Source organism: Chanodichthys erythropterus, chromosome 14 (assembly GCF_024489055.1).
Source record: "Chanodichthys erythropterus isolate Z2021 chromosome 14, ASM2448905v1, whole genome shotgun sequence".
Taxonomy (NCBI): Eukaryota; Metazoa; Chordata; class Actinopteri; order Cypriniformes; family Xenocyprididae; genus Chanodichthys; species Chanodichthys erythropterus.
The window spans coordinates 21390925-21497132 of NC_090234.1; the positions used below are offsets into that span (position 1 = coordinate 21390925).

Sequence of the window (106208 nt, forward strand, 5' to 3'; positions counted from 1 at the left end):
AAACCGTTTTTTCTCACGTCCGACAGGGAATATATATCGTAAGTAGTTAGGCGTGAGAGATTTTCAAATGAATGCGTGTGTATTTTATGCTTTTTAACAAGCAAGACAACTTTCTTGCGAACTTTTTTGGCAGGAGCTGCGAGCGCGGGGGGCTTGAAACCGTCTTTAGAATGGAGGATAGGGAGAGTCCTCAAAGTTCGCGCACTCTGTCATGTTGATTACAAAGTTTACATCATTGGTATTCATGACACACTACACTTAACAGGCTGCAGTCATTCACTGAAAGCATTAGAAAGACCCTCCAGATTATGAGTTTGAAGATTTTTTTTTTTTTTGTACATCACAAGTTCTTTCCAAAAATATAACATAAAATATAACATAATAAAACATTTTTAGCACCATTGTATAGGCTAGACATATATAAAATGCATGCCGATATCAGATATCACTCTATATCTCCCAATAATATGTCTTAGTAAGATGATATTTAAAAGTGTAGTTTTATGATCAAAGCTCTATAGATTTTATTTGTGAGGGGCAAAAACAGAAAATGCACTGTATTACAATGATGATTGACAGATGTATCATATTTGATGCTAATATTTAATATATTTTTTTCTAAAAATGATATATGGATTATCAAAACCTAAGTTGCTTTAGTCCAGTCGTGCGTAATGTTTAATCTTAAAAAATTACTAACAATATAAAAGTTATTTTTAAGTTTATTTTATAAAAATCAGTAAAGATTTCACAGCAAAAAGGAAGTGTATCATGACCTCAAGGGGGATGCTTTTATTTTTATCCTAAAATGACTTTTACTTTATAAACAAGTATAAATTATCAATCAAATGATTGAAAGCATATAGATTGTGTGCAACAGGTTTTCAGTGTGCAACAGGCTAGAAATTTGCATATAAAATACACCAATCAGGCATAACATTATGACCACTTTCCTAATATTGTGTTGGGCCCTCTTTTGCTGCCAAAACAGCCCTGACCCATCAAGGCATGGACTCCCCTGAAGGTGTGCTGTGGTATCTGCACCAAGATGTTAGCAGCAGATCCTTTAAGTCCTGTAAGTTGTGAGGTGGAGCCTCCATGGATCAGACTTGTTGTTTGGATTGAGATCTGGGGATTTCGGAGGCCAAGTCAACACCTCAAACTAGTTGTTGTGCTCCTCAAACCATTCCTGAACCATTTTTGCTTTGTGGCAGGGCGCATTATCCTGCTGAAAGAGGCCACAGCCACCAGGGAATACAGTTTCCATGAAAGCGTGTACATGGTCTGCAACAATGCTTAGGTAGGTGGTACATGTCAAAGTAACATCCACATGGATGGGAGGACACAAGGTTTCCCAGCAGAACATTGCCCAAAGCATCACACTGCATCCGCTGGCTTGCCTTCTTCCCATAGTGCATCCTGGTGCCACGTGTTCTCCAGGTAAGCGACTCACATACACCCAGCCATCCACATGATGTAAAAGAAAATGTGATTCATCAGACCAGGCCACCTTCTTCCATTGCTCCGTGGTCCAGTTCTGATGCTCACTGTTGACGCTTTTTGGCAGTGGACAGGGGTGAGCATGGGCACCCTGACTGGTCAGCCCCATACACAACAAACTGAGATGCACTGTGTATTCTGACACCTTTCTATCAGAACCAGCATTAACTTCTTGAGCAATTTGAGCAACAGTAGCTCGTCTGTTGGATCGTATTAAACGGGCCAGCCTTCGCTCCCCACTTGCATCAATGAGCCTTGGCCGCCCATGACCCTGTCGCCGGTTCAACACTGTTCCTTCCTTGAACCACTTTTGATAGATACTGACCACTGCAGACCGGGAACACCCTACAAGTGCTACAGTTTTGGAGATGCTCTGATCCAGTCATCTAGCCATCACAATTTGGTCCTTGTCAAACTCACTCAAATCCTTACGCTTGCCCAGTTTTCCTGCTTCTAACACATCAAATTTGAGGACAAAATGTTCACTTGCTGCCTAATATATCCCACCCACTAACAGGTGCCGTGATGAAGAGATAATCAGAGTTATTCACTTCACCTGTCAGTGCTCATAATGTCATGTCTGATCGGTGTATGATACAGTAGGTTTTATAGGGTTGACATAGAGGCATCAATGCTTGCTGCCCATTGAAGACAAAGGACATGATTTGAAGTATATAAACAACACAGAAGAAACAAAAGGACCTGTGTCTCGTAATGCTCAGAGTGCTTCCCTGAATCTGCTGGCTAAGTGTATTTGATGGTCAGGAAAGTAGCCTATTAGTGTCATTGTCATAGAGGTTCATCTGGGAAACAGCCACATCAGAGAGGTTATTGGGCAAAAACAACCAATTAAAGGATCTTCACAAACATCAACTGACATTTCTAATACTTCCTTTGTAACTTATGAGGTCACTAAAATACATTTTCAAGTCAGCATGAAATTCAAGTTGCGTCTTTTTTTCCCAATTGTGATGTATATCCAAGTGAAATGTCTTCACAAAGAATAATGATATGCATGGATGAATCATTTATAATAAATACAGCAATATTCCATTAAAAAACAAGAATTTTCCATTTTGATTTCATGGTGACTTTAACTTGACTTTGCATATTGATGACCATATATCTGCATATGGCTTTAGACATGGCCAGGGCCACAACATCAGGATCCTCAAAAACATATTGGTAGGCCTACTTAGTCCATCTTTCAGCTGTTTCCTATCCTTTGACAAGAGGATGAAGGAGTCTGGTAAGACACTGCACTGCCAGAACCACATCTTTCAGTTCCTGCAGACACATTGGAGGGCCTTTTTTGTTGCAGCTCTTTCCTTGATTTAGACAGACAATGGTCCACATTCATGCAGACGACAAATCAAAGGTCAGCTGTTACTTGCAGCTGAGGCACACAGCATTAAATAGAGCTTCATCTATATCCGATTGTGACTCATCAGTGCTCTCGCTATGAAGCTTGAATGTGGATTGCTGCCTCTTAGACTTAAGGGTCATTCATGTACAAAGGGCATCCTGGAAGTGCTGGTGCAGCATTTGGACACACAGATTCGACTGGAGAAATCTTGAAAAACTGTCAGAATGTCCTACTGGAGAAGGATCTGATCATGGGTTTTTGATATTTGTGAGATAGCTAGCAGTCAGTTAGCTTGTATATGATTACAAAAGAAGTTGATTGTTTCTAAATTATATTTTTATGTTGAAAAGTTTTTTGGAAAGAAATTAAAGGATTAGTTCACTTTCAAATGAAAATAGCCCATGATTTACTCACCCTCAAGCCATCCTAGGTGTATACGACTTTCTTCTTTTTGATGAACACAATTGGAGAAATATTAATAAATATCCTGATGCATCCGAGCTTTATAATGGCAGTGAACGGGACCAATTAAGCTCAAGAAAGTGCATCCATCCATTATAAACGTACTTCACATGGCTCCGGGGGGTTAATAAAAGCCTTCTGAAGTAAAGCGATGCATTTGTGTAAGAAAAATATCCATATTTGACAAGTTATGAAGTAAAATATCTAGCTCCAGCCAGACCGCCTTCAGTATTCGACTTATGAAAAAATCGTAACTCATTTCACGTTCGTAATTTGAATACGGAAGGCGAGAGTTTCACACTTCCTTTGTTTTTAACATTGATAAGAATAATAATAAATGTTTCTTGTGCAGCAAATCAGTATATTAAGCCGTGTTTCCACCGCAGGAACTTTCCCCAGGAACTAGGAACTTTGTGGTGGTACTCGGTGTGTTTCGACCGCAGGAACCAGGGTCTAAATGAAGTTCCCGGTAAAAATTTTCCCCCTCAGAAAGTCCCTGCTCATGAGGTAGTACTTTTTCAAAGTTTCGGAACTTTCGGGGGTGGGACTTGGGCAACATTTCATGCAACATTTTGATTGGTTGACTCCACGCAGCATTTTATATCAACCATTGTTTTTTAAAGTCTGTTGCAGTAAGAGTTGTTTGCTATTCGAATCAACAATGGAGTTTAAAAAATACAACCGATGGACTGACAATGAGGTTCAGGCTTTATTAAGCTTATATGCGGAGGACGACATCCAGCGGGAACTGGAAAGTCATGTGCAGTCCTACGTCACCGGACTATCTTCACGGTACTTTAGACGGGGACAAATTGTTTAAGGTAATTTCAGTGGAAATGCGGCTTTAGAATGATTTCTGAAGGATCATGTGACACCGCAGACTGGAGTAATGATGCTGAAAATTCATAAATATAATACTAATTCACAATATAATATAAAATACAAAATGTAAAAGAAATGTAATAATATATCACAATGTTACTGTTTTTACTGTATTTTTTATCAAATAAATTCAGTATTGGTGAGCAGAAGAGACTTCAAAAAAACAAAAAAATCTTAACGACCTCATGTTTTAATGGTGTATTAAAATACCCACTACATTAATATACAATACATACACTGTGGATGGGTGGATGGATATAACAGTTATAATCCTAAATAGTACTGAACAAAATCAACTGTTACCCAACCTGAAGAAGTTCCTTGACCTTTACTTCTACTCAGGATCCAACAAATGGCCAGTTGTCCTCATATTGTGCCTGAGTTTTATAAATAAAGGTCCATAGAGAGTACTCAAGTTTGAGACTGGAGGCCTTTAAATACCAAAGCATTTGCCCCTCAGTGGATCTTTTTCTTCAAGATGACATGCTGAGGTTGATAAAAGATCAACATGTGCTCTAGAGTGAGCAGTTTTGCTGTATATACTCAACCTGGAATGAAAGGACAACTAAGGTTAAGAGCAGTCCAAAATAAAATAGTGCACATGTAGAAAGCCTGAGAGTCCTAACATTTGGATTGGCCTTACTTGAACACATGAATGTAGTGTGAGTTACTGGAGTCTAATCTAAGTCTGGTTGAATTAGTATGTTATTGTTCTGAAGAGTCTCCTAATGATATTCAGACCATTTCCACTTAGGAATAGTACTTAGATGCACTTATAGAGACACTGGAATGGCTGGAATAATAATAATAAATTAATTTAGAGTCTGATGGGTATTGCTGACAGCTGATTTTATTCATGAAAAGTCATGGTTTCGACATATACACACTTCATTCTACTGTAAAACATTCATATTTTCTCCACATTGTCACTGTTTTAGTGCAACATAATTCATTCCAGAAAAGCTTGATTTAGTTTCACATTAAAGGGTTGCTCGGCATGACTGAAAGAGTAGTAAACACACACACACACACACACACGCACACAAAATGAAATAATATAAAACCTTATTCACAAAAACACATTGAGTCTGAAATCTTACTTCTTTATTGTGATTCCATTTTTTCTCACTTTTAGTTTTTGCACCGTAATTTATTTGAAACTAGAAGCTTGAACAATTTGAATAACCCAAGATAAAACAAATAATAAACAAATCGGATAGAAGAACAAACCCAAAGTTAGCTTTTATGCAAAGTGATGGAAAACAGAAGAGAGTTTGCACTGAGTCTCAGAGTAAGTACTGCTATAAAACAAGCAAACAGCTATTTATAATCCAAGCCAATATTTATGTATTTTATAGGTGACTTGCTGTGTGTGGATAGATGAGCTCACAATAGGACATTACTGCAGTGTTCCCACACTTTTTGACCAATGGATTTCCGTATCTTTGTTCATGATCACTGGATAAGGAGTTTATGGAAATTTAACTCACAAGAGCATTTTCTAACCAATGAAATATTTTTTGAGTTGAGCATAACTGGCAAAATTCATATTCACTATAGAAAATTCCAATGTAAATTCCCAAGTTTTCCCGAATATTATTTTTCTCTCACTTCGCTTAGCAAGTTTGTTTGCTGTAATTGTGAATATGATTTTTAATGTTTTTTGTGGGTGTGAATCACTCATTTGTCCATTAGATAAATTAACATCTAAACAAAACAAACAAATAAAAAAGAAATCGAGATTCTGTTTCACCAAACAGGATGCAAACTGTTCAAAAATAAATCTAAATAATATAAACTATGTAAGTAATATAACAGTGTCTCTAATAAAATAGAATCAAGATCAACACACGTTCATAAAATAATTTTTTAGACATATATTTCCATCTGTAAAATTGAAGAATACGTGTTCTGCTTTTGATCATTCATTAAGTCATTAAAAAAATCTCAGATGTTTATATCTTAATATAGTGTATATATATATATATATTGTATGATTTAGATCAAAACAAGATTATTTTTTTTAAATGACCAAAGATGATGATAATCATTCAACCATAAAGTTACTCTCATTCATGGCTATAAATGAATCTTTCAGCAAAAAATGTCAAAATAATATACTAAAGATTCTCATAAACATTCAATGCAGCAGCTAACATATGTTTTACAACATATTCTAGTCCCTTCAGGAAAAAAATGGCACTTGTCTGAGACATCTCCATTCCATCCATCCATTACAAGATCACTAGGTAGTTTCCAAGCACATCTTGAATCAGTCGATCTCTACATAAACTCAGCTTTGGCCGTTATACCATCCTCTTGCATTCACAGGGACTGAGTTTTCTCTGAAAACCAATGCTGCCGATACGCTATTAAGAGGAATTTGTACCGATGCATGCTGTATGCACTGAAATCTGCTATATATAATACATTCCTGGTGTTAAACGCAAAGACGTCAACATATCAAAAGTTGAGTGTCAGGGAAAACCAAACCATGTGTGCTTCGATGAACTGGAAATTCTTGCAAAAATGTCACTCCCTAAAGCTGCGAGGCCTTTCAATATTACAATAAAGTCAATCCTCTTTAGTTTAGATCAAAACACTTTAGTAAAAGACAAGATGCATCTTGTTTGAGGACATGATTTCAGTCAATAGTTTTCATATATACTGATAATCACCACAGTATAACAACTAGCAGTAATAAAAGTATTACTTATGCCATAAAAACTAGGTCAAAAAAAGATATACACCATTTTCCACAAATCTCAAGGCCCTGGTTCACAATTGGAAGACACCACAAAAATACACATTGACATGACATTTTTTGCGTCGAGTGATGGACTAGTCTTCTTGATTGAGTTTTGTGTATGAAATACAGTCACTCTTCTCAACCAGGATGGGTCCAAGTTCCTGACCACTTGCTAGAGATGCAATGTTGAGAATTTCTAAAATAGGTTTGTCAAAAAGTCATAGGAAAGAAGTGCAGGACGAGAGGAGCTTAAAGTAAGGATGACGTCCTGAACAATAAACACAACTGCACTGTGCATGCTGGCCACAGCTAACGGAGGTAAATGCACTGAAATCCATTACACTTTTGGACGACAGGTTTTGTGTGTGTGTGTGTTTCAGGTGGCGTAAACGCTGTGGCGAGGCCAGAAGAATCTGTGCTTGATCTGCTTACACACACCGCACATTTACCGGCCCCCTAAGGGCCCACCAAGGTCTGGGTTTTTCCTGAGGCTGTGTCTCTCTCTGTCCTTATCCTGGAGAACCCCGGAGCCGTCTTCTCATCTCTCTGGAGGACGTCCAGTGGTGGAGCTCACTGAGAGATGGGTGCTGCAGGGGTGCCGGGCGTTGAGGGGGTGGACGGGGTTTGTGGAGTGCTCTGGTAGGAACGCAGAAGGACTTTGTGCTTTGTTGCCACCTCGGCCCTGACCTGCTGCTGCTGCTCTAGGAACTCCTTGAGGCGTGTGGTGGTAAATGTGAGAGTCTGTCTCCGCAGTCTCATTAGATAAGCGTCCTGCAGCCAGGAGTTGTTGAAGCAGTCCTTAATGGTAGGACGAGCCCTGAAACACAGACACGGAGGAATCAGTTAACATCAAGACACATAGCCTGGCCCATACTGAAAGCCAGATGACTGAGAGGTGAAAGGTGCTGTTCGTGTGCCACAAACATGAGTCGTGTGCCAAACAGAATCGCAAAAAAATGTTTCCAAAAAGAATACATTATAATTTATTTTAAAAAATATGCTTAAAATAATTTAGAAATTACCATAATTCTCAATGGTGATTCTAATTAGATCCTCATTACTGTTGTAAAATTATTTATCACATTATTCAATAAAAATCAGTTAAAAAAGAAGCAAAACTACTATGATGTATATAAATACTTCAAATTGAATATATAATTAAAATATGTTTTTGTGCATTACTAATGTGATTTTTTTGTCATTTTACAAAAGCAATGAGGATCTATTTTCTAAATTATTTTAATATTTGGAAATATTTAAGAAATAATTTTACAGCAGGAATGAGGATCTAATTTGTAAATTATTTTAAATATTATAAATATATATATTTTTTCAATATTCTTAACCTTTATTCAATGAAATATAGTGATTTAGTTTTTTTATTATTTTATCAAAATCTTAATATTAAAATATATTATTTATATTAAATATATATTGTACATTAAATACATTATTCAATGTTCAAATATTAATATTATAATAATTTAAAATGTATTGGTCTCAATGATTCTCAATTATGATTCTAATTAGATCCTCACTTACTGTTAGTTGTTAGTTTTATTCAATTAAAACAAAATCACATAAAGTTATTTTTTATTAAAATCAGTATAATTACAGTAATTAGAATTGCAAAGAAAAATGTGTTTAATTGTCATGAATGTAATGTCACAATGCAAAAAAAATAATGGTCATAAAAAGGCCTCATTTCACAATGCAAAATAAAACGTTTTTCTTTCTATTTTGGGTGAAATGTGACTCAGACATATTCTTGACTGGTTTCTTGAGATTTACACATGATTTTTTTAATGCACTTTTTTACTTACCAAGGGTAGCTGCACAGGATCTTTTTGAGGAACAGAGAGGCACTTTGGGACACATTTTGGTAGAGCTTACTGAGGTCAAACTTGGCTGCCTGGATTCTGGCCTCTGTCTCAGCAGGGTCATTCTCTGTAAACGGCAGTCTCCCACTGAGCCTGAATGATGTACAGCATGACAAAAGCTTCGAGTTACACACTAGAATAGCATTTAAGTCAAACATAATCACAGACAAGCACACAAGCTTCAGAGAGCGTCTGGAATGTGAAGACAAAACTCATGAGACAAAACAATTGTAATGATTCAAATGCTCCCGCTGACATAAGATTGCTAACTAAATTGCAGGTAACACAGAAAGCACTATACGGCAAAATCAGACATTTAAAATCAAGAATCAGAATCAATTCAAAATCAGAATAGTCTCCGTTTAATTTCAAAGACAGAGTTGCAGTGGATAGCACTCACATGATATAAGTCAATACGCCAATGCTCCATATGTCAGCTGGTGGACCCACCACGTCTCCTTTCAACATCTCAGGGGCTTTCAGTAATCAGCAGAGATTAAAATACATTAGAAAGTGTCAAGAGTTGCACAATTACTTAAATGAGAAGGAATAACAAAGAACTACCATACAAAATAAGATGATTAAGAATATAATGCAAATAAATAATTAAAGTCACTTGTCTACATTTGTAACATGACTTTGACTACTGAAATGTGACTTTGTGTTCTAAGTGGTTGCTAAAGGAACAGTAGTTAGCTAGTGACTAAGATTTTTTCTGCGCCAAAGAGGCATTAAAAGTGTTGTGTTTTGGGATGTACCAATGCACATAAGAGTCTCCCTAAACTGCCGCCATCTGAGTCACTGAGGACATTGTGGTTACATTTTATGTTTAAAGGAAATTTTCCAAAGAAATTCAGTAAAGTCTTATAAGTTTGCACCTATCACAACTTATGTTGTTAAAATTGTTAAAGTATATCATTTTGCACCGGACTGCTTCACAAATGAGGGTCTTTTCAATGCTGGATTTACACAAAGGTTGATTCTGAAACATTTAAGGCTGTTTCTGGACTGTTTAAGGACGTGTTATTGCTCACACTACAAAAGTGGCAAATTTAACATGATATAAAAAAATGATCTGTGGGGTATTCTGTGCTAAAACTTCATATTTTACTTGTAAAAAGGGGCATAATAGGTCCCCCTTTATTATTAGCAAGAAAACGCTGAAAGAAATATGAAACAATATGTATAAAAATGTTGTCTTACACATATAATCTAGAGTTCCAATGGGTGGGCAGAACTGCTTCAGGAACAGTGGATTGAAGGTCTGTGCACTACCAAAATCAATAATCTTAACAACATTCATGTAAGTGACAATGATATTCTCTGGTTTGATATCCAGATGCAGGATTTTCCGGCTGTGCAGGTAGTCCAGACCCTGAAGTATCTGTACGATATATGCCACCACGTCATCCTCTGAGTATCGGAACCTAGGAAGGGAGATAAACAAAGAGCTTCACAATCAGAGATATGCTTCATAAACTTAATGCTGTCAAAGAAACTTATAAATAATATTTTTAAATAATGTTTAATTATTGATTAAATTATTTGTTTTGGTTAATGTTGTTTTTTTGATAATGAAGTACAATCAAATATGAAAAATATAAAGTATATTTTTGGCTTTTTAATTGATTAAAATTATGACACAGTTCCTATACTTTAAATCAAGTATATTTTTTCAGTACTTTTCATAGCCCTGTTCACAAACACCATACAACTACCCCGTACACCATCAAGTCAAGTGTTGTGTAGTAGCCCATGGTGCAAAACAGTGTTGGGGAAGGACTGAAAAAGCCCGCAGCAGTCTCTGACCTGTCAATCAGACTATATAGCAGCTCTTTCCCTGAGCAGCACTCAGAGATGAGCACCAGGTAGCGTGGGGTGACGTAGGCCTCATGCAGAGCCATGACCTTCTCGTGGTGGAGGGACTTCAGTATGTCATACTCCTGTAACACAGTCTCCTTGCTCTCAGGCTCATACGGCACAATCTTGGCCATGTACAGGTTACCTGTGGCGTTTTCCCGACACTCTCTGATCACACCAAAACGACCTCTGTGGTGAAAAAAATACATGATGATCAATTGTCAGTTTTAAATAATTTATTTGTCTAATAATAAACGTATTATTTTTGCTTTGAAAAAGGTTTATATTTTTGTAAAATAAATTCCACTTGGTTTGATAATCTGTTATATTGTGCAAAACATTCATACATTTTGTCCACATTTTTTGGGGGGCCATTGTACAAAAACTATAAATTAGTAAAAAAGACACAATTCTGACTTTATAACTCGCAATTCTGACTTTATAACTCGCAATTCTGACTTTATAACTCGCAATTGCGACTTTATATCACGCTTTTCTGACTTTATAACTCGCAATTGCGACTTTATATCACGCAACTCTGACTTTATAACTCGCAATTGCAACTTTTATCACGCAATTCTGACTTTATAACTCGCAATTCTGACTTTATAACTCGCAATTGCGACTTTATGTCACGCTTTTCTGACTTTATAACTCGCAATTCTGACTTTATAACACGCAATTGCGACTTTATTTCACGCAATTCTGACTTTATATCTCGCAATTCTGACTTTATAACACGCAATTGCGACTTTATTTCACGCAATTCTGACTTTATATCTCGCAATTCTGACTTTATAACTCACAATTGCGACTTTATATCACGCTTTTCTGACTTTATAACTCGCAATTCTGACTTTATAACTCGCAATGGCGACTTTATATCACGCAATTCTGACTTTATAACTCGCAATTCTGACTTTATAACTCACAATTGCGACTTTATATCACGCTTTTCTGACTTTATATCTCGCAATTCTGACTTTATAACTCGCAATGGCGACTTTATATCACGCAATTCTGACTTTATAACTCGCAATTCTGACTTTATAACTCGCAATTCTGACTTTATAACTCGCAATTGCGACTTTATATCACGCTTTTCTGACTTTATAACTCGCAATTGCGACTTTATATCACGCAATTCTGACTTTATAACTCGCAATTCTGACTTTATAACTCGCAATTCTGACTTTATAACTCGCAATTGCGACTTTATATCACGCTTTTCTGACTTTATAACTCGCAATTGCGACTTTATATCACGCAACTCTGACTTTATAACTCGCAATTGCAACTTTTATCACGCAATTCTGACTTTATAACTCGCAATTCTGACTTTATAACTCGCAATTGCGACTTTATGTCACGCTTTTCTGACTTTATAACTCGCAATTCTGACTTTATAACTCGCAATGGCGACTTTATATCACGCAATTCTGACTTTATAACTCGCAATTCTGACTTTATAACTCGCAATTGCGACTTTATTTCACGCAATTCTGACTTTATAACTCACAATTGCGACTTTATATCACGCTTTTCTGACTTTATAACTCGCAATTCTGACTTTATAACTCGCAATGGCGACTTTATATCACGCAATTCTGACTTTATAACTCGCAATTCTGACTTTATAACTCACAATTGCGACTTTATATCACGCTTTTCTGACTTTATATCTCGCAATTCTGACTTTATAACTCGCAATAGCGACTTTATATCACGCAATTCTGACTTTATAACTCGCAATTCTGACTTTATAACTCGCAATTGCGACTTTATATCACGCTTTTCTGACTTTATAACTCGCAATTGCGACTTTATATCACGCAATTCTGACTTTATAACTCGCAATTCTGACTTTATAACTCGCAATTGCGACTTTATATCACGCTTTTCTGACTTTATAACTCGCAATTCTGACTTTATAACTCACAATTGCGACTTTATATCACGCTTTTCTGACTTTATAACTCGCAATTCTGACTTTATAACTCGCAATGGCGCCTTTATATCACGCAATTCTGACTTTATAACTCGCAATTCTGACTTTATAACTCACAATTGCGACTTTATATCACGCTTTTCTGACTTTATATCTCGCAATTCTGACTTTATAACTCGCAATTCTGACTTTATAACTCGCAATTCTGACTTTATAACTCGCAATTCTGACTTTATAACTCACAATTGCGACTTTATATCACGCTTTTCTGACTTTATATCTCGCAATTCTGACTTTATATCACGCAATTCTGACTTTATAACTCGCAATTCTGACTTTATAACTCGCAATTCTGACTTTATAACTCGCAATTGCGACTTTATATCACGCAATTCTGACTTTATAACTCGCAATTCTGACTTTATAACTCACAATTGCGACTTTATATCACGCTTTTCTGACTTTATATCTCGCAATTCTGACTTTATAACTCGCAATGGCGACTTTATATCACGCAATTCTGACTTTATAACTCGCAATTCTGACTTTATAACTCGCAATTCTGACTTTATAACTCGCAATTGCGACTTTATATCACGCTTTTCTGACTTTATAACTCGCAATTGCGACTTTATATCACGCAACTCTGACTTTATAACTCGCAATTGCAACTTTTATCACGCAATTCTGACTTTATAACTCGCAATTCTGACTTTATAACTCGCAATTGCGACTTTATGTCACGCTTTTCTGACTTTATAACTCGCAATTCTGACTTTATAACTCGCAATGGCGACTTTATATCACGCAATTCTGACTTTATAACTCGCAATTCTGACTTTATAACTCGCAATTGCGACTTTATATCACGCTTTTCTGACTTTATAACTCACAATTGCGACTTTATATCACGCTTTTCTGACTTTATAACTCGCAATTCTGACTTTATAACTCGCAATGGCGACTTTATATCACGCAATTCTGACTTTATAACTCGCAATTCTGACTTTATAACTCACAATTGCGACTTTATATCACGCTTTTCTGACTTTATATCTCGCAATTCTGACTTTATAACTCGCAATGGCGACTTTATATCACGCAATTCTGACTTTATAACTCGCAATTCTGACTTTATAACTCGCAATTGCGACTTTATATCACGCTTTTCTGACTTTATAACTCGCAATTGCGACTTTATATCACGCAATTCTGACTTTATAACTCGCAATTCTGACTTTATAACTCGCAATTGCGACTTTATATCACGCTTTTCTGACTTTATAACTCGCAATTCTGACTTTATAACTCACAATTGCGACTTTATATCACGCTTTTCTGACTTTATAACTCGCAATTCTGACTTTATAACTCGCAATGGCGACTTTATATCACGCAATTCTGACTTTATAACTCGCAATTCTGACTTTATAACTCACAATTGCGACTTTATATCACGCTTTTCTGACTTTATATCTCGCAATTCTGACTTTATAACTCGCAATGGCGACTTTATATCACGCAATTCTGACTTTATAACTCGCAATTCTGACTTTATAACTCGCAATTGCGACTTTATATCACGCTTTTCTGACTTTATAACTCGCAATTGCGACTTTATATCACGCAATTCTGACTTTATAACTCGCAATTCTGACTTTATAACTCGCAATTGCGACTTTATATCACGCTTTTCTGACTTTATAACTCGCAATTCTGACTTTATAACTCACAATTGCGACTTTATATCACGCTTTTCTGACTTTATAACTCGCAATTCTGACTTTATAACTCGCAATGGCGACTTTATATCACGCAATTCTGACTTTATAACTCGCAATTCTGACTTTATAACTCACAATTGCGACTTTATATCACGCTTTTCTGACTTTATATCTCGCAATTCTGACTTTATAACTCGCAATGGCGACTTTATATCACGCAATTCTGACTTTATAACTCGCAATTCTGACTTTATAACTCGCAATTCTGACTTTATAACTCGCAATTGCGACTTTATATCACGCTTTTCTGACTTTATAACTCGCAATTGCGACTTTATATCACGCAATTCTGACTTTATAACTCGCAATTCTGACTTTATAACTCGCAATTCTGACTTTATAACTCGCAATTGCGACTTTATATCACGCTTTTCTGACTTTATAACTCGCAATTGCGACTTTATATCACGCAACTCTGACTTTATAACTCGCAATTGCAACTTTTATCACGCAATTCTGACTTTATAACTCGCAATTCTGACTTTATAACTCGCAATTGCGACTTTATGTCACGCTTTTCTGACTTTATAACTCGCAATTCTGACTTTATAACTCGCAATGGCGACTTTATATCACGCAATTCTGACTTTATAACTCGCAATTCTGACTTTATAACTCGCAATTGCGACTTTATTTCACGCAATTCTGACTTTATAACTCACAATTGCGACTTTATATCACGCTTTTCTGACTTTATAACTCGCAATTCTGACTTTATAACTCGCAATGGCGACTTTATATCACGCAATTCTGACTTTATAACTCGCAATTCTGACTTTAGAACTCACAATTGCGACTTTATATCACGCTTTTCTGACTTTATATCTCGCAATTCTGACTTTATAACTCGCAATGGCGACTTTATATCACGCAATTCTGACTTTATAACTCGCAATTCTGACTTTATAACTCGCAATTGCGACTTTATATCACGCTTTTCTGACTTTATAACTCGCAATTGCGACTTTATATCACGCAATTCTGACTTTATAACTCGCAATTCTGACTTTATAACTCGCAATTGCGACTTTATATCACGCTTTTCTGACTTTATAACTCGCAATTGCGACTTTATATCACGCTTTTCTGACTTTATAACTCGCAATTGCGACTTTATATCACGCTTTTCTGACTTTATAACTCGCAATTGCTACTTTATATCAGGCAATTCTGACTTTATAACTCGCAATTGTGACTATATATCACACATTTCTGACTATATAACTTACAATTGCGACTTTATATCATGCTATTCCGACTTTATAACATCCAATTGTGACTTTATATCAGGCAATTCTGAGTAAAAAGTAGGGATGTCCAGATCCGATCATGTGATCGGAAATCGGGCCCGATCACGTGGTTTCTGACTCGATCGGAATCGGACGTTACCTCCCGATCAGGACTCGGATATATATAGATTAGGGGTGCAACGGTTCTCGGTAAAAAATCGAACTGTACGGTTCTCCACTTACAGTTCAGTACGCACTTGCACCGCGGCCCATCTCGAATGACGGCGCATCTATTGGTTAATATGGTTTATTTAAAATAGCAACGTGGAAAACAGACAGACAGAGTTCAGATAATGTATGTTTCAGTCGATGGATGCGCAAAACGATACAACAACGATAATCAGAAAGCGTGGACAGAACAGTCACTCTTTGTAAACTGTTAACTGCGAGTGCCGTCTGCTGTAATGTCCAGTCATTTACGCCATCATGATAGTGCGTGAGCGCAGGTGAGACCTGAACAGCACACGTTGCTATCTGTGTTTAAACCAAAGTCCCTTTAAGACAAGTCATTTCACTCGGCGGCCATCTTTGAAACGCCTCTCGGGCATCCTGGGCATCATGCAGTCTCTTTGAATGGGGAAACATCAAATTCTCCAAAACTGTTCGCCAACCTTACGATTAAATTTCATATTTGAAATCACCAATGAAATCTAACAACAACCGGCTCATAAATTTTGTTTCTAAACGCCAGAATCATGACAAAAAAATGTATTTTTCAGGCTGGATCAAGCTAATGCGCATACGCAGACCTAAATGCGCGTCTCTTTGGAGGCGCGCGTCTGACTGTTTCTATAGAAACCGGTGATTCTAACGGCCGCTGAAGTGACGCGATGACTTTACCAGTAGGCGATTGGCTCTTATTTAGGAGGCGGGACTTATTCCGCCATATTGTGCGTTACACTTTCTCCCATTCAAAACAATACGAGTGACATGTCTTGCGTTATTCAATAGTCTTTGGTTTAAACTAAACTCATTTAAGCCTCGCTGATTTAAACCTTCAAGAACAAGACGCGAAAGAGAACTCGCACGCGCTGTGAGAAGATTTGTGTGCGCTCTTCTGGAGCGCGCACACGCTTATTTCAGTCAGCGCGCAAATACTGACTTCTCTTTCAAGTCTTGCGCTTCAGCGGCTAAATTCATACAAAAATTATGTCAACATGCCCGTCTTGGCGAATATCCTAGCAAACATAGTCGGTTATGTCTTAAGTGAACGTATATTAGTCGAGAAAGACAGCGCATGTGTAACAGTATATGTACTGGATTGTGCATGTCTTAAAGGGAAAAAAAAACTATTTCTGCTGCCTGTTTTTAATGTTAAATCAAACAACAAATAACAAAGAAATCACTCACTGCTCTTGACTGAATAGTTTTTCTAACTTCAATAATGATTAATCTTTATTTAATTTATACAGTAAAGATAATATGCAGTGATATTTTATATTTGATTACTGTTAGACACCTGAAAAACCTGAAAAGCACTGTTTCTGGATCCTGGATCTGTGGGAATGTGGGAACAGCAGGTACATCAAAAGCTGATTTACTTGATGATAGACAGCAGCCAATTATTTAAAATATATTCTAACACAGTTTATCATGCTATATTATTATATGGATTACTTACAGCTACCTTTGTATTTGATGTTGTTTTGATTTTATTATTTGATGTTGATTTGATAAATGGCTATTTTGTGACACTAACATAAGGTAATATAAAACTGATCAGTCATCGCACTTTACCTTGCTTTCTCATCCATGAATGTGTACGGTTTCTGGGGGACGCCCTGCCTTAGGGTCAAGTCTCCAGGTTTTCCTATAGGGGTCCTGCGCCCTGTAGGAGTGATGCGTCCAGATGGAGTGGCTCTTCCACTTGGGGTCATACGATTGGGTGTGCCAGTACCCTCCCCTACGGGACTCAGACTTGTAACTAACACCACTGGTGGTGACAGGGCTGGAGTAGGCGTGTTTGGGGTGACTGGGGTCACATGTGCTGTGGTGGTGGTAGGGACATACATAGGCACCGAGGAGATGGGCTTGCCGATAGCGGGCGGAGGGGACACTAGTGGAGGTGGGGACACTGGAGGAGTTTGAGATAGGGGGGACACCACATTGATGGGGGTTTGAGGTTTGGGCAGAACGACGGGTGGTGAAGGTTTGGCAGGAGGAGGTTGAGCTGCAGGGGATGCTGGGGAGGGTTTGGCCACAGTGATGTTAAGAGTGGTCTTAGCTTTGGCAGGAGTAGGAATTCCGGGAGATGGAGTTTGAATATCAGGTACAGTACGATGACTCGGGGGAAGGGCAGCAGGGGAAGGTGTAGTAGTTGACGCAGGAGGAGATACAGGTTTTACTGGCTGGGATGTAGAGGGCGCTGAAGTAGTCGGTGGTGCAGCAGCCGGTTTCACTGCAGCAGGCTTCATTGCAGGTAAAGTCATGGTAGTTTTTACTACTGCTGGTGCAGGAGGCGGAGCTGACGAAAGTGTTTTGACAACAACTGTTCCACTGGACTTTTGAGGTGCTGTGGAAAAGACTTTGAATTTGAATAATGAAGATGCATAGATGCATAAGCTCCATTAAAAATTACTTTATATTACACTACTGTACTGTTAAAAAGTTTGAAGGTAAGATTTTTAATGTTTTTGAAAGAAGTCTATTATGCTCATCAAGGTAACACTTATTTGATCAAAAAAACTAATATAGTGAAAATATTTTTACAATTTAAAATAACTGTTTTCTATTTTAATATATTTTACAGTACAGCTGATTTGGTGCTCAAAATAACATTTCCTTCTACTGTCAATGTTGAAAACAGTCGCTGCTTAATGTTTTTGTGGAAATCATGGTACTTGTTTCAGGATTCCTTGATGAATATAAACTTCATTTGAAATAGAAATTTTTATAACCATTTTTAAATTCTTTACTGTCAATTTCGATCAATTTAATTTGTCCTTGCTGAATAAAAAGTTTGAATGGTAGTGTATACAGTATAATGTTAGCTTAAAATTTATAAAGGTGGAAAAAACATTTTGTGGTTGACATCAAAGCCATATATCCAATCAAACTACAATATTTTGGTTCAAATTCATTGTCATGTGGTAAAAGCTAGACAATCTTGGTAGTTTTTGTGACATGTCTTTGTCTTTTTTTTGTCTTAAAAAGGTAAAAGAAAATATGACCCAAAATACATTAAATATGGATTCATTTGCAACGAATATGAAGATTTTGTTTAGTGAATTATTAGCTGCTGACAGCATGAAACAGTTGAAAATAACTTTTGTGCACCTGTTGAGTCCAGGATCACTTTTTCAGACAAGTTGCTGTAAGGTCCCTGGCCAGCCTTGTTCACACAGGCCACTCTGAACCTGTATGTGGCACCAGCTGGAAGGTCCATGACATTGTAGTAACAGTCAGCCACACCTGTGGCTACTATCAGCCAGTTAGTCTCACCTATAGGAAAATAAACATTGTAAAGAATAAGGATTAGCTGCAATACCAATCCTTTCCAAAAGAGGGCAGTAGAAGGGAATGATAACTGTCTTTCCTCTGCAGTGCATTCTCCACCATTTATTTTAAAATTTACATATGAATTAAACAAATAAAAAGTAAAATTGACTGATTTGGGAAAATCAAGATGGAGGGTGGATTTTAAGGGTGGAGCAAAACAGTATTAGCATTACGAAAATGCAATTTTTTGCATTTAAAATAATATAAGAAAATGCAGCTGACAATCTTTTCAACATTATACTGTACCTTACACATCCCACTCTAAATCATCAGTCAAAGCAAGATAAATAATGAAAGATGTCTACTAACCCTCTTTCTTCCTCTCCAGAGAGTAAGTGCATGGTGCCGTGGTGTCTGAGGGTCTCCACACAACCAGGGCGGTGTTTTTATATTTCTGAGGAACCTCAGGGGTCCCAGGACTATTAGGCAGACCTACAAAATAATATTCAGTTTTTACAACTACAAATTCTTGTTTGGTTGATCTGTCTTGACAAATATACACTACCATTCAAAAGTTTGGGGTCAGTAAGTACTTTTTGTTATACTTTTATTCAGCAAGCAAACATTTAATTGATTAAAGGTGACCGTAAAGATATTTACAATGTTACAAATCATTTAAAATTAAAAAATGCTGTTCTTTTGAACTTGAATAAAAAAATATTAAGCAGCATAATAAGAAGAAATGTTTCTTGTTTCTTTCTTTCAATTTAGCATATTAGAATGATTTCTTCAGAATAATGTGACAATGAGGATTGGAGTAATGGCTGCTTAAAATATAGTTTTGCATCACAGGAATAAAAAAAAAAATGAAATAGGAAAGTTATTTTCTATTAATATTATTTGACAATATTACTGCTTTGACTGTATTTTGACCAAATAAATGCAGCCTTCATGGACGTCTTTCAAAAACATTTTTTAAAAAATCTTGCAGACCCCAAACTTTTGTAAGTGTGTATTATTGGCTTTAGCAAGTTTTATATACTGGACTAAACAATCATATAACTTTTAAACTTTATATTTGCTATAGTAATTTCCCACATTTTTACAATTTCCACGGTTTTCCTTGATCATGGGAACCCTGTTAAAAATGGGATACTATTATAATAGCCACATTTCAGGCACTATACACACAAAAAAATAATAATAAATAAAAACACTGTCAGGTGAGGCAACTACAAGATATTTGCCCCTCTGCTAGCAAGTCACCTTTCCATATTAATCAGCTCTGAAGCACAAAAAGGAGTGAATAATTTATGGCCTGCTGTTAGGAGAAAATGGCTTTGCACAATGATAAGCAGTGCATTAGACTGCACACGATGTTAGAAAGCCAATGGCATTTCTGTTCTCAAGGCTAAAAGAGCTCCTTCCTGAGTCTAGCTGTGAGCTATGCACTAACTCTTAAAAAATAAATTAAACTGTTCTTTCACTGTGTCCCACTTTCATCTCTGTTCTAGCCATTACTTTTCTGAGAAATTCTGGAACGTCGTGTTGTGGCACTTCTCTTTTTATTCCCTCCTTAAGGGTTTTTCACACTGACAGAGCTTTCCTCCAGCAAAGTGACTAGATCTCATTTACTTTCAATGAGATCTGATGCAACATCACTATGGCAATGTGATGTGAGCATGTCCAGTGACATGTCAAAGTTGAGAAAAGTAATGTGTAAAAACGAATGCATGTATAACGATGTCAGAAAATGTCAGTATTCTGAGTTCAATTAAGTTTGCCTGATGTACTGATAATCATTCTTGTTATGAAGTATTATGCACTGCTGCAATTTATACACTAACAATTTCCCAGAGCAGAATATTAAAGGGTTAGTTCACCCAAAAATTAAGATATTTTTGATCAAATCCGATGGCTCAGTGAGGCCTGTATTGCCAGCAGTTTCAATGCCCAGAAAGCTACTAAAGACTTTCAGACAAACAGTTCATGTGACTACAGTGGTTCAACCTTAATGTTATGAAGCGACGAGAATGCTTTTTGTGTGCCAAAAAAACAAAATAACGACTTTATTCAACAATATCTAGTGATGGACAATTTTAAAACACCGCTTCATGAAGCTTCTAAGCTTTTGTTGAATAAAGTCATTATTATTTTTTTTGGTTTGTTTTTTTGCGCACAAAAAGTATTCTCGCTGGCAATGCAGGTTTTATCAGATTTTATTAAAAATATCTTAATTTGTGTTCCGAAGATGAACAAAGGACTTACGGGTGTGGAACAACATGAATGTGAGTAATTAATGACAGAATTTTCATTTTTGGGTGAACTAACCCTTTAAGTTTTCTTGTCTTTTAACTTACGAGCAAGGGACACAACGCATGAGCTGGTGACAGAGGCCAGTGTGTTTGAAGCCACACATTCATAAAGGCCTGCATCTTTCTTGGTGGTCTTCATAATCATCAGCAGCTGTCTCCCATCAGGGCAGGATATCAAGTTCATCCTTGGGTCAATCTCAAGTGGCTTCTTATCTGAGAATACACAAAGTTGAAAAGAAAAATGTTAGTTTGGAGCTTAAACTTTCTCCAAAATCATAATCTGAAAGCCACAACCTAATGTTCTTTAATGTTAATGTTGACATTTTAGACTTTGACTTCGGTGGTGTTACTTTGAGGTGACATTTACTTTGAGGTGAAAACAGATCCTTCTATATATAGCCAAAAAATAAACAGGTTTGGTTATGTGAGCACATGGGACTATTAATGCATCTAGAATCCATGCTGCAAAGAAATATACAGCACGCATTTAATCATCTTTTAGTATAAAATGAAAGACTGAAAGAACTAACTTCTACAGATACAATAACATGAAGCCAATATAGTGAACAAAATCTTTACAGAAGTGAGATAATACACTCACAATATTGTAGTTATTTTATATTCAGCTTTTAAGCATGTTGTACTCAATTTAGGTCAGATTCTTTTATCTTTAGTCCCGTCGAAGCTAATATTATAATTTGAATCAGACCTTTCATCCATGAGATGTGTGGGTGAGGACTGCCAGCAGGGAGGCAGCTGAGAGTGACGGGATCTCCTTCCAAGAGAACGTGGTCCCTCAGTTTGATATGGAACACAGGAGGGAAGTCTAATTGTTGAGAGAATCAGTGAGACTATAATTTATCTCCCACAGCTGTGCCAAAGCAAGTCCATATGCATAATTGATTCATTGATGACATATGTAAATGTTTGTGACAAAGCAGGAAGTCATCAAACAGATGTCTCTTTTTGTGCAGACGTTACAGTGAAATACACAAATAAAACATGCAATACCAGATGTTAGACGTGTGTACTGCCGAGAGCGGAGAGAGCCATTTTCCCTAGCAATGGAAGCTGGGATGTCTGGTTGTGAAGCGGTCTTGTCCCTTTTTCCCCTTGTCAACCCCCAACGGTCCCACCGTGATCTACGCTCAATATCTGCACCTGGGAAAGAAAAATTATGGTCTTTAAAGTCAGAAGAGTTGACAACAAACATGAAAGAGTTAATGTAATTAGAACATTAACCAGAATAAAATGGCATACCTTTAACCGCTGATTCTGATTGGATGCTTGACATGGAATCGAGAGATTCTGATGAGGTCCCTTTCCCTGACTGGGCAGCCAGTTGGTTCTGAGGGACACCCATCCTCTTCAGACTGCCCCCCTCAGAGGTGGAACGCCGCATTTTGGTGAATATAGGTGTCCTCTTGTGCTCCGTCTTGCCTTCATTTTCATCTTTCCTGTCCTCAGAGTGGCTCCTTATCCTTGTGGATAAGCTTGCCATGGTACTGCCAATCTTCTTGCGCATGGCAAGGATAGGTGACTCCGAAGGTGCTTTGGACTCAGGCTCTGGGGGAGGCTCAGGACCTCCATCCAACCTCACCATTTCAATCTCCTTCTTTTCTTGGGATCCCCTCCGTCCCAGTGCCCAGGACAGACGTCTCCTGGGTGCTGAAGCATCCTCCTCTTTGAGCTTCTCCTCCTGCCTCTCCACGGATGGGGTCCTTTTCAAGCGCATAGAGAGTCTCCTCATGAATCCAGGGTCCTTCTGTGCCTCACGAAGATCCTGAACTGATTTAGATTTCTCCTCTAACCTCCTGGGCACAAACTCTAAAGGAGCACCAATTGGCCCTGGACGATACATTTCTTCTGCAGTTTCAGGAGCAGCAGTGGTGGGCTTTTCTTCAGTCTTCTGAAATGAGAAACGTTTGAGACTACGAGTTAGAGAGGACTCGCGCTTCTTGAAGCGAGCTTCGAAGACCTCCTCAGATGCAAGGTCCTGGAGGTTGCTTCCAGGAGACGGCTCTCGCTTAGGTGAGTCACGAGTGGGAGTCTTAGGAGGACTTGGTTCTTTGGGAGGGTGTTCTGTTGAGGCAACCCGAGAAAAGACTGCGGGATGTTCAGTGGTTTGGTGAAGATCTGATTTGGATGAAGAAGCTGATAGAAGGGTTGGTTCAGAGATGTGTCTGGAAACAGGTGCATAGACTGGAACTGATGGTGGGGTGGACATTGGTGAAGGTGTGGGGACAGGAACAGGGTCAGGTTGGCTAGATGCCTGGACCGATGGTACCATGATGGTCTGCATGATACTGGCATATGCAGACATCCTACCATCCGGGAGCACTGTACGTGCAGGGAGAGATGGGGTCACATAGGTTGAAACGACACTCTGGGGGCTGGGAGCTGGGGCAGCTGTTGGGGTCACCATGATGCTGGTGGAAACAATGATCTCTGGAGACTTTGGTGATGCCTTTACATCATCCTCAACTTCTTTAACCTCAATCTCTGGAGCAGGAGGCTCCGTTTCTTCCTCTGACTCTTTATCCTCTCTTTCTTCCTCTTCTTCGATAGTTTCCTCTGATATGGGGGTCTTCTGCTTAATTTCAGCAACTTTTTCAGACTCTTCACTGGGTTCCTCTAACTTGCTCTGGCCCTTCTCTTGTGCATCTGTCTCCCAAGGTTTCTGATCAATGCTTCTGACTTCATCTGCATTAGTCTTTGACACAACATTGACGTCTTCAGATTTACTGTCATCGTAGACTTCTGACTCTTTTTCCTCAATTTTCTCCTTTTCATGTCTCTCTGGTTCTGGCGTATGAATTTTTGGGGTGACGGGGCGAGAATCCTTGACTGGCTCTGTGAGAGCAGACATAGATATAGCTTGTTGCAGCCGTCTCTCCTCTATTTGTGCCAGTGGGATCTCTAGAGGTGCTCCAATCCGTCTGTGCAAGGGCATGGGTTCTGAATCACCCTGGCTGAAGGAAGCACTTTTGCGGAGTATTTTGGTCTTTGGGATGTCATCTCTAGGTGACTCGCTGGATGCTGCTCTAACAAGTGGAGGGTTACCAAGGCGAGATCCCCTCACATAGCGCTTCTCATCCCCCATACCTAATGTCTCCAGCAATGGTCCTCTTAATCCGCTCATCTTGTTGTCAACAGAGCCACCCCTGAGAAGTCTCTGCCTCATCAGTTCTAATTTCAGGGCGTAGTCTTCCTGGCTCAGTTTTGCAGCCCCTGGGCTTGGGCTCCTCCTGGGAAGCTCCATAGATACTGACTTTTGTAGAATTCTACTTCCATCGGCTGGACTTTCTTCTGTGCCCTCCTCTGGTTTGATGTGGAGCTGTAGGGCACTGTCAGCTGAGCTCCCTCTGCGCAACTCTCCTCTGCGACGTGCTCCCTCTGGCTCATCTGATTCCATACTTGAACCTCTGCGCATTGGTCTCTTGGCCTGTTCTGCCCTTTTGGCCAGTTCTGCTGGTTCTTCATCAGATGATCCTTTTTCATGTTCTTGTGTTGACCTCTTCCTTCCTCTACCCCTAGAATCTCCACCCTCTCTCTCTGACGTCTCCACTTCCATCAGCTCTGACTTCTGATGAATTGAAGCAGGCCTCTCAGCATTTCCATTTGGTCTACCTGTCATTTCATCATCCCCAACAATTTCAGTCAGTGACATTCTAGATCCTGAGAATTCCATGTTGAGGGGCATTGGGATATAAGGCAACTCATCAATGTCTTCATCCGAATCTGAAGATGATGAAGGTGGTGGTGAGCCTTGTTTCAGATGTCGTGGAACAGCAATGGAAATATGGCTGGAGGAGTCGTCCAGTAACTCAGGTATAGATCTCATCACCATCTTAGACTTGTAGCTGATAAGAGATCGCTAAAAGAGATGTGAACATTGTTACAACGACGTACGGAAAGAATTTATAATGTTCTAAGCACTGAAAAAAAGTCACTAATATTATCTTACCTGCCATTTTCTTCTGGACAGAAACTTTTTGAGGTACTCTGTGCTGATGCTCTTACCCTTATTCAGGGTCTAAAAGGAAGAAATATATATTTAAAAATGGCAAAGTAAATAACTGTTTCCATAGGAGTTATAGAGAGGAAATACTTGATTCTGAAATGTTCACAACTTAAATTAAGCACATATGTTGTATTAATTTAAATATGAGTCTCTGTTGTTACCTTGAACCAGGGGTGCCGAAGACATTCATTAGCATCCGGTCTCCTGCAGATAAAACAACATTAAACAAATTGGCAGTTAACACAAAGTGCTCTTAGCAGTGGAAACAATTTTCTTGACAATAAATTATCAACAGGAGCATGGTGCAACAGATAAGCCCCACAGATTCCACTTACAATCTATCAGCCACCAGCAGTTTGATGACGAATCCCTTGGCTTCATGGCAGAGGTCGGTAAACATGCTTTCTTCAAAAGCCACATTATAGTTTCTGATGTTGAGAACAGAGCTGCGGTCATTTTCTCCAGCAAAAGGAGAAACTCCAGTGAGACTGCAAAACAGAGTTCTTTAATGAAGTCTTAACTGAAGATACTTGTTTTAGCGATGAACATTCCAAGTAAATATATAACATAATATAATAATTTAAAATTCTATAAATAATTTTATTATAGAGATAATTGACATAACCCTACCACAAGTATGTTAGAACTCCAATAGGCCTGTAAGAAAAAAAAAAGCTGAATTGTGAGAAAGACACTAATGTATTCATGACACTTTAGAGGCTGCATACAGATCTGTTCAAGAGCCGTTTTGTGATAGAGGGACCAGGTGCGTTACCAGATGTCCGTTGCCTTGGAGACGGGTGTCTGGTTAACAATCTCTGGGGCGACAAATTCTGGAGTGCCATATTTGCAGTACTGTGCCTCATCAGGCGTGAACTTTACAGCATTTCCAAAATCACATAAGCGGATCTGATCACTAGTAGGGTCTGCCATAAGGATGTTATCAGGCTGAGTGGAAAAATAGAGGATTCCAGTCAACACATTGGTTCCTTACTGTGATTATTGCTTACTTATAAAAGGAAATGGTGATGACAGCAAATTACATAATGCTTACCTTGATGTCTAGATGAAGTATGTCAAGCTGATGAAGATAGCTAAGACCCTCCAACAGCTGCCTCACGCTGGATCGGATCTGCAGTAAACAATTCAGTTGATTTAGGCACACATGTCACATTGGCCTATCCCTACAGAAAGTCTCTGAGTAAATCTAAAGCTTCTTTCATCTGTGAAATAAAATAATATATTCCTTATCCACAAGATGACTAGAGGATGCAAGGATAAATGGCCCAGGACAAACCAAATGTGACAAACTGTTCACAGAATAGTCCATAATTTTATGGACACAAATTGGTTCACTCACCTCTGACTCCATTACTGTTGATTTCTTTGTAAGCCTTTCGAGAAGCTCCTCATGGCATCTTTACACATTGTCAAAGACAACAGAGCGATGGGGCAAAACTTGTGGACAACTCATCACTACAACATGGGTGTGATTGATGGGTGTACAACAATTGTGATTGTGCAAGACTGGATGTGAGATAGTACTTTTGCAACACATACTCCCATATTAACACTTGGTCAGGACCCCTCGGTGTCACTTTTTAACGCACAGTACCCCTTTAACGTCCTTTTTCGATAAGTAGGGTACTCCATTGCTTTCAATAAGAAACCTTTGGTGTCATACACAGACGCGATGAGCATGGGAATTTTATCCCTGTGCATTAAAAACTGACGAAAAGGGGTCCTGAGTAAGCGCCAATATGTGACAAGTTGGGAGTGTTGTCTTTTCTGTTTTTTTTTTGGTTTTTTTTTAATTTTTTAAAAAACCTAAAACTTTCTGTTCAAATTTGATTTTAATTTCAGAATTTTAATGCAGACTTAAGTCTTTCAGACTTTCTATGTAAATGCATGTGTTAAGTAAGATGCCCTTTGTTTGTGTGCCTTTTACTGGAGACTCTGACCTGACACGACTGTTTGTGACAGTCAAAGCACAGGTGGTCCGAAGTAAAACACACACCGGAACAATTACAGGCATATGACTAAGGCAGTTGTGAATATGAAGAATATATGAGGTACAGATTACACAAACAGCTCTAGCAAATCTCAGTGCAGAAGGGCACTATTCATCGGAGGGTCTGACTAACAATGAACTATAAAAAAAAGTTCACCAAGACAAACTTAAAGGTTAAACTTAAACTTGCTTTTATGGCCAGTGATCCCTAAAGCTCTCAGAGATGATAAAAGGATACAGCTCTGTAATGATGATAACAGCATTCTTCTTCTCGAAGGCGTCGTGAAAGTAGAGGATCCGCTCATGGTCTAGATGAGACAGGATGTTCAGCTCTCTCAGAGCGGAGGCCTTCCGTTTAGCACGAGCCGAAATAAACTTGGCTGCATATTCAATCTTTCCTGCCTTCTGTATCACCCGCTTCACATATGAGAAGGCCCCTCTAAAGAAAAGAACAATTCACAAAATACAGAAAATAGTTATTTTAAATTGTAGCCTAATAATATTTCACAATATTACAGTTTTTACCGTATTTTTGATCTAATGAATGCAGTCTTGGCTGAAAAACATTAAACAATCTTAAATAACCCCAAACTTTTGAAAGGTAGTGTATGTACACACAAATATTGCATTAAATACTCAAGTTTTGTTAGACCGAATATTTTTCTCAATACTTTTATGTGAATGCATAAAATCTATATTTATCATCAACATTTTTTGTTCACCATCTGTGGTCAAAATGTTGCCAAAAGGTGTACAAGGGTACAAAGGGCACTCCTATTATGCCTTAACATCCTTTTAGAACAGACAACTCACTAGGTTTGGAAAAGAGTGTGTAGCATGTGTCTGTTTTCAGCGGGTTTAGGTCTTAATAGAACGGTGGCAGTCGGCCATGAAGATTATAATTAAAGCACAGAGAGAGCAACAGCATGCAGAGCAGAGATACAGAGCCACGAAGACTGCACTCCTCTCCGCCCAGTCGAGCGCTCAGTGTACCATTGTGTCAAACAAATAACCCTCCCTTTAAAATGTGGCTTTGACCATATTATACTGAACAGTTTCAAAGTCGCATTGAAGCAAATCTTACCTGGATCAAAACTGACATGGTTTGAGGAGTATGATGACTAGATCTGTCAATTTAATTGCATAATATATTGATTAATAATTGATTAATATAATAAACCTTTTGAAAACCCCAAATGGAGGTTATTCAAATACGTTGTGGAAGATGAGTAAATCACTGAATAGACCTTTAAAAAAAGTGGCTTTAGAAGCTACTGTAATATATTTTTTGTGTTCATTTTATTGAACGCATCGCTTTAAACTGACATCCCTAATATTTATATTAAGGGATTCTGGGTAGTTCCTCAATACAGAACCTGTACAAACTTTATTAAGAAGTGCAGGTATCCCATATTTTTACAACCTTCAAATTTCAAGGGTCTTATGGCCTCTTCTGAGGTGGCTGAATCATCCTTTGATTGTGGAGCATGAAATTGCATACTTCCAGACCAAAAGTGTATTTTTAATAATGTGCCAACGCTTTTTTGGGCTGATGCTTTATTAAACCTTAGACGTGTGTGATGAGTCAGAAGACCTGAGATCTGTCATCAGCAAAAGCTGATGGAGTCGGCTCTTTGAGTTTCTAGGCCGACAGAGGAAATCATTAGAGATAAATGGTGCGTGTCCAAGTGAGGCTCCGGGCGGATGACTCACCTCCCAATTTCCTTGTGCACGTCATAGTAATCAGTGAGCCTCCGCATCTTTCTTAGGATGGACGCCTCATCCTCCATCGGGTCGTCTTTGTCCTCTTTGACTACACACAGAAAGTCCAGGCAAAAACAAATCACAAATCACAAAGATAATTTCTGAAAGCCAGTCAAATTAATTTCCAAGCTCAGGTTGCACATGCACCACATGTTGAATTGTTATTCTCATTTTTTTCCTTTCTGAAATATGTCAACATTTCAATACATTCACAAAGTGTGTGTGTGTGTGTGTATATGTGTATATTATATATATACATATATATATATGTATGAATAAATAATAATGAATAAATAAATAGATACAAAGCACAACATAAGAAACAAAGAAAAAAATCTGTATATGTGAATAAAATACGTGTGTATATATGTGTATGAATTATTATTTATTTTTGTATTTTTCTTGTAGATTTGCACACAGTATGTTCATAAATTGTCTGAAAACTGAAAAGTTGTATCTATTGTATCTGTTGTATTTAATTTGAAAAAAATGCTAAACAATTATATTTAATATTAACTGAAATGGTTCTTTAATAATGGTTAAGAACAAAACTTATTTGAAATTATTTAATTAATTAATAATAAAAATATATATAATTCAAGATATATTTGAACATTTCCAGATAATATTTTTCAGTAATATGATAAATGCAAGTCAATTATTTAATTTTGGAAACAACATGTACACATTTAATTACTTCATAACATCACATTTAATATTTCTCATTCAGTATAAAATTCTAATTAAATTTAAGGACTTTATATTTTAGGATGGGGATCACTTGCAAAGAGAACGTCATATTTTGGGGTCCTCTGCATGAACAAAATGTTCTCCTGCTAAATAAGATCCTGAATGGATATCAATGTAAATATCCTCATCATTTCAGCAGCTCAATGAGACTGGAGGAGGGAAGGGAACCCACCTATAAACATTTGATATCTGTCCCTGTGACAGTGCTGGATTTATCAATTTGTTGCATCTCAGCTAGTTAGAACATGAGGTTACAGTAAGGTGGTGAATCAACGTGCTTAGAAATACAACCTCCTGCATTAATGGCAAAGTGCTCACCTGTGTGTACAGTCAGCTCAGCCTTGCAGGATACAGATCCAGCCAGATTCTTAGCAGTGCAGGTGTACACTCCTGAGTCATCTGCTTGAGTGTTAAGCACCACTAGAGAACATTCATTGTCATCATACACAAATGTGAAATGGCTGCTTTCGGACAGCAGGGTGTCTCCCTGAAAATCAGAGGAAAACAAGTGGAAAAGATTGACTAAGCAGCCATCCCACTGTTGTGATTTGAATTTGAAATGAATTTGTGTGGGTTTGAGGTGAACAGGGTAGTGAGGAATTAAACAGAAGGCAAAGCCCTGAGGCAGGAGATGGAATATCCAACAGTATCATTCAAAGCATAAATTAGCATGATTTACAGGACGCAATGAATGTCCCAGGCAGGTCATATGGCTAAAGGAAATATCAGACAGGCAGCATTAGTGAGAGATCAGCAGGTGGGAGAGAGGCCGACGTGGTTTGACTTCAAGATCTGGATAAAAGTCAGAACCCTCAGCTAAACTGACTGCAACTGATACGAGAGCAACAAACATCTACCACAGCATTAGCATCATGAAATGGCAACTTTTGGTTTCAGAACATTTTAAAAGTAAAAAATTGATGGGTTTTTAATAGAAATTTCCCTCAGTAAAATGTATATGTATAACATTAAAAGAATAATATAGTAAAATCTTTTATATGTATAATGTTTATTATTTATAATGTAAAAAGTGTCCTTGGAGCAAAATCAGTTATAATTTAGTTTTTCAGTGAACTTTATACAGTCTGCCATGTTTATCTCCTCACTACATTAAACACATGATAAACAATATAAATGTTCTGTTGTTGGCTGTATCAATGAACACAGAATGCAGTTTTCCATTTCCGTGTCTCGAAACCTTGCACTTTCCACAAGCCCAAAATGGGAGACAGAAAACACAAGGTCCGTCTAGACCATGTTTACATAGAAAATAATGGAAAAGCAGCGCAGTGGAATGCAAAAACATGTTGTGTGTAAACGGCCCCATACTGTTTCTCATGTTTTGTTGTTGCCAGAGTATCTGAGGCACGAGCTGTAAAGGCACAGTCCTTATCTGGAAAGGGGGGCGGGGAGCAGCAGCTCATGTGCATTTAAAGATACACACACAAAAACATCGTGTTTTTGTTTCCACCTAAAAAGGGGCATTTTGGGCATGGTATAATAAATGATCTGTGGGGTATTTTGAGCTGAAACTTCACAGACACATTACATCTTGTAAAAAGAGACATAATAGGTTTTGTGCTGCAATTTACATGCCTAGTTCACAAACCGAGAGTTTAAGTATTATAGATTTTCACTGTCCCAAATCTTTATTTATCAAAAGAAAATAATTGTTAATAGACTATAAATCCTCAAAAACTATGTTCTAATTAAACAGTGCATGCACTACAACAAAAACACACACCTTGTACCAAAGGATGTCTGGGACAGGCTTTCCTTCAACCACCACTGCAAAACGAGGAGTCTCGCCTATATTCACATCCAGGTCTTCCATGATGGACTCAAAAGATGGTGCCACTAGAGACAGATAAATCAATGAGACTGAATATGTGCAATAACACAGATACTCATACAGTTTGTATTCTGAAGGCAACATACCTGCCATTTCCAGGGTTAGGATGCAGGAGTCGCTGCCATACTTGTTGCTGGCGACGCAAGTCAGCTGACCAACATCACTGCTCTTTACCTTGCACAGCTTCAGTGTATGCTGGTCATCATCAGGCATGCTCAACTCAAACAGACCCGGTCTGTTAGACAGTGTCACTCCCCCTCTGAAAATATAATGGCACAATAACTATTTGTTTTATTCAGGTCAAACTATATTCACTTGTCCTTGCAAATGCAAAAGATTAGTGTTAATATTTTAGGTTTTATGGCTATTAAATAAATGCAAAACATACAAGAATCAGAATTCAGTATGCAAATAGGTGTAAGACTAAAGACTAATCAGAATTGAATGCAAATGTAAAACTCTCCATCAATGTATTTCAGAGATTTTCAAACTACACGTGTAACTCCTTCAGTTCAACTCGCACTGCTCCATGTGGAATTTGAACCAACATTTCCAGCATGGGAGGCGGGCGTGCTAACAAGGACGCTAAAGACTGCATCCTTTAGCATCAGTTGCTAATGCACCTCTTGAGGCCAGGGGATTATTGGCATAGGAAAAACTTGAACTGCATGTCTGTATACAAAAAAAAAAAAAAACTAAGAATCACGATTTGAAGGAGTGGAGGGAAAAAACAACTACTTAAATTTTTTTTTATTCAAAACAGCTTTGTGTACTGTATAGATACAGAAGATTTGCAGCAATGCAAACAAGTCATATGTATTACTCTTTTATGCCTATTTTGAGGTTTGCAAGTTTAAATTCCTACTTTTGATGTATGTTAAAGAGTAGCTCAGGCATTCTTCTAAATATTTCCTTTTGTATTAGATGGAAGAAACAACATGAGTGACTAATCCCCTTAAAATTTGTATTTATTATCAGTTTCATAAGTTATGAATAATTATTAGGAAAAACAAAAAGTATGTTACATAATTAATTCAGTGCAAGCAAAATGCATTTCCTGAAATACCAATGATTTTCTAACTTTACTCTTAAAAAAAAAAAAAAAAAGTTAAAAATGATGAAATACTTAGGGGGTTCAGAACAAAACTTAACTAAAATGTTTAATATTAAGGAATATTAATGAGGTGCTGTCTTAATCACAGCATCAAAGGATTATTAACATAAGAAAAACTTGCATTGAATGTCTATATGCAAAACGTAGCTATCCTGTGTAATTTAAAAGCATGGAAGGCAAGACTTAATCATGAACTAATATTATGTCTATTTTAAGCTTGCAAGTATATATCCCCATTAACTTTTGTTGTATGTATAAGAGCAGCTCAGACATTCTGCTAAACATCCTCTTTTATGTTTGATGGAAGAAACAACATGAAGGTGAGTAAATGATGACAGATTTTCATTTTGAGTGATTTATCCCTTTAGATTTTGTATTTATCAACAGTTTCATAAATTATGAATAATTATCAGGCATAGAAAAAACTATCAGTTACAAAATGATTCAATGCAAATCAAAATGCAAAATACCTCTTCCATGTGACTGATGCATTGACATGGTTGAGAGTGACTGTGATGCTTAAGGGCTGCTTTTCCACCATATACACAATGTCCGGCTTGTCAATGATTACAGGAGCCTCCTGGACGTACGGACCTGCAGACAGAGAGATAAAAGCCAGTCTCCTGCAGTAACTTATACATCTCATTGACCCGTCTGACTGTGGCTGTCCTTGTCTGCTGACGTATACCTCTATCTAACAGCTGCACTGGGTCGGTGGCAGGCGACGGCTTGCTAAAGGCCTTGTTGGTGATTGATAGCACCCTGAAGGCATAGCGGACACCTTTAGACAGATTGGTGATGGTATAGGTGGTCTGTTTCAGGCAAGAGGCGATGATGGTCCACTGGATCGACCCCAGGGCCTGCTGCTGAACAGCATACATCAGGGAGCTAGGATCTGGAAAATAAATCAATCTTTTTGTGTTAAGTTCGAAAGCTAGAACCAAAAAAGGAAATCTGATTATTTTAGGATCGATCTTTCCAATTCATTTTTTAATTACACTGCAAGGAGAGGAAAAACAGTATTTGACAGTATGGGACAAGGACACTAAAATTTTAGGACTTGGACAAGGAACAGTCAATACAGCATTAAATTTGTGATTGTTTCCAACAACATCACCAGGAAAGAACGTCTGTTGGAAAGCAATAAATAAAATGTCACCGTACAACAGAGCAACAAAACTATATTTAACAGGTGCCCATACTTGGAAATGTGTAAAGAAAACAAGAGCAGGTCAGGTCAACCATCCGTGCTGTTATCCAACCTGTTCTATCAATATTTACTATACATGCTACATTTAGTATAATGAGAGGAGGCCAATAGAGAGTAACTCTTGGAAATAAAGATCACAAATGAGATCTCTTTAATAGAATAGTTCACCCAAAAATGACAATTGTGTCAACTTATATTTGTCTCACAAAGCTATCATTTGAGTTTAGAAGCGGCATCATAAAATTTTTACTTTTGCACTATATTCTATGGAGCATTTGAAGTATTTTGGAAAGTTTCAGTTTCTTTCATTGTAATGGCATTGAAAACCGTTACCATTGAAGGGTTAGTTCACCCAAAAATGAAAATTCAGTCATTAATTACTCACCCTCATGCCGTTCCAAAGACTTTCGTTCATCTTCGGAACACAAACGAAGATATTTTTGATGACATATGAGAGCTTTCTGTCTCTCCATAGACAGCTACGCAACTGACACATTCAAAAAGTTAATAAAGAGATCGTAAAACTAATCCATATGAATTGAGTAGTTTATTGCAAATTTTCTTAAGAGACTTGATCACTTTATATGATGAACAGATTGAATTTAGGTTTTTATTCACATATAAACATGGATCAGCTAACATAAAAAGAAGCTCAACCGAAACTGCTTGACGCACGAGAACATGCCTCTTGCGGATGTTCAAACGTGCATAACACATGAGAATGAACTTCATTGGTTCTCACACACGTCAAGCAAACATGCTTGGGCTTCCATTTACCATAACTGATGTGTGAGTTGATGTATGTTTATATGTTTATATATAAACCTAAATTCTCTTCAAATGATCATGTTTCTTTGGAAAATTTGGAGTAAACAGCTCAATACTTATGGATTAGTTTAACGATCTCTTTATGAACTTTTTGAAGCGTCAAAGTTTCAGTTGAGTAGCTGTCTATGGAGGAACAGAAAGCTCTCAGATTTCATCAAAAAGATTCATTTGTGTTCCAAAGATGATACACAATTTTCATTTTTTTGGTGAACTATCCCTTTAAATGTTGTATATCACTTAAAACTTCTCCATTAGTTTGAAGTAGTCTTACAGGTTTGAATTGACATAACTAACAACAGAAATTTTTTAATGGACAAACTCATCCTTAAATATCTCTATTTCTCTAAGACCACAACAAGATTAAGTAGAGGGAAGTGAAGTGCAATATCTCTGCAAAATTATTGGGACAAAATAGTTGCAAAAATAATCCTTGCATCTTCCACAGGCCAAAAAACAGGTGGCCCGTCCCAGACTTACACTAATTGGTTTAACGTAATTAGGCTGGTAAAAAGACTCCAATTCTGTTGCCAGACAACTCGTGAGCATTTCTCATCAATGATTTCACAACCAAATTATTACAAATCATAGTATATCTCTGTACTCTATGCCAAAACGTCTCTATTTTCCTCCTAAAGTATTTTACGAGAAACATCTGAGACACAGTGGATATTTAGATAAAACTTAACTGAGAACTCCATTATCCTACAGCTATGAAAGAACAGCCACTGACCAATTAAAAGTGTCCAAACCTTTAAATTAGATAATTTACAGTAAAAGAGCAGTTTCTAAATTTAATAAATAAATTCATAAATAACATGCATAATTATACCAATGGATGGATCCAGTCTTCTGGGTTTCTTCCAGCTTAGCGTGATAGTCTTGCCAGTGATGGACTCAATGACTGGGGCCCCATCTGGTGGGTCAGGAAGGATGTCTAAAAAAGCAAAAGTGTCGGTCAGAATATTTATTTTGTGCCAGAGGAGTCTCTCGCCACTTCTCATACATACACACATATGCTTCAGCCTTAAAATAAAATGTAGTATTATTTCAAACAGTCTTAGATGTGGGTCGTAGTGTTATTTTGAACAGTCTGGGATGTGGAAAAGCTTATCATACGTAAATAAGCTGTGGTTATCTGATGCCAATCTGGCTGCTAGCTTTGGAGTGTCTAACTAATCCTATGAGTAACATCAGCAGTAGGCACAGCAAATCCAAAGAAAAATACTTAAAACACCCCATTTGACCAATGATTTTTTTGTGAATTGTTCATAAATTGACATGTAAAAAAAATTACTTACTGGTGAACAGTCCTTTTTAAGTAGCTTTTTCAAAATATTCAAGTTGCATAGCTAGCAGAAGCAATGGAGATACTAAACTCACCTGTCACATAAAGATGGGCATAGCATGTGGCCTTGCCCACCTTATTGGATATGACACACTTGTAAACTCCTCCGTGGGCATGACAAACACAGCGGACCACCAGGCTGTGAACGTCTCTGACTGCAGAAAAGACAACAAAAAGAACAAAAACATTATATTCCTGTTATTCCCACCACTCACACTATCATTTCCATAGGGACTGCTTTCCGGAAAGCCTCAGTAGACTGTAACAGAATTGAATTAAGGCATCAACTAACTTACACTGTGTCATTTTTCTGTCCTCTGTGCTATCAATCCTCTTGCCATTGTGAAACCAGATTATGGTGGGGTACGGCAAGCCAGCCACTTTGCACCTGAGCACAGCCTCTCTGCCCTCAACTACATCCAGATCATAGAGCGGCTTGACAAAGTCAGGCATGGTGAAACGTTCCACCTCATTCTCAGGCACCTCAGGCTCCTCTGGAATGGAGGGCATTTTTTCCAGCTTTGCTCTGGTAAAGACAAACCAAAACAACATCATAACAAGATATTACATTGTAATGCAAAAATATTTTGAGTTCTTTGATTTAAGGAACAGTTCACCCAAATATGAAAATTGTCAACTTGAACCGGTCAAAGTACCATTTTTATCCTCGCAAAATGCTATCATTTGGTTTAAGAAGACTTGGAATATGGTGCATAAGTCCTATGGATGACATTATAGTGCTTTTATGGTGTATTTTGTCCTATTTGGAGCTCCACAGCCCCTATGGACTGTCCTTATATGGAGAGTTCTATGGACAAAATAACAGCTTACAGATTTGGAACGACACAACAGTGAGTAAATAATGACAGAATTTTCATTTTTGGGTGATCTAAACATTAGTAAAAGGGCATACATCTGTGAGGATATTGCCGGTCTGGGCTCCTGCACATACAGCTCTGCTGCACATTCGGCCTCTCCATATGAGTTACGTGCTACAACCGTATAGAGGCCCTCATCTTCATTACTAACATGAGAGATGATTAACGAGTGCCGTCCTCCTTCTTTCAGGATCCGAATGTCTTCGCTGTCCTCCAGAGGATGATCTGTTGAAGACATGACACATAAATGACCCAACCATCTCGATGTTATTTTACAGGACTGACACTGGTAGGCACTCAAGGGAATTAGACTCATACCAAAGTGGCTCCAGGTGACCTGAGGCGGTGGTGTCCCGCTGACCTTGCAGTCAAATCGAGCATTACGACCCTCAATGACTTCCAGTACATCCAGCTGACGGGTAAAGAGGGGCTCTATGGATGCTACGACCTTTAGCTTGGCACTAGAGGTCAGCTCCTCTATAAATTACATGACATATGAAGTGAAACAGACAGTTTAATAAGGATGATGCCATTAGCACAGATCACGTCATAAAACCTTTTGCCAAAAGGGTCATAGCTAAAATGTAAGCAACATTTTAATTTACTGGCTGTTTTTTTTTTTTTTGGCTACTGTGAATTTAAAGGGATAGTTCACTCAAAAATGAACAATTACTATTCACCCTCATGTCGTTTCTTCTAACTAACACAAATGTTTTGAAAAAAGTCTCAGTGTTTATTTTGTCAGTGCAATGTTGTTTTTGGACAAAACATTCTTCAAAATATCTTATTTTATATTCAGCAGATAAAAGTCAGTCATACAGGTTTTAAACAACATGCGGGTGAGTAAATGATTCATTTTTGGGTGAACAATAAGTGGAAAATTGGTGCAAAATATCTGTAATAAAAATGAAAGTTAAAAGCAAAAATAACTGTTTTCTATTTGAACGCGTTTTAAAATGCATTTAATTCCTGTAATGTTGTACAACAACTTTGAACAAATGACTAATATATTAAAAATGGAATATTGGCGCAAAATATCTGTAATAACAATGAAAGTCGCAGCAACTGGGGAAGCCACTCTGGCTCTTTTTTGTTCGTATAGCATAAATGACTTCAGAGTGCAATAAACACTGTCATGTTATCTTGCATTCGGAGATGGATGCCTAGTTTTTGGGAATGCAATCGTGTGAGACAGTTCTGGGAGGTAATTATACCAAATCATTTTGATGACAGACTTTGGCTCAGGCATTTCAGAATGACCAAACCAACATTTGATATGCACATCTTTTGTTGAGGCAAAGTAATGTGGATTTTTTGTTGCGCATTGAGGGATTTATTCAGTAAGTGAGTTTCCATTATAGTTTACGCATTTGACTTCCTCAAGCATTTTTAGAATTTATGCGCATCTTGGCATTTCCATCCAGTGTTTTTTATGCAATATCCCAAAATTTTGCGTAAAAAAGTTGGATGGAAACATAGCTAATGATGTGTTGATATCAAAGTGTACACAAAACCTTTGCAGGCCATTACCAAGCTGCTCACCTTTAGCTGTGCTCAGTTTGCAGGTATACGTTCCACTGTCATCTTCATGTACAGAGTTGAGCAGCAGCCTGCACCTTTTCCCGTCAAAGTGCATCTTACAGTTCAACAGAGCTGGCTGGATGAGTTTCCCATCTGACAGCCAATCAACATCTGTGTCCTGCGGGCCGATCACATGACACTCGAACAGGGCAGTTTCTCCTGCCTTCACCATTACGTCCCTCACTGGTCGAATGATGGCCAGGCCTGGCTCTACCGGACGAGCTGGAGTGAAAAAAAAAAGAAAAAGAGGAAAGATAAGAGGAAATCCAGAGAAGCTTAAAGTGCACAGAGACTTTGAATGTGTTTAATCTGCTGCAGATATAGGAGACGTAGTCTGTTAATATCTTGTGTTGTACAGCAGAGCAGAAATATTAGATGAATACGCTAATACGTTGTCTGTCAGCATAATCCGTTCATGGCTCAGTACGGATCAGTTTAAATTATACCCGGAATTCAAAATTGCCAGATCTGAGACTTTGCAGTTTGACTTTTTTTTAGACTCATAAAACTTAAAAGGAGCTTAAAATGAATAATATACCAAGGCTATACTAATGCATATTATAACAAGGTTGCCTTTATCTGATCAAAAATACTATAAAAACAGTAATATTGTGAAATGTTAGTAAAATTAAAAAACTGTTTTCTATTTTAATATATTTTAAAATTTTATTCCTGTGATGGCAAAGCTGAATTTTCAGCATCATTACTCCAGTCATCAGTGTTACATGATCCTTCGGAAATCATTATAATATTCTAATTTTGTGCTGATGAAAGTAATAATATCTGACTCCAAATTTTTGAACAGTAGTTCACTAATAAAATTGCAAAAAGACGCATAAACAGCAAATTTATTAAATATTCAAAAGGTGATAATTGGTGTTTGGAAAGCTACTTTGCGAAGCTAAAAACTGCTCATAATTGGGGGCAGCCATGACCTAGCGGTTAGAGAGTCAGACTTGTAGTCCGAAGGTTGTTGGTTTGATTCTCAATACTGGCAGGAAAATGTAGGAGGAGGAGTGAATGAACAGCGCACTCTTCTACCCTTAGTAACCATGACTGAGGTGCCCTTGAGCAAGGCACCTAACCCCCAATGATGTACAGGCATGACTATAGCTGAAGCCCTTACCTTTCACCTCCAGTTTGCCCTCACACTGTTTAGTTCCATACTCGTTGATGATCTTGCAGGTGTAAACTCCAGTGTCCGACTTCTGTGCTGATTTAATTACCACCTCAAAGTTGCCCTCCTCTGTCTCATGGACGATATGCCGTGGACCTGTTTTAATGGTCACTCTGTCTCTCAGCCTGATATGAGGGAAAATGAAAGTTGTCATGTTACAGTTCATCAAGAAATGTATGAACTAACAGTCCATACTGTTTAAATCTACAATATGAATTGTTTAGGGAACACTTTGTTTTGATAGTCCACTTTAGACATTCTACTAACTGTAAATATATATTTTTTAACACTGTAAAATACATGTCATCTAGCAGTCATTAGAGTATAAGTAGACTGTCTGTATAATATCTGCTAACACTACTAACATGGCTTCCCAAAAGACATTCTACTGACTATAAGTAACTTTGCAACTACGTCAACTTATTCTACTGACCCTAACAGTCTACTCATACTCTAATGAGAGTTAGTTGACATGTAGTTGCAAAGTTAACTATAGGTATTAGAATGTCTAAAGTGGATGAAATAAAGTGTATTGTTTAATCTAGACTAATAAAGGGAAAGGTTTGAAGAATGGAATGTACCAGTAAAGCATGGGTTTAGGCTGTCCACTCACTCGAACAGACATGGTCACCTCCTGACCCTCTATAACTGTTTGGTCTCCAATAACAACCTGTTATGTTGGTAAATGCACAGATGCTCATTGCACAGATTATATAAATTCAAATATTAAAAGTCAATTTTACATGCACAAAACCATCCAGAATATTTATTCTGAATATGTCCACATGATAACACGTGCACATGAATATTCCAATTGCTTTTAAGCGTCTAGACGTCTTTTCCAGAATAAAGGCTTAACTACAACATGAATTTTATATGACGTGCATGTAAAAGTGGTCAATGAAATATTCTGATATTATATTTCAAAATGTCTCATTCTCTTATACCTGAAAGGCTGGAGGCTCCTTGAATCGAGTGTCCACGATTTTCCTCGGCTCAGGTCCCCTGTAGGAAGAGAAATCCATCCCTTCCTCAAGAGGACTGAGGTACTCCTCATCAGATGTGATGGGACTGCTGACGTCCATGGGTACACCAAGGTTCCCACGCTGGTCCTGACTGGGCTCTGTGAGAAACACCAATGGGATTGGAATGAATTTTACAAGCAATACTTTCAGATTTGCATTTGCGCATCTCCACACCTGGGAAGATTTTCAACGAATATAGTCGACATTCATCTCAATAACACTATATAAAAAAAACTGTGGAACGATATGATTTTTTTTGTTGTTGTTCAAAAACAACATCATAGATGTGAAATTCACAGAGAATTACTTTTTGCTTTTGGCTCTGACAGAGAGAAATGGATTAGAAAGGTGAAGGGTGAAAAACATGGGCTGAATAAAAACCAGCATTTCTCAAGAGAAAGGATACTGTAATCCCAAATCCAATTTCAGAAAAGTCCAATGACAATGGGAATGCCAGTGCTAGGGACAGATTGCTTTCAAAAAATGTCACAAAAACAAAGGATGAAGAATATTTACTCAGAAGAGTGTCTAACAACAAATTTGTTATGCTATAGGAAATTTTGAAGGATTTTCTGTGCCATTTAGATGAATTTGTAGTTGTGTGCATTATACTCCACAATTTGCAAAAGAAAGAAAGATAAAAAATAAAAATAAAAATCACACCTTTAAGACATTCTGGACAACAACAAATTTGTTTGATTGCTATGACCCTCCAATAATTTCTTAAAATGTTTAATTATTTAATTAAAAATTAATTAAAAATTAAAAATTGTTTGGTTGTAAAATTTGCATGTATGTTTAACTTTAACTAATCTAGACAGATCATATGAAAACAAAATCTCAAAACAAAACACCTTATGAACACAGATCAACTCATTCAGAATTCACATTCTTTCTCTTCCAGCAGAACTGCTAAAATACTGATGAATTGTCTTGTATTAATACTACCTGCCAAGTAGGATGTAGGATCATGGCTGTGATGTAAACTAAATCCGGTTGCAAAACTTAATTTTACAGTACGTGCACTTACATGTACTTACAGTGTACTAACATAAGAAAGTACTGGGTAATATAAGGTAACTACATGGGTTAAGGTTAGTTTTAGAGGAAGGTTCAGGGTTAGTACCTAGTTATTACCCAGTTATTGTAATTACTATAATAAGTACATATGTACATGGGGAACAGAACTGTACAATAAAGTGCTACCCTAAATGCTATGGGCTATTTTACCCCGTAAATCTTCTGGGTCCCACTTTATATTAAGTGGCCTTAACTACTATGTACTTACATTTAAATTAATAATTTGATACAATGCACTTATTGTGTACATACATGTTTTTACATTGTACTTATATTTTAAAAACACCAGCGTGTAATTACATCTGTAATTAATTTCTGTAATTACATTTATAATTACACTGTTGACCCATCCCTTACACCTTACCTCTGCCCTTACCACCAAACCTGTCCCTAACCCGTATCCCACCTCAATGGCAGCAAAAGTGTTTTGCAATTCAATATAAAACCAATAAGTACATTGTACTTATTTTATGATGCAAGTACATAGTAGTTAAGGCCACTTAATATAAAGTGGGACCATCTTCTGTATGTCCTATTTCAACTTCCCGTTTTAACAGGGAAAGAAAAAAGAGCTCGCCAAGCCATTTCATAGTGTCTTTAAGTTGCATCCATTCAATCTAAAACTAAACTGCTGATGTTGATTTACAAATGGACATACAGAAATAAGCTACAGAACAGAGAGTCATTCCTTAAGTGAGATACATGTGTAAACACTTGAAACCATTTGCCATGAGAGGCCTGAAGCAAAGCTGTGCAGTGAGACTCGGCAATGCATGTACCAGGAGAAAAAATAGACACCATGTCTCTTCTTACAACAGCTTAGAGCATATACATTACCGTGAACTTGGGTATGATTCTAATTTCAAAGCGGTAACATTTTTAAGAACACCAATAGCTTAAAGACAGTGATTCATTTCACTGTACTCTATAAAAAAAAAAAAAGGAAGAAAACTTTTAATACAAACAGGTTATCCAAAAGCAGCTTAACAAAAAACAGGAAAGGCTTATCAAACTCTGTAATATTGTACTATTCTCTGGAAATCCACCTTACAAATTCTTGAACACAAACCTACCTGGCCCTGCTCCTTCAGCCAGACCTTGGCCATGTACTAAGCCGACACCGCTGGCACCAGCGCATGTTCAATCCCGACAGTATCTGTGGTAATATGTCAGCACCTTAGTGAATGGCCCAAGATTTCAACTGGTAATCTGGTGTAGACACTATGTCTTCCGTACCCTCCCTTGCTCTTTCTCTCCGGCTCTCTCGCTTTCAATGAGACGCTACCTCTCAGATTTACATCAGCACAAACAGATGCAGATGTCCTCCCTTTTTTCCATTCAAGTCAAAGGAACTGCCATCAAATACTTCTCATAGCAACCATCCTATTTATATGCCTCTTACAAACTCTCTCACTTCTGCTGTAGCTCAGCAAACCTATGGTTTCATGAACTGTAAAGTAAATGACTTTCATGCAGGTCTTTTATCTGCCAATAAAAGGGTTCATGATTTCTCAAGAACAACTGACTAGCTGTAGTGTTACTGTGCAAAATAAAGGCCTACTTGTTAATGGCAGGTTTTAACAACATGCTGTCAATGAAGTAATACAAGGATCCACTATATATGAGATTATTAAGAGATCGTTTCATGGAGGAAGCAGTGCTAAAAATACTCCTGGTATTCACCGCCCTAATAAGGCAAAGCTTCCTTTTCTCTTTCTAACCATTAGAACAAATGAGGGTGTGCATTAGAAGAATATTAGAATAGGCTATGTATTCAGACATCTCCATCAGACTCTGCAATGTTTCCTGGAGATTTTTTGTGAAATATTAAGAATTTACATTTTGTTAAATAAAACCTAATGTTAATCATTACCAAAAAAAAAAAAAAAAGGAAAAAAAAAAAATAATAATAATAATAAAATAATTTCACCATGCAATTTAAATAACACAACAACAGTGGGACAAAAACTAAATCATTAAAACAATAAACACCTAAAAATATAAACATTAACCTTACTGTATACTTCACCACACAAAAACATAAATACATTCTCATACTGTATGTACATACAGGGCTTTACATCCTGCCAACCCACCAAATGCGGATTGAATTTTATATATAATAAATACATAAATAAATGAATTTTTGAACTGTAGCATTTTAAAAAGGCATCTGAAATAATAAACCAAGTGCAATGTAGTGTTGTCAAAAATATCTATTTTTCGATACATATCAATACTGCAATATCTGAAATGCTTCCAGTACTCATTTTCCGCAGAATAGATAGGCTGCACGATACACAAAGCAACACAAAGCCGCCTCCCCTCGCTTACTCGTTTAATTTCCTCCGGATGAGTATTGTTTGTGTTACAGGGCTTGAATTTCAGCGTGGTGTTGCGAGTATTCCGCATAATTTTACTAATTCCCGCGGATTTTGTGCTCACACCCAAAGTGTGCGGACATAAAGCCGCCTTTCAGTACTAAATTAAGTTCTTTTTAGCTGCTTATTGCACTTAAACAATCAAATACACACAAAATAATGTCAAAATGCCATTCTTAGTGTATTCATGTAAACACAGTCAGTTATGTTTTAAGTGAACTTAAACAGTTGAGAAAGAAAATGCCTGTGTAACAGTATAATGGATCTATTCGTCAGGTCTTAAAGGGTTAGTTCACCCAAAAATGAAAATAATGTCATTTATTACTCACCCTCACGTCGTTCTACACCTGTAAGGCATTCGTTCATCTTCGGAGCACATATTAAGATATTTTGATTAAATCCGACGGCTCAGTGAGGCCTGCATTCAAATTGAATCAGTGACTCAGAGCGCCAAAGTCATGTGATTTCAGCAGTTTAGAAGTTTGATAAGAGATCCGAATCACTGATTCGATTCGTAAAGCACCGAAGCAGTGTTTTGAAATCGGCCCATCACTATAGTGTTGAAAAGTCGTTATTTTGTTTTTTTGGTGCACAAAAAGTATTCTCGGCGCTTTATAATATTAAGGTAGAACCACTGAACTCGCATGAACTGTTTTAAATATGTTTTTAGTACCTTTATAGATTTTGAGAGAGGAAGTGTCATTGCTGTGAATGTAGGCCTCACTGAGCCATCGGATTTAATCAAAATATCTTAATGTGTGTTCCGAAGATGAATGAAGGCCTTACGGGAGTAGAACGACATGAGGGTGAGTAATAAATTACGTTATTTTCATTTATGGGTGAACTAACCCTGACTGTCAAGTCAATTCTGAGAATTGTTTTTAAACACATAAATGTTACACATTTATTGCTGAAACACATTACAAAGACTGTGAACTATGTAGTACTGAATTGTGGAGTTAGATCAATAAACAAATAAGCATTTCCCCGCCCCAACACTATAACTAAAATAAAATAAAAAACACACACACTCAAAAATAATAATAATAACACTAGTATAAAATAAATTAAAATAAAATAAAATAAAACACAAAACAAAATAATAATAATAATAATAATAATAACACTAGCAAATGAAAGCAACTTCTACTTGCTAAATGTTTTGTCAAACAAAGCAACTGAAGAAAGTGATTAATGGCTATGACTAACATTTTCAATTTGTCCAGCCTAATCCACATGTGTGCTTCCATCTTTTTTCCCCCAATCACTATGGGGCCAGTACGCAGTTAAACAATTCATATGTTCAATTTAACCTCTGGGTTGCTATGGTAACAATCCAGGCAGAACCACTGTGGGAGAACAAGGGAGATCTCAAGGAGAGAAGGAGAGAGCAAAGAAGCACAAAGAAAACGATAGAGGCGGCAAAACAGAGGCACTGTGAAACCAAACAGAGAGATCACGAGAGAGAGCTGTTGGCAAGGAAAAAAGTTTTATGGTTAATTTAATGACTATTTTGCTTTAGGGGGGATTTAAACACCAACACGAAGACGTTAACCCCTACCCTGCAGGGCTGCATGTTGACGGAGTGACTCACCGCCTTTGATCCTACATAGATATCTGAAGGTATTGAAATTCACTCCTCTAAAATCCCATACGTTACCCTTCAAACTCCCACATCCTCAACTCTATTTGGAAACACAATATGCTCATCCTTGCTGCTCAAAAAGTATATACTCAAAATATTTACTTGGAACCTTTCTCTGCATTGTTCAAAACCAAATATCAAGCTTAAGGCAAATATTATGTTTAAAATGATCTTATACTTCTGATTGGATACTAGACATGAAAATGAGGAAACCTAATAGCTCTCTTCTAAAAAGATGAAGAGGCGTTCACACATTCAGCAATATGCTGTAACGAAGAAACTTGAATTACTTTTTCATTGAGATTTGCAACAACAAGTGACGGCAGCCACTGGCAATTGCCACAACCCTGAGCAGAGCTCAGCTCTTTGCAAATAAAAACCAAAACAATGAACAATGGGAGTGATCTGTCACCCGATACAGCGGTTGAGTAGGGATGCCTACTAGCAACCAACAGCAGAGCAACTTGCTGCCAGTGTGAAGGAACATCTTCATCATAAAACACTCACCTGATTTGATGAAAAGAGTAGCACTGCTGGACACCTCGCCCACCTCATTGGTAGCGGTAACTGTATATGTTCCTGCATCACTTGGCTTAGTCCATTTGATGAGCAATGAGTGCCTTTCTCCCTCTACCTTTACAACATGAGTTGGGCTGTTCTTGATCTCAATGTTGTCTCTCTTCCATGTAACTGTATATAAAAAAGTCTTTGTTGTTATATCCCTCCAGTAGCAAAATCATGAATGCTAGAAAATACAATCTTACTCCTCAGACACCCTGGAATAAGCTAGAACAAGTGTTGCTGTCTGAACATATAGAACTGATAGTACTGTTGAGCTGACAACTTGCAAGCTGTAGCCTTCACAGATTGCACTTTTGAGTTAATGATTCAGAGTCAACAGGGACTACACCATGGCTGCCTCCCTGTGATGCTCATGTACTGCAGTTTCAAGTCAGCTATGCAAGATGCTAAAGGTTCTGTTTGAAGTTATTAAGGCGGCAATAAAGTACTTACCTTCGGGGAGAGGGGTGCCGCTGATGATGCATTTTAAAAGCACCTCTGTTCCAGTGGAGGCCACAGTGTCCTGAAGTGGAAACTCAAACACAGGAGCCTCTAAAGGATCCTCTCCTGCAGACACATACGAGTCGTCCGAAGATTCTGTGATAGCAAAAGAGACATGTCAGCACCAATATATGTTAAATTCATCAAATGTAATATCCAACTTGGATATTACAAACTCAAAGATTTGCATCCCACTGGATATGCCTTAACTTACCTAATTCAGGGGACATTGGTCTTTGTCTGCGTCCTCTTCCTCTGCTTCTTTGGGGTTTTTCATCTTTACCAGTGCCACTTTTCACAGCCTTTTCAGTCTTTTCTGCAGGTATATCCGTCTCCATTGGCTCATCTTCAACAATAATTTTTGGTATGGTGAGCTTTGGTGCAGATGAAAGAGGAGTCACAACCAGCTCCATCTTTTCTTCAGATGAGGAAGAGGAGGAAACTCTTGGGGGTTTGGGGGGAGCTTGGAAAGGGCATTCTTGAATGGTTACAGTTTCTCCTTGCACCAGAGGACTTTCAGGCCTTCTTTCAAGTTTTCTTAGTGTGACCTCTATTGGCGTCTTCCTATGCATGGACTCATCGTCAGGTTGAGGAACTTCCTGAACACGAACAACCCGTTTTACCATTGGACTTGCAGGTCTTGGTTCCACTTTCCGTAATGTCATCTCCAAGACATTTCTGGATGGAGATTCAGCTCTTCCTCGAGAGCGATCTTCAGCCATGGCAGATATTTCTACAGTTGGAGACCTTCGCGGACTATCCCTGCTTGGGCTTGGGCCACGAAGTCTTGGAGATCTTTGTCCGGGTAAATCAGAGAGTGACACTGCCTCTGGAGGGGATGGTTCATGTCCAAATGGGCTTACCATCTTGGTAGATGGGACAAGCCGATCACTTTCAACTTTTTCCAGTGGTTGCTGTGCCAGCTGATCTTTTCGTCTGCGAGACGGTGATTTCGGAGGTGATCGTTCTTTGGCTTGCTCTCTCTCTCTCATCTCTTGCTCTCTCTGAGCGCGCTCTCTATCCTGCAGCTTTTGAAGAACCTGAGGTGGGATAGGCTCTAACTTCCCTACAGGCTGCCTGCTCCTGGGAAAAGTAGAGAGCTGCTCTGTTGAGAAGGATTTCTTCATATGTGGTTTACCGACAAGTTTTTTGATGCGCTGGAGCTCCTCTGTGAACTTGTTCTCAATGTCCTGCACCTTCTGGGAGTAACGGGGTCTATCCTCCAGGGAAGCAGCCCGCTGTCTGAACATAGTCCTTCTCTGGGCTGCATCTGCCTTCAATGCCTCACGAAGGTCTTCTTTGGAGCTCTCCCTTGAGATCCCCAGCCGGCTCCCTCCTTCATCAGAGTCAATAGATGAGGCTCTATTAAATCCAGCCCAAGAACGTCCGGATATAGATCCCTCGGGGTTATCAATACTTCTTCTGCGCTCTTCAAAGACTCTCACCTTCTCAAAAATCTTGGAGCTAGCTCTGGTTAGTTTTGGTGAGGGCCGAGGTGTAAGTTCCTTACGGGAATACTCACTGACAGGGGTTTGGGGTCGAGAGTCTTGAGCACTACTCTGAGACATGCCTGAGGATTTGGGTTGCTTAATCTTCTCCTCAAACTCTCCTGGTACTGTGTCTTGATATTCAGTTGGTACGACAACTTTCTTGCGTGGGGCTAGGGGTGTGGCAGGGGCCGAACCAGAACGGCTGAGCAAAGGAGAGGCAGTAGAGCGGCCAATTTTGGGGGAAGGGGGTGGTAGGACTTGAGGGGGAGATTCCCTCAAAACTTCTTCAGATGGGCTCCTAAAAGAAGGTGTTTGAGGGAAATGTTCTGTTAGAGTATGGGGTTATGCAAGGGGTGAGCCCAACTGTTTGGATGAGGACTTTGGAAGAGGGGCCAGAAAGGCTAATTTCTCTGATGTGGGATCTTAAATGGGACTGTCTGCATGTGTTTGTGCGCACGTTAATTGTCTATTTCTATTATATAATAATTTGCTTCTTTTTTTTTTTTTTTTAAATAAGGAGGAAGAAGTGATGCAAACCTTCATAATTTTCAAATTTCAAGAGAGATAATAAAACAAAACCAAAAATGATCATGAGCTTCTGTTAATTGATAAATTGAAATATAAAAATAATGTGAGGTTATGTTCAGAGCATGAATAAAACATATTCCATTATTCTCGGAGTGACAGTCAAGACCAGATTTAAATGTAAAATCTATAAGAAATCTATAAGAATTTCTATAAGAAAACTGAATCGTACCTTAAAACAAATTTTAATTTATTTGTCTTATAGTTTACAACACAACTGAATGCGCAAAAAGAATGTATTAGCACATGGCAGATTAAATTGTGCCTACCAGCCTAAACCTTCCAAAATCACTGGGCTAGACCACCACACATCACTGGATATCTACAGGAATAAGTCAAGAGTCACTTGCCAGTGCTAGGAAGGAAGAGTAAAACAAGAATTAGAGCAGGCACATAACTATTAAATGTTGAATCATCAAGAATACGGCTAAAAGGGGTCTAATTCAAAATGGCTGTGCACTAGAAAATGTCTGAAGAGCAGTAAAACATAAAAATCTTTTTTGTTTACACAGCACAGACCAAACTACAATAACCTTGCAGAGCTGATACAGCTAAAAGTACTGTAAATCTAACAAGTGTAGCTTCCTTCCCATCCGGCAGTCTGACAAACTTATTCTTATATTGTATATCCAGTGCAATACAATGTGTGAACATCTCCCATGCAGCATCAAAATCATGCGAAAACAAAGCACAAATTTGGTTCAAACAGAGGGATGATCCTTAGAAATGTGTGACGTTAGTAAATTATGACAAAATCAGAAACTGGCAACAGCAGTTCTAGATGGTTCACTAAATAATTTCCAAATTTATCTACACATGAATAAACAGTCTGTTGTATTTTTTATTTTTTTTTGCTTTACTTGAGGGAATAATACTCAACACATCACAGTGTTTTAGACTGCACTTTATTTGAGATCATTACCATTGAAACACTGATATTTAATGTTGGCAAAAAATGACATTTTTTGTTATTTTGTACAGAGCATCTCAATCTGAGAGGTCTTACAAGATCTATGCCCTCCTATCTTTGCGAGTCAAGGCATCATGTGCATGCAAGCAAAAATTCATGCTATGCAGTTCACCGAAAACAGCATGCACAAAAAACCAGGGGGAAACCGAAGGGGTCGATGATACCTAACAGAAACAAAGTGATGCAAGCATGTTCTTAATGCAAACTTTGTTCAGCTTCAATTTTGCATCAACTGCTGTGCGAGTAGGAAACTAAAAGAATTTGCATATGGACAATGGGGGTCAAAGGAAAGTATGAACTAAATGAAAATAAATCTAGATGAATGAAAAGGCAATAACGGTGCGTGAGGAAGGAGCTGTATTATGATTAACTAAATTCAAACTATTTTTCTCTAAACCTGTATCCTCTCAATATTTTGAGCAACATTATTACATTATTAGTCTATTATTAGTAGACTGAAATTCAAAGTTCTTTGAAAGAGTAATGCTAGATATAACTTCATATTACAGCTTATAAACCTTAATTTTACCATTACTTTTATGATGATGCAAAGTAAAATGGTAATGTTTTAGTGACATTAAAACAGAATGAGTGTACAGGCAATGGAAGATGTATAACCTTAAGCTTACTCAGCAATTACTATTTTGGAGTTTAAATGCTTTGTCTTCAGATATAACTGTTTGGCCTACAGCAGCACTTCTACAATCTATTCTTAGACTCCTTTAGCAGCTCCCAAAAAACGTCGACCTGCACAAAAGGTCATTGTGCTCTCAGCATCTCAGTTTGTACATGATGTGTCACAGATCTGACAGATTATAAGTTGGCTGCTTTAAAGGCCAGGTCATTACCTGACAGTGCCCTGCACCTGCCCTCTCTTAGAGAGAGCCATGACTTTCTGTAAGGTTATCGAAGTGTGAGGCATGATCAGCAAATCAAAAGCAGAACCAAACAAGGGGGTGGAAAACAGAAACTAATGGACAAACAGCGAGTTTGAAAATATGCAAAGCTCAGTACTGTTCAATGCTAAACAGAGTGGGATGAAATTTGAAAATTTGGTTTATAATAGATTAAGAAAACTAAAATTTGAAGGAGAGTTTGAGTTATATTTGGTGTTAAGAGTGTTACAGTCAACCCTGGCTCAAACATGGATGAAGAAGAGTGCTACGGACGGATGAATGACACAGAAGATACAATAAGTCGCCCTCTTTTCTTTTCTAACGATATCTACACTTATACATTCTAACCAGCACCCAAAATAAAACGTCACATATCAAATGTGAGTAGATACTGGCTTTTGTCCAATAACTAACAACACAAAACACGGTTTGCAAGAATTATGTAAGTGACATACAATTCAACCAACTACATAAGAAAACACCTGTCACGGCTCACACATCTTCAACTTTTACAATCAGAAGTTTATCAAGGATGACTAGAGTTTCTTTCCAGATTGTGAAATATTCCTTGCATTAAGCCACCAAAATGAAAATATGAGGAACAAAATTATGATTTTTATGTGACAGGTTCAGAGATACTGAGACTGCCTCATTTGGAGTAACAAATCATCAGTGCTTTTTGTCACTAATATGCAGTGAAAAACAGCTAAAAAAAAAAAGAACAACAGTTTTGTAATAAAAATAATGCACAATACATATTTGCGGCAATAAATCTGTAAAATTTTAAGGAATATTTGAGGTGAATTTTCAACCCTTGTCAAGCCAGCAGAGTAAAAAATGACTTGATCATGAAATTAAATCACTGAGATTAACATAATTTAAAAGTTATATCTATGACTATCTATGTGAAATGTATATGAGCATCCACTGATGTTTAGTGTCATTTCAATAAAAAACAACAACTTTTGCTGTGCTGCCACTTGCGAATGAGTCACATATAACTGTAAGGCTTTTGGCAGCTCACACTCTGTGGGCTGAGCTGAATCTCATCCAAACACAGAGAGCCCACTCACTGTATCTTCTGTCATTCCTGTGGTGATGTAAGCTGCCTCGTGGGGCCACCACAACACATGGCTCAGATACCAAGAGAGACAGAAGAGGAATTATAGCCTGGGTCTTGTTCTCAATCCCCACCCATCTTTAGCACTTACAGGCGACACCATGTTAGAGCAAGGGTCTCTTGTGACTCTGTGATGGGGGATGTGGTTGTTTATCTATTGATGAGGGATCTTTTTATATCTGTTTTGGTCTGCTTATTGTGGGCTGTGGCTGATTGAGGTTTATTTTAGCTTGGGAAGGTTTACTTACAGGGGTACAGAAAAAGTCCTTCCTCTATAAAGACTGAATGTGCTACCATAGTAATCGCTAGCTAAAGACACACTTTCCTCAGACCCCCACACCGGTCGGGATAGATTGGCGCGTGACGCTCGAATCAGAGGCTCGACCCCTAGGTGCCTGATCTGGGTGCCCGTCGGCTCCCGGCTGTTGGCTTGCCTGGCTGATTGTGGCCCCGGAGCTCTTGATCCCAGGGCTAGAGCTTCTTTCTCCAACACTGTGGTCTCACCGGCGGCGGCCCAGCGATCGCTCGCATCTGGGGCGACATCCATCATTCTCTCACCTGCGGGAGAGCCAAAATAGGAACAAACAAATTAAATTTCAGCAACTTGGCGTCCTTGCGTTCACAAGTCATGGGCGAATTCATCCACATCACCGAAAAAAATGTAAACAGAAACTACTTTCTTTTAATAACACTTTATACCCCTTTTTGCTAACATTTTCTTTAACATTTCTTTCGCTAACATTTTATGTTCTACTTTAAACTATATAAAATGCACAAGAAAGTAAAATATTTATTAAACCGGTCATATCATGAGAAAAAAAAAAGTTCCTCGACCTTTAGAAATAATATAGTATTAGAAAAACACACTTTAAAGGTGCAGTGTGTAGATTTTAGCAGCATCTAGCGGTGAGGTTGCAAAACAACAGCAGCTCACCCTTCCCTTTCGAAGCAAAATATAGAAGCTATGATGACCGTCTGGCCAACACAAGACAAAGATGTCGTTGTCTGAGATGGCAGATAGTACGTTAGCCAGTCAAGCAATGAGGTTTCTTCTTACTTCTAACAAAGAACGGTCTCTGCTTCTAATAAGCCAGACTACTACTACTACAACTATTACTACTTCTTCGTGCGTATTCAATGTAGTGATGATGCAAGCTGTCTCTAAAAACACGATTTAGAAGAACAACATAGTGATGAAACATGCTCCGTAGAGTGTTTGTCCATTTAGGGCTGCTGTAGAAACATGCCGGTGCAAAAGGACGACTTGACATGGAGGAGGGACCCGCGGTGTATGAGATAGAAATGGCTCATTCTACGGTAATAAAAACATAACGGTTCATTAGGTAAGGTCTTTATGCACCACTGAAAACATATTTATGTATAATATTTTGTATTTCTGTCAATAGATCCTTCCAAACTTTACACATTGCACCTTTTACTTTAAAAACTAAAACCATGCTTTGCAAACAAAAAGTTTATCGAAATCAAGCTGCAAGAAATTAAAATGTATTTTTTTTTTAATTTATCATTTTAAAATTCTCCAATTTCTGATGTTGAAAAAACTCAACAAGACTTTTAGATTTTTTAAATCTATATTGGACTCGAAACAGACAAAGTCTTAGAACTCTAGATAGAACTATAGATAGATAGAACTATAGAACGACAGACAGACAGACAGACAGACAGATTAGATAGATAGATAGATAGATAGATAGATAGATAGATAGATAGATAGATAGATAGATAGATAGATAGATAGATAGATAGATAGATAGATAGATAGATAGATAGATAGATAGATAGATAGACAGACAGACAGATTAGATAGATAGATAGATAGATAGATAGATAGATAGATAGATAGATAGATAGATAGATAGATAGATAGATAGATAGATAGATAGATAGATAGATAGATAGATAGATAGATAGACAGACAGACAGATTAGATAGATAGATAGATAGATAGATAGATAGATAGATAGATAGATAGATAGACAGACAGACAGACAGACAGACAGACAGACAGACAGACAGACAGACAGACAGACAGACAGACAGACAGACAGACAGACAGACAGACAGATTAGATAGATAGATAGATAGATAGATAGATAGATAGATAGATAGATAGATAGATAGATAGATAGATAGATAGATAGATAGATAGATAGATAGATAGATAGATAGATAGGACAGTTTGTTACACCTAGTACCTAGTGGATAATGTATAAGTGGATTACATGAGCATGCATTCAGAGGTGTGAAGAATAAAGCCCAGGTGAAGCCTTTCAGCTGCAAGCTGTGTTGAAGCAAAGTCCCAGCTGATGCCTTCAGAGCCAGTGTGATTCACAGTGACTGAACGGATTAGACTGCAGTCAGGAAGCATCCATCAAAATCAATGACAATGGGCCTCCGCCCACCTCTCTACGCCTACCATAACAGATCAAATCAATCACTTATTCCACTACTGAAATCATACGCTCCACCAAATCCTGACACATTTATTCCTCCAGTATCTCTTTGTTGGTGAAATTGTTGACTTTCATTTTGTAGAAAGGCTTTGGTCTTACAACTGTATGTTATGCGCTGTGAAGACAAGAGCATCATTCATAACACCACTAATGACAAACAGGCAATTTACAGTGCAATTCAAGCTCCATTGCTTGTGGTGCACTTCTCTAAAATCTATCTTTGTTGAAAGCTGCATTGTAACAAGATAAATGAATTTCAATGTTAGATGCTGAGATCAAAATGGATATTTATATTCAGGGCATGCTGTTCTCACACTTCTCATTTCTAAGCTGAAATCACACATCAAATAAATATCACTCTATTCTTCTCTAATTTTCAGTCCCCTCTCTTGATGATGAAAGAAATGGAAATATTGTCCATCCAGTCTGTAAGTGTCTCAAATACACTCCTATCCACTTTCCCCAAGGGATAACGGGAAGGCTTTTGTCATAATACATACTGACAAGTGAGGGTTCAATTGCCTAGACTCCGCAAAGGAACTAAATAGAATCAAGAGAATGGGACTCAGAATTGTGTCTTTGTAAACACATCCATGCTTTTCCTCTGTTTAAAGACAATCTATATTCATGAATATCATGGACATTTTTTTGTTAGACACAAAAATAGAAATAAGGGTCTAATGAGGCAAAATACACATGCTCAACAAAGAATATTTGTGTGTAACACCATAAATCAGATGACATGCATGCAATGTGATCTCATTAGTATTCATAGGTTTTCATACTTAAAGTGTGGTTCAAGCACACATACGTTTTAGACACTAAATGTACAATACCAGCTTACTGACAGCATTTGCATGTCTAAAGTTAAACATAAACATTTGTTTATATTGTGCATTTCAGTTCTATCAAAACACAAAAATGAAAGACATCAGAATATCTGTGAATATGAACAAGATCGCTTTAGTGCATTACTTAATTTATGAAAATAAAATTAAAAAACATTTCAGTAAAATGGTAAAGATAAATTATGACCATTTTGATTATTAACAATCAGACCAAAGAATAAAAATAATAAATTCAATACAATGAATAAATACAATTGTAATTGTTGTTTGATTTTGTGGCTTGCTGTTGATGTGTGAGCTTCTGGTTGCTGATACCTCTTTATTTACACTCCTCTGAGCACCTGTCTTATCAGATCTGTGATAAGAAATGCCTAGAGATTTACCATAATGTGTGATTTATAACCGAGTGAACTGACAAGGCTAAAAATAATGTGCAATTTAGGTCACCTTAATGTCAACTTACTATATGTAACTAAAGCTAATATTGCAATAACATTTTCAGAATAATCAATACTATCAAATATCAGAGACAAACAAGTATTTTTTGGTAGCACTTTATTTTAGGGTCTTTAACTAGTTGCTTATTAACATGCATATTACTAGAATATTGGCTGTTTATAAGTACTTAATAAGCACATATTAATGCCATATTCTGCATGACCATATTCTCCATTCTTAATCCTACCCAATATCTAAACTTAACAACTAACTATTAATGATCAGTAAATTATGAGTTTATTAAGAGAAAAGTCATAGTTAATAGTGAATATGTGTTCCCTATACTAAAGTGTTAACTATTTTTTTTTTATTATTAACATGAAACATGAACATTCTGTCATTATTTACTTTATTCATGTCTTTCCAATCCGTATGCTGTATGCAATTCCATACATTCGCAGTTGATTGTGACCAAGCTTGATAGAACCAAAAATAAACAAAAAAGCCACAAAAGAACTATAAAAATAGTCTATTTGACTCCAAGTCTTCTGAAGAAATACAATAGCTTTGTGTGAGTATCAGACTGAAATGTAGCTCATTATTCACCGAAAAGGTCATGTTCACCAGCTCGTCATGTTCAAAGATGAGAAACAATGTTCTGTTTGGTCAACGTGCCATTTTTAAATCAAAACTATCGTATGGCTACAGAGGACCTGGAATATATTGCATAAGTTGTATCGACTGCTTACCTTTGTTATGCTTTTATGATGTGGCTGTTTTTAATGGTGTTTTTTGAAGCCTGTCAGCCGTGGTAGCTATGTACTGCCATTATATGGAAAAGATTGTCTTTTTGTATGTTACAAAAGAAAATAACAAAATAAGGGTTTGGAACAACACCCCTGTCCTCCCTCCAGGACGTCATCACCTCCAGGGTGAGGAAAAGGGCAAGAAAACTCAATCACAAAACCCACACACCCAGGACACAATGTCTTTGTACTTTGGTACAGACCACTGTGAACCTGAACATCCAGGAAGAAGAAATTCCAATCTCCATCTATAACAGTTAAAGGCCACTACTGTATGCTCTATTACTTTTTACTGTTCAATATTATATCAGGCATTATGCAATAAAAATGTACATTATGTAATATAGATATTTACACTGTTGCACACACACCTGTTAATGTTTCTGTTTACTCAGTCTGAATGCTTATCCTTGCACTGCATCTTGTATTTAATATATGTAAGTGCTCAGAGTTCCTGTAAACCCACTTCATTTTCATTTTATTGGGAAACCTATTCATTTAATGGCTAAGGGGTTTGTACAGTACAGTACATACTCTACCATTCAAAAGTTTCAGGTCAGTAAGATTTTTTTAATGTTTTAGAAAGGAGTCTCTTATACTCACCATTTATTTGATCAAAAACAGTAAAATCAGTAATATTAATAACAGTATATTGTGAAGTATTACCATTTAAAAAAAAAAAAACGTTTTATTTTAATATTAATATATTTTAAAATGGAATTTATTCCTGTGATGGCAAAGCTGAATTTTCAGCAGCTTTTACTATAATCAGTGTCACATGATCCTTCAGAAATCATTCTAATATGCTGATTTGGTATGGCAAGCTGTTTTAACATTTAATCCTTAAAGGGTTAGTTCACCCAAAAATGAAAATTCTGTCATTAATTACTCACCCTCATGTCGTTCCACACCTGTAAAACTTTCGTTCATCTTCGGAACACAAATTAAGATATTTTTGATGAAATCAAAGATATTATAGGATTCGTCCATAGATAGCAATTTAACCACCACTTTCAAGGTCCAGAAAGGTAGTTTTGTTAAAAAAGTCGACTGCAGTGGTTCAACCTTAATTTTATCAAGTGACAAGTACTTTTTGTGCACAAAAACAAAAAATAACGACTTTATTAAACAATATCTTCTCTTCTGTGGCATTCTCATACACTGTTTACGTTCAGCGCTTTCAGGTTCTACGTAAGAACACAGGCTCAGTACATACATTACTTGTTAGAAAAATTAGAACTAGAACTTAAGGCCCCGGTATACTCCAAACGAAATCAAAGAAAGAACTGATGTGACGTCATTTTGAACAGAATCAGGCCAAAACTAAGTTCGTTTTGTGTTCTTTTTGGAAGTTCGAAACGGCTTGCCAAAGCGAACTTTCAGGAAAAGTTCATTCCAGCACCAAAACACCTTCTTACTACCATTGGTCAGTGACGATAACGTAACAGGAGGTGTGCGCCGAGGCTCCGCCTTCACTCGCGTGGAATGCATCTCTGACTCATTTGATCTATAGAGTTTGTTGAGGTAAGATCGCCATGGGTGAAAACATGAACAGACTAGATAGCTGCTTTATAGTACAAAATGAAGTTGTGCTTGTAATATAATGAGGCACTAACACAGTTTTTCATGTTTGATACTGTAAAGCTGCTTGATTTTAAGCAATCTATTGAATAAAGTGCTATATGAAGACGTGACGTGACTGGAGTGCTACTTTGCAGAGCTCGTGCTAACATACCCATGCTGTTATGATCAGACGCTTTTCTTATGCTTTCTATAATAAATGCTTACTGTTTTCTCATTTTTGTTGTGTTTATTTTGTTACGGAGAAGAAAGTGCACGGCACATATTTACATATTCATCTAACCGTCGCTCTCAGCAGTGTGGGCGGCGTCAGATGTTCGTTTACAGTATATCGCTGGTCACACATTTCGAACTTCGTTTTACCCCTAAACAAAGAATGAAAAATAACTTTGTTTGAAGTATACCGGAGCCTTTACTATCATACTAGTATCTAATGAATAATTACTAGTATTAAAAAATAAATACTAGTATCTATTTAATAGGTACTAGTATCTATTTAATAGGTACTAGTATCTAATGAATGAGTACCGGTATCTAATAAATAAGAAATAGAAATAGTAATAAAGAAATACGCACTAGTACCTAATGGAATAGATACTAGCACAGAAAAAATAAGTACTAGTAGCATTAAAATAGATACTAGTACATTTTAAGGATTAAATGTTAAAATGGCTTGCCATAGATTTGGTGCTTAAGAAACATTTCTTATTATCATTAATGTTGAAAACAGTTGTGCTGCTTATTATTGTTGTGGAAAGAGCATTCTATTTGAAACAGAATACATTAAAGTACTAATTTCTTAAAAAAAAAAAAAAAAACTTAAGCTCTGCTATAATATACATCTTAAGACAGGTCTGTATTTGAAAGGTTGACTTGACATAATAGCTCATTTTGAAAGTGTCATTTACCTGCAGGTACTCGTTGGGCCTCATCCTGAAAACCTCTGGCTCCTTCTTTAGCTTCCAGGGGTATTTGTGGCTCAGCGGCTTCGTCTTCTGTAGTCTCAGAGTCTAGCACAAAGAAATGAGACATTTTAGTCAGAAAACCACCACCTGTAATGATAACGGATATCAAACTAAGAAAATAAAAACATATCATGACATTTTAAGTAAACTATTTATTGCTTCTTTGAGGAAAAGTGTATCAATTGCGTAAAAAGCAGTCGCCACATAGTGATACATGAAATGAATAAATAGAAATGTGTATGAAATAGGAGCATGGTGGGGAAAGAGGGGACGAACCACTGCATTGAGCCCAAAGATGAAAACAAACATTACCATAACTTTGCTTCCGACAGGAGCGGAAAACTTCGCTTCCATAGTGGCAGAGGAAAGAAGCAGACAAGACATCACCGTTACTATAGAGACGAATCCCATCCCGGTAAACAGATAAGACAGTAACAAACTGCTGAATGGACACATTTGCACCGATTACTGGTCCTGGTTGACTAGCATTTGCTGCACAACATGCCATCTGCTTTTGCTTTGTTTTCTGCGTATAGAAAACTTGAGCTTGAAAGGATGGTCAAACAGGCCAATCAAAATACAAATTACTTACTTAAAGGCTTAGTTAGTTAAAGAAAGTCTCTGCACATTAAATTAAATAATTTAATTTTCAATTATGTTGGATTATTTGCAGATCAAACCCTGTTGACTTAATCCTGCCAGTACAAATTTGTAAAAGGAGCAGCAAATTCCCCATATTGTTAATCAAATATTTTATTTCAGACAAGATAAAGGGTTTTGAGCCTATTTTTCAATAACATATGTATACTACAGTTAATTTTGAATTATCATCCATTTTAAATGAGATCAAAGCTAATTTAGTTGCACAGATGGTACTGTGGTAAATAATCTACTGTGTATTTCTAAACATTAAGGATTATCAGAAACAACATTTTAATTCATGAGGTTCATATATAATAAAGAAAATATAAATTCCCATGAATGAAAATGTTGTAATAGAGCCTGATCTTAAATGGAGAATGTGATAAAGAGAGTAATCCAGATTAATTCTGCCTGTCTAATTAATTTTTAAAGCATAGTTTCAATTTAAAGAGCTTTTATAGGGAGCCATGTCTAAAATCTCATCACATCAATGCAAAAGTGTCAGCAGTTCATATAAATTACTTCAATGCTAAGCACTGCTAAGCTTTTTGCATTATTGATGCTGAGATGATAGTGCCTTTGTACATAAAGTGAATTGATTCATTGTCAGGCTCCTCTTTATCAGAGCGAGCAGACAGACAATTCCAGAAAATCTGTCTAGCATGACTTCTCAAATCCAAGCACACAAACACAACACCGACTGGGATCTTCAATAATGATCAAAAACACAATGATTTATTACAAATCACAACAGGAACACAAATTTCAACAACACTGACAATTCATAAAGATGTACAGTCAGTACTTAAAACTGAGGATGCATTACGTAGGCTATCTGCTTTGCTTTTGCATTGGGGAGATGTTTTCAGAATGTGCAGACTGATATAAAGCAGACTAAATTATTTTATAATTATCAGACATTAATATGAATGATCTGTCCATTAGCAGTAATTTATAATAAACGCTTCTCTGAGAGGTAATGGGAGCAGTGCAGCAGCGGAGGTACTTTATGCTCAATTTAGGGCACACAATTTAGATCATATTTGTCTGAACTGAACACTTCCTCTGATGTAGGCCCTCTAGGTTTCTCTGATGAGGTTATTGGAGATCCCTGATCTAGAGATTGATTACAATTACATATTCAAAGGGATTCTAGATGACTTTTTGGGCTTGCCTCAGAGTATAAAGTGATAGGAATTATAAATCTTAATTATTTATCATCAATCTCCAGATGCCAGAGAGACTTATGACTTTGTTTTGGCACAGATTTGCATGTTACTTCTAAGTTGGAAACAAATTTTACAAGTAATCAATGTAGACGCCAATTCTTGGCTGATTGCAAGCATGTGGCCCTGCTGAAATCTCCTGACAAGCAGAGTTTTCTGTCTTGTGTTGATGTATTTCCTAAATTCCTACTGAAACAAGAAGTCTGGACTAGATATATCGAGCAGCTTACTATCAGGGTGCTAACTAAACACAGCAACAAACCGTTGAATAGATACATTTGCACAGTTTACTGGTCCTGGTTGACTAGTATTTGTACATCACCGGCATCTACTTTTGTTTTGTTTTCTACATTAAGAAGAATTTTTCCTGAACTTCAGTGGTCGTGCAAACAATTGATCTTGTAAGGATGGTCAAACAGGCCAATCAAAATATGAATTACTTACTTAAAACAAACCTGATTGGTTCTCGTGGAAGCTTAAACGTGCTGCGTACGTGATCTTCTGTTTACCATAGATGATGTGCGCGTTGATGAATGCTTATATGTGAATAAAAAGGCCAAATTAAATCTTTTCATCATATAGAGCGATCGTGTCTCTTCAAAACATTTGGACTAAACCACTCAATTCAAATGGATTCGTTTTATGAACTTTTTGAAGCGTCAAAGTGGTGGTTGCATGGACTGTCAATGGAGGGACAGCAATCTCTCAGATTTCATTAAAAATATCTTCATTTGTGATTTTTAAAGATTAGCAAAAATCTTACGGATTTGGAACAACATGAGGGAGAGTAAATGATGACAGAATTTTCATCTTTGGGAACACTTGGGAACACAATTTTTGAATTGTAATTCAGTCCTCTTCATGTCATTCCAATCAAAATTCCAATGTAACTTTCTGTGGGGCGCCGCCAGTTCAAATCAAATTCACGCTCATGACCGTTTTGTTCCTTCAGGTTTGAATTTATCCCATGTCTTCTGCCAGAGGGATATTGCAAGATTAGCTGCACTCTCTTTCAAATTGTAGGGTGAAAAACAAAATCAATGCATCCTCGATTTTAAACAAAGACCACACATTAGATGACTGACAGACTCTGAGGAGTTATCATAAAATCTCTCTTGTAATAACCTGTTATCTATAAAGCCAAACACACCATGAGTGAACCTCCCAAATGTTCGGTTAGAGTGTCCGGTTTTCTGGAAAGAGAAAGAGAGAAGAGCTATTTTAGTGGTTTCACAGAATGCTTCAAATGTATGATTATCACTTCAAATGAGCAAAACAAACAAGCATTTCAAACAGCACAAGCAGATATCCCCAAAGCTGACTAACAAGAGCACTTTTGAAATGAGACGCCTGTGCCACTTGTCGGTCTTCAAAAAAAACATGTCCATCTTTGCTCTGTTAACCTAGATTTTAAATCATATGTAGGGCATTTGGTGACTGAGAGGCTAAAAAAATTGAGCTGGTTTCTTTTGCCAATCCCTGCGTTGGTGTACCCGCATGTCACCTTGCATTAAACACATCTGCTAAATGACAAGTATGAAAGCATCCAGTACAGCTTAAAAGGGCTACGAAACAGTTGATCTTATTCTTTTACAAACTGTTATTCCCAGCTTTCAAGCAACATACTGTAAGGCATGTAATTTCTTTGTCCATTTCTAAACAAATACATCTTGTTTAGTGAGAAATGTGATTCTCAGATTCCCAGTATAGCTTCCTAAGCAACTATGCTCACAATGGATGAATGTAAACCGAAGCAACACCGAGGAGGCATCGGGCAACGGCTGTCTGTCACTCCCAATCCATTAGTTACAGAGAGAAATGAAATCCTAATGGCCGAGGCACCAGTAATTTCAAACCCTTCTTCTGTGAATCTGTTCCCTAACCGCATTAGCTAAGGACGGTGGCCATCCGTTTCAGAGACTGGTGCCTGGAGCTTTGCAGTGTTGGTGAAGAGGAAAGGCAAATAAAAGTGGATGAACTTTTAGAGGAATTACAAGCCGGCCATTTCATTTGCTTAAGCTCAGTGCTTTCTGCTTGTTGTAAAGAAAACATAACAGGGCATTAAAACATCTGAATAATTCATAGGTGAAGAAGGATTCATGTGCACGTGATGCTGGTTTGTTTGTCATTAGCTTCCATGTTTGGCATCTTAATGGACGAAAATGCTGCTTCCACTCGCACAAGTGCCATGCATTATGCAAAAGATCTGAATTCTTCTACTGCCTTGATTAGGCAAAAAACTAACACAATTTCCACAGAAGTGCATTGGTTGATCAGTCCACACATACAGACGGCTATTGACAAAGCCTACGCACACTTGAGTTGCTACAAGTACCGTTAGCATTTATTTACATGTATTTCTAGACTGAAACTCTTAAGGAAAGTACACATTTATCCATTGTATGTATGTAACATTGTATCTGAGCAAAAATGTATTCTGTTTATCCCATTTTAATGTCCACTAGGCAAATATTACACTTCCAGTTATTTAGAAAAGTTATAGCTCACTGTAAAAGCCACATTTTTTCAGGTGTCGTCGATGTAGCACAAACAGAAAGATTCAGGGATTTGTTGTAAATCTCTAACCCTAAGTGTGATCAATAATAATAATAGGGATGCTTGCTTTTGCAAACACCTCTAATTACAGCAAAGTCAATGAATCCACATAACAATCATTTCCCTAATCTATATTTTAAATGGTAAATGTACAGAAAGGAGACTCTGAGGTTGACATAATATTTGAGCTTTGTTCTTTGTCCCATGATATTCTAAAAGCTGCTAGTAACACAGAGGGCCATTCAAGTCTCGATTACATTTTCCAAACTGACACTTATCCAAAATGACCTGCCAAATGCACACTCGCTCCTTTGAATGTGAGCAGGCCACTGAGGGAGGATCTTCAGCCAGCCATCTGTACTGTGAAGAGCTGAGGCAGAAGTAAACATGGATTCAAGCACTCAACGGTTGACAATCAGTGACTATGTTGTATGACAACATCAAGAATGACTACAAAAGAAAACAGGGCTAATCCAGCTACTGAAATTAATTGAGTCATCTTTGTCTGTGGCTATATTGTAACAGACAAAACGAAATGAAATATCCATAACCATGGATGATAATTATATAAATATATAACAATATGAATATTGCTTATTAGCTTGATAAATCATTCTCTTCTACAGCATAATATTTTAATATTATGAGCTAAATATTAAAATAGTTTAATAATATAGAGCTAAATTTATACATTTTCTAAAGAAACTGAGATTGTAGAAGAAAACTTTTGCTTTTCAATGCATTGCTATGCAATTACTAAGGTCTTCCAAAGTCCCTTTAGGACAAGTCATTTCACTCGGCAGCCATCTTTGAAACACCTCTCTTGGCATTCAAGTGCAGCTCCTATCTCTTTGAATGGGGAAACATCAAATTCTTTCGATTAAATTTCATATTTGAAATCACCACTGAAATCTGACAACAACGGTCTCATAAATTTTGTTTCTAAACGCTCGAACCATTACCAAAAACTGTATTTTTCAGGCTGGGTCAAGCTAATGTTCATGCACATTCCTAAATGCGCATCTTTTGTGTCTCATTTCGGAGGTGCGCATCTGAGTTTCTATATGAACCGGAGCTTCTAACGGCAGCTGCAGTGACATGATGACTATACTAATTGGCGATTGGCTCTTATTTAGAAGGCGAGACTTATTCCGCCATATTGCACGTTGCACTTTCTCCCATTCAAAACAATACAAGTGACGCATCTTGTGTTATTCTATAGTTTTTGGGTCTTCTGAAATATTTTAGCGCATTAAGTGGTTGCTAGGGTCTTTTGGATGGTTGCTAGTGTGTTCTAAATACTCCATAATGATACCTTCGAAGATAACTTCTTTTGGACAAAGTCGCATATATTCCTCATAGTGATGGCAATTCCAGAATGCAAGATCAATAAAAATATTTGATTCTAAGATGGTGGACAGAAAGGTAGAAATGGCAATAATAAGACTTATTTTTCTTTCAAAACAAAACAATATTGACAAAAACAGTTAAATCTATACTAGAATTCATTTGAAAAATCCAAGATTGTGGATAATTAATTTAATACTGAACAATATTAATGGTTAAATCCATCAAAAATTAACAATTTTACTTAATAGTGCTCCGTAGAGTATTATATCATTAGCTTAGCAACATGCTAAAACTAAACCGTATTGAAACTTTGAGTAGACAGATCACTAGGTTTCAGAACAGAGCTATACAATGTCTAAAAAATGTGATATAGTCCTTAGTTGGCACCAAAACAACATAAGCTGTGTGAAACAGTGTTGCTATTGTTGTCTGTTTCTAGCCTCTCTATCTGTTCAGACAAAAACCTCTAAGCCCCGTTGGTCAGCACCTTGGAGAGCTCAAATTATTTTTCTTGTCAGCCCACACCACAGGCATTCATACTGGATGAATCAAACATCTCTGGGCAACAGCTCTGGCTGTTTCCATGCATCATTTTTACCTTCTTGGTCAACAGGTAATTTGTTGCCAGGTTAGGCACAGATTGAAGTCTGATGAATGCCGCCAGGCACTATTTAATCTGGGTTACGGTATCTGCTTTCTGCTCTAACTCCACTCTTTCAGCCCTGAGCGAGTGGGCTATTTCAATCTCACCCGGACTAACTTTTCATTACTCTTGCCAATGCAGCAACTGAATCACTTCACACCTTAAGGAACATAGCTCTCTTAGCTACCCGTTGAGTTCCCTAATGCTTGTGAGTCAGCAGGGCAGGTTTAGAAAGAATTGTGGGAATTCATGTGATTCATGGCCCCCTCTACACTGCCGACTTGGTGTATGGCCACTAAACGTTCTAGTTAAAGGTTTGTTCTAAACCTCTAACACCATGTCACTATGCAAAAATGTCAGCCATGTTAATCAGAGGTTTTACATTCATGGTCAATTTCTACAAGGTACAAGGTCAGAAAAAAAAAAAACCTTCAGCTTGACACTAGAGCAGTACCTTCAGTGGTACACTTTTTTGCCTTATTCACCCCTCAAAAGAACATATTAGTACATTAAGGGAGTATTTTAAGGTAATATTTAAGGATAATATGCACCCTTTAGGAGTAGATAAGACAAATTTTGAGGGTACTACCACTTTGACATGCTATTGTATCCCTAAAGGTAAAATTTTTGCTGTTTTTCTGACAGTATATGTTGTACGCTGTGCAGTGCGTTGTGAGAGCACTCAAACAGAATCTGCGATTGATGGACATTCGAAAAGGTTAAAGGGTTAGTTCACAAAAATTAAAATAATGTCATTTATTACTCACCCTCGTGTCATTCTACACCCATTAGACCTTCGTTCATCTTCAGAATTTAAGATATTTTTTATTAAATCCGATGGCTCAGTGAGGCCTGCATTCAAATTAATGACATTTCCTCTCTCAAGATCCATAAAGGTACTAAAAACATATTTAAAACAGTTCATGTGAGTTCTACCTTAATATTATAAAGCGACTAGAGTACTTTTTGTGCACCACAAAAACAAAGTAATGACTTTCAACATTATAGTGATGGGCCGATTTCAAAAACACTGCTTCGGAGCTTAACGAATCAAATTGAATAAAAAATATCTTAATTTGTGTTCCGAAGATGAACGAAGGTCACGAAGGTGGAACGACATGAGGGTGAGTAATAAATGACATTATTTTCTTTTTTGGGTGAACTAACCCTTTAAATGGTCCTGAAAAAAAAAATTGTGGTCAAAAATGACCACATTGGAAATGAATGGGAGATGAATTCTACTGAAATCGTTTGGTACTGCGAACAAACAAATTTTTACTAAAAGCTTATTTTTTGAGATATCAATCTCAAATTTGGAACAAAGCTTGTTTAGATTTATGGCTTTGATTTTCTCACAGTTGTAGAGTAAAAGGTGTTTTGGAAAATATATATTTTATATGAATACTGATATTATTATTATTATTATTATTATTTATTTTTATTTTTTCAGTAATAATCTGCTAAGTTTCAACTTAAGTTTACCAAACTTAAGTCTGTACTCCAAAGCATTCAAGATTTATGACAGTTTAAGTTGGAAATTTCATTTTCAGGTCCATGATCAAAATGTGAATAAATGGATTATATCTACTGCATAATTTAGTACCATAAAATCCCCTAAGAATACAAAATATTAAATAAAAAACATTTTTGAACTAAAATATAGTACAATCATTTGATTGATGTACTTACTATAGGTTAGTTACTTACTATAGGGTTAGTTGCATGTATTTATGCATAATTTATGGTTTTTACTATAGTAATTACATGTAATATATGTATCAAGGACCGTGTAAAAAAAAAAGTGTTACCAAAAATGTTAATTTTAATTTTAAGACTAATAATTCAAGATATAAAGAATGTTCAGCAAAATAACCGTCAGCAATTGGTCTTTTATCTGTCTTCGTACACCAAACAACTGGATACATTCCTTTCTTGCATACATTTAATAATTTATAGCCACCTTTACACTGCACAATGACTATGACTGTCTGAAACTAAATGCAACTGCCTTGCTGCCTCTGTATCCAGTCAGTCAATTTATGGACAGCATTTTTATATGAAGGCACCTTTTAAGAATACTGATTTCAGGCAGGCTTCCGAGGCATAACGCCATGGCTAATGGTCTAAAACAAATTCAAATGGGTTTTAGAGAAAACCAAGCCAATATTTAAGTGACTAAAATGCTTATTACTTAATAGAAATTGAATTGATAAACTGGCATTGTTCGCACAATCAGACAATTTTTTTTCTTTCCACCAAGAGCCAAACCATTTTCAGATGATTGTGAGAAACAACGTAGTGAAGGACACATCTATGATTTTAGCAAAAAAAATCTTAGTCAACAAGACGTGCCTTCATACCTCCATACACTGACTGCAAAAACAGACTTTTTCAAGTTATTTAAACAGCCTGTATTTTGAATCTTATGTGCAGCATACAGCAAACAAGATGCGTGCTGCTGAGTGTCATAATGACGGCAAAGTGTTGCAGTCTTATTACCAAAAAAACAAAACCTACCACCTAAGCTTCTTTTGATGCCTCGCAAGCACTGGTATATCCTTCAGGAAATGTGAATCTAGCTATCTTTAGTTCTTTTACTAGCAGCAATGGGATATGCCGTCTCCCTAAAACACATCAAATGAGGGGATGAAATAATTAAATATTATTCACATGACAGGATAGAAAATGAAACTACCATTTAGTCTACATTTGAAACTATGACTCAGCCACCTGTTCGGTCTCTGTCTGGTCTCTAAGCTACATCTCTGCCCCACCACCCGCTTGTCTCCGTCTGCAGACTAAGATCCAATTATCTTTTTCTTTCTCCCATCCCCCTCTCCTCTCCTTCACACCCACTTTTCCTTTCATCTTCACAAGGATTCCTATCACCCTGAGAGGAAGAGGTAAAAGCTCGTCCTGCACTCACCTCCTCTCACCTGTAAAATGTCACAATGACATATTGTCAAAAGGTCACTCTCCTGCACTTACAGCCAATGGCAAAATGATGGTGTGCAGATTGCTCATTTTCGCTTTATGTGCCAACCAGGGAGGGGGACAAGGTTCGCATTTTGACCTGACAGTCTATAAATAGAGAAATTATCAATCATTTGTGGTGTTTGCTAAGCCAAAAAAACCTAAATATTACATTTTACTATTTAAAGGGATAGTTCACCCAAACATTAAAGGGATAGTTTACCCATTTACCCACCTTAACATTGTTCAAAACTGTATGCATATATTTTTCTACAGAATACAAAAACAATGGAGAGCAAAGAACACTGGACCCCAATGATTAAAAGAAATTATGAATATCTTCTTTTGTGTTTCACAGAAGAATGCATTATTGGAAAAACACGAGAGTTAATTTTTTTAAGCAGACAGACAATAAGGGAACAGAATATCATAGAGATTTGTGATGGTGAGCTCTTTTGGCAAGTAGCCCCTAGCAACCACCTAGCAACACATTAAAAGCACCTTAGCAATCGAATAGCAATGCTTTGGGAGTAGAATTTCAACAGACATCTAGTTCTGTAGTGCAATAACAGCCAGCTGATGTGATTCTGTTTGGCAGCAGTATTGAATGTAGTAAATAAAATAGTAGAAATCTAAGTTTAGTTAATGGTTTTGATGTAAATAATCTCCCTGTTAATGCAGTGAAGAGTGAGGTAGTCAAATTTATGGTCCTATAGATCCCTAGAAATATGCATCAGGGGAAAATCAGTTGCTGCTACAAGCATTTCTGCTTTATTGCACTTGGATAAGAAAACAACCTACATGCTGACTTGCCATATGTTTTCTGTAGTGGTGCAAATTTTAACAAAATGAGTCATGACATATCCAATGCTAGATCCAATATAAAACTTTTCTATTATAAACAATATCTTGGATTTCCAACCCAATGAGAACCCCTTTAAAAAATGACAGCAAACTACCCAGGGGGCGGTCATCCTTGTCTGGTTCCTTGAGTAACCCAGAATGCATCAGAATATGATGAGCCGTGAACATTCACCTATTCAGCTGTAATCATCCTCATGCAATTAGCCAGATGGGTGCCGTTTGTTTACAAGAAAAGGGTGGGGCGCAGGAGTGCGAATGAGCGCTAACAGCCCTAAAGGAGGGAATTGGGTCAAGCCTCCCTCAGACGGAGCTCATTGAATGACAAAACCCACACATATGGGTCAAACTCAAACTCCCAGTCAGTTATGAGTCAACATGCAAGGCAGGACAAATAAAGCATGCAACAACTCACCTGAAAGCGTTTCTTGGACCAGATTTTCTTCATGGCTTGGAGTAATCCTGGTCTTTTGTTGCGTTTAACCGAGGTGGGAGTGACGTTCTCTGGGAGCTGGGGATTCACGGTCAGACCCGGTGGTGACCTGATCGTATCGGTAGCATGATCAGAATCCAGCTTGTACTGCTGAAAAAGCCACTTAAGAAAGGAAACTGACTGGCAATTCACCTGCTGTAATTTCTCTGAGAACAAAAGTTCTTTCTCAAAAACTTGATTTTTCTGAGCATACTCCCTAAAAACTCAATTTTGTATTATAAAGTTGTTCCGCTGCAGATATTGAGCTGTTGTCGTTTCAATTTAGGCAGAAGCTCGAACTAATTCTAGAATAAAAAAACATTTGAGAAAAATGAGCCTCAGCAGACAGCACCCCCTCAGTGCTTTAGGATTCCCAGAGGCAAATAATCAGAGCTGGCTCTAAAACGTCGAGTTGACCAATAAGAGCGCAGAATAATAAACCCAGCCAGCAGCAGCGAGCAAAATATTGTGTGTGTGGAGAGGTAAGCAGAGAGCGAGCGAGCAAGAGAGAGAAAGGGAGAGAAACCACTAGCCTGCACCGTTTCGGGGGAAGGGAGGAAAGAAGACAAAAAGAGAGAGAGAGGAAAGGAAAAACAGACAGAACGAGTGAGAGAGAGAATGAGTCAGTCCTATAGAGTCTTGCACTGGGGGATGCCAGTTGGCAAATCCTTTTTCATATCTCGTTTTGCTCCCGCACCCCCCCCCCCCCCCCCTTTTCCCCCCTCACTTTTCTCGTTCTGTTGTGCACCAAGGCTGAACGCGCCTCTCCTGCCCAGCAGCAGCTCCAGTCGGGAGTCTCCTCACCCACTGCCTTCGTTTCATATTCAGGATCAATGCCCATGACGTCAGAGCAGCCTCCAGTCGATGCTGCTTTTTTGCAACCCACCATTGGCACATTTTAAAAATAATTTTAACATTTTTGTCTCCTTGCCTTCTTTATCCCCAAGGTAGAGGTTGGTGGCATGAACAAAATCTTATAAAATTACTCATTCCATGACATACAGTAAATACCAAATTATAGTTCTTTTTGTTGAAGGTATACCAAAAAAATGATCCAAAAAGATAAAGAAAGTCAACTGAATCTTCGATTGGAAATGGTAAACAATGCAAACTCTGATTCTTCTCGAGACTAAAGCCACATTTACCATTGGTCTGCAAATTTTCGCAGATGATATCCAGTCATTTTAATAGGAATCCACACAATTTGGAATTTTGCATGAAAGATTTCCCCACATAGATTTAGCAATGGGTTCAAGTTGGTCACACGAATTTGCCGGGTTGACCATCAGAAACCTGCTGAAAGTGAGTTCTGTGTAGGGCTGTCACTAATGATTATTTTGGTAATCGAGTAATCGGTCGAATATTTTAATGATTAATCGAGTAAAAAGATATTTTTTGTGGTAATAAAAATAGACCTAGACAAAGACCTAAGCCTTTAAAAATTACTTATATAATAACAATGAGGCAATAATATTTGGTTCAAATAAAATATCAAAAGCAAATAATCATATGGTTTTATAGAACAACACTGTCATAAACAATCATCTTATGCACAGTATTTATTATAACAAATGCCTGGAGAGGGCGCCAACAGTCTCTTGTTGTTACACTTTACAGCAGATCAAATCCTTGATTAATATTGGCCAAACGACATTTAATTCAAGTGTTAACTTGATCTTTAATATTTGGCCACATATTGACGTATTCTCCTGTGTTGGCGTAGGTTTATAAATGATTTACCTTACAAATCCGATGAAATGGAGCACACAGTGTTCCCAGATTAACTTTATAAGCAACCCAAACTCGCAGCATATGCAGATATGGAGTTTGAGAGCGCTCCACACATGTAAATGATAACAGTTTGTGTGAAGCAGCATTTACTGTGAACGGAGCCGCTCTGAGATGCACGCAACCTACTCGGCATGTAAATAATTAAAGAGCATTTATATTAACCCGCACAGCATATATTTATTTAATTGATGCAGCGTTTGTGAATTCAAAATAGCACTATTCTATAGCATGGTTTAAATGGTTTTTACACATTGTGCAGAAAATTGTCTAATAATGCAGTCCATGGATTCTCGTCCATGGAATGCATCACTTCCGATATTTCCGGTTACTCGACAAGGGTAAATTGTAATCAAGGATTTATTAAAATCAAGTACTCGAATTTAAATCGAGGAATCGTGACATCCCTACTTCTGTGTGAGCTGTTTCATACATTGCTACTATTGACAAGACAAAAGACAATTTGCCAATGAAATTTCAGTAATGTGATCGCACCTTAACGAATAATTTCAGTCGTGCTTCTAACTTACCCTGTCACAATAATACCCTATAACAATATGGTACACACAATGTATTGAACCCAACTAGAACCCCAAAGCAATAACTCTTTAAAATTTTCTGTTTACGTCTTTTTTCTACACTTACATTTCGCAACAACTGTTCAGCATGCTAGTTTAACATATCACTGACATTGAACAACAAGCTAGCCTCTATGCAAACTTACCCTACACTATTTACTAAATAAAATAAATAAAGATAGAACAGCAGTTTACACAGCAACTCAGTCCTGATCTTGAATTGGTTGGGACATGTCATAGTCTGTATTTGACATTATTCCACATTTTGTCATTCATTTGACCTGTAAGTACCTTAAAGCAGTCCTTCCAACTAATAGCTGCAGGAATATATCTACCACGGTATAAATGATATATCAAAACACATACTGCTGTCATGCATGTATGTATATCGTCATGCAGCAGAGCCCGAGCTTAATGTCTACTCAATCCTCTCATTTCCCTCTCCAATAGTTCAAAGTAATTGATGTATTTAAGTTTATTAAAAGGTTTATTAGTATTTGAATCCCTTGGACAGAAATCAAATATCTTTAATGAGAAGACTGAGGCAATCATGTGCAGCTTTAGATTTGCATAATGAAATCATGAATTATAGAGTCTTGCACCTGCGATGTTAGCAAAGGGGGAGGCACATTGATTTTGAGCTCTTTAATTTCACGAAAGCAAGCGATCCATAACTATACCACCGATAAAGCAGCAAAGTGCATGTTGTACAACAAAAACACACTCGAAAATACATTGAGAAACAGATTGTGGTCTGTGACGTGGCCACTGAAATGGATTGCCATTTTTCATAGCCAAAGTGCTCTCATTATACAGGCCGATGCCTGCTGAGGCAGAACATCAAGGGGGTTGTGAGAGAGCCAGACACCTGAAACATTCTCTTATTCATTCTCATTAGCTGTCACTGTTTGTGTCTAAAATGACCCAGATGAATGGTTGCTTTCCTTCATTTCTGTGGTGTTGTCCACACCTGGGTCTCTTTTGTTCTAATGCATTGCATGTTAAGCCAACATGCATATAATTACAAACAAACTACTGAGAAGAGTATTTGGTGCACAAAAACACATTATCTATAAAAGGTACTGATAATGCACAAATCACTAAAAAACAACTTGATTTGTTTATAACCACCTTAATGTTTATTAGAATAGTTGATCAGTCATGAAACATAGAATTCTTCTGTTTTAAGTTAATATGAAGTCAAAATTGACCCTATTTATATTCACAAGGCACATTCCTTATCAAACTGCCTCAAACAACATTCATTTTCATCTGATATGACAAATCCCTCTTATTTTTCTTCCCATTTTAAACGCCCACTTCATGACATCAAACAAATCCTGAGTATAAATGTCCCTGTTTCATGCAAAATACACCAGTTAATAAAGGTTTAATGGGTAAGCATTGGGAATGGAATATTAGATGTTTTATTATTATTATTATGTATCTATATTAGTCAATATTGTATATCAAATTGTGCATGTAACATTTAGATTAACTACACCATCATTGGTTTTTCCAACATGTTTTTCTTTCTTCTTTTTTTTTTTTTTCAAATAAATGCAGCCTTGGTGAGCATAAGAGATGCATTTCAAAACATTACTGGCCAAAAAGAATTATACCAAAAGTTATAATTTAACATTGTAACATTTCAAGTTTTATAAATAAACATTAATACAAATTAATGGATAAGAATTAACAATGAACAATAGTGTAAATCAACATTAACCAAGATTAATAAATACTGTTAAATAATGTTGTTCACAGTTGATTCATGATACCTGATGCATTTACTTATGTTAACAAATTGAATAAAATCAAAATAGAGATTTGTTTATCAGTATCAGTCAAAATTATGCTGCGTCCCAATTCGCACACTTATACTACCTCCTAAAAGTATATACCGTTTTTGTAAAGAAAAAGTACATACTTTTGAGTGTGTAGCAGAAGAGTATGCAAGCTTTGGGACATACTACCTCGTCATAATTGCATCTTTAATGGACGTTCTGTCGCTTAGTTACGCAACCTGTAACTGTTTAAACTACCCTGTCAATCATCTTGTCACAGTTAAAATCCTTCACATTCAATTAAATTTAATTTCCTACTGTTTCGGAGAGAAATGTAGTCGCACGTTGATCTGCCAGTCATGGGTCTTTCATGCAGAGAACTCTCCTCATCTTTGCATAATGATGCATTTAAAAGTTAATGACCAAACACATCGTTATAAAAGTTCACAAAGCTGTTGCAGATGAAACAAAATGTGGATAACATTTAATAAATATCTTTATTGTCAGGTTAGATACTGATTATTAATCATTCAAGCCCCTTTATCTTAACCGCTCTGCTTAACCATCAGTCTTGCACATCCGTCATGTTTGTAGTTTTTTAACACTTTTTATTCATATTTGTTGTTCTAATCGAATCATCGTCCACAGCGCAATGTGTTATGGGCAATATTAGCCGTTAGAAGTGTGCACGGATATGCACTTCGAATACTAACCAGAAAAAGTAGACAATCCGGGTATCTTTGGAATACTCATTTCAACATACTACGATTTGGGACATACTAATTCTTTTTTTGAATACTATTTAGGACGGACAGTATGCGAATTGGGACGCAGCATTAGAATGGCATTTCATGTTGACGTTCAAACTGTTTTTCACAGATGTGTGCTTATTCTGTTTCAATGATGTGAACAGCATTGTTACAAACTAGACTGCCAATTGACCTAATCTCATTCTAAACACATTTTCTGTGTCTCTTTCTTCTGTCTCTCTCTTTATCCATCTCTTCAGCCCTCGCTCTCTTTCTGACAGACAGTGGTCAATATCTGAGGGACCACTACAGCTCTCTCTTTTCCTTGTTTCATGGATCTCATCGATCGGTCTTAAGAACAATTATAAGGCTCAGCTCTGTTCCTCCTGGTGTCACACAGCTAACGCACACATTTGTGTTGTTTTCACCTGTAAAACTCCCACATACCTCACTGACGCTAGCCGAAACATGAATCATGTTGCTGAATGCCAACTGTTCCGATTTAGGTCACACACAGCTGACTTAGTTCCAAAAATGTGTTAGATTACACACATTTACTAGACTAAAAAAAATTTTGTCAATCTAAGTCAATTATTTATAAACAAGTTTTTGTTTTGTTTTTTACAATAAGCATTACCATTCCAAAGTTTGAGAAAAGAAGCTCTGGAAAAAATTAATCATTCTTGGGGTGATTTTGTAGGTGAGTGAATATGCATAGAAAATAACGAACAAATTACAAGCCTAGATAAACAGAACAAAGATACAAATGATATAAATAGTGCTTTATATTTTTAGGTAAGTCTAACAGTATTCAGGTACAGAAATTGAATAAATCAAATGAATAATCAAAATAACACTGAATAGTCTTCACTGTATAAATTAAATATAATCTGTGTTAAAACTAAAGTGGTTTTTCTCTTTGTCTTTTGTTGTTTGATCAAGAATATTAGGCTGCTGTCACTTTAAGAGCAAATGCGTGGATCCAAAATACTGTTAAGGCCGGGACACACCAACCCGACTAGCGGCAACAAAAGCAGACTGTGTCAATGGCTGCGTCGGGGGAAAAAATCTGTGCTTGAACACAACGAGCCGACTGTCAACTAACACACGCGTAATATATTTGTCTATATTCGTCATTCAAAAATGGAAAGCGAAACTAAGACTGCATGTATACAAACAATAAACAAAGCAGCACTTGCTTATCATTTTGAATATCAATCATACCAATCACATTTTTTTTCATGTTATTATGAAAATATTTGTGCATTCGAGTGCTCAAGTAAGATGACAAAAAATCAGAACAACCTTCTGTCTATGACTTATTTGCTTGCTTTCACAACTTTTGCCTATATTCTCGTGAACTGACTGGTTTGCTAAACTAAACAGCCAATCAGAATTCTCTCTCTCGCTGACAGCCCAATGGTGATTCAACATGTCGAATCAGCCGAAAAAAAAGCAGACAAGGACCAACATCAGGCGACGGTATGGAACGCACTGAGGAAACTTAGTCGGCCGACACAAAAACTGCCCGACGCCCGACCGTCGGCTTGGTGTGTTCCGGGCTTTACACATCCAGTTTTCTTTCTCAATTGTTTAGTTCACTTAAGCCATAATCAATTGTGTTTATGAGGATACTTGATGTTTTTTGCGCATGTTGACAATATTTTTTACATGTATGTGTCTGTTCAGTGTGTGTGTATGCACACGCGAGTGCCCACAGAAAATAGCAGCAGTTTCGAATTTGCATCTTCATGTGCCCAAATGGTTTAAAATCGCTTGAATGTTTAAACTGACAGGACCTAAAACATGTCCAAATAATACAATTTCATTGTATGATGGTCAAACTTTGCAATTAAGCTGAGAATAACATGCGTTTTGAACCTATTGGGTCTGGTCCGTACAGATTAACGATCCCTATACTTGACATCACACATCCTGTGATGTGACTACCGCAGATGCACACGTCGCGATTTCAATGCTAAAACAATATATCATGCAGCCCTATTTCACAATATTACAGATTTTTCTGGTCAAATAAATGCAATCTTGGTGAGAATAAGACATTTTCAAAAACAAAACAAAAAATCTTAAGAGATTCCAAATTTTTTAACAGTATAGTGAAAGTAAATCATAAGACAAAGCCTCACAGAATTAGCTTAACATCACTGCTCTTATGAGGATCCCCTGAATAAACACTGTGACATTGAACCAAAGGGAGGCAGAACTGTAGTATGATTGCATCTCGTTCCAGTTTGTTTTCCAGGATGACTCATTTTAGCACTTTCAAAGAACAGCCACTTTGATTATCAGGCTGTCTTGCAACCTCTTCACTCATAGCTGCAATCGCCCAGCGGGCAGTGAAATAATGGCTTCCTATCTTAATGTGAATGGCACACTATACCAAGTCAGAGTTATGTAAAAGTGATTAAAGCAAGCAGTGAGTCGTCCTCCAGGAGTCAGTCCCTCCAGTAAGGGACCAAGTACCCACTGCACATCCACGGTTAGATTCCTCCTATTCTCCTCTCCCCGGGGGACCATCTAATGAAATGTGGAGCAATTCCAGAAGCCCTACACGCACAGTGTAATAAACAAAACGACTCTATTTAACAAGAACAAGTCACATAAATCACAGGGCCTGGGCACTTCTGCAGTGCATTTACATGTGTGCTTGTGATGGGAGTGACAAACAGGAAGATCAGGTTAAAATAATAACATAAAAACAATTATTTACTCATCTTAGTTTTGTGAAACAAAATGAATTGTTCAGAAGCATCTGGGTGGGCATGTGCTCCATTAGTTTGAATAGACATGAATGGATAAAACAGTAGCTCAGACACTCTGCCTTCTTTTGAGTTTCAGAGAAGAAAGAGAATAATACCTGGGCTGGAATGACTTGAGGGTGTGTAAATTAAGACAATTTTCCTTTAAACTGGTCTAATGAAGGATGGAGCCAGACATAATCATGTCTTTATTAATTCCATACACACACAATCTGCAGATAAAATGCCTTCTGCCTCTCTGAACACAAATTTATTTGCAACATGCCAGGTTGCAAGAAGAGTCAGAATGTAACGGGTGAAATAACAGTGAAAAGGCATTACTACTGTGGTAGTACCATGATATTGGATATATATTGCAATCTGATATGGTACATAACAAAGACTGCATTATTTGATCAAAAATACAGTAAAACAAGTAATAATGTGAAATATTACAACAATTTACTTTTTTCTATTTTAAAGGGTTAGTTCACCCAAAAATGAAATAAAATGTCATTTATTACTCACCCTCATGCCGTTCCACACCTGTAAGACCTTCGTTAATCTTCGGAACACCAAGATATTTTAGTTGACATCCAATGGCTCAGTGAGGCCTGCATAGCCAGCAATGACATTTCCTCTCTCAAGATCCATTAATGTACTAAAAACATATTTAAATCAGTTCATGTGAGTACAGTGGTTCAATATTAATATTATAAAGCGACGAGAATATTTTTGGTGCGCCAAAAAAACAAACAAAAATAACGACTTATTTAATGATAGCCGATTTCAAAACACTGCTTCAGGAAGCTTCAGAGTGTTAGGATTCTTCTGTGACGAATCATGTTTCGGATTGCGTGTCAAACCACCAAACTGCTGAAATCACGTGACTTTGGCACTCCAAACCGCTGATTTGACAAGCTGATTCATAATGCTCCGAAGCTTCCTGAAGCAGTGTTTTGAATTCGGCCATCACTAAATAAGTCGTTATTTTGTTTTTTTGGTGCAGCAAAAATATTCTCGTTGCTTTATAATATTAATATTGAACCACTGTACTCACATGAACTGATTTAAATATGTTTTTAGTACCTTTATGGATCTTGAGAGAGGAAGTGACATTGCTGGCAATGGAGGCATCACAGAGTCATCAGATTTCAACAAAAATATCTTAATTTGTGTTCCGAAGATTAACAAAGGTCTTACAGGTGTGGAACGGCATGAAGGTGAGTAATAAATTACAGAATTTTCATTTTTGGGTGAACTAACCCTTTAATATATTTTAAAATTTAATTTATTCTTAACACCATTAGACTCTGGACCCAAACTTTGGAGAAGCTCAAAGTTCTACTGATTTGAATCGTAGACTTCTTTCAGGCATGTTCTACTGGTTTGAATGTCAAGATTTTTGTATGTATATATTTATTTTACATAATCTGTAGTACATGTATAGTCTTGCGTATATTTTAAAGCATATTATGTCTCAAATATTTGTTTTCTGTATCTGTGTCATTTACTCTTCAGTGTAACTGACCATATATATATTAATTATTATATATATATATATATATATATATATATATATATATATATATATATATATATATATATATATATATATATATATATTTTTTTTTTTATTCATTTATTTTTTATATTTTTTCCCTGTTATTTAGATTTTTGCTTACTGTTGTAATGGCCGATTGTTTGTCTTCGATCTTTTGTATGTTAAAGCGATATCAAAACAACAATAAAAAATTGATTAAAAAAAAAGTCATTTATTCCTGCAATGGCAAAACTGAATTTTCAGCATCATTACCCCAGTCTTCAGTGTCACATGATCAATCAGAAATCATTCTAATATGCTGATTTGGTGCTGTGAAAGAATTATTTAATTAATCATAACTAACATGTCTTTTTCTTGCAGGCTTAACAAAATATACCAACACTTTAGCCAAAGTTAGTGTGTTGAAATAACAGAAACATATGGACATGGCTAGACGGCAAACTAAATATAATAACCCCATGACTTGAGTAATGAGCTGAAGTAATCAAAAAAACTAATTTGCTTTGCCAGTAACTGGGGAGGGGGAGTGGAGGGGTGAATTTGCACATATGTAGAACTAATCATATTCGAGAAGAGTGACGTAATGAGTCATGTTACTTTGCTATGTACCTATTCTATATAAACTGCTGTATTCTTTTTGCAGGTGGGATACTCTGCGATTGATACAAGATCCTCCTCCCTGTGATTAAAGCATATTCAAAGGCATTGTCTGGAGTCTGTCTGGTTACAGCAGGTTAGTGGAGCACTAGAGACATTATTCCCAAGTGATAGTGTTCATAGGGGGCGAGACATAGTCAGACTCGGGCGTCTGGAATTACCGATGGGTTACCGTCAGGTAGCTATGACTCTTAGGCATCTTATGCGATCAGAATATAATTCTTAGACATCTGAGTTTTCCAATGCGGTCAGAGTAACTATACTTAGCCATCAGGGGTCAGAGTGGGACTCACCTGAGGATAACAAGATGTCGGGGACACCTGGTTTAACTTAAGTGAACGTGACGTGATGTGTAGCCAAGAATGCACTGCAAAATATGCTTTTCTTACTTAGATATTTTTGTCTTGTTTCTAGTCCAAATATGTAAAAATTCTTAAGTCAAGATGCATTTTCTAGACAAGCAAAAATTATTGTCTTGTTTTCGGTTTAAAATATGATTATTTTGCTTACCCCATTGGCAGATTATTTTGCTTGTTTTAAAGGTGCCATCTAACACTTTTTTACAAGATGTAATATAAGTCTAAGGTGTCCCCTGAATGTGTCTGTGAAGTTGCAGCTCAAAATACCCCATAGATTTTTTTTTATTAATTTTTTTAACTGCCTATTTTGAGGCATAATTAGAAATGCGCCGATTCATGCTGCGGCCCCTTTAAATCGTGCACTCTCCGCCCCCCTCCAGAGCTCTCGACTCTATCACTGCATAAACAAAGTTCACACAGCTAATATAACCCTCAAAATGGATCTTTACAAAGTGTTCATCATGCAGCATGTCTAATCATGTAAGTATAGTATTTATTTCGATGTTTACATTTGATTCTGAATGAGTTTGATAGTTCTCCGTGGCTAAAGCTAACATTACACACTGTTGGAGAGATTTATAAAGAATGAAGTTGTGTTTATGAATTATACAGACTGCAAGTGTTTAATAATGAAAATAGCGACGGCTCTTGTCTCTGTGAATACAGTAAGAAACGATGGTAACTTTAACCACATTTAACAGTACATTAGCAACATGCTAATGAAACAATTTGCTAATGCAAATATTGGGGGCGTACATATTAATGATCCCGAATGTTACGTAACAGTCGGTGTTATGTTGAGATTCGCCTGTTTTTCGGAGGTCTTTTAAACAAATGAGATTTATATAAGGAGGAGGAAACAATGGTGTTTGAGAATTCTGGTGTTTGAACTCTTGTTATTCAACTATGCCGAGGTAAATTCAATTTTCAATTCGATGGTACCTTTAAGGAAAAACTCACTTAATTTTGACTTATTTTTTCTGAAAACAAGACAATTTTTACTTGTCTAGAAAATGCGTCTTGATTTAAGAATTTGTACATATTTGGACTAGAAACGGGACAAAAAATCTAAGTAAGAAAATCATATTTAGCAGTGTCCCATACTCGGAATTTGTGCTCTGCATTTCACCCATTCAAGTGGTGAACACACACACCTGGAGCAGTAGACAGCCATTTTTGCTGTAGCGATTGGGGGCTCCGTTCCTTGCTTCCTTGTTCATTCACTCACCCCACCTAAATTCCCTGCCGGTAACCCATGACCTTCATGCTACAAGTCCGACTCTCTAACCATTCGGCTACAACTGCCCCAGTCAGGTGCGTAGGGGGATTTGTACCACTGTGCTACAAGAATAAATCCTTGTACTTCTTAATATTTTATAATGTAAAATATTTTTTCTTTTCTACCTACATCTTACATTCCTCTTACTTTTCAACCTCTCAACTGCACATTATCAGTGTGGTTGTAATACAATGCTAGTATTTTGTAAATTATGTGCTTTTTTCAGGTCTGTGAGATTTGGGGAGGGAGTAAAAAAGAAAAGGAAAATATCATGTGAGGGTGTTGACACTTATACTGACAAATATCTCAAACGAACAACGGAATAAAGCACCATGGAGACAAAGATCCTGTTCTCCACTGCAAAATGGCAGCAAACCACAGCAGATGGTTCTCTCTCAGCCTGCTTGTGCCTCGCAGACACTCTGCAAAAAAAAAATGATTGAAGCAAATCTGACTTAATCATCCCTTACAGTAACTGAAGCTGGGAGGTTAATGTGCTGGGTGCAAAGGAAATGGTGTGGTGATAGTGGATGGTTTTCCTTTACAACAAGCAAGTCGGAGTCCACAGTCATTTTGGATGATGATGATGATGATGATGATTGGGTAGTTGCTCTAAAGTACCCACAAACAGTGTATTTTTGTCACAGCTGCTGATTGTGGTTAGCTAAGAAGATTTACTGGCCATGAAACTGTACTTAAAGTGATAGGTCACCCAAAAAAAATCCATATAATGAAAGTCAATGGTGCCCAATATTTTTTGGACCTTAAAGGTGCCCTAGATTAAAAAATTTAATTTACCTCAGCATAGTTAAATAACAAGAGTTCAGTACATGGAAATATAGTGAGTCTCAAACTCCATTGTTTCCTCCTTCTTATGTAAATCTCATTTGTTTAAAAGACCTCAGAAGAACAGGCAAATCTCAACATAACACTGACTGTTACGTAACAGTCGGGATCATTAATATGTACGCCCCCAATATTTGCATATGCCAGCTCATGTTCCCAACATTATGAAAGGCATTAGACAAGGGCAGGACGTCTGGATCTGTGCACAGTTGAATCAACAGACTAGGCAAGCAAGCAAGGACAATAGCAAAAAATGGCAGATGGAGCAATAATAACTGACATGATTCATGATAACACGATATTTTTTTTTTGTAAATTGTCTTTCTAAATGTTTCGTTAGCATGTTGCTAATGTACTGTTAAATGTGGTTAAAGTTACCATCGTTTCTTACTGTATTCACAGAGACAAGAGCCGTCGCTATTTTCATTTTTAAACACTTGCAGTCTGTATAATTCATAAACACAACTTCATTCTTTATAAATCTCTCCAACAGTGTAGCATTAGCCGTTAGCCACGGAGCATATAGCCTCAAACTCATTCAGAATCAAATGTAAACATCAAAATAAACACTGTACTTATGCGATTAGACATGCTGCATGACGAACACTTTGTAAAGATCCATTTTGAGGGTTATATAAGCTGTTTGAACTTTTTTTATGTTGTTTAAGGCAAGCGCGAGCTCTTGGAACGTGGAGCACCAGATTTAAAGGGCCACACACCCTGAATTGGCTCATTTCTAATTATGCCCCAAAATAGGCAGTTAAAAAAAATTAATTAAAAAAAAATCTATGGGGTATTTTGAGCTGAAACTTCAAAGACACATTCAGGGGACACCTTAGACTTATATTACACCTTTTTTTTTTAAAAAAAAAGTTCTAGGGCATCTTTAATGATTATCATTGTATGGAATTTTTTTTTTTTTAGGTGAACTTTCCCCTTAACACAACTTTTTAAAAACACACATCTTTGTAACTATAACAACAAAATATAGCTGTTTTTACTGCCCCTGACTTAGTACAAGTAATATCCATGTGTCACCACATGGGGTTTAGAGGAAAAAAACTTCCTAGGCATCCTAGATTATAAACTGTCCACTGAAGGTTAAGTTGTTAGAGGACACAACCATTGCAACAGATGTTGTCATCAGTACATGATTTGATTAGAATCACTCATGTCACTTATATATCACCGAGAGACAGATGTTCTTCCAATTTGAGTTAAAACATCAAATGCTGCAGTTCCTTATAAAGTTACCAGCCAATCGGCAAATACCTCTGTTCTATTTACTGCCCATATCTAATTTTTACTCACATTTGGTGTTTGGCGAGGGTTAATTTAGGACTCTGGACATAAGTGCAGACTGATATGTGATATTCATGTACTTGTGTCCTAGAGGAAAACAGCAAGGGCATCCAAACTAACCAAGAAATCAAAAAGAAATCAACTGTGTGTAAACAACTACTGCAATTAACAGGATAATAAAATGTATACAATATAAAAGTGCAACCAACTATATAATCATGCACAGATAGCAAAATAAAAAGAGATTAACTTATATAAAAGGAGGAGAAAATTCCCCATATATTTTGTTGAGTTCAGAGGACATGTGTCCAATCAAACTCTACAGTATTTTGGTTCAGATTTATCCATTAGAGGCAGATGACAGCATGGAAATCTTGTGGGACATTGGCTGCAATTTTTAAAACCATAATCATTGATATTAAAATTCTAAATTTCAATCTTTAATTTTATGATCTACATTTTTTTTTACTTTTGTACAAAAACTTTATAGATTCAGTGTTCTCCAGCATGAATTCTATTCCACATCCAGTGTGAAAAGCACTTGCCAAGCAGCCATGATGTGAGACTGACACCTCCAGCTGACGCCCTCGAAAACACTTAGCCTCCATTTTCTGCCTTCCTCTCCTCTACCTCTCTTCTGTCTGACTCTAAGCCCACTTCACTTGCTCCTTTGCTGCTCATGTCTCTTATTCCTCATCTTTTCCTGTTTTCTTATCCCCACAAATCCCGTCTCTTTTTCTCTGCAGTTGTAAAGAGTAGTATATATAGTGCAAATCCATTACCTAGTTCCTGTGGGTGGAGTTTGCTGCACATAAATGGTTCCTTTCTGGTATCCACATACACATTTGTGGTCATGACATTGGAGTACACAAACAAGATCAGTTAGCAATTCTATCACACTAGCCAACATTTATACTTCAAGAAAAGCATATATTTTGATGTCTACTGCCTGGCCCGGCCTTCCTACTTCCATTGTAAATGCCTTACTGTAACTTCAAATTTAGCCTTTTTTCTATTTTTTAGCCTGTAAGGCTTTTTTCCCTGTGGTTATTGAACCTGGAACATTTATTTAAAGCTCCTTCGCACTAGCTGATCCATCCTGTGCATTGATCATCCAATAAGAGCAGTCCTGACTCTGACGTACAGTCACGTAATGGAAAAGTGCTAATAAAATTACACAGACAAATTGTGTCCTGTGTTTCATCTCTCTGTCTGCCTGAGCACACAGACATTATTCTCCGTCTGTCCATTAAAGGAGACATTTGTTTTGGCTCAAGTCACATTAGCCCTTTACCAGAAATAACCCACTTTACCTGACATTTTTGCCACTTATTGATAGTATCCAGTAGAAAAAGAACTTGATGATGGAAAAAGAATCAGGAAATGAAGCCAGCCAGAGTCTGGTAGGCATTAAATTGAACTTCTTTAAATCTTACGAGAAATACACATACATACACAAACATACAAACATATAAGTGACCCTTGACCACAAAACCATTCATAAGGGTCAATTTTATGAAAGTCATCTAAAAGTTGAATAAATAAGCTTTCCATTGATGTATGGTTTACAAAAATAAATTTTTGATAAATTTACAGTAGGGAATTTATAACATATCTTCATGGAACATAATCTTTACTTAATATCCTGATGATTTTTGGCAAAAAAAAAAACAATAATTTTGCCTCATACAATGTATTGTTGGCTATTGCTACAAATATACCCGTGCAACTTATGACTGGTTTTGTGGTCCAGTGTCAGATATACGCAAACACTATATAAGATCCTAAAGCAAAATCAGTTTACAACTGCTGTAACACTGCTAATATTGTTGTTTGTATTTTTTCCTCATTTGAAAGTCGCGTAGGATAAAAGCATCTTCTAAATGATTAAATGTGAATTGAGATCAATTCTCTAAGATTGTGGAATATAATATAATGTTGGTTAACTGCTTATATTTCCATCACAACATCAAACTAGCTGACTGACTGGCTGACTAAAACTTTCATAACACCTGGTGACTCACTCCAGCACATTTTGAGAGGTGTTTAGCTTTTCTGTACAAACACAATAGAATTAAATTGGTCCCATTATTAACTGTAAGTAGGTCAATATGATATGTGAGAGAGGTAGGACAGTTTAAGATAAAATACCACAGTTCTGTGGGTGTATATGTCATATTTAAGCACAATCATCAGCATCATCAGAGCCAATCAGCATTAAGAAGGACATATTTAAAAAAATATACCAACTAAATCACCTGTCTAACACTTGAGGAACAGTTGCCAAAACTGACAAATGTATTTTTAAGCACTGTGTCTGCCGTTCAATTCAAATGACATGGTGAAATGGGGTTTTGTTGCACTACAAGCAGAGAAACATAATGTTCCATTCTCCCTAATTACCGAAAGTTTTTTTTACCAATGCTAGCCGATTTGGAATGAGGTAAATACAAAATACCCCGCAGAGCATGACGCACTAAGCCAACAACAAAAAGCCATTGAGCAACAATGCAGTCAACATTGCAGATGCACTCAACACAGTGAGCTCAGAATCAGGCTCTTAAGAGCATTATAGGGAGTGTCTGTGGCTGCTGATAATGGCCTTTTGCTCTCTTAGGAGTCATTTTAGCTTTACAGAGTACTTTAACAAACAGAGAAGGACAATAGCAATTCTCAACGGTGTTTATCGGGTGGCAAAAGCTACAAAAATCGCATCAGAAACACAGAGATCACTGGTCAGATGCCACCAAGCAACCAACAGTTATTGTAGGTTCAAAGAAAATGATGTGAAAATAACATGCAAAATAATAATTTCTTTAGTCACAAATAAGCTGTAATGATAAGAAGTTCGCTCTTCTGGCTGGTTGTATAATTTTGTAAAAAATAATATGTGATATTTAAAATTGATATTATGTGATATTTAAAAGTGATATTAAAAATAAAATAAATATAAAATAAAAATATAAAATAAAAATGGGTAAAAACCAAGCATATATTGATAACCAAGCATGATATATATATCTCATGACTTAAGTGTTATTTTCTTGCCCCAATGGCAGATTTTAAGGATAAACCTCACTAAACTATGCTTAAAACAAGGAAATACAACTTGTCAGTGAGGTAAGAAAAATTGATTTAGCAAATATTATGAAAACAAAACAATTTTGCTTCAAGTAATATATCTTGCTTTAAGTATGTGAGGCAACAAAAAGCAAAATATTAAGAAAATAAAAAAAGGTTGCAGTGCAATTGTAAACACAAGATATAAAGTGAAAACTGTATTAAAGACTAAATTGTGTCTAAAATGTAATTATCATTATTTATGACTGCTCCTTACTGCTTTGGAACAATAAAACAAATAAATTCTTGAGTCTTGAGTCATCAGCTGACCTTGATGTTTTAGCTAAATGGATTTACCACATTAAAACAATTATGATGCAGACACCACTTAGACTTGTGTTTTAAACATGATTTCTGACAAAAAGCAAAATGTACAGTATTCACAATGTACTGTACATCAATGTACAGTATACACAATCAAGTAATAAAGCAACATTTTTTTCTGCTCTAATTTAAGAAACAGCAAGTTAATAATAATGTAAAGTAACTTGACTTATAAATTAATATTGTGATAAAGCCATTCATATTGTGATAAAGCCTCCAAATGCAATTTTTTTAACTGTACTTTTACTATTGCCGCTTAAACCAAAGGATGAAAGATAGCCTCACAGTACTCTGCGAGTTATGAAGGAAACTATAAAATAAAGAAAAATAAATGAAAGAAAATATTAAAGAATTGTCCCCACTGCAAAGAACAAACGTGTGTGTGATCCCTTAGGTACTGAGTCACCTCAGAAGCAGAGCGGTATTGTGGGATCTTAGACTGTCAGGGTTATTATGATGACTAGAGGTTGGGTGGGTGTTTGCAGGCTTTGATCACCACTGGCTTAAATTAGGAATTATCTCAAGCACATGACTTCACTGGCAGCCTGCACGTGGGCCTCGCTCAGTGTCAGTCTCACTCATATATGCACACATCTACACACACACACACAACATGGGTGTTTATCCACACCCTGAAGGACAGCAACAACTGCAGCTCGCTTAGGGGAAGTCCCTGTCTTTCTGTGGCCATCAAACCTCAGGCACGATCAAACTGAGATAATGGCAGCCAGTCTGTAGGACTGAAGCAACCGCAGTGATGATAAATCAAACCATCATACCAGATATCTGAAACGGACTGATACCTGTCCGATATGTTCATATCACGGCACTACTCCAACATTCATACATGCCTTAAACAGTGCAGATCCTCAAGCTTCATCAATCTGTGCTGCAGGCTAAAGTTGTCATGAATAAAAGATGAGGTGGATGGACCCTGTGTCTCACTATCCACTCAATCAACATGTAGTTCACAGTCACAGAAGAGAGAGATACAGTAAATAAGACTGTAGCGTTTCATATGAAACTCCCCAGATCTGCCATTAAAAGGCTCATAAATGCATTTTAAAATACTTAATTTGAATTAAATTAATTTGCAAAGTATGACTATGATTAAAACAGTGATATACCGTAGTAAAACTTTAAAAGACATTCAATAAATCATTACATTTATTATTAATAAATCAACTCTTTTGCATTATGCAGCGCTCGCATCATTTCGGTAACTGTACATCATGTCATGTAATTGCATGTTTCCCTTAAAATACTACTAAAACTAAACAACTGTTTTCTCATAATATTCATTTTATAATGTAATTCTTGTGATGGCAAATTTTCAGCAGCCATTACTCCAGTCTTTAATGTCACATGATCCTTTAGAAATCTTTGATGGATAGAAAGTTCAAAAGAACAGTATTTATTTGTTTATAATTAGTATTTAGTCTTTATTTATAAGTGTTTCTGCTGTCACTTCTGAATATCCTTTATCCTTTCTTTAAAAATCACACAAACACAAAAAAAAAAGAAAATCGGTAACACTTTAGTATGGGCAACACATATTCACCATTAACTACGACTTTTCCCTCAATAAACTCCTAATTTACTGCTTATTAATAGTTAGTAAGGTAGTTGTTGTAACGTTGAAGTTTAGGTATTGGGTCGGATTAAGGGTGTAGAATAATGGTCATACAGAATAAACCATTAATATGTATTTCATAAGTACTAATAAACTACCAATATGCACGCTAATAAGTAACTAGTTAAAAGTGGGAATTGTTCCCCATAGTAAAGTGTTACAAAATAAAAAAAAAACTTACTGACCCCAAACTTTTGAACAGTAGTGTATTACATAATTTCATTACAGCCAGCATTAATTGATGATCTTTCTTTTTATATACGTTCTACAAGAGCATACAGAGGTGACCTGATGTATTGATTCATTATTTTTCTGTCAAAAACAATAAAGCCACACATAGATCCTCATTACACATTAAAACACCACATGAAAACACTTTGCTTCGAATGCAGGTCATCCAACCAGAATTTAAAGTTGGAACAATCCGTTTATAATATTACATATTCACCACTATCTGGGGTTTGAATATCAATACAGAACTACTTAAAGGACCTGAATTTATTCAGCTCAGAAACTGTTTATTCAATTAGCGCAAGCTTCATGACTCCTCAGTTAATCAAGGGGTCTGGGGCAAATGTTGCATTTGCCCCAGTCTCATGAGTGTGGCATCATGGGAAAGCACTCTGTTTGAATCCATTTCTTTTTAAAGCTATGCTAATTAACAGCATTTAATTGGAAACAGAGGGAATGCCATTAGTGGAATCTGACTGGTGGGAATACAAATGGAATGAAAAACCAACAATCTTTCATCTAAGATGCTCTTCAGAAAAAAGAAAGTTCAGATTCTGAATTCTAACAGGATAACATTTGAAGTTAAGGCAAATAAGTGCACTCCTGTGACCACACATTCTAGATTAATTAATTAAGATGCTACGTTGTTTGGGAATCGAAAGCAGCCAACAGTTTGGTTAATGAACTTTATTTCTTGATGTCTTATACAATTATGCTGTTGCCACTTTAAGTAAAAGCATTTGATGCAATGCATGTTTAAGCAGAGAAACAGAGAGGAAAGTCTCTTGCTTCAGTTGATAGTTATAGATATGAAGTGGCAAACTAAGGTGAAATGCAAACCTTTGATGAAAGCAAGTAATTGTAAGTCTCCATCACTAAACATTAACATTCCTGCAATATTATCCAATTCAACACATACAGCTTCAGACCTTGTGAATATTTGAATAGAAGCATCACTGGGCTACAAGCAACCACAGGGGAAAAAAATTGGTGTGTTAGTCAGGCAATCAGACAACCTCTCCTGCATAACCTTGACAGTTCCCATTGCAATAAAAGGGCTTGATGGTTGCAGTTTGATCTAAAGAAAACAGCCTGGGCCTACTCAGGAATTCCATGCTCCTATATAGAGATCTCTGAGCAACAGGTGAAGCCTCGTATAGCAGTGACACATGTTTCTAAGGATGCATATGTTGGTCTGCAGTCTCCTCACTTCGTCTGGTGTATCATTTCATCACAAGGACTTAGTAGTGCACGCATTTGCGAAGTTTGCGATAGGTGTTTATAAAAGCACAGCTACATTAAAATGCTGAGAGTGCTTCACACTCGCTGAACAATATCCCATGATATTTTTCTTTTTCGCCATTTACAGAGCCAAGTGCTGTCACAGAGACAGGTGTGATATCTCTATTTCAGTTATATCCATCCATTTTCTGTACACCGTTTTAAAAAATATCATTTGTACAGCATCATTAAAAACATTTCCTGACTCATTGAATCATCTACCCATGTTCAGCACACCACCGTTGCATCAACACCCATCACATTTGTTTTAAAAGATTCTCAACACAGAGAACAAGAGCACAGTATGGAAATGCATTATGAATTTTGATTTGTTCCAGAAAGGGAGAGAGAAAATAGAAAGATGACTCAATCCAAACCAAACCAAACCAAATGTGTGGTCACCCTTACAAATTCTCAATCTTTCTTACATCATAAACCTTGGAAAACATGCCAGTGTGAAAAGGGCTAGACTGAAATACCACAGATCTTAAAAATGCAAGCAAGAGATGAAGAGGTCTCAAGCAAATGTGGGGTGTTTATTTCTCTGTTGGCACCCAAAGCCCTTTCTTGCTCTTTAAAACACTGGTGAGTCAGATGCTTTTATTCTGGAGTCATCTTATATGCTCAACACCCTAGCATAACTACTGCCTCAAAGCAGTACCAAAAGATTAGGTAAGGCATTTGTGGCATGCTGTAAGTTTTCAAATTTAGTTCAAAATCAATACATATAACTGCATGAGCATATTATGCTTTATCACATCATTGACAAAGCTCTGAGGTCATGCCACTCCTCTGATACAAGCCAGGATGGAATGAGATTACAGACCATCATTATGGCTTTAATTAGATCAATGATAAAAGTTCCATAAATGCCACAACAAAACAATCGTATGCACACTTCACTACTGTAGAATGTGGCATATTTTATAAAGCTTGTTGGAAAAAGTATACAGAGAAAACTGGATTTAGCAAACATTGTCATATAATATAACAATACTGTATATAAGAATGGAATATCGCAGTGATAGTTCACCAAAAAGTGATATTTTATAAACTAATTAATATTTATAAATTTATAATTATATATTTTATAAAACTATTGATTAAATGTGTACACAAATTGACAGCACCTTTGCAATTATTAAAATATATTATAATAATACAGACAGTTCACCCAAAAGTACACATCTGTAATTATTTACTCATCTTCATGGTGTTCCACCATGTTTCCGCCACTGAATAAAAAAATAAAAGGTAATTGCGATTTTTACTCTTGCATAAATTGCGAGTTTATATGTCAGAATTGTGAGATATAAACTCGCAATTGCGAGAAAAAAAAGTCAGAATTGCGAGTTTATATCTCGCAACTCTGACTTTATTTCTCGAAATTGCAAGTTTATATCTCGCAATTGTGAGGAAAAAAAGTCTGATTATTTTAATTATCTTTTTTTATTCAGTGGCGGAAACAAGCTTCCATAGTATGCCGTCAATGGAACAAAAAGGAGCTTTTTTTTCTTCCATACAGCATCAGTTCATAGTGACCAAGGGTTGTCATTGGGAGAACAAAAGTAAATAATGACAGATTTTAATTTTTGGATGAACTATTCCTTTAAGAGTGTGTATACAACTTTATTTGGAGATTACGGCAACAAAAAGCTACAGGGGAGGCACATATAAAAGTGCAACACCAGTGGTTTGTTAAAACCACCCACTCACTAAAGGCCAATGAGAAGCTAAGCACAGAGTAAACAAGATGCTTTTAAGAAAATTAAAATCAGTGGATCATCATTAAGTGTTGATGTAAATGCTGTTAAAAAGAAAGGAAAACTGTCAAAAAGAGCAGAGGAAATGGGCTTTCTAGTGATGCAGAATGTCGCCAATCGCAGATTGGAAAAGCAATAACGTTTCAGTGCAGCCTGAGGAATGTTTCTTCTCATCAGAATCACTACACAAAACAGAATAAATGCATATTAACTCAGTTAATTCTAATGCACTGAATTAGTCTCTTTGCATTCAGGATTGATTCATCTCCACCTACGAGCAATGCAACAACACAATCTCTCAGCTGGACAAAGAAAAGCTGGTGATATGCAGAAAATTAATGAGTGAAGGAGGCACAGCTGTGTGCTTTGTTAAAGAATGTGACAAAATGTACCTCAGTCAGTGTTTGCGAGAACGTTTTTCAGTGTGCGTAGATGCCTTTTTACATAAAATCAACTGGCGGGACTGTTATTACTTCCCCCCATCATTCTCTTTGCAAATGGTTAAACTGCATTTCACCGACCACAAAGGAACAAAACAATATTCAAATGCTCTAGTCATTTTCCATGAGTCATATGTGGTCATGACAAATTAATAACTTAGCAAAACAAAGATACGAGAAATCCTCTAAAATCCGAGCAATTTATCAGGGATTAAAATTTCCATTTGGTCACAAATATAAATGATGTTTGAGACCTTTCGTTACACACTCCACAGATTGTTTGTGTGGACAGTTTGACCTCTGAGGCCAGTGGAAAGTTGTGCATAGCCAAGACAACAGAGTGCTATCTCCTTACAGAGCAATTATTGCTAAGTGTGTGGGTTGAAGCCAAACCCACATCTTATTGCTCAACTTTTCCCCTCCCAAATGCAAACTTAAACACTGAGATTTTTCTTTCATTTGCATTGAGAAAGCCACAATTATAGCAATGCATGTCATTTACATTTATTACCATAGTAGAATTTCTACCGTAATTTTTAAGCCAATGAGAACAGCACTTGAAAGAAAGCTATTTTTCAAATAAAAACCAACAGTAAAGACTCCAAGAAAAAAATACAGGCTATGTTAGCAACTCCTTTTGCCAAGATGATAAAGCTGTAGATTTTGATGTTTCATTCTATATTCAGATGTACTTTACTTGTTGTAGATCATTTATCATAATTTCCATTATTACTGGTTCTTCCACCCAGCAGTTTGAAACACCCATATTAGAAACATTGCTGTGTAAGAGCAATTACAGGTGAAATGTTCCCTGAAGAGACAGAGACAGCAGGCACTTTACAAAAGAACTATTTGCTGAGGATGAATATAAGCACTCTCGGTTTGAGTGTCGGCTGAAGCAGACCAAAAATATGCATTGCAGTTGCATGTTTACCAATTTGAAGTCCAGGGGTTGGTTGCACCAATAAGGATTCAATCCTTAAAAAGGTTTCTTTATCTAGGTTTTATTTTACAGCTTAATTTTGAACATGGCTAAACAAAGCAATGATTAAAACCTGCCATTAAACATTCACCTGTGATTAATTTTAATTGTCTGCCATGATAGATTTGCCAATAATGGCAGGAATGTTACTAGTTCAGCCTCTGCAATAGGGGATTAAAAAAAAAACTACCTAAAACACTTGTTTGCTATGTATAAACATGATGGTGACCAGCCAATGTCAACCCAGTCTCTTGTCTCACAATCAGTAATGACTCTCAAACTATTTCAAAGCCAGCTATTTTTACCATTCTTGTAATGACAGAATTTTAAAATGGTAAACCAGACAAAAATATTTATTCTCCCCTTCATTCAGACTGACTCTAATTGAATAAGGTCTAGGCAAAACTCCTGTGCTGAAGGCCTATATATAGCTGTGATGTCTTCCTGTGTAACCAGAGAATGAGTGGCCTATTAACATCACAAAAATCTGAAGCCTGGCACATTCCACTGTCAGAAATAACCAGAGGGGTAGAGATGGTCCTTCAGGCCAAGACGACAGGAGAGGCATTGAAAGACACGGAAGTGGAATAAGATGTAAGAAAGGCAGAAATAAAAATGAGAGAGAAAAAGGAGAGATGTACAGAATTGGAACGGTCAGAATGACAAAGAAGTAAAGTAAAACAATACAGACTTCAGAAAGATTGAAAGGAAATGGGAGAATAACAGTGAGTAGTAGGTGGGGGGAAAAAGCCATTGTAAAGGAAAAGCAAAAGAGAAAGACATATGGCATTTAGCTGAGTGACAAGACAGGTGTAAACTCCACAAGTTGTTCAGAAGATTGACACATGTATCATGACTACAGACGTCACAGACACATACTCTATATCAGTGGGTCTCAACTGGTTTTGCTCCAGGACCCAGACTTGACATCAAGTGTTTATCCAACATTAAAATTTTTTAGCATACAAAATGTTACCAAAAATGCACTAAAATCAAAATGAAATGTTACTATGAACTACTTAGTCAATCATATAAATTAGCATGGCATAGCCATATTAGGAAACAATTGAGATTATTATAAATGCATAAATGAAAAATATTAAAAGATATTTATTTTGCTATGCACAATTATATGATTATCTTTTTTGAGAACAACCACTGCCCTAGATTTCAAAATGTACACACCCAGATTCTCAGCCATGCCAGTAAAAGTTCTATATGCCTAATACACAAAATCTTTTCCACAGACACCCTTCAGGGACCTCCAGGGGTCCAGAGACCCTTGGCTGAAAAGCCTGGCACTACACAAACCAAACTGGGTCCAGTGAGATGTAACAACTGTGAAAAAAATCTCTGATGCCCAGAAGAAGACCATATAATGCTCAAGGGTCAAGACGCTAATCATTAACATAGAATGCATAGAATGCAGAATATACACCAGTTTTGCATTTTAAGACCATGTTGCAAAAACAGCAAGGACGAAAGTTTGACCTGGCTAAATAAAACGCCTAAATTGTTTCTGTTGATGGAGTGCAAATGAGAAACCCAAATCAAATGAGAGTCATAAAAGACACCTGCATTGCTGACAGTTTGGTGATCAATGTTAGTGGCATCAGAGAAGCCATAACACTGTCAGAATTATGTGCTTTGACGTGGCCAGTTCTGCACTGTGAAGGACAACAAGATGGCAAAGCCAATCCATATAAACACCTGAAGTGATCCAAAACCAACTTGTGAACAGCTAATATATACTAAATATCCCAGTAACACTTTACAATAAGGTTTCATTAGTCAACTTTAGTTAAAATGAACTATCAATGAACAATACTTCTACAACATTTATTAAACTTAGTTAATGTTAATTTCAACATTCACTTCATTATTAAAATCAAAAGTTGTATTTGTTAACATTAGTTAATACACTGTGAAGTAACATGAACAAACAATGAAAGATTTTTATTAACTAACATTTAATATTAATAATACTGTACAAATGTATTGCTCACTGTTAGTACATGTTAGTACATTGTTAACAAATAGACCTTATTGTAAAGTGTTACCCATATTCCTTTATGAGGAAATTTCCATTTTTAACCCATTATTTTAAAGTATGAAGTAACAAATCACTATTGTTTTTTAGGTTATATTGAAATTTCATCAAGATATAATTGTTATGACTTTTTTGGGGTTATATAAAATTTTGCAACATTACAACCATTTTGATTATTTTATTGTGCCTATTACTTCGCACTTAAGTTTTTTTAAAGACTCTCAATAGATATCACAATCCCTCTTCGAGATGTTTATATATAAAAAAACATCGAGATAACTTTTTTTTAGCTATATTGCTCAGCCTTATTGTTCATATGTTCTGAGTTTTACATGTTCCCATAAATTCCTTGTAAAGACTTGGACAATTATATACAATTTAGGGTGTGAAATCAAACAACCTCTGATACATTTTGGCCCAAAGGTAATTGCATAAGAACACATGCAACCTCGTCTTTCCCATTTGAGTAAGAAGGCGAAGTGCTTACTTCAAACCTTCAGAGAAGAAATATTGGGGGTGGAAATTTAGCAGCTCTACATTAAGAAGGGTGAACAGTTCGTCTCAGCCCATCAGCTGCCCCCATCATTCCACATTCAGGCCACCAAACAGGTCCTTGATGTTACTGCCACCATGGAACCCCAACCAAACAAAGTGACTGAAGAAGGAGGGGTGGCTACTTTATTTTTCATAACTGGATTATCCACCATTTTGTGAGACTCATCTGAGGGGTGTTACTCCTTTAGCAAATTATCACATACCACGTTTTGTTGAGTGGGAACGTTTGCCTGCCACCTTTATCTCTAAAGCCTAAACTCGATAATTGGCCACAAAAGCTTGATAATAGGGCACAATGTCCTTATGTTCGTGTTCCATTCATTTCTACAAGGCTGTAGGTAGTCTGAATAAGTCACTGACCTTTCAAAATGAAACATGAAACATTAAATGTTACATTTACTTAGTTACATTTGTAGTTACCTTCACCCAAATCCAAAACTGCTAGAACAGCACTGCTTCTGGCTTCCCCAAGATGGTTGGTGGCGATGCAGGTATAGAGGCCGGCATCACTCGGTTTGCAGTCTCTGATCCAGAGGCCTCCATATTCCTGGTTGTCCATGTTGAGCAGGTCGTCATTGTGGTACCAGTAGAGGGTAGGCTGTGGGTCTCCAGCCACTGCCACTTTCAAACGGATATCACAGCCGGTACCTACTGCAGCATTCCTCATCTTCCGGATGAACACTGGAGGAGTTGGGGTCGGGTAGACGGAAGCAGCGGGGTCTGGTACGACCTGATCCGAACTAACTTTTGCTCGTTTCGATGGTATCCTGGGGCTGGGAGGTGCCATTCCCCCTGCTTCTTCATCAGCACCCTTCTTCAGGGTCATCTGGACCTCAGCCTTCCTCATGATGCAGTTGAGAGCTTCTTTACGAACTGCTGCACGTTACTGAACTGATTAAAACTTCAAATTACATTAAAACGTATCTCTAATGCACAATAAATCGCCCATAAATAAAATAACTTTTCATAATTTGGTGTTTTGATATGGTAAACATATTCCAAACATCATCAAATGCAAGACTCCACTCCAGGTTGAACACCAGTTAATGCAATACTTACATATCAAATAACTTCATACAAAGTGGAAATCTCTACTTGCATTAACAGAAGACCCTCTGAAAGGCCTTCAGGCACGTAGAAATGTCAAAAAAAAAGTGTGTAGAAATTTCCCACAGGTTTTCTGCATTATAAATGCTTTGGAATATGTTTCTCACATCCTTGAGACGTCCAATTAGAGAAACAGAAAACAAAAAGTTTAATCTTTGTCCAATTAGGCGAATGGAGCTTGTGCATGTACTCCTGGCTGGTTGGTATTTTTAGAGCGAGTCCCAGAGGATCATATTGCATTAGCAGCTACCCCTGTTGCCTTTTGGAAGATTTGGCCTCAGCTTTTCACCCTCAGACTCAGGTCCCACAGTTCTTCGGCATCTAAAGGAAAAAATAAGCGCTGGATCCTTGATGATTACTCAATTGCAGGATTTCCAACTCTGTAGTGGTTTCCAACTCTGTGCCTGCAGTGCCCAGACTTTCGTCCCCTTGCCCTCCAAGTTAAACTGGCTCACTCATGATAGCCCCCTCCCTACACTCGCATGTTCACCCAGGGAGGTGACAGACAAGTCCCACTAAGTCATCAAGGAACAGCTGTACTCTGATAGGTCAAATTTTTTGGACAGCCCGGATGCTTTGGCCCAGCCCATCATCTTCTTCTTTGGCACTCACAGCCAATCACAAGCCCCAGAAATTGTGACATGGGGGCCTTATGAGGGAGGGGTTCAGAATAAAGCTCTGATTCATCTGTCAAAGATAGCTGCTGAGTAAGAATCAACATCGTCACCAGCATCGGACTTGGCAGTGTTTCCCCCCCCCCCCCCCCCCCTCAGAAAATAACATGGTTCAACACTCGAGCCTTGTAAGCCTGTCTAATTTCTCAAACAGACCTTAGAACAAAACCTATTGATATTTGATTATCTCATAAGCGATGGTGATAGTTAGCAAAATGTATGAATTTCCTCATAAATCTAATGAACGTAGTGATACCTTGCACAGTCCAAAGAAGAACATGAGAACCAAACAAAAGACCCTAAAAAAAACAACAGCTGCGATACAACATAGACTGCCATCTGCTGGACACTTTCTGCACATGCAATTGTAAAACTATTTCATGGTTTCCAGTCTAAATTGGGATGACAACAACATCATAAAATATTCATTAACTGTAGTAGTTGACTATGTCCATGTCCAAAGCTGGTAACAACAACAAGAGAGCTATATAGTATAATGCTGTTATTATTTTATAATATAAAACAGAGTGTTTGTTTAACACCAGACATTTTGTGTACATATCATTTGCTATTATATAACACACTATAAAAAACTATTTTCATGATTTTTTTATTACAACATTTTTTCTTTTGTCAAATCAACTTCAATAATTAATGTGGTACAGACAGCATATTTTGAGTTTCTGTTGATTAAACCAATTGCCTTCATTGTATTAACTGAAATGGTTAATTTCAATGAACACAAAATTTTAAGGCAACCAGGTAACTTACTTTAAGTTAAACCAACAATTCTTTTTTTTTGTTAAACAGTTTTTTTTTTTTTTACAGAATAATCTATTTGCAAACACGTATATACATACACACACACACACACACACACACACACACACACACACACACACACACATACATACATATATATATATATATATATAGGCCTATTGAATTTTGGTTAAATGGTTAAACATGAGAAAAGAGTGTTCAAAAACCATGACACATTCTGTTAATTAATTGATTGGTACATCAGTCTATCACTAATTAATTACATGTTCACAGTCAACAAAAAGTTAATTATTCAATAAAATGATACTGTGTGCTATGCAACAAAATGATTAATAAATTAGGGACATTTTTACAGACTTGTATGAATTGAATAATCTGTATAACAAACCGCCAACCCCCTTGTACATTCAACAGATGACTAATATTCATTTTCCCTACTTTAAAATGAGATCATAAACAAGTAAAAGGATTTCAGAGCACTGAATTTCATGCAAAACATGTGCTCCCTTCTCCTTGGAACCCCCTTTGAAAGGAAAATCCTTTCTGCAGTTTGTCCTGCAGGACCAGGTTGTCATAGAAACAGCATCGCTCCCTAGACTGTTGAATTGAGAGCAAATGTATGTGGATGGTGCACAGGTCTCTGAGTGAGTGGGAGGGAACAGGGGAGGCAGATACAACACTTTACTATTCTAACACAATAGGGGAGATAGCAGATGTTCCAGCAGGACATTGTTTTAGGGGCTAAGATGATTGGAAAAGGCATGGATGAATGGCAGGCATGAAGACACTGGCTACGAGAATGATTGACGTTAACGGACAACAATGAATATAAGAGTTACACTTACGTGTGGTCGAGTCTCACTTAAAGCTGGAAGCAGAGCGCTATGATGCTGTGATGATTGGAGCATCTGGTGTGCGTGTAAAACATCGCCCCCTGCTGGTTGAAATGGGGGTGTTTCCTCTGTGATGTCACTAAGGACAGAAGCTGCCCACTTGTGGTCACATTTCCCACATTCTGTTTGAAGACAAGGACAAATTTTTAAGTTTTTTAAATAAATTGCATTTTAGTGATGTGCTCCCATATCTAATTTCTATGACGACCAAATATAAACAACTTATATTAAATGATTAGTTCACTTTCAAATGAAAATTACCGCAAGCTTTAATCACCCTCAAGCCATCGTAGGTGTATATGACTTTCTTCTTTCTGATGAACACAACCTGAGAAATATTAATATCCTGATGCATCCAAGCTTTATAATGGCAGTGAATAGGGGTCACTATGAGCTTAAGAAAGTGCTTCCATCCACATCCATCCATCATAAATGTGTGCTCCTCACGGCTCCAGGGGCAGGGGCGGATCTACCGGGGTGGCACGGGGTGGCAACTGCCACCCTAAGAAAAAGCTTTCTCACCCCGTCTTCCACCCCAAAATTATCAGAGAATAAAATATAAATGTTAGCAGTGTTTCAAGTATTACTGCTTTTCAGCAGAGGCGCTTCAATGTGATGACATAAAAAAGACAGCGTATTGCAAAATAATGGCAAGAAAACACGTCTTTCAATAAGCTGCGTGACGGTTGCACGCACACGCAGCGCGTCCAATGTAGTCAGCTTCATTAACAAATGACTCTTATGAACCGGTTCTTTGGGAGTCAAAAACACAGCGCATCCAAATTCACTTACGAATTGTTTTCCATTTGTTCGTGAATCGGAAAATTACTGATTCTCAGCTAACTCAGAAGTCCTCGAATTTTCGTATTTTTTTGCGCTCCACTTTCATCATGGATAAAGGTCTTTTTATCCACAATAACATGAAATCAATAAGAAGATCCCGATCACAGAAACTAGTTAGGTAAGAATCTAAATGGTAATGCAATGTTTGTGAACACAATTGTGTATATCAGGCCATAAATCTCCAAAAACATCGGAGCATAATGTATCAGTGCATCGAATCATGATTCAGATCGCGTGTCAAACTGTCAACGGCTGAAATCACGTGACTTTGGTGCTCCGAACAGCAGATTCGATACACTGATTCATTTATGCTCTGATGCTTCCTGAAGCAGTGTTTTAAAATCGGCCATCACTAAATTTCTAAATCACTAAATATTTTGGGGGTTTTTTTGGCGCTCCAAAAATATTCTCGTCGCTTTAATATTAATATTGAGCCACTGTACTCGCATGAACTGATTTAAATATGTTTTTAGTACCTTTATGGATCTTGAGAGAGGAAATGTCATTGCTCCTTATGCAGGACTCACGGAGCCATCGGATTTCAACTAAAATATCTTAATTTGTGTTCCGAAGATTAACGAAGGTCTTACAGGTGTAGAACGGCATGAGGGTGAGTAATAAATGACAGAATTTTCATTTTTGGGTGAACTAACCCTTTAATAAAGTCCTTCTGAAGCGAAGCAATGCGTTTGTGTAAAAAAATATCATATTTAACAAGTAATGAAGTAAAATATCGAGCTTCCACCTTCCATATTCTACTTACAAAGAAAGTGTAAAACTCTTGCTGTTCAAAAAGCTTGCACTACGTCCTACACCTTCCCTACTCAACTTATGGAAAAAGTGTAACTGATGCGACACCAGTTCTGTTTTTTTGGCAATATTTTACTTCATAACTTGTTAAATATGGAAATTTTTTTTACACGAACACATTGCTTCACTTCAGATGGCCTTTATTAACCCCCCAGAGCCATGTGGAGTACGTTTATGATGGATGGATGGATGGATGTATGGATGGATGGATGGATGGATGGATTTACTTTCTTCAGGTTCATACTCCTTGGTCCTGTTCACTGCCATTATAAAGCTTTGATGCGTCAGGATATTTACTAATATAACTTTGAATGTGTTTATCAGAAAGAAGAAAGACATATACACCTAGGATGGCTTGATGGTGAGTAAAGCTTGTGAAATAATCCTTTATAATATACTAATATATATTTAAAATAAAAAAAAAGTTCAAATGTTCCCTAAAATGTTTAATGTGATAATATTGGCAGCAGTATTGGGACAGTCTTATTGTACAGATAAATAGCAAGTGCACTTAAAACATGATTGAGAGATTGATAGAAATCTCTATAAATTGATTTTTAAAAGCTAATCCCTCATTTTAACATTTTTAAATACAAAATATACAAATTCTTTCTAAATTAAAGCACTAGGCCTAGTTAATAAAAGTAAACATTCTGTTACCATTTACTCACCTTCATGTTGTTCCAAACCTGCATGAATTTAGTTTTTGTTTCTGAGGAACACAAAAGAAAAGATATTTTATAAGATATTTTCATAATTTACAGTGTTCAGTATTCAAAAGTTTAATTTTTCTTCTAATTCATAAATATAAAATGTCATTGTTTAATCGACTGCTAGCTAACTTCTTGTCCAAGTTTTTCTACAAAAAGAATATGATTTCCATGACCACATGCAAAATTAAGTCATATTTTAGAAAAAACTTATTGTGATTCTAATTCATATAAAACTGTAACATCAAGAAACAATAATAGTCTTGGCACATTTAATTCATACACTAATTCATAACAAAGTCAGCATTCATCAAAGCTAATTATTTATATAGTTTTATGCCAGGCTATATAATCTGGGTGCATATCTTGTGCTTTTCTTTTTGGTCACATTAGCCTTCTTGACAGTCTAGTTGTCTAGTATGCAAGTCACAGCATTACTCATATTAGATGGTATGCATACAGTATCACCATCAAGGCCATTCAGGACAGTGTGAGTTTATACCTTGAAAGTGTTTTCAAAGCAAAATAGCACTTCATGTTGAGCATATGATGAATACAAAATGGTTATGCCTAGAGAGACATCTTATCTCATGCAGACGAATACACTAGTCACCAAAGCATATGTACCAGTGAGTGTAGCTGTGTAAAGATTACTATGAGATGCATATCTAAGCCCAGGCTTATAAAAAGCCATTCATAGATTCTTCAGTAAGCTTTTTAAATACCAGGCACTTAACAGCTAAATGGAGTCCTGAATATCGTCTATTGTACAATGTTACATTGTGAAAAGTGCTAATACAAGGTTTAAAACAAAAAGGAATTAAATATCTTTCAGTTAAAAGCCTATCTTCCATGCTGCTTGTAGGCTACTATAGTTTCTTACGTTCATGCAAATTATTTACATTAGCTAATAAGTTAGCTACTTTACATTTAAACATATCAGACCATTTTATCTCTGTCCTACGTTTAACACAAAAGTAAGTTAAAGTTAAAATAACTTTTAAACAGTTTTTTTTTTTTTTAGGTGTTATTCGGTTAAGTCATTTTGGCGTTATTTAGGAGTAACGTTAGTTAGCAGTGACGCGCGAATCAAACATATCCTCATTGCAAGTTAACGACATTTAATATATGCTAGTGTAGGTACGATTTTCTTTTACCTTGTTGTCAAGTTTTGTTGAATGTTTTAGAGGAGGAAGGAATGTCACACTCGCTTTCCATGTTGTGTTTGTTTAATTGGACGAATTCTGATTTTGATGTCAATTCATACGTTCATTCAAGTGAATCGATTCTTCCTACTCGGTCGTCGCTTCACATGTAACGTTAGCGTTGGAAAGCCTGATTCATCTCGGTGAATAGCTAGGCGTTTCTCAAAACCAAGTTCGCAAAGTTCGGACTCGCATCGCATCCTTGGATGTTAGGACTTGGCAAGTTCGACTCAGGAGAACGGACTCCCGTGGACGTAAGGACGCAAGTCTGGTGATTCTGCAAATGGAACAGCAGCGTACTTGTTAACGTCCACTAGCGATTCTAATTATTACCCCCCTAGTATAGAGGGTATGCACGTGACGTCACCGTCGACCGTTACGACTGCGGTCACGCCCACTGAGTGGCACAAAGACTGAGCAGCATTGGTTTTCAGCGTGAATGCAGCGAAAAACACACAAACACATCAAAACGGGAAAGAGCTTTGCGACTGACTGTACAAATAGTTTTGACACAAAACCTGAGGTATATATTTAAAGCAAAAAGAAAAAAAAGCTAATGGATCACTGCAATTCACAGAACAGCTGGACTCCAGGCAGAGAAACATGGATTTGCAGTTATCATTTTGTGTCAAATTGTTGGATTTTGAGGTAAAATCATACCGTATATTTTGTATTGTTATATATTATGTTGACAACTCATCAAAAAAAAAAATTTCCATCTTATATTCTGCATATTTGTTTGTTTTTAAATAAACAACACTGACAAAACTATTCTATAAAACTATATGTTTTAGGGCTGAACAAATATGACGATATAACATTCATATAAGTGATTACGCGGATTTATGTTGTAGTTATATAAAATATTCACAGGCAGATTTGCTTTATGCCCCCGCGTCAAATCAGGCACATATAAATGTCAGACAACACGATTCCTGGCTGCATGTCAATATCCATGGATTAGGTTTATTTGACAAGTTGTAAGGAACACTTTCCAGTCCAACCTTTAGTGTAATCATTTGTTTTACTCGCGTTTTCGCAGTTTCCCCTATTAAATCCAGTCATGCAGCAGGTACTTTTGCCACTCAGTCCAGCTGAGGGAGCGCGCTTTCGGCGGGAAAGTGACGTCGATGCATACCCTCTATTGGTAGGTTTAGGGTTAGGTGTGGGGGAGGGGTTAGGATTAGGGGTGGGATTAGAATTAGGCAGTCAGGTATAGCGACTTCAATGAGGGGGGTAATAGAGTACCTCAGGGATGATGCATTTTTGTAGGCAAAACCCAGAAGCGAGTTAGCATTTTAGGACTTCCGGTTCCAACGCCCTAATGGCTATGGATTTTTTGAATGGGTTTTTGCTAAATCGCCTGAAATAAGGTCTGTGGTTAACAAAGCCTCTAAATATTTTCACGTTTTGATCTATGACATAAAACACACCAGTTATAACCCGCTTGTGATTTTTTAAACCTTTACTGTGTCTTAAAAACGGCGGTTGCTAACAAATTGCTAAAAGGGACTACTTCCTTTGGTGGGGACTTTAGACATCATCATGATAAACAGGACATTTGGACAGCATTTCTCATAAAAAAAGTGTATAAGTATTCATACACAGCACAGATCATAATCAGCAAACATGTTTTTAAATAACGTTTTTTAAATACAGTTTGAGGAAGCTTGGTGGTGATGACGTTGATCCGCGACCATGGTGTGCTGTAGTCCGTTATATCCTACTGTTAGCTTTTTATATCTGACAACTTTATTTAGGCTTCAAAATGTATTTATGTTGTTTTAACTTGTAAAGATTATCTTGACAGACAAAACGTGTAAGTGTCATAACCCTAAACACAGAGCTTATTTTCTGCGATTTTCCAAAAGTCTATGGGAAAAATGCATAGGTTTTCAACCGAGGGAACCCGTGCGCCACTAACTTCCGGGTTGACCTACAAGAACGCATCATCCCTGAAGTACTCTATAATTTGGCAGGGAGTCAAAATTGGGCACAACACCTGTATTATATTGGCCCCGGGGCTAAATTATGAAAGACCGGTGTATCAGTAAGCTCTGACGTTAACGGTTCAGCTATCGGTACTGGAGAAATTATTGCTATATTATTTATTATTGCTATATAGACATTATCTTGCAAATCTCACCAGAGTCGCTAGCTGAGTCTGTATGATGCATTTTTTGCTTTCGCAATCCAGAAGAGAGTAGCTACAGCGCGCGCAGCCGCTCACCTGAAAGCCCTGTTTAATGGTGACGATGGAGGAGAGAACTAAACAAACGTCTGCTTACACTATAGGCCTGTGATATTAAGCTAATTTTATTTTTGATTTCGATTTTGGCTTCCAAGGATCAGACAGAAGATATCTGAGGTAAAACTATTAAAAACTAGTTTCCTCTAGCACAAATTCATTCTCTTCACAGCTGTGCACGTTTCTTCTTCCCTAAACCCAAACTTAAAGGTCCTATGACATGCTACTTTTTGGATGCTTTTATATAGGCCTAAGTGGTCCCTAGTACTGTATCTGAAGTCTCTTTCCCGAAATTCAGCCTTGGTGCAGAATTTCAGCCACTTCAAGCCAGTCCCACAATGAGCTTTCCTCAGGACGTGCCGTTTCTGGGTCTGTAGCTTTAAATGCTAATGAGGAGGAGAGAGGCGGGGAAAGGTGGAGGGTGGGTGTGGCCTTAACCCGCTTGCGGCCACTGTACCATGCGCTAATGTTGACAGTGGATGTATGGCAATGGATAGTAGACACGTTCAAGTTTTCAGTTTGACCCAGAATCTGATCTGGATGGAGAAGCTGCAACTCAGCGGCTACAGCAGGACATCTCCGAATGGTTAGTTTAAAACATTGTGTCAGGATACGGTACTTTAGTTGGTTTATGTATGCTGTTACAGTTATTATCATGTAACGTTAGCTAATGCTAGCCTACATTTTTGGCTCTTCGTGTTGCTCTGATTTGCTATCGTATATATATTATGTATATAATTATCAGCTATAAACACTAACCAGCGCAACTAAATTAGTCCTCTGCCATTATTA

At 37.1% G+C, this 106208-nt stretch overlaps 1 protein-coding gene across 4 annotated transcripts; it reads right to left on the reverse strand.

Annotated features, from left to right (window-relative positions):
- Window positions 1–5053: 5053 nt before the first annotated feature.
- Window positions 5054–97684, reverse strand: spegb (striated muscle enriched protein kinase b). 4 transcript variants are annotated; one of them, XM_067408690.1, is made up of 43 exons: window positions 96564–96667; window positions 62392–62434; window positions 59686–59715; window positions 59317–59418; window positions 52696–52819; window positions 47415–48988; window positions 47153–47296; window positions 46646–46828; window positions 40955–41130; window positions 40589–40677; window positions 39957–40132; window positions 38792–39052; window positions 37568–37726; window positions 37285–37474; window positions 36668–36897; window positions 36407–36526; window positions 35856–35960; window positions 33677–33883; window positions 33459–33582; window positions 31961–32133; window positions 31767–31879; window positions 30341–30509; window positions 29222–29321; window positions 27747–27947; window positions 26858–26915; window positions 26552–26629; window positions 26273–26445; window positions 26128–26154; window positions 25833–25985; window positions 25659–25701; window positions 25441–25509; window positions 22734–25350; window positions 22485–22634; window positions 22183–22299; window positions 21519–21686; window positions 19528–19650; window positions 18997–19161; window positions 17458–18232; window positions 10649–10888; window positions 10043–10266; window positions 9240–9315; window positions 8783–8932; window positions 5054–7776 (listed from the first exon to the last, which is right to left on the reverse strand). In XM_067408690.1, exons 5-43 carry the CDS (start codon window positions 52809–52811, stop codon window positions 7530–7532), a joined length of 10263 nt encoding a protein of 3420 aa, XP_067264791.1. In that variant the 5' UTR covers window positions 52812–52819; window positions 59317–59418; window positions 59686–59715; window positions 62392–62434; window positions 96564–96667; the 3' UTR covers window positions 5054–7529. The 4 variants fall into 4 exon arrangements, with proteins under 4 accessions (XP_067264791.1, XP_067264788.1, XP_067264786.1 ...); XM_067408687.1 differs by lacking the exon at window positions 96564–96667 and adding an exon at window positions 70040–70118; XM_067408685.1 differs by lacking the exon at window positions 62392–62434 and having other exon boundaries at window positions 96564–97684.
- Window positions 97685–106208: the final 8524 nt, after the last annotated feature.

What these genes read in the sequence shown, in the direction of transcription:
- spegb (XM_067408685.1), bottom strand. Translation starts at nt 96,990, where the DNA reads ATGAGGAAGGCTGAGGTCCAGATGACCCTGAAGAAGGGTGCTGATGAA. An exon ending in TGCCCATCTTTATGTGACAG is followed by an intron (nt 35,961 to 36,406) that starts GTGAGTTTAGTA and finishes TTGCTTTTTTAG; the next exon opens with ACATCCTTCCTGACCCACCA. An exon ending in GGAGTTCTAACATACTTGTG is followed by an intron (nt 25,986 to 26,127) that starts GTAGGGTTATGT and finishes TCTGTTTTGCAG; the next exon opens with TCTCACTGGAGTTTCTCCTT.